Source organism: Lemur catta, chromosome 13 (assembly GCF_020740605.2).
Source record: "Lemur catta isolate mLemCat1 chromosome 13, mLemCat1.pri, whole genome shotgun sequence".
Taxonomy (NCBI): Eukaryota; Metazoa; Chordata; class Mammalia; order Primates; family Lemuridae; genus Lemur; species Lemur catta.
The window spans coordinates 16,238,951-16,383,129 of NC_059140.1; the positions used below are offsets into that span (position 1 = coordinate 16,238,951).

The window sequence follows — 144,179 nt, forward strand, 5'->3', positions numbered from 1 at the left end:
TATGTGAAGTTCTGAAGATACAGTCAGTGAAGAGAGTGGCTTAATGATCACCCATATGTCCATTGCTTAGTGGTAATTATTGTTAATATTTTACTATATTTGCTGTTCATATCTTCGTCATTTTGTCTGTAATTACACATACCATGAAATTTTATTCCTCAACATTTCAAAATCCACCATTACAATCTTAGGACATTTTCTTGCATAATCATAACTATCATGGTCACACATCAAATTAACAAAAATACATGAACATCATTCAGTACCCAAATGTCTCCCTTTGTCCTATGCAGGTGATTTGTTCAAAATTGATGTATCTAGAAAAGCCAGCCTCCTGCTGACACCCCGCTTTCTTCTTTTGTCCTTCACATTGACTGTTGGACAGTCTGAATCCTGAAGATTTTGGCTACAAGTAACCAGAGACCCAAATTGAAGTGCTTCATTCAATATAGGAATTTGTTATCCTATGTAACAGGAAATCAGGAGGGAGGGCAAGTCCACAATCGGCAGTTCAGTGGGTAAGTCGGTGGCACAACAATATAATCAAGGTCAGAGGTGTTTTCTGTCTTGCTTGTCTGCCTTTTGCAGCGTGCTGGCTTTCATCCTCATGTTCATCCTATGGTGCTGCAAGAGAACTGCAGCACTTCCAAGCATCATAATCCCCTAGAATTAAAAAATTGGAACAACCCTTCCTGTGTCCCTTTATAGAGTGAGACACACTTTCTCAGAAGCCTCCTAGCAGAATTTTTCTTATATCCCATTGGCCAGAATTGAGTCACATGTGCACTCCTAAACCAGTCACAGGCAAAGGGGACAGAGCAACAACATTGCCTTCAGTCCATCAGTATTTACCCCACTGGGGCTGAGGAGAGACCAAAACCATGGGCCTCAGGATCCCGAAACTACATAGGTAACTGTGGCCATGACATGTGAGGGTTGACCATGGGGAGGCAGTCAACTGCCTTGTGACAAGTCTGGTCCTAAAAGGCCTTGTATATTCTCAGTTCCACATAATATTTTCAGTATTATGTTTTTCCTTCCAAATTGGCACATCACTTGTGCTGTTGATATATATTTGCAATGCAAAGCAAAATGTGACTGGAGTGCCGTATGTCTCTGGCTACAATGATCAGGTGTGGGCTGCCCATGGCCTCATTGTAAGGTGTGTCTGAACTGAGATGGTCCACCTCACGCCTCCTTTGCAGTGTAGCGATAAATCTGCCTTAGTCTGTGTTCTGTTGCTTATAATGGAATACCTCAAACTGGATAATTTACAAAGAAAAGGAATTTATTTCTTACAGTTATGGAAGCTGAGAAGGCCAAGACTGAGGGGCCATGTCTGGTGAGAGCCTTTTCACTGGTGAGGGCCAGCAGTACAGGGCATCTCGTGGCTGGGGGCTGAGGGTGCCAGCTCAGGTCTCTCTTACTCTTCTTATAAAGCCACCAATCCCACTCCCATGATAACCCATCATCCCATTAACTTGTAAATGGATTAATTCACTCATGAGGGCAGAGCCTCATGACCCAGTCATCTCTTAAGGGCCCCACCTCTCAATACTGCCACATTGGGGATTAAATTTCAATGTGAGTTTTGAAGGGGACAAATATTCAAACCATAGCAACATCTAAACTCAATGACAAAGTGGTTGCAAACAAGATGCCATTGGATCTTGTGTATTTGTACAGCAAAATAAAGCCCCAAGATGAGGATTCAACTGTAAATTGTCGGTGAGTGGTCCAGGGCAGGGCAGTGAGACAGGGAGGGGAAAGCAGATGGTGGGAAATTATCAAGTCCCTCCCACTACGGGCAGCCACACCCTAACGCTGCAGGGGAACCTGGGAAGCGATTTAGCAGCTACCTGGGGGGCTCCCACCTGAGGAGTCAGGGCTGGGGCAAGGGAAGGTAAGTTACGTGAGAGCCGGTGCTGGTGTGTGTGCAGACCAGGCCATCCACCTGGATAAGGCCCGATGATGCCGACTACAGAGCACTGGGGCGTCACCTGGGCAGGTACAGGTACCCGGCGTATGGAGGCCACGATGGCCAGATTGAAAAGCTCATGTTCAAAGTCATAGATTCTTAGGTCCCACTGACGGTTTCAGAGATGAGGAATGAAGCCCTGGGCTTGGATGCAGACTAAGAAGAGGGAGAAAAAGAAGAGAAACATTCCCAAGAACAAGTGAACAGGACTGGGGCCAGACTCAGGGCAGGTGACCTGGCAGTCACCCAGCACCCTGTGCTCACAAAGGCCGGCACCTGGCTTCATGCTCCCCTCTCGAAATTCTTAATTTTATCTTTGAGTGTGTTTTGTAGGTGAAGTTTGATGAGAAATGGGATGTACCATGGCATGGGGGCCTTGGCACCTCAGCTCAAGTGCAGCCCGTTGTCACCACTGCCCCTGCCCCAAGCTGACAGCACCAGGTCTAAGGCTGGTCACACAGGGAGCCCCAACCAGGTGCCTGACTAGTCCCAGTGTAGAGGTGACATGTCAGCCATGGACTGGGGGTTTGTCTGGCTCAGCACGAGGCCCGAGCAGAGGGGTCCTGGATGCTTTCGAGGGTTTGTATTTGCCTGCTAGCACCTTCCTGCAGGAGGAAGCTAGACTTTAAATTGAAAAAACAAACAAACAAATAAGCAACAACAAACTGCCATTGCATTTTGAGAAAGGAACCACTGAAGAAATGAAAAAGCTTTATATTTTAGTATCTTCGATAACAGGTTTCCTGCTTTTTGAAGAAAAGTCCCTATGGTTTCATTTTGCACTGGGTTCTGCAAATGATGCAGCCAGTTCTAGATAGGACTGGGCACCTGATGGCAGGTGAAAGAGTGATGAGTCAGGATTTCGCTTAAGTTTCAAAGGTGTGTGACTAGGGGCAAATCCCACCCCTGGAGAGAAGACAGGTGAGCGCAGAGTCACATGGCCTGGGTTCAAATACAGTGCTAGTATTTAGCAGCTGCCTGTGGCTTCCTAGACAAATAGCTTAAGCCCCACCAGCCTCGTTTTCTGCTTCTGTCAGCTGGAGGAAAACTAATGGCTAAGTTCCTGATCTCCCATTTGTTGTGAGGATCCTCGGAAAATGCTGAGCTTCGTATCTGCCACATGGTAAATTGGTATTGTCATTGGCCCTGGAGAAGTGCCATTGCAACTGGTGACAGAAGCCTCTGCATTCTGAGTCATTCATGGGTCCCAATATGTCTGGTGGGAGTTTTCTGGCAATATCCTTCACACGGGACTTCACTTTGTCCAGACCAGACACTCCACGCCTGTCCCTCCCACCTCCTGACTGCTTTCTGTTTTGATAACCACACTGGCTTTGCTTCTAAGCTTTGCTTAGACTCTGGCCTATTCCAAAGTGGACTGAGAAGGGAACTTCACAGAGAAGGGGGTGGGCCTGAGTAGACCCCACAAAAGATGTCTAAATGATATACCAAAGTCAGTGTTTTTGTGAGTATGAAGAGCAAATGAGGCAAAGAAATGGCACTGGGCACTTGGCGATAACTGGGAGTTACATCTATTATTAATAATAACAGGAAGAACTAGAACAAAGCATTGAGATTAGATGTGTTTCTACCTCATTCTGCCCCAGACAGCTCTAGGTGGCACAATAACATCCTCTCAGATAAATGTTGGCAGTAAAATTCAGTCTTAAACCTCTAACGATCTGATTGGTACAATTACAGGAAGAAACCAAATCATAGCTCTGCAAGGGACCTGGGAGCAGTTGAGGAACGTGAAGGCTAGAGAGGTGCAACATCTTACTCAAAATCAAACAGAAACTCCCAAGTATCTTCCAACTAGAAGTCAGGGCCATTTTCATTATGTGTCATGTGTAACATATATTCATAGAGAGCATTGTGATATATATATATATATTTTTTTTTTTTTTTTTTTTGAGACAGAATCTTGCTCTGTCACCTGGGCCAGAGTGCAGTGGCGTCATCATAGCTCACTGCAACCTCCAACTCCTGGGCTCAAGCAATCCTCCTGCCTCAGCCTCCTGAGTAGCTAGGACTACAGGCGTGTACCACTGTGCCCAGCTAATTTTTTTCTATTTTTAAACACACCTGCACATTCTTTGAATTCCTCTCATCAAGAGAGGGAGCCTAGGTCTCCTACCCTTAAATCTGGGCCAACTGTAGTGACTTCACTGGTAACGAATTGAATATAACACAGCTTTGGAAGCTATGTAAGAAAAAAGCTATATAGTTCTGCCTCATTCTCTTGGGTCACTTGCATTTAAATCACTGAGCTGTCACAAGGCCACCATGTTAAGAGGAAGCCCCGGCCACGTGAAGAGGCCACATATAGGTGATACAGCTGACAGCCTCAGCTGAGGTTCCAGGTAACACACAGCATCAACTGCCAGACATGTAAGTGGAAACACCCCCAGAACATTCCAGCCTCAAGCCATTGAGTCATGTTCCCCCCTCTGCCTTCAAGTCTTCTCAGCTGAGCCCACGGACATTGCGGAGCAGGGACAAGCCGTTCCCACTGTGACCTGTCTGAATCTAAATTCCCCATTCACAGAATTTTTGAGCATAATAAAATGGTTGTTTTTATGCCACTAAGTTTTAGAGTGATTTGTTATGTAGCAGTAGGAACAGGAACAGTATTTTTTTTCCCTTCTACCACAGACTTTTGGATAGGGAGCGAAGAAGAAAAACTCATCCCTAGTCTATTTTATCTTCACTCAAGGGCAACTAAAGCCAAAATCCCGTATTTGATTTGAAAAGAGAAATGAAATAAAACCTGGTTCTGAATTTTAACTTTCTGCAGCACAGATTCTTTGAGGAACAAATATAAAGCAAGCCCAAGGGGTTTTTCTTTTTTAAATGTCATGAAATTTTCGGAAGATGATAAACATTTGCTTGGCAGTACAGTTCCTAAGCAAGTATCAGGCAATTAATCACACATATACAGCATTTTTTCTGTGGAGAAAATTTTTTATGAAAAAAATATGCAAATACTTTAAATACTAAAAATACTTTACATACTTGAAAAAGCAAATCCTTTAAAAAGAATTTAAAAATATACGTAAACACAAGCCTTCTCTGCTCTGGAGTACAATACAGTTGTTTACTGTTGTAATGAATACATCATTATTTTTTTCCTAATGCTCAAAAGTCAAGGTGGGATGAGGGCTTGTGTTGGTCGGTGGTGTTCTTGGTAGCCACTGAGTTTGCCTAGTGGTGATCTGGCAGGACAGACAGACACATTCAGAAACATGGAAAACCAGGGCATAGTAGTAAAGATTTCTTTTAGTTTCCTGGGGCTGCTATCACAAATCACCTCAAACTTGGAGGCTTAAAACAATAGAAATTTATTGTCTCCCAGCATGGAGGCCAGAAATCTTAAATCAAGCTGTCAGCAGGGCCATGCTCTCTCTGAAGGCTCTGGGGAATGACTCTTTCCTGCTTCTTCCGGCTTCTGGTGGCTGCTGGCTGTCCCGGCATCACCATATCCGCGCCACTCCAGCCTCTGCCTGGGTCTTCACATGCCATTCTCTGCGTGTGTGTGAGTCTCCTTTCCTCTCCTTATAAAGATACCTGTCATGTTGAATTAAGGGCCCCCATACTCAGATACGACCTCATTTTAACTGGATTATATCTGAAAAGACCCTATTTTTATATAAGGTCACATTCACAGGTACTGAGAGTTAGGACATCAACATATCTTGTTGGGAGGCACAGTTCACCCCACAGCAGTGCCCAGAATAAAGAGCCAAATGAAAGGCCGTGGAGCAGGGAGGAGATGATGATTCATCTGAGGGCATCCCTTTCACTGTTTCATGTGCAGTCTGAAGAACCTGGATTTAAATTCTCACTAGCTGTGAAGCTGTACAAAAGGATTTCACTCTGTGCTCTCGGAATACTTGTCTCTAAGTGGGCATTGATTGAGACAAGTGGCCCTGGACAAGCCGTGTGAGCATCACCTCGTGAGAAATGCTGAAACGCAGGCCCACCCCAGGCCATCTGAGCCAGAAGTTGCATTTTACCAGGTCTCCAGATGACTTGGTGCACATTAAAGTCTAAGGAACACTTAGTGCAGTTCTTGGGGCATAATAATTTGCTCATAAAATGCTAATCCTCTAATCTCCTCTATTCATAAACACCACAAAAGCACTTAAATAAAACAGCTGAGTTTATATTTAATTTAATAACTATGAAATGAAAGAAGGGAGGAAAGTAGACCATTTTTAAACAAACTTCCTGTTCCAGAAAGAAATTGGCTAACAAGCAACAGGCTGGTAATGAGATACTAACTTTCCGGATTCTTGAATTATCTCTGCTTTCTTTTTTATTTAAGGAAAGATTGCTCGAATCAAATGGGGAAAGGAAATCCACAGAAGAGAGACAGCTCAGATACATTTTTTTTTTTAAAGATTCTGTCATCTGAAAAAGAATAGGCAAGTTCAGAGATTATTAGTGTGTAATTCTTGTAGAAATTTTTTAAAAATATATTTAACTGTAAAAACAATAAACAAACCAAAAGCATGGAAGTCATCTGTCACCCTCTACATAACAACAAAAACGACCTGAAAATCAGTGACTTTTTTTAGATCCATCACAGAATTGAGGTCACAGCGTAAACCACTGTCCTGAAAGCTGCAGAGACAGGTGAATATGGAGAATATAGATCAGCTTACCTGAGGCAGAAACAAGTAAGAACATGTGAATGGTACCTTTGACAAATTCCGAGGCTGAGGGTGAACTAACTTGAGAGTTAAAAACTCCTGGGGGCTAGTCCTAAGTGGGGGGACAAATTTTCATGGGTTTTATCTCCAGGAACCACAGAAGGTTCTCACAGTGAAGAAAGGAGAAAAATCCCCTCACCTTTGGCCAGAGGGAGGGAAAAAGTAACCATTTTGATATATGCCCAGAGCATTCTCCACAGAAAATACAACTCAGCAAGAGAACAGACTGCCAGAGCCTTATCCAATTTGGGGAAAAGGAAATGATCCAACTGTAGCTGGCTCTAGCCTACCTGCCTGCCTTACCTGTGGGGAGAGAAAAACCCTCCCAGCCCTAGGGACACAGGCTAACTAAAACACTGAGACCTGATTATAAAATGGATCCTCATGCCCACACCACACCACACCATCCACCACTCCTGGATGATGACAGGGGGTGACAGCTAAAAGAACTGCAAGGACCAGACTCTTACGAAGAAGTTCCTAGGGAAACACACAGACAACAGGGGTGACAAAAACAAGGACCAAAGACATTGAAGCTTCTGATACCTACTGCTACAGCAAATAGTAAACACAACCTAATGTCTAACCAGATAAACACAAAATTTCACACCAAAGATCTGTCGACTTCAATTCCTATAACCCAATGCGTCACGTCTGGCTTTTAGCAAAAAATTACAAGACATGTCATAAGGCAAGGAAAAAACCATCTGAAGAGATAAAGCAAGCATCAGAAGCAGACTCAGATGTGGCAGAGATTTTTAAATTATTCATATCAGGAATTTTAAATAAATGTGATTAAAATGCTAATGAAAAAATTGGACAACATGCAAGAACAGATAGGTAATGTAAGCAGAGAGACGAAGATTCTAAGAAGGAATCAAAGGAAATCTTAGAAATCAAAACTACTTCTGTAACATTTCTGTAACAGAAATGAAGAGCTCATTAGTAAACCAGACACGCCTGAAGAAAGAATCAGTGGGCTTGAAGATATGTCAATGGTGAGAGCTTACTTGCTAAGAAAATGAATTAAAAAATGTTTTTTAAAAAAGAAGATATGTCAATGGAAACTTCCCAAACTGAAATGCAAACAGAAAAAAAGAATTAAAAAAAATGGAATGGACTATCCAAGAACTGTGGAATAAATACAAAAGGCATAACATACTAATGGAATATCAAAAAGAGAACAAAGAGAGAAACAAGTAGAAGAAATAGTTATGGTGACAATGGCTGAGAATTTTCCAAAATTATTATTAATAAAAATCAAACCACAGATTAAAGAAGCTCAGAGAACACTGAGCAGGATAAATGCCAATACACTTAGGCATATTGTACTCAAACTGCAGAAAAACAAAGACAAAGAAAATCTTTGAAGAAAATCTTGAAAGAAGCTTGGGGGCTGGTGAGGTGGGAGTGGGGGTCATCTCCCTGTAGAGGAACAAGAATAAGCATTACATCAGACTTCCTGTCAGCAGTCAGGCAAGCAAGAAGAGAGTGGAGTGAAATATTCAAAATTGAGAATGAAAAAAAAAAAAAACACCTAGAATTTTGTATCCAGCAAAATTATCCTTCAAAAGTGATGAAGAAATAAAGACTCTCTCAGATAAACAAAACTGAGGGAATTTGTCACCAGTAAACCTGCCTTGCAAAAATGTTGAAAGAAGTTCCTCACAGGGAAGGAAAATGATACAGGTCAGAAACTCTTATCTACATAAAGAGAGGCAGAAAGCTGGAGAAGGATTAAATGAAGACTCTTAGGTTGTCCTTAGAACCTCTTACTGGTGAGGGTGTTGAATTTTACCTGCGGCCCCATGCTCCTGGAAAACAGAGAAGGTTGAGAAATCTCCCATCCTTTGTGTTGGGGGAAACGACTTACTTAAGAGAACCCCCTCCTCAGATGACTTAAATTGGACTCACAGAAGCCCCCTGTTTACTTACTACAGGCCAGACATAGACCTTACAACTTCCTATTCTTTGCTTCATAAATTAGCTGAATTATTTTGCCCTGCTGATTCAGGGAAACAAAATGTGTGCTTATCAAACTTTGGTTAAGTTTCTCTCCTTCCTTCAGGTACCAGAACTTTGGCCTATCTCCAGCCGGAGCCAATACTCATCCCCTCTGAGAACAGGCTGGGCTCAGAGAACACCCTCTGATCTATCTACTATTCCCTCATGCCATCCCTTCCTCCCCTTCCCCACACCCAGCTCTTTCTAGACTTGATTATTCCTCTCTCGATAAAAGAAAACCCTTTTTGGTCTAACTTTTGAGAAGCTTGCAGTCCTACAGTCAGAGCATTGTGCTTATTACAGTACCTGCTCTCACACGGACCCCCAACCAATCCCTTGCAATAATCCTTTTGAAAAAAATCTCTCCTTACTAAATCCTGGTTTGTTTATTTGACACTGTAAATTTGGCCTCCTGCTTTGGCCTGGCTCCGTGTCAGAGCCTGCCAAGCTCACACTCCCATCTCTCCCGGATCAGCTCTAGTCACTGTCCGGTCTGAGCAAGTTTCTGGGAAGGGCGTCATTTGCCTTCTACTCACGGCACGGAGAGCTTTGGCTGCCTTGCGTTTTTGACACTTGGACAGAAACAACATAGACCTCTGCATTTGTTGCTGCTCGGACTATCTGTGTGCACTTTTCCTTCTGCCTCCTGAGTAAAGGATTTCCTTCTTGCTTCTTAGACAAGCATTGAGGTTTTTTGTTTGTTTGTTTTTGCAGAGAGGCACACTTACAATTAAATTTGCTTAGCAAAGGGCCTCCTGACAATAGTTTTAGATGGAGAACTGATGAGCATTTGTCTTAGGAAAAAAGGCTGTATGTTTTGTACAGAACTGAACATTTTGAATTGAATCACAAGATCGTTTTTGGAAGCTAGAGTTCTCCAGATTTTATTGCCAGAGCTGTGATGAAAGCAGTTTACTCTATGTTCAAATTATGTAATATTTTGTAATTTTGAATTCTGCCTAAAGCTGTTTTGAGAGAACCCATGTTTTAAGGCTGCTGGGGGAAGCCAGACAACACATTCCATATTTATTTACTCATTCAGAATGTTTTGTTGGATGCTTTCCATGCGCAGGGTGCTAGGCCTGAGAGGGGATCATGGCAGTGAACAAATCAGACATGGTCCCTCCTTCAAGCAGCTCACTTTTTAGAAAGACAGAGGGATATTAAATGATTAATTAACATTTTAAAAAATTACAAATGTGAAAAGTGCTGCCAAGGAGACAACCTGCCAAGGGGGTAGGAGTCTGGTCGGGTAGGGAGAAATGGGTATAAATAGGGTTTCAAACAGCTTAGGAAAAGTTAGGAAGATTAAATTCTTTTTTTTTTTTAATAATTTTTGTGTCAAAATATTAGGGAGTACAAGAGTTCTTGTTACATGGATGAATTGTGTAATGCTGAAGGCAGGGCTTTTAGTGTGCCTGTCACCAGAATAGTGTACCTTGTTGTACCCAATAGCTAAGTTTTTATCCCTCACCCCCCTGGGAGATGAAATTGTAGGAAACAACAGTAAAAAAGACTGATAGGTTGGTGAGTGAGCAACTGAGAGATTGGGCCCATGGTGCCCCAGGACTTCACCTACACTTTAAGTGTAGATGGAACTCTATGTATGGTATTGTCCATAAACTAAACACTCGATATTTGTGACCTGAAGAAATGACATTTCATGAATATGTTACAAAATACACCTCAAATTTTGAAAAGTTGGCAAAAATTATTGAGGGTCAGTAATTTAAGAATTAGGAGGAAAAATACATTCAGGCATCTCCTTGGTATTTTTTACACTTAAAGATTATTCTTTAGAATGATCTGGTTTCGACTGTGATAATTTGTTGGTGTAGCTCTAGAAAACTAATGTACCAAATAATTATAAATAACTATCTTTAACATTAGATAGATATCATTTCAGATACATATGCACATATATATAAACATTCCAGATATAGCTATATATTATATATCCACAGCATATATGGATATATAAAATCCATATATATCATATATAAACCATTCCGGATAGATATACATACAGATAGTGATTGACAGAAATATTTCCAGTATAATGGGGATAATTTTATATATTATGTTATTAAGTATGGAATGTCTGATTTCCTTAAGTACTAGGTTTGACAGTTGATATCCCTGACATTTCACTTTGACACTTCTTGTTTTTTTTTTTTTTTTTTTTTTTTGTGAAGGTACATCTACAGCCTTTCAAATGCACATTATGGCTTGTGATTATCTTTCAAAAATTTTTTTTTAGAACAATTTTTGTGAAACCACAGATAAGTCAAAAAGTTGTATTATTTTTTAACATGAGTACCTCAGTCTGTTCAGCTGTTCAGGGTACTGTAACAAAATACCTTATGCTGGATAATTTATAAGCAACAGAAATCTATTGCTTATAGTACCAGAGGCTGGGAAGTCCCAGATGGAGGCACCAGCAGATTCAGTGTCCAGAGAGGGCTCACTCTCTGTTTCACAGATGGTGGCTTCTTGCTATGTCCTGACATGGCAGAAGGGGTACATAAGCTTCCTTGGGCCTCTTTTATAAGGGCATTGCTATGGTTTAAGTACATGTGTCCCTCCAAAATTCCTATGTTGGAACCTAATACCCAATGTGATTGAATTAAGTGGTAGAGCCTTTTGAGAAGTGCTTCAGTCATGAATATTCTACCCTCATAAATGGACTTAGTGCACTTATAAAAGAGGTTGAAGGAAGTGCTGTAGTTTTCTTTTCCTCCCCGTTTTGGCTTCTGTCCCTTCCACGACGTGAAGACACAGCAACAAGGCACCATCCTGGAAGCAGGGAGCAAGCCCTTACCAGACATTGAATCTACTGATGCATTGGTCTTGGACTTCCTAGCCTCCAGAAGTGTGAGAAATAAACATATTTATGAAGTACCCAGTCAAAGGTATTTTGTTATAATAACCTGAATGGATTATCCCATTCATGAGGGTAGAGCCACCATGACCTAATCAAATCCCAAAGGTGCTACTTCCTAATACCATCACATTGGTGGTTAGGTTTCAACATATGAATTTTGGGGGCACACAAATATTTAGACCATAGCAGTGCCGTTAAAAGAGGGCTCAGAAAGCCAGCTCACTGCTTCTACTATGTGAGGACACTTTGAGAATCAGAAAGTTAACCCTCACCAAAGACCGAACCTGTTGGCACCTTGATCTTGAACTCCCAACCTCCAAAACTGTGAAAAATAAACTTCTGTTGTTTATAAGCCACCCAGTTTATGGTATGTTGTTATAGCAGCCCACATAGACTAAGGCTAAGACACTACTCTTCTTGTTCAAGGTTTACTTGATAATTCACAACCATATATGATCTTCCACATAAAACTTGAAAATTATTTGATTAGTTCTAATATACTCATCCCCAAGAGAATTTGGGTCTCTCATGGGAATTGCACTAATTTTCCAATTTGACTTGGGAAGGCTTGGCATATTTTTTGATATTGACTACTCAGCCAAGAATCTGACATATGTTTTCCACTTACTTGGGCCTTATTACTGCCTTTCAGCAAAAGATTATCATAAAAATTTTGTAACTTGTTAAAGTTTATTCTTAAGTATTTTATGGTTTTTGTTGCCATTGTGGATAAAAGCTCTTTTCATTTTTAGTAGATTATTGCTAATTTAAAGGAACATTTCTAATTTTTCTTCTGTTTACCTACCTTGAATTAAGCCTCTTACTGCATTCAATTTTAAAATTCAGACACCTAGATTTTCAAGGTTTCTCATTACCTGCAAATAATGTTGCGTCTTCTTTAGGGGCTTGACAGTGACACAGTCAGCTTGTTGTACCATATAGGAACAAAGCTTTTCTTGGCTAGGGTTTAGAGGGGCTTCCTGATTAGTGCAAGAGGCTTTGCTCAATATTACCTAGCTGTATATCCCTGCTCTGTCACCTACTAGCTGTATAATCCTGGACAATTTATCTAACCTCTAGGGACCTCAGGGTCCCCATCTCTAAAATGGATCCCCAGTAGTACTTAACTCAGAATTGTTGTAATAAGCACTGGTTAATACATTGAGTCATTTAGAATGCACACGAAGCCCTATATTACGCATTAGCTTGCATTTATCAAAACCTGCCGCAGACTTTAACTCCTGTAAGCCTCACAACCACTTCATAAAGTGTGGTTATCTCCATTCTACAAGTTAGGAAACCAAACTCTAATAAGCAAGTGATCTGCCCAGGGTCACTCGGATACAACTGAGGTTTGCCTAACAAAACCAGCTCCTAGAAAATAATGCAACCAATCAACCTCTGCTGAGGCGTGATTTAAATCGCAGTAAAATGTGATTAATTCATTCTACACGGTGTTGGCATTTTACCAGAAAAGAAAAGTACACTGATGCAAAAGCGGGAGTCTCCCATCCATCATGTCTCAGGTTTCCGCCCGGGCTGGCGGAAAGAGCCGAGCGCGCTCGGAAGTGTCCGCCACCCTTCGGCAACAATCGTCAGGAGGCGGGGCCCGTGCTTCGGCACGTTGCGCGCAGGGCATTGTGGGAAGGGCTGCCGGTGCAGCCGCAGCTGCCATCTTAGCGACTCCTTGCCTTGCGGCCTTCTCGTTGGAGGCGGCCTTCTCGTTGGAGGTGGCCTTCGTGGCGGCTGTAGACCTCGGAAAGGGGCAGAAAGTCAGCTGGTCGACAGCGTTCCTTCCTCCGGCCTCGACAGGACCGTCAGCCGGCGTCCGAAGGCGGAGGTTAGGGGAGCCGGGCGCGAGGGGGCCGAGGCCAGCGGTTAGTCAGAGCGTCTCCCGGAAGGATGGGCCGGTCCCGGAGCCGGAGCTCGTCCCGCTCCAAGCATACCAAGAGCAGCAAGCACAACAAGAAGCGCAGCCGGTCCCGGTCGCGGTCCCGGGACAAGGAGCGCGTGCGGAAGCGTTCCAAATCCCGGGAAAGTAAACGGAACCGGCGGCGGGAGTCGCGGTCCCGCTCGCGCTCCACCAACACGGCCGTGTCCCGGCGCGAGCGGGACCGGGAGCGCGCCTCGTCCCCGCCCGACCGCATCGACATCTTCGGGCGCACGGTGAGCAAGCGCAGCAGCCTGGACGAGAAGCAGAAGCGAGAGGAGGAGGAGAAGAAAGCGGAGTTCGAGCGGCAGCGAAAAATGTGAGTGCCCGCGGGGGGAGGGGCCGAGCCGGGATGGCGGGGACCGGGGAGAGTGAGGGGCGGGGCTGCCGTGGAGAACGGGGGTCGGGAGGCTGGGGGGCGCTGCGTGACGGGCATCCTGGGCGTTTGGATAGCCCGGGGTGGGTCAGGCCCACGAGTTGGCTGGGGAAGAAAATTTGAGGGCATGAGCAGTAAAGGCTTGGAGAGGAGAAAGCGATTTTGGCGCGAGTGAGGAGGAGAATCCCGGAAGTAGGGGTGGAGTTCAGAGAGGGGTCGTAGCGCTACGTTGGCGGGTAAGGCGGGGAATGAGCTAGGCTAAGGATGTGGAGGGTGAGCGTTTTCAGGTCCGCCTGCCAAGGGCAGAGAAAGGCATTAACCCGTGGGATGCAGATCGCAGCTGGCTACAAGCATTCTTCTGTGGAAGCTTAAATTTGGGACAGCACAAGACACTTTAGGTGGCCCACCGAAAAAGCGCATTTTCACTTTAGTACGTTCGTATTGTTAAAAGGTGCGAGTCGCGGTTGCTTTTCTTGCCTTGGGCCTACACATACACCAGATTTTTTTTTGGAAACTTAAAAAACAGAATGCAAAACCTTAAGTGTGCAGTACGATGAGTTTTGACTCTCGGATGCACCTGTGAAACCATCACCCCAGTCAAAGCCTGCCTTTTTTAAAATTTTGCTTTATATTCCCCTAGTAAACATGCAGTTTTGTTTTCTTTTGTACTATACTTGTTATTTAGAAGATTCTTGAGTACTTGCTCACATACAGAATTTTTATTTAGGGAAAATCAGTTACAGTAAGGTCCTTTACTTGAAATACTGTTTGGATAAAGTCATGTTTCTGAAAAAGAGTCAACTCTCAATTATCTCTGGATATAAAAGTAGATGCTTTTATAAACTAAATAAACTTTTTGCTTTAAAATGTAGGATTTTGTTGTATTTTTTTACTTTAAGATCATGATACTCTGGTGGTCTGGGTATTCCCAAAAACCACATTTAAAAGTACAGTGAACAGGTGTACTAAGTCCCTATTTAATCAGCCATCCTTGTTCAGTTCTTCCATGAATGTTTAGAAAGTGCTCATAAGACAAGAACAGTAGTAAATTTATGATTTTCCTGAGACGAATTTATGTGTACTGAATTGTCTGGGGTTTTTATATTTTTCTGCATTTGGGTTTGTATTTTGTAGATTTTCCATCACAGCCTGTTTCTAAAAGCAAAGTTACTAAGAGGTAGGGGACTGGGGCACTAATATTACAGAGAAAGCAGTACCTGGAGCTATTCTGCTGCCAACCTTCCTTTAAAGCATATGCAAGTCTTTCAGTTTTCTTGTACTTAAAATGATCTGTGATATATGTGAAAGCAAAGTTTAAGTAATTGTTTTACATTAAACCTTGATTATGTAGAATTCAGCTTTTTGGTGTGGAACAAAACCCTTAACTTGTAATGCTATAGCTCAAATAACTATCAATAGATGAACATATCAAAAGTTACCTAAGACATCCTGAGATAATTTTTCCATGTGAAAACGAAGGAGCTCTCCAAAGACTAATGATTTGCCTTTCACTAGAAAATGAAGACTTTTAAGAAAAATAAAAGGAAACTTGGTATGCAGAGACTACTTAGAAGCATTTGGTAAGCTGTATATGGATGGACAGTAGAGAAGAAATCCAGGGATGAGATGATCGGTAATAGAGTAACTATATAGTTCTAGGTTGAAAGAAGAAGAAAACTGCCATTAGTGTATAGGAGGGGGAAGGGAGCAGAACTGAATTCCTATGTGCCATGCAGTAGGCCCTACATAATATTTCTAATGCCTTCAAAATAATACAAAGGAAACTGGAATGATACAGGTTTTGGAGCCTAGGTAATAGAGGGGAGTAGTTGTCAGTCTATTTATTGAGCAGTTAATAAGTGTTAGGCACTGTGCTAGATGCTGTTAATATAAAGATGATTGGTCCCTCTCCAAGATCTTGATCTAGCTTGAAGACAGATAATTAGATAGGTAATAATACAGTGTAGTAAATTTAGTGGTAGCAATATAACTTTATAAAGGAAGTGTCCTGGGTGGGTAAATAGTTGTCCTAAAGAATGAGTGGAGGATATAAGAATCTGAGACTGTCAGGCTAGGCATAGGATACATGTGGACCAAAGGAGAGAACCTCCTCTCCCTATTCCTGCCAGAATAAAGAGAATAGGAGAAAATGATCTTGAAGTGGAAAAATAAGATTAACTGTTAGATGAAAATAAGAAAAATAAGATGACTGCTTAAAACATGAAGTTCTGTAAATACTACAGTTGTGGGGTGACTAGGAGGTAAATAGAGGCTGTGAATCATGGCCACGTAGCTACTATGTGTCAGGTATTGATTAAAATGTCAGAAACTTGGTGAATAGTGGATAAAGGAGAAGAAAGAGGGATAAGGGAGTTTTCTATGTGGGGCTTCCACTTGGACACTAGTTTTGGATATGCTGTACTGCATTTATCTAAGGTTGATTATGGGGAACTGAAGCCTAGCGAAGTGGGGCTTCATTTGTGTCAGTGAAACCTTGAGAATGTAATGCCCCAGGGAGTGTGTGGAGAGAGAAGAGCAATTGGCAAGGGACTTAAAGAACCTCAGGGAATGCCTATATGTGCAGTTGGGAAGACAAAGAGAATGGTGGAAGCGAAAAGAGAACTAGAAGAATGCATGATGTCAAGTGTACTTTCATGAAGTCTAGGGTTAGGTGGAGAGAAACAGTGAACCAATTAGGAATTCTTTGGTAAGACTGGAAACCAGATTGCTTTGCCACTTATAATTCTGAGGCCTGCATCTGAACTTGTTTTCTTAACTGTGAAATGGAGATATGTAACCTGTCTTGCTTATTATGAAGATTGGAGATAATATATTTAAAATACCTAGACAGTACTTGGCACATAAACGGGTTAATAAATAATGTTATTTAATATAACTTACATATATGCAGCCAGACTGAGCCTGGTGAATTTAAGAAGTGATCTTAGCAGTTATAATCTCAATGCGTAAAAGGTAGGCCTTTACATTTAAAAAATTTTTTTCCTCATTTTTGAATAGCTAATTCACATGGTTCAAAATTCAGTTCAAAAGATCTCTCATCCCTGTTTCAGCCATTCAGTGTGGTTCCCTCACTCCTCTGCTACACCAATATTACCATTTTCTTATTTATTCTTTTGAGATGCTGTATGCACATTGTAAAGGAATGCATGTTGTATTAACTTTAAAAAAAAAAAGCTGAAAATGACTTGCAGCAAATCAGGAAATTATTAATGGTATAATAACTTAATCTAGCCTGTGATTTCTAGGTTTGAATATCTTTAATGTTCAACTGCAAGACAAAGAGCCTTCTAAATTAAGAGTATCTGAACTAGGATCTGTATGAGTGCTTCTTAGAAATAGAAGAATACTTGAACAGCTCATTTTGAGAGCAAAAAAAAGCTTTTACGTGCAGATTCAGTATATGAACTATGTATTTTTGGAGGTTAGGCCTCTGAGAATGCTAGGGCATAAGACATAGCCGATGTTAAGAACTTTATAATTTTTTAATAGTTATTTCATTAGTTATATCTTTGTGCATGTCTTTGCCTCTCTAATTTGTCTTGGAAAAAATGTAGGGTAGTGTAGTGCTTAAGACATTAGTTTTGAAGTCTCCCTGGGTTCAGAATAATAGCTTAACAACATCCAGCGAACTTCAGTCCAGAAACTTAAACTCCTTAGCTTTAGATCCTTCAGTAAAAATGAGGGCATTAATACCCACCTCATAGGAACAGTTGTGAGATTTAAATAATGACATGGTATATAAAATTCTTGGCACAGTATTTGGTACCTATTAAATACTAACTAAATGCTGTTTGCTAATAATTGATTTGTAGAAGTAAACCCCTAGGATTGAGTTTCGGACATTTTAAAGATGTTATAAGATAATAGTGTCAGTTGCTCTGTATGGAGTAATACTCTTGTTTAACAGCGCTGAAGTGCTTTATTCTCTGAAGTCCTATACCCTTGCTATGTTTTTTTAATAGTTAACCATTTTAAAGTTGATGATGACTAGTGCTTGTAAAACACCTGAGAGCATGAAGAAAATAGGGACCTAGTATTATACTATTTCCATCGAAAACCTGGAAGATTTTCATTTAACCCTTTCATCAGTAGCGTAGATTCTTGTTAAGGGAATGGATTCAGCAGAGGAGCATGAGGGAGAGATTAGAGGAAAGAACATGAGCATGACAACTCCTAGGGCAAAAGTTTTAAGGAGTACGTAGGCAATTAGATATTAGATGATGCATCTTTTGCAAGACACTATTAACCAAAAGTGTTTGGTCCCCCCAAGAAAGCTCCAGTGCCTCTTATGCAAGTTAGCCTACTAGTGGCTTTATCATTGATTATGATGATAAATTTGTCAATCAGTAAAGATGAACTCATGTTTAATTCAGTTGTATATGTGCCCATTCATTTCTGAATTCAGTTGTATGTGTGTACTGAGAGGGGATAAAAATACTGAGCCTTTGCACTGGTTCTATAAAGTGATTTTAAATTTTTTTCTGATTACTGAAGTAGCATTTTTAATTTTGCCAAGAAAAACAACAAAAATTACATTGTTGCTAATACTTCTAGGGAAACAGTTCTACTATGGTGCTGTGGCCTTGCCTCTGTTTACACAGGACAAATCAGCAAAGCTTACTTTCATTAATGGTGGGATGCCTTGCAGTTCCTTCGGGAACAAAGGGGAGAGATAAGCAGCCTTGTGAGAAACTGCACTAGGCCATTTCTCATTCTCCACTGTTTCAGTTGAGCATGGGACTTTCCACCTGCCCTACCCTTTCAGCTATAAAATCCACTGAGCTATAGTTGGTTAGAATTGATTTAGCTGCAGAGTGACCTACAGCCGGTACTGCCTGTCATCTGGCACCTTAGGTTTGGTGTGATCAGTGAAAATAGAAACAAGGGGCTGACACCATGCTGGGTTTTTGCTGTAAGTAAATTTATTTGGCTCATTTTCCCTTACTGATGAAATCTGTGGAAATGTGGTCCTTTTAGCCATTGTGCTTTTGCTTAGTTAGGGATGGCTTGATTGCCTGGCAAAAACCCTGAATGTGTATCAGATCTCTTTCACCTTTACCAAATTTCTAAGTTGGCAGATGCTAACCTAGGGCCTTATCCTATTTTTCTTCCTTTCCACTTTGTGTGGCAAGTTATAATTGGAAATGTTTTCTATTATCCTTCCTTTGAATAGTTAGTACTGTGGTCCACTTAGCATTGTTAATTAAGAGTTGCATTGTACTGTTTTTGAAATTTTGAATATTAAGTTTCTTAGGCTTCTCTGTGTTTACTAATTTCAACAGAACCAACTAGCAAAAGTAAAGTATGTGAGGAGTGTGTGTATATACTTTTAAAATGATTATGAAAGGTTTATATACACAAAGGTAGAATATTATATAAGGATTTACATACCCATCGTTTGATTTAGCAGTTGTCTGCTTTACTTGTTTCACCTATAATATTTCTCTTTTTCCCTTTGGATGAAGTAGAGAAACATTTTATATTGAAATGTGGTTTATTTTCCATTAAAATCACTGTCTGATCTTCTGTAGGTGCTTCTGGTGATTTTTAGCATTGGGTCTTGTATCTGTTCTCTTTTACTGAGCAGCCATAGAGAAAAGCTTGTTGAAACTACCCTAATATTTGATTGAAAAGGAAAAGGAGCATTGTAAATCTTAGGCTTGAGCATAGTAAATCTTAGGTTTTCATATCCTTTTTTTAAAAAAAAAAAGAAAATTAGTTTTGAGGAGATACTAAGAAACAACAGAGTCCTCAGAATGGGTATTGGAAATACCTAGGAACTTTTAGGGAAAATAAGCTCTCTCTGGTAACTACTGTCTCCTTGACAGATAAATGTAGAAACTGAAATGAATGAGAATGCTAAAGACATATCTGTCGACATATCCACGCTAGTGTGGAGTCACCGTGAAGAAGGGAAGTTGAGAATGAAAGTTGTTGGGTGGGAATTGAATCACCCCAAAGAATAGAGATGAGTTGAAGTGCATTGGGGTATTCCACGGAAACTTAGGAACTATAAGGTCTTTACTAAACAGATAAATTGAATGACTGTCTCATATGTATGTCAAACAAGTCATGAAAAGATATAAAAGTTGCAGGTTTACTCAATTTTGTGGATTGTGAGGAAAGTTGAAGCATTATTAATAAATTGACCTCAGGATTTAGATAACTGCAAGCGCCTCTGAATTTATTCATTTAGCACAAATTATTGTCTCAGTGCTGGTCAGTAGAAATACAACGTGAACAGTATATACAATTTAAAATTTTGCAGTAGCTACTAAAAAGAAACCAGTGAAATTAATTTTAATGTATCCTCAATCTACCCAAAATATTATCATTTTAACACCTAATCAAATAAAAATATGAGATAATTTATATTCCTTTTTTTATACCAATTTGTAGTTCAGACTGGACACATGACTACTGGCTTATTGTTGCATATCATTGGTGTAAGATGTACAAAGTTTCCACGGTGGTACCTAGATAAATGTAAATATTTTTAGCACAGAATTTTATTTTGATTAAATAAGTTGGTTTATGATATCAAAGTGGGATTAAAATAATTAAAACATGCTTCATTGAACTAAAAATATGTATTTTTAACTACTTCCCATCTCTAAAGGAGCTTTTAATTAAAAATCAATTAACAAAAGGAAGAAAAGGCACACACAGTAAAGTATATAAAGTTCAGAGCCTAAGTTGGTCATAATTTCAGTAAAAGCTACACGCTGCTATTATTTCAGCAGTCTGAATCTCTTCAAGTCTGTATTTGTTCTGTCTTTGCTTAGAGAAAAGGGAGAAATTAATTCTGCCAGACTGACTTGCCCGCTACTTAATACTTTCTCCTGACTTCTCTGTAGCTCAACTCTTAGAGTGGATTGGCAAATGAGCAAATCCATGTATTTTAAGTTTGTCCTCTCATTATGAAGTTGTTAGGAGAAGTAGACTTCCTGTTTCAGATTTGCTCTGTAGTTCCTGAATTAAAACTAATGAATTAGGCTGTTTATATTTATCAGTCTTTTTGTACTTACAACATGGTAGAGAAAAAAACCAGTTTTATATTTATTTGAATGTCTGCATCAGTTAACATGTTATTATCTATCATTTCCTTAAATGTGACATGAAAATGAATTCTAAAATCCTTGAATAATATCATGCTCAATGGTTTGATAGACTTAAAACTAGTTTTGGTTAAATTCTTAGTTTTGGGCACATTTATAGCCCAGAGTCAAGCCATGTATCAAAAACATTTGTACCCCCTTAATATTTTGAAATAAAATTTTAAAAAAGTTTTTTCGTTTTTTAATACTATCTAAGTCATTTTTTTCACTATTTGCTAGTCGGCAGCAAGAAATAGAAGAAAAACTCATTGAGGAAGAAACAGCACGAAGAGTGGAAGAATTGGTGGCAAAAAGGGTAGAGGAAGAATTGGAGAAAAGGAAGGATGAAATTGAACGAGAAGTTCTCCGAAGGGTGGAGGAAGCCAAGCGCATCATGGAAAAGCAGTTGCTCGAAGAACTCGAGCGACAGAGACAAGCTGAGCTTGCAGCACAAAAAGCTAGAGAGGTAACGCTCGGTCGTTTGGAAAGTAGAGACAGTCCATGGCAAAACTTTCAGTGTCGGGTTGTGCTCCTGCTCAGTTCAGAAAGAGATGGAATACAGACTATCTAATTCCTTTCTCATCTAAACTTACGTTGCTGCGAAAGTTAATTTTTTAGCCTATTCAGAAGTGCTGACTGATACTTAAAAGTTACTTTCATAAAACATATTCAAGGATACTTTTGATTAATGGAACTGGCTTACATATTTGAGAAGTGTTTGAAACTTTTGCCATGGCTGCAGGACTTACATTCTTTTTTGGGAGGGTGCGGGGAGACAGGGAGTGGTAAAGGGAAAAGGTTAAAAATCCACCTGTGGTTGTATATTCCTCTATTCTGTTTATCACTGTTACCTAGACTGTGAGAGGCTTTTTGCCTTCAGTCAGATTAAAAAGAGCAGGGCCTAACATTGAGTGACAGTACCTGCTTTGATAAATAGGTTTCTCACTCTTCTTTTTTCCCTTCTTTTATCTCTTACCCCCTTCCCCAAATCCTGCTTCAACACAATGGACTAATTCTAGCATTCTGATCATAAGGCCCTCCATTTTCCTAATGTGTTTCAAGGAATCTTTTTAGGAAAAAATGTCCAGATTATTCATCCACTTTTTTAGTATCTACTAACAACTCCTTTTTTTCTCTAGAGAGTTATGAAGGAACAGGTTGTCCTTGTCTGGAGTCAAGCTAAACACATGATTTGTTTTATCAGCAGCTGGAGCAGAAGTTGAAAATGTCTTTCTGTGAGACAGTAATTTGCTACTGAAGCTTTATAGCTTGTTTGCACTGATTACTCCAGGATCCTAAAGTTTGGTGAAAGTCATTGAAACACTCAAGGCAGATTACTGTACAGCCCTGAGCGTCCATCAACACAGTTTGCATAATGAATATGAATCCCATTGGTGTGTGACATAGGAAATCATAGGAAAATGTATTTTCTTGAACTGAAATATTTGACTCAAAATATATGACTCATTGTCATTTTTCATCTTGGCATCATTGTGGACAAGTTGACATCATATTAAATTTCTTTGATTTCCAGTAAACTTAGCTTTTAAAATGCATTTTCCCTTGTCCCTGTCTTTAACTAGATGTACATGCTTATATTTAAAGTGGATTTCATAGACTATAAAATTGAATGTATGAAATTTTTATTTATATCAGTGCTTTTAATAATGAAGATTTTTTTGGAGTAATGGTGCTGTCTTGTAGCGAGTTATTAATCATAGTAAGATTTTTTTCTCTTCATTTGCTTTTTGTTTCATATTAACAATTTTTTTTTACACGGACACAACCCTCTGACAGTCTTTCCAAATATTAAAATCATTTGAATATGTATGCTGTGATCTGAACACTGCCCAAACCATCAAGCAATCTTCATATAGTTTGCATTATAAAATCTCATTAAATTCTCCAAGAAAAAATAAGTTACAGAATTTTATTTCCTGACCATGCATCCCCTGGATTCCTGAATTTCAGTTCAGATTGTAGATGACAATATAAGCTGCCTTTAGAAATTGTCAACATCTGAATGTTAAGTCCATTTTCCCTATGGAAGAAGCCCTTAGTTCCATGAAGTATGGATTACCATTTGTATTTTTCACTAACAGTAAATGTATTTTTCTTATTAATTGTTTGCCTTAGGAATGATGAATTACATTTTTTGTTCCTTCTTACCATAAACATCTGCATTCCTCAGCTCAGCCTTCCTTGTATGTTGTTTCTTTATAAATGGTTGAGCTGCTGATGCAGGTATTGCCAAGCTAACAGTACAAATCATTTTAAAGAGGAAGCTGGCGTGTATGGCAGCCGAGGAGCACACTCTGCAGGACACTGGACAAGACAGTAAATATTCAACTTTTAATGCTGATTAAAGGAGTATAGGTAAAGAATACGTAGGTATACATAATTGGTGAGACAAATATTCACTTTATTTATATTTTCTATATTATTTTTTTAATTTGGTAAATACTATCCAGTTTTGTAGTTGTCCTTGTTGATTTGTGTGATATTAAAGTATTAGTTATAATTGCCAGGCAACTATCATTAGGGAGGGTTTAGTCGGTTGCTGTTTGGACTGGGAGGGATGATTTAAATTTAGTGCTAGAAACCAATTTTAGTGGCTGCACAGTTTATCATTTGTCAGACAGAAGGTAGCTATAAAGCTGCCCTGTAAGTCAGATCAAAAAAGTTCAGAGGAAGATTAGTAAATATTTATCAATAAAAATAAACATTTTATTTTTCTAACATCTTAACATGTCCTCCCCTTTAGGAGGAAGAACGTGCAAAACGTGAGGAGCTAGAGCGAATACTGGAAGAGAATAACCGAAAAATTGCAGAAGCACAAGCCAAACTGGTAAGTGTAAAGCATATGTAAAAAGTATTTTTGCATTTTGCTTTTATTTATTTATTTATTTTCAAATTTTGTATTCTGTAATTTGACTTATTTTTTTCAGGGTTCTCTGGGCCACTTTAAAGGCTTTGAGGCAAGAGTAGGAATAGTTGACTAGATTTTTATTTCTAATCTGGAGAGAGTTTGCAGTGGTTTAAAACAGATTTCTTGGGGAAATTGTAGTATTTGCTACCTCCTATTTTTCTATCTTAACCTCATTTACATTTATCCTATGCCTTATAAAACTAACAACAACAGCAAAAGTTTGGAGGTATTTAAACCAACTAATACACAGCATTTCACTTTGCATTAGTTGCTTTGTTACCAAACACTAGATAGAATAAGTAGATAGTATATATTTGATGGTAAGTGTACCAGTGTAGTAAATTGTATTTCCTACTTCTAACTTACAATCTAACAAGAAATACACAGAGACGTAAGTAATTAAATGATAAAGATGTAAATGAAGGTGATATAGAGCAATTTTGAAATTGCAATAAAGAAGCCAATACATGAATATTGAGGCAGTTTTAAAAAAAATAAAAACCTAATTTCTGTCACTTATATTTTTTCTTCTAATTCTTCTTTTTAGTATTCCTATGCATTTCTTGTTCTTTTTTAAGCACATGCTAGCATTTTTTAAATAAAGTTTTTGGTTACTTGAGGGTTTTTCCATTTAAGTATGTGAATATTTTTTGAAGTGGTCTCATTATGAGAAAGAAGAAAACTAGGATTAAAGGACTATGGATACAAAAAATCCAAACACAAAAGAAAATAGAAAGGTAATTATAAGGAAAAACTTTTTCGCCCGTGAGGGTGGTGTACAGGAAGGCTATGTCAAAGTAAGAGTATAAATCAGAGGTGAAAGGAAATTGACATGGGGGTGGGGGTGATTAGTAGTATTTGGTAACCAGGAATGAAGGCATGACCCAGCAGGAACTCTTGGTGAGGGGAACAAAGCAAGTTATAAGCTCCATTTATGAGATATAAAAAAGAAATTCTGTGGCTGTTTATAAATACACAGAAAAAAATCTGAGAGGGTCTAATTAATTAAGATTGGATCCCTTTGAGAGTAGGAGTGAAGGAGGACTGTAGTTAATGTGTCCTATAGTTGATAAGAATGTAAAAAGCTAACATGGAGCAGTTAGTTCTAGAGCATGATCTTCTAAAAAATAGTGTACCCTATATAAGAGACAGATAAGAGCATGGCACTGTGGTTTCTTAGTACATATCACTGTCCTGGTTATTATGAAGGCAAGAATATGATTTGTATTGGAAGGCCATGAATCCGTTTTCCCAAAGATAGACCTTAAAATTTACTTAGGTAGAAAAAGTAGTATAAATGTGAAATGGATGAGTTATTGTAAGATGTATTACTACATGCTTATGAATAAGATACAATAATGCTTTTTAGGTGATTCTATACAAGAAGAGAATCTCAGTGCAGTAGTAAGAGGGAAATTGTGACTCTTGAGTTTTGAAGTTTGAGCTTAGGGGGTAAGTACAGTCTGGTTTGTGAGGCCTGGACATTCCAGAAGAGAAGAAAAATATGATAGTTAAAACATTGAAGCAAAATTACCAAGCAGGTAGAACTAGAATTTCCTATTAGGATAGCTATGGTGGGTTCAGTTTGTTGGGTGGCCTAGAATCTCCTCAGCTTGATATGCTCTGCCAAGATGTTGACCCCTTCTGACCCTGAGATGGCTAGGGATATGTTGGCCTCCTTATGTCCATCTAACACCCTTTGTTTCCTCACATGAATCATAAAAATAAAACTTTTGGTCAGTTGTTACTGGGAAAACATTGGTAAACATAATCTGGAGCAGTACTTCTGAAAGGGTAGTAAATGGGCAGTTTTTGTCTTTTAATCCTAGTTTATCAGATGTTACAGCTACTTTTGTAAAACACAGTAAAGTTGAATTACTAGAGAAATGAGGTCAAATTGCTATAAAAGTTTCTAAACACTCATTCTTCGTTTGTATTTTGGATCGATTTGGATTGGCAGTCTGCAAACTGTCACTTGTCTCTGGGCCACACGTAAGACTCACTGCCTTAGGGCATACAGATTTTGATTTGATCTGATAGACTGTAGGGAGAGACTATTGTGATGACATGTTGATAAACTTCAGTGAAAAGATGTCTTAGGGAAAAAGAGACTTTCTAGAAGAAAGTTTGGTAAGAATTTGGGCATATTTAATGCATTTGCTTACTCTGTTCAACAAAGTTGGAAGCATAGGTAATGGTTGATGTTGGGGAAGAGTTTTATTTGTTTCTGTTGGTAGTCACAGGCTGGTAGGCCTGGTATTTTTGGTGTAAGATGAGACAAAAAAATGTCATTGTGCAAGATGGCAAGGCACGCCTTGAGGTTTGTTTCATTTTTCTTGCCCTTTTCCCTCTTTTTCGTCTCAATTTTGAGCACTGTTCTTTAATCTTTATACATGTTTATTGGGCAATAATATATAAAATATATTGAAAGTCCTATTAAAATATTAGTTATTTGAGAAAGGAAGAGGGATATAACAGAATGTTGTAGATAGCATGGGACTTTCCTGGATGTATCAGTCATGGTAGTTTATCTTGTTGCTCTAATAATTATGTTGCTTCCTGACATAGTAAATATGCTGGAAATGTGGACAGTTCATTGTTATTTATGCCATAGAAAGCAAGAAGAATGGGAAACATTCTAGCCTCCAGAAAGTGAGGGAAAAGAAAGGGTGGCCAAACATTACCATTCAGAAAAGCAAAAGAAAAAAAAAGTAGACAAGGCATTAAGTGCTCTTGAATAATTTGATGTATTAATTGTGGAAACAAGGACAACACCATAAAAAGTTAGTTAATACTATGGAAATACCTGGTAGGTGGTGTGGGTGCATGAGATAATTGACATAATTACCCTGGGGGGCTGGGAAACCTTCCCAGGGACATTTCTTTTCTTCCCTATTGAGGTTGGGATTTATCAGGAATTTATTAAAACTACTTTTCATTCTACTTATGTAAATAGTCTTTTATGTGTCTCACTTTTTTTTTTAATTGGGGAGTTGGTCTTTGTTGATTTGTAAGAGGTCATATTATTTTTTCATGGGTATAATATTTAAGAAGTCTCCCCTATCTCTTCCCCATTGCAGGGTACTTTCGTTACCAACCTGTCTTTTCTATAATCTGCTTTCCGCACAAACTTCTTAGCATACATCATGTTGATATACTCCTGCTTCTGCCACTGTTTACTAAAACAAGTACTGCCACATGCTTGCCTATGTTCTGTTCTGCTTCCCAAAAGTCCTTTGCCCTGTTCCATTTCCTTACTCTTGTCTACCTTCTAATTCAATTCCACATTGTATATCAGGATATTTGGTCTGTCTCTAAGGAGACAAAAAAAGTATTAATACAACATACTTGATTTGTGAAGTCAAACAAGAATTAATCCAGATTTGGCTTGACTTAGCTTTTTGGCAGATTGGTTCTTAGTTGTTAGCACCAGTAACACACAACTATCCTCAGATATTTCGAAGGTAGTTAATACAATGGAGATTTTAATTTTCTTTTGTTTAAAATAGCACTTAAAATTTTTGAAGTCTCCACAACTTTCTTTAATGATGCATCTGGGAAAATCTCAGATGTTATTCTGAAATTAATATGAATTTTACTTAGAAAGGGAAGCAGACTAAAAAAAAGGTGACAGGTGTTGCTGTGGAATAAAATATTCTTCTAGGACGTTGTGTTAGCAAGGAGAAAAACCCTCAACCAATGACTTGGTAAAGATTGTGGTAAAACAAAAAGAATAAAATTTAGTTAATCTGTGTGTGTGTAAACACCTAAAATATAATAAGAGTCAGACTGACAGTTTCTCATAAAGTTATAAGTAACTGTTGGTCAGATGAAGGACAAATTAGTTATGACTAGTAGGTGGTAGAACAGGTTCTTTGAGGTTTTAAAGTATTTGCAAATTAAAAGTTCTGGATATACAAATCTCTTTAATATTGAAATGGTTTTCTCCTTACCCTTTGCCAAGTTCATCATACTATATACCACTTTGTACCTCACCAGTTTGAGAGAGGAAAATATAGTGCCATGTTTGAAAGTTGCTTATATATGAAATGTGTTCCACATACTTAAGTTTGAAATAAATTAAAAGATAGCTCTGAAGAGTTCTTAGAAATAAGTAAGCAAGGATTTTTTTTAATGCGTTTCTGTGATAGGCTGAAAAATCCGGCCCCCCCCCCCCCCCCCAGTATACCTGTGTTTTAATGTCTGGAATTCTGGATGTACTCTATATGGCAAAAGGGTGGGGGGAACCTTTGCAGATGTGACTCAGTTAAGTATCTTGCAATGGGGAATTTATCCTGGATTATCTGATTGGCTTTAAATGCCATCACATGTATCCTGTAAGAGGGAGGCAGAGGGAATTTTTACCACATAACAGAAGAAACTGAAGTAAAGACAGTGCAGAGAGAGATATTTGAATATGTTGGCATTGAAGAGTGGAGTGATATAGTCCAAAGCCAAGGCATCCTGGCAGCAACCAGAAGCTGAAAGAGTCAAGAGAATGGACTTTCTCCTAAAAATCTCCAAAGGGAGCATCTTTCCACTCAGTGATACCGATTTCAGATTTCTGGCCTCCAGAATAAATTTCTGTTGTTTTCAGCATCTAGTTTGTGGTAATTTGTTACCTTAAAATGTGGAAGTGGTTTTGGAATTGGATAGTGGGTACAGGCTTGAAGAATTTCGAGTCATGTGATAGAAAACATGTACATTGCTTTAGAAAGACTATTGGCAAAAATATGGACTTTAAAGGTGCTTCTGGTTAGGGCTGAGAAGCAAATTAAGAACATGTTGGAAACTGGAGAAAAAGAGGCCCTTTTTATATACTGATGGAAAACCTGGCTGAATTGTGCCCTACAGTGATATAGAAGGAAGGCGGAGCTTATAAGGGCTTACCTTATTTAGCTGAGAAGAATTCTAAGTAAATTTTTGAAAGTGTAGCCTGGTTTCTTCTTGCTGTTTGTAATAAAATGGCAAGAAGAGCTAAATTGAAGAATGAACTGGTAAGCATAAAAGGAACCAGCATTTGGTGTTAGGAAAGTCTCAGCTTATCCAGATTGCACAAGATGTTCACTGTTAGAAAAACTTAGTCTAGAAGGAAGGCCAAGGGTTTGGCTAGACAACTTTTTGCTAGCGCTGAAGAGACGGCTTATGACTCAAGTTTCTCAGCCATCTTGGCAAAAGCCAAGAATAGATGATGATATCTGGGAAAGATCTCTGGAGGCCCCTCTGGTCTAATGGTGTGACATATTTGGGGAACCTCCAAGGTTTCTGAAGATGTTGTATCAACAGAAGCACTGCCAGTTAGGACAGAAGATATGATGAAGGAAGGCTGTGAAACTCCCAGCAGAATCCACAGACATAGGAAAAGGTCACATGAAGAGAGATTTGAGGATGTTAGCCTTAAAGAATGGAGTGATGTGTCCACAAGCTAAGAAACCCTGGTAGCCACCGGAAGCTGGAAGAGGCAAGGAACAGATTCTCCCCTAAAGCCTCAGAGGGGATGTGTCCCTGCAAACACCTTGATTTTGTTCTAGTGATAATGATTTTGAACTTCTTGCCTCCACAATAACTTTCTGTTTTAAGTCATCCAGTTGTGGTGATTTGTTGCAGTGGACACAGGAAATTAACAGTTGGAAAAAGAACAGGGTGTCTTACAATACAGTGAGCATATGTAAGTTGAATTAGCATAGTACTTAGAATAGCTAATAGTGTGTTGTGTGCACACATTTTAAGGGAGAATATTGTCACCAAATGTAAATGTTAAATTGTTAAATATTTTAATTTGAAATGAAATGGTGGAGAAGTCAGGTAAGGATTTTCAGTGAATGAGAAGTAGTTCCTGATTGTTAAGGTAAAAAAAAAGCTGGTTTAAAACCTATGTTAATATATTTGGAGCAGTAATTTTTAAAGTAATTTTCTGGACATTAGTGAATATTGACATTGTGTAGGACAGAAACTAGAAAAAAGAAGCCACTGAAGACCACAAAGGATGGGGCCTTCAATCAGTAAAGTGGCAGTTCTTAGAAACTGTAAAGAAAGAATTGATAAATTTGATTTGTGAAGGGATATGTAGAGGGAGGAAATGGGGAGGGAGTGTGTTATAGGAAGCAGAGAAGACCTTCCTGATGTAATCACTCCTAATGAGCTCTAACACAAGGAATCAGGAAGCATGTAAGGAAAACTTAGGCACACAAAAGGGAATGGATGACCAAGACAAAAGAGCTGACCCAGAGAAAGAATTAACCTGCAGACCCCAACACTTCTTGGACTTCTTGGGAAGTCCAATAGCATGGTGCTGCATCTGGTAAGCATCTTTCCATTGTGGAGGGCATCACATGGTGAGCGAGCTTGGGGAGAGAGGGCATGAGAGAGAAAAAATGGTGGCCAAACTAATCTTTTATCGAGAGCCCGCTCCCATAATACCTAACCCAGTCTCCACTTTAGATAACAGCATTAATCCATTCATGAGGGTGGACCCCTCATGGCCCAATCGCCTCTTAAAAGCCCCACCTCTTAATACTGTTACGGTGGCAATTAAGTTTCCAACTCATGAACTTTAGGGGACTTAATTCAAACCATACCAATATACTATCACACTTTTGAATTCTGTCAGTCTGAAGGAGTAAAAAGTGGTATCTGTGTACGTTAGATTTCTCTATGGGGTTGAAGTTGTGATGTTCTGCCTTATGTCCTTTCACCTTCACTCCCTAAGGTTCTAGTATGCTTTCCTAGGGATGAGTTAGAGCCTTAGGGAAAAGTGAGTCTGAGTATTTATATGGATTACAAAGCATGCACACACTTACAAAGAATCTTTACTGCACTTTGATTCATTTGCACACACTAAGCTCTTACTCCAAATATGTGATAATTTATTAAAGCTGTGAATAAAGTAATTGGCATATAAATTCACTAAAGATGCTTAGAAGCAGATAATTCTGTTTGTTACAATTATTAGTGAAGGTTTAAGAGAGTAACAGATTCTGATGCACAGGTAGGATTTCAATAGGAGGAAAGAGTGGCATGAGCAAGGGAGGAGAGAGAGATCAAGATAGCAAGGATAATTTAAAAGAATAGTAGGAACAGAATTGGAGCTAGATAATAGAAAGTCTCAAGTTTTATAGAAACATGCTAATTTAGGAAGTTAAGCTGTATTCTGTGGACTGTGGAAGTCATTAGAAATTTGAGGGCAAGAGAGCAATGGTCAAGAAAGGTGAATCTAGCAGTATGTATAGGATGAATTGAAGGACACTGGAAATAGGGACACCATTTTAGGAGTATAAGAATTGTGTGGCACTAAACTGGTATGGTGACAATAGAAATGAAAATTAACTCTAGACAGACAATATAAAAGAATAATTAACAACTTGATGACTTTTTTGTTGTTTCAGGGGAAAAAGGAGACAAAATTTGGGTACCAAGGTTGAGAAAGCTTGTTCTAACCCTTGAATTTTTAATTTGTTACCATGAGTAGTTCTTTCTCTCTCTATCCGATATTGATCTTAAAAAGTTCACTGCATCCTTTGAGCTGCCTACCTATTCCCATTCAAAGTCAAATTTTAGGTCTGACTACATAGAGGCAGATTTATTTTAAAGATGGAGTGGAAGAATTTAAATCTTGGAACATGTTGAATTTTGAAGGGACCCCTAGATCTCCCAGGTAGATGTGTCCAGGGACCAGCTATAAATGTAACATAGGGAAAAGGTCTGAGAGGGGATGTATTTCAGCTCTGTTGGATTTTCCACCTGCCCCCCCCCCCCAGCAGTCTACCCCATGTTGCTGTCTTAAACCTCTTTACATGGTTCCCTTTTTAAATTAAAACATTTCATATTGCGTACCAGACTCCATTACTTTTCGCATCTTCTTGTGTTGTAATCTAGTCACATTGCATTTTCCTGAACAAAAATAACCAGTGGAGACAAAAGAAATAATCAGGTGGAGAACCTTAGTATTTGTATTAGAGAATATGTGGGAGGGGAGAACATTTTTAAAAGACTTAAGTGAAAAGAGAATATATTTAAATAAAGAGAAAGGTCACTGAATTTATTGCTAGTTTTTGACCATGTAAAAAATAATTTTAATAGAATAATGGAGATGGAAGCAATGACCTAAAATTTGACTTTGAATGGGAATAGGTAGGCAGCTCAAAGGATGCAGTGAAATTTTTTAAGATCATGGTCACATAGAGGGAAAAAAAGAACAACTTGTGGAAACTGAGATTAAAAATGCAACAGTTGAGACAGACTTTCTCAACCTTGGCACTGGTAACATTTGGGGTTGGATCACTCCTTGTTGTGGGGGCTGTCTTCTGCATTGTAAGGTGTCTGTCGTTGTCCCTGTCCTCTGTCTTCTTCCCACTAGATGCCAGGAGCCATCCTCAGTTGTGACAACCAGAATCATCGCCACACATTGCCTAATGTCCCTTGGGGGGAGAGGGGTAAAATTGGACCAGGTTCAGAATTGAGGATGGTAGGTAGTCTATCTCTGGGAGGCAGGAAGGAGAGACTTCATAAGGTAGGAGTTCATGAGAATGGCCTAAGTTTTTTTGGTGAAGAGGGGAGATCTTCTCTAGAAGACTAGAGGAAGGAAGTTGGTTGCTTGAAACTAAAGGAGTTGATTATCATACCAGTCTCCATTTGAAATTAGCATTTTGTAGTTAGCCAGATCAGAATGTTTTCTAGTTTTTTCTTAGAATGAGGTCTATAGTGTTTCTTGTTTATTGACAATATAATATGGCCCCAGTGGGGCTTTTTTCTATAAATTTTGCATGCCTCTCTAACTGTAAATATAGTAATTGGTGGATAACATACTCTTTGAATAAATCCGTGCCTTGGTTTATAATTGACAGTCTCTTAATCTGATGCTCTAAAGGTTTAGGTAAAGATAGGTATAGACCAAAATCTGCACTGATTTCAGGACATGCATTGGAGAAATTTCTTCCCATTTCCAAAATGTCTAAGTGCTTTCCTATAATTTGTTCATATATTTTTCATAAAAAATGTAAAAATAGGCCGAGCATGGTGGCTCATGCCTGTAATCCTAGCACTCTGGGAGGCCGAGGCAGGCGGATAGTTTGAGCTCAGGAGTTCGAGACCAGCCTGAGCAAGAGTGAGACCTGAGACCCCATCTCTATTAAAAATAGAAAGAAATTATCTGGACAACTAAAAATATATACAGAAAAAAATTAGCCGGGCATGGTGGCGCATGCCTGTAGTCCCAGCTACTCGGGAGACTGAGGCAGGAGGATCGCTTGAGCCCAGGAGTTTGAGGTTGCTGTGAGCTAGGCTGATGCCATGGCACTATAGCCCGGGCCACACAGTGAGATTCTATCTTAAAAAAAAAAAAAAGTAAAAATAATCAATAAAGAGTTTTTTTTTAATATACTCAATCCTTTTTCTTCTATTACCATGTAACCTTAGGCAAGTTTTATGAAACGTGCTATATTGTATGTTCACCTTGATTGTAAGTTCTCACCTGATATTCAAAATACTACTAATAGAAAACAGAATTTATAGAAAGTCCTAATTTTTACCCTTATTTGCATTTGCATTTTTTAAATTTTATTTTCTTATTGATACATGATATACATATTTTCAGGGCACATGATAATTTAATACATTCATATAATTAATTTTTGAATTTTAGGCTGAAGAACAGTTGAGAATTGTTGAAGAACAAAGAAAGATTCATGAGGAAAGGATGAAACTAGAACAAGAGCGACAACGTCAACAAAAAGAAGAACAAAAAATTATCCTGGGCAAGGGAAAGTCCAGGCCTAAACTGTCCTTCTCATTAAAAACCCAGGATTAAATTGCAAACTCTGAACTTTTTACAAAGAAAAATGGAAAAACTTTGTATGGTAGCTTCATGTTGAAGTGGTTTTTGTTTTGTTTTGTTTTTTTTAATTTGTAAAATCTGGAAATTTAGCTTGTTCTAATAGGGGCTATGCTCTCCTTTTTTTTTTCCCCCCTTAACTTCCATTAAGTCAAATCCTTATCAGATCATTGTCTTCTAAAAAGTGATATATTTTTCACCTGTTTGGATTCTGTATTAGTGGTCTGAAGAAAAGCAGATCACTTAGTAAACTATGGATGGTCTGATAAGGTTTTTACTGACCCACTGACTTCAGAGTTATACTCTGTTTACTACATCATAATGCTGGTTATGCTTTTTGTTTTTTTATATATTTATAAACAAAGGAAAAGTTGGTGATTGCATTGGAAAATTCCCAGGGTATTACTGGACCTATGTGGTATATTGTTAAACCAGTGTCCTTGTGATACTGTTGCTCTTGATGTTCCTGATACAGGTAAGGAAACCATTGGTCAACTCTGATACAAAATATATATATACAGTTCAGTATTGTCTCTGTTCAATTTGTTTTTATTTCATTGACAAAATCAAACCAGCATTCCCCATTGTGTAAATAAATGATTTTGCTGAATAAAGTAAAGTCTTAAATTCATATGTTGAAGCAATTTTTTTTAAAGTTATGTTAAGTCTTAAAGAGGGTGGTTTACTTTTTGATGGTCAGCAATTTTAGAAGTCTTGGAACTATGCTATATTTCCTCTCGTTTATACTTTTAAGATAGGGTTTATATGTACACTAAATATACTTGTGAATTAGTATTTAATGGCTATTTTTACAAATATCAACTTTAAGCTGATAGAGCAATTATGACATCAGTATTACCTTTAAGAAAGACTAACAACACTCAGAATTCTCAAACCTGTGCCTCTGTTTTAGGATATAAGTATTATCACCACAAGTTTCACTTAATAAAAACTAGGAAAATGCTTTTAAAAATTGATGGAATTTTAGCTCATTTTCAAAGTGGGCCATCAGAAAGAACTTAGCTTTGTACTTTCAAAAAAGGTGAAGATGGTCAAATCATCTTCAGTGTAGTGTACTTGCACGTTTATTTTTGGGACAAACATTTAAATTTTTATAAGTTTTTTTGCATGTGGAATCTTATGGATGACTTTTGTTTCATACACTAGAATCTGCTTCATTTATCCTTACGTATGTTTGTTTTAAGTCTACTGGTAGTAAAGCATTAATTCAAGAAAAGGACATGGGTATAAAAATGCTGCCTGAGATGCATAAACATGTCATCAAGTAGAAAAGATCTTCCCCAATATTTTTGAAACAGTTTGATTATGCTTTAAAATTGAAAACATAAGTTAATGAGATGACTAAATGGTAGATTATTTTGTGTGTGCATGTTAAGAAAAATGCTGTTCCTTTAGTTTTGAGCTCCTTTAATAGAGTCTAATTGTGGTAAGGAACAATAAAACCAGTTTAAATATCTTTAAAGAGAAATTTAAATAGGCATGAACTATAGTGAGAACTTTTAGTAAACATACCTGTTACTCTAAAATCATTCATTTTACTAAAAAATATAGGTTACCTACACATCTTTTTTTTATCTCTAAATACAGGCTAGCTCTAATTTCATGACTCTTACACTTTTTTTCCACTGTAACTTTTTTTTTGGTACAGATTCATTGTTTCTAAGCTCTGTATTCAAGTTTTTAGAAATGTTTGTTTTGCTACACAAGTGTTCTAAACATTGTATCTAAAGAGAGTAACCTGGACTTCAGATATTTGAAATCAGTTTATGGGAGCCTTTTAATTTTTAAAAAATTTCTTGCTGCCACATACAGTATGAAGTCACAGTAAGTTGCTTAATGACGTATTACAGTATCTGGTTGCTGTTGGAGACTCACGTAAGATACTGATATTGTTCCTGTGCTTGGTAACTGACTATTACTCTCTGCCAGGCTGCAGAAAAGAGGATGTAATTGTTAATATTATATACCCCAGTCTTTTCTGTGCTGCAACAATGTAGTAATTTGTTTTTTGTTTCCACTGCCTTTGTGTATATATTATTATATAAAAGTTAAAATTTTCTCCCACTCTATTAGCAGTTAAAATGTTCACTAATTTATTAAATATGCCTTCATTCGTAGTTTGTTTTTTTAGGTTATTCTTAATGCATTACAGAATTAACTATTGACTTTGTTTATTTTTATGACAGTATTTAAAATATGTAGTTACTGCCATTTATATTGTGGAGTTTGCAGAATTATCAACTGTATAATACAAACTAAACCTTTAAATTAGCTTGGTGTGAGGACTCTTTAATGCTTTAAATAGGGGAAGGGGTTTGTAGTTGAAGATTTACTACTTCAGTTTCCCTTATAAAGATGTAGCAAATTAGGCTGTTTCTGTCCTCAGTTATTTCTTTAGTTATTTCTTTGCGCTAGTATGTGTCCATAGCTTTTTTTTGTATCGCTACCTTTCCTAGGTGAAGCAGTATCTTAAGCATTTTCAATTGTTTGTATTTTTAATTTTATGAATTAAAATAATCATAGAATCCTGGCTTCTTGAATTCTATGTATCATTTCTAATGCCTCATTTTATAAAAGAAGTCTCTCAGTTTGTCACTTAACTGACATTTCTCCATAGCTGTCACTAGTAGAGTGTTTGTTTTCAGTTGTCTCAATTTTCTGCTGCTTTACACCCAGAACCTTTCGTCTGTTTTTTATTACTGGCCAGGAGAAATGCTGAGGACAGGCTATTTTAATTTTTGAGACTACCTACCCCGTCCAGGAGAGTCTTCGCGAACACTCAGATATTAGAGTGTTGTTAGTGAAAAGACCTGAAAGGACTACTGAAGGTAAAAGGCCTCAATCTAGAAGTCTAGGATGGGTGTCGAAGCACAGGCAATAGGCCCTACTTTTTCATTTGTGGAATGGCCGCTTAATAGTGGTCTTGATTCCTTCACTATTGCCTGTATTATTTGTAATGTTTTTTGTTTTGTTTGTTTACTCTGGTGGTGGTTTTTTAAACATCCAGCTGTCCATGATGGTGGAGGAGCTAATGCAGTAATCTAGAAGATTTGCATTTGCTGATACATTACACGATAACATCTTGTAGCAGATTTGCCATTGCTTAAGATAGATTGTATTACCTATTCTGTTATATATTTTGTGTATTTTACTGATTTGGTGCTGGGAAACAATGGAACGGGGGGATGCAAAAGATTCAGTATAAACTCAGGGTGTTTTGTGTTTTTGTACTAGCTTCCTCTTACCCCACAAAGTATTTCTTTGGAACTTTGGTTTTACAAAGTAATACAAATCAGAATGCTTGTTTTTACATCTTTTTATGTGCCCTGCAAATCTGGTGAAGTGTTTTTATACCTAAATCATTCTTGGGTTTATACATTATATAAACACTTCATTGGAAGTCATACTTGAAGATTGCTCTTTTCCTGAGCCTTTAATAGTAGATCAGAGGATGTTGGACAGTTGTATTTTTTATACCTTTTTTTAAAAAATCTGTGATGTTAAACAGTAATATCTTCCGTGATCCAGCAGCTTCACTATCAGAATGTGTATGTTTCTAATACTGTCAGTTTATTTTCTAAGGTTGGCACAACTGTGATTTACCAAACCTGTATTTGTTAGGGTTAGAATAAAATGAGTTTGTTTACTGTATACATTTGGATGATTGTTTTATTATTTTCTAGGCTTTCACTGTGGATTAAGTAAATGACAAGTAGAATAAGGAGTTAACAAAAGAATTGCAGTTGGTTTTAAGTGCTGTGGAACCTCCTAATTGTCAAGTGGTATAATGAGAGGGCAAAAAATGGTTTTATAGCCCCAAGAGATCTGTTACCTCCTTAGGACTATCAATAATTTTTCTTATATATAAGAATAAAAACATTTAACTTTTTAATGTTCACTACAGCACATCTCTATCAAATCAGTCCATAAAGGGGATATCTTGTTTAGAGAGGTTAAAGTATTTGAGTGATAAAATCAAAATAGTGCACAGCTAACTGTTAACCTACTCCTTTGTTTCCACCAACTATGTAATCCAGTTTGGTATGATGAATGGAGTTTGGTCCTCGAAAACCTCTTGGTTTGTAAATAAGGAATGAGCTTTCATGCCAGCTGCTCAAGCTCTTTGGAGCCATTTCTATATTCTTTGATGTGTGCTGTTTTTGCATCAATGCTGAAGAAGAAATGTAGGTTGAGTTAGAGATTTAAATGACTGCAAGTTGGAAATAGAGTACTTTGCTTTCATAAGGAATACGTTGTTATAGTTTAGAAAGTATGAGTTGTTACTAAACTTCCCAAAGGGAGAAGTGATTCTCTTTTGACTAAGAGCCTCATGTAATAGTTTTGCTGCCAAACACATAAGTAAGCTGTAGTATAAACTGCTTCAGTGTGTAATCTGAATTTTCAGAGCAGGTAGATGGAGGAGGAGTGTATGGCAAAGTTGATTTTAAGAAAGGGTTTAGTTTCATTCAGAAAGATTTTCCCGGTAGGGATACATTGGGCAAATGTGATTTGCTGAAAAGTTCTAAAAACTTCGGTGACATATATGAAATAAATAGCATACAATGCCAGGAAACAAAGTATATGATTTCAGGAGAAGCTTACAGCTATATAGAAAGTTCATTCATTGCATGGATAACACGTCAAATTCAGAGAATTTTTTCTTTAATGTTACATTTAAATAAAATTTTTTTATGGAAGTTATGTTACATGTCTTTTGAAATGTGTCTTAGAATTGATGGAATACTGAATAAGGATTATATAAGAAACAATCAGGTCTAAAGACCAAAACCTGCCTAGGAATTCAAAGGATCAGGGACATGACTAATGAGGTACACTTTGGGGGTGGGGGCAATGGCACTTTTTTAAGCTGGAATTATCCAAATTTTATATTTGGCACCTAATTCTACATTTATTCAACTTCATAGTAACTTTTATAATTGGCTACAGTATATCTTTGAAATTGCCAAGTCTTCATTAATTTGACTTTTAGAAAATTTCTCCTTAACTCTAGAAACCTGAAGTAACTTATGCTGAAATAAAAACTCATTTTTTGATGTGGGGTTAAATACATTCTGGTAAAATTACATATTTTCAAAAATAACCAACTTGTTCCAACAATTTAATTGTAAAATGAAGTCCAAATACAAACAGGTATTAAATTGATGTGATTGGTTCTTGGTTTGTTGTGCTTTCGAATTTTTACTTTGTACGTGCCAGTCTGACTGACTTTTTGTTTGGTGTATGTATACAACAGTAGATACAAGTGGCTTGAGTTGATGCTTTTATTTAACAAAATTACTATCTAGACTAATATAGTAGAACATTGATACATCGAAATTGTTTGCTGTTGCTGATGGTTTTCACATAGTCTCTACATCAAATCTATACAGAAAGTAAGTTGTATATTCTCACACTTTAAAGCTATACCATAGAAATCTTTGCGTTGGATTTTTTTTTTGTTATATATGCACATTGTTTTTAAAAGGAAATTATTTTTAAATGTATATTTACAATTTTCCCAAAGTGAAATGCTTTGGATGTGATAATATCTGATTCACTGGAAATGTTATTTTTGGAAGCTGGGTTATTTTCAGACAATGCAAATTTCCTGTATTTCCTGTAGTTTACTTGGAGAAGAGGATGTAGTGAGCCAAGAGGTCACAACTTAAGTTTCACAATATAAGTTTGCTAAACATGAAAGGTGCTGAGATATACTTAGTGTTTGTTCTTTTAAGCTAACTTCATATTCGATTTCAATGAATTCCTTAAATGATTTCTTTAGGCATATTAAAAAACAGTCCTTTTTTTAACCTTGTGAAGTTACAAGTCATAGTGCATGCCCCTTTTTTCAGTCTTTCCTGGGAATGTTAAGTTTAAATCGGTATGCCCTTTTTGAGCCTTTTTAAAAAAAATTCAAGTTTAAGGCTTATTTAAAACTATTAATAGTAGTTACAAAAAACAAAATTCTCTGCTCTCTTAAGGATCCATTTGGAGGAGTGTATTCAATACTTGGAATGCTTTAATGTTTTCTGTCTCAAGCGAGCCTCTACAAAATTTTCACACTCTAGTTGATACATACGTTAACTTACGATGTTTAAAAAAAATACACCATAAAAATCTTTAGAAATTTTTATGAAGAAAGGTGAAAGAAAAACTAACAAGTATCTAAACTAGATGTTTTGCCATATATATTTTCTCTTTTAGTTTAGTGGATAATTTGGTTAAAAAATATAATTTGTAGGAACAACCATTGCATTTGAAACAAATTGTGGTGTAGACAGCATTAAAGGAACAAAACGTGGGCATATAACATTTTATTGTTTATTTTTGAAACTGTGACTTGTACATTTGTACTCTCCCTTATTTCTATGCTGTTGGGCATTTTGAAAGACTTTCTGACTTGATTAGTTTCTGCCGGATACTGGATCTGGGTAGGTAGACCATTATGCTCTCGAGATGCCGAGAAGTAAAACTGGTCGCTGGTGGGCGCTGTGGGTCCGTGGAAGTCACTGATGTGGTTGCTGGAGCTCGTCAAAGCTGTTCTTTGGACAAGCACTTAACTGGGAAAGTAATGAATTCCTGCCACCTCTGCATTTGGGTCTTTAGACACTGAATAAGATGCACATTGACTTTTACATCACACCCGGATATATGTTCCTGTCACCCCCTAAATCCCGGTCACCTTGGGAAGCGTGTCTCCAGGAGGCCAATTAATAAGAAAGTCCCCGCGGGCGTGTGCGCGCCGGCGACGTTTGCAGGGAAGGCTTGGGAGGTGCTGCTTTCCCAGGAAGTGAGGAGCGGAAGAGACGCCCGCGAAGAAAGTGTGGAGAGAGTGGAGGGCGAAGACGTTCACGCGCTAATTATCAGCTGCAAATTCCTGCGCCGCGTCCCCTGGAGTCGTTTTGCATTTCCCAGCCCTATTGACTGAAGTCGGGCCGGAGCTGATTGTTTGGTTCCAAAATTAAGTGAGAAACCTTCGCTAAGAGGCTTCGTGAGAAACAGCGAAGAGAGCCGGGGACTCAGTGGGTGCGTGCACGGTGTGTAAGTTAGTCCTATAAAGAGGGAAACATTTCGTTTTAAGAAGGAAAACCCAAAAGGAAACCCACTGCTTGGACTCTGCACAAGTCTGGATTGTCTGTTGAAGTTGGGACACTTGCAGGACAACGAAGGCGCTGCCGAGCGCGGAGACACGGGCGGGCGGGCACGGGGACAGGTGGCCCGTCGTGGTCGTCCACTCCACGCTTGGCCGTCCCTGTTTCAACGTCTCCACAACGTCCGGGAGGCCTCCCGCCGCCGCACCGAGGGCGCCCTGTGCACACGCTGGGTCACTTCTCTCTCCCGGTCGACGGCTCAGCTGCGCGGCGCTCCGAGCCGGGGGTGGGGCTCACCTGTCAACCTCAACCCCGCCTCGCGGCGCCCGGGGCCGGGCGGGGGCGACAGACGGACGGGCCGGCTGCCCAACCAGCGCGCGGCTGCCGCGCGGCGGGCCAATGGGCTTCGCGCTTCGGGGCGGGGCCCCGCGTTTATAGCGCTCTGACAGCGCGCTGACCGCGCGGACTCTTCTCGGCGGGGACGGCGGCGCCGGCCGGAGCGGAGAGCTGCGCGCAGAGTCGGTCCCGGCGCCCTCCCCGCACACAAAGGCCCGCGCGCGTCCGGCGCCCGCGGCGGGGACCGCGTTTCCTCCTGCTTGCTCCGCGAGCCGGGAGCCGCGAGGACTGAGGTGGCTCCTGCGCGCCCGGAGGCGCCCTTCTCCGCTCCGCGCTCCGGGACATGGAACCGCGCCGACGCGGCGCCCGCGCGCTCGGGCCGCTGCCCGCTCCACTGGATCTATAGTCAGAGGCGGCCCCGCTCGGGGCGCAGCGCCCGCCGCCCCGCGCCGAGTCGTCTCTCCGCTTCTGGCCTTTGTGTCCCGGCCCCGCTCCCTCCCTGCCGCCCCGCGCCCGCCCGCCTGCCCGCCAGCCGCGGCTGGCCCGGCACCCTGGAGCCGCACGGGAGCCGGCCGTCCGAGCTGCGTCCGGCGCGGCGCCCCGGAGCCGCGAGTCCGCCGCGCCGCCGCGCCCCGCGCATGCGATCCCGCCCCGCACCCTGAGGGCCCGGGAGGGCGAGCGCACCTGGCCTCCGCGACCGCCGGAGCTGCTCGGCGCACCCCGAAGCTGTCTGCGGGCGCCTGCAGCCTTACCCCCTGGTCTGCCCCGGAGGATTGGGGCTCCCGGCCCGCGTCCTGTCCCTCCGCGGCCCGGAGTGCGCGGAGCTGGGAGTGGCTTAGCCATGGCCGTGAGGAGGGACTCCGTGTGGAAGTACTGCTGGGGAGTTTTGATGGTTTTATGCAGAACTGCGATTTCCAGATCGATAGTTTTAGAGCCTATCTATTGGAATTCCTCGAACTCCAAGTAAGTGGCGTCCGCGGTATCTCTAGGTCCTGGCCCCGGGGTCCGCCCGCCGCGCTGTCCTGGTGGGAGGAAGGGTCGGCTCGCGGAACCTTGGAGTCTGTTTTTGGAACCTCGGTCCCCTGTCCCCCTCCCCTGCCACATTTCACTAGATGGAGACTCCTCGCTCTATTTTCCAGCCCGCGCGTTGGCTCGAAGGGGCGGTTTCCCCGCCTTTCCTCCCCCAAGCGCTGCCCCGCGCTAAAAGCCCCTGGCGGCTCGGGTGTCACGTCCGGGAAGGTGTCCGATGGCGATACCTGACTCTCTCTTGTTTTCGAGGACGGAGGACAAGGCCACAAACAGGGCTGGCCGGCGCGCAGGGACGGGTGGGCTCTGGAGAGAGGTGGAGATGCTGCACTAGCGAGGAGCCTAGGCGGCCCAGTCCGGGGCCCGCGGGCAGGCGGGCGGGCGGGTGACGGGTGTGGCGGGACTGGGGCCGTGGAGCGCACCCTCGCAGAGGGAAGCCGTGGGTCGCTGCGCCGCCCGCAGCGCCCCGGGACCCGCGCCTCGGCGCCGTGCGGCTAACCCGAGAGTGCGCGGGGAGTTCTCTTGCTCCGCAGAACTGGGGCGGCGAGCCCTCTCTTCCTCGCCCGGGGACCGGCCTTGGGCTTCTCCGGAAGGGCCCTCTGCACATCGGCTTCTCCGTTCGTTTATAAACCAAAGGCCCTGAACTCTGTGCAGACTCTATCGCTGCCCTTATTTTTCGGATGCCTTGTGCAAAAGCTTAGGGCCCTGCCCAGCCGACGCTGCTCCTGAAGTCTTTGCCCTTGGGGACCCTGGGTAGGAATGGGATCCTTTGGACCAGATTTGCTTTTATCCAACAGTACGGGTGGGAGAGCCAGGCCTTGGAAAGAGTAACTTTCATCTGGGCTACCGCAGTGCACTCAGAATTCAGAAAATGCAATCCATCTTAGATATATATGGCCGTGACTCGTAGTCATGTGGGCATTCAATATTGCATATCATCTCATTTCGAATTACATCCAAAAAATAGTTTACAGAATCATGGAATTTTATTCTTGGAAAACATGGGAGAAAGTGTGGAGTCATTAGCTTCTAGGGTAAACGTTTGAGACCAGAAGCAGTATCAGTGGCCTAATGGAAGTTGATCAAGTTGGGCATGGATTTTGGAGTAAAGAGATGGGGATCGACTTAGAAATCACATCTTCATTGAAGAATTTTATCCACTCTGTGAGATGTGGTGCATTTCAAATTCACCAACATGTTAACCAAGAATTCCTTCAGTAAAAGAGCAAAAAACGTCACAGTTATAAATCGGTTTAAAGAAATTCTTGCATGATGCTAGGTGGCACTTAAGGCACTTTCAAACACGGCTCCTATGTAAAAGTTACTTCATGCCGCCTCCTTCCATGTAGTCTGATCTGGTATGGATTATATTTTTAATGTAAGATTGCATTTGCCGATGAAGTACTGGCGGTCTCATCTTTACACCGACACCGAAGCGTGAGGCACCAGGTGATGCCGGAAAGCGCCGGGCTGGGACCTGCGCGCCGAGCGGGCCCCGGAGCCGAGAGAGGCCGCCGGCCAGCCGGGGAGGGGCAGCCGCGGCCGCGGCCGCTCGGCGCCTACAGAGGTCACTCTTCCATGCGGAATGCGCGCGGCGCCCGCCCGCCCCTCCCCCAGGCGGCCTGCTGCGCTCCGGGCCTCACTTTCACTGCCCGGCTCTCTTTGGGGGCTGATTTTTTTTTTTCTTTTTTGAGGATTTAATATTTATATTTAAATCTAGTTGAAAGAAATTCTCCCATTAACTTCTTCAACGTTCAGCTCAGTATATGTATCTTTGCATTATTGTTAACTATGAGTTTGTGTGTACCCGACAGGAGGATTAGAAATACCAACTTGGGGAGAAAAAAGGTAGAACAATAATTATTTCAATCTGAGTCTTGGGCATTAGTATCTTCTTTTCGTAATGTGTCGGGGGATGGGCGAGGTGACTTCTATTTACTCACCATCCTGATGATTAAGATTAGTCTGTTTTTCCAAGCGGTGGCCGGATTTAGAGACCTGCTAGGGCCCTGCATTTCCCAGAAGCCTGCCTCCCTGCACTGCTACCCTTGCTGTTGGTGTGATTGTTCCTGTCCTCAACAGTAGAATTTCTTTTAAAATCTCATGATAATGGTTTGCCTGGAGGACTGGATAATATGTTCCTGGAAAAAGATCTGCTTTGCAAACGCGTGCAGCTGAATGCTAGCTTGAGAGATCAGAAAGATTTCGTCCTGGAGGAATGATATGAAAGAGCCTTTTCTAAGTTTGAGAATGAATAAAAATCCCCTGGTGCCAAGGGGTTGCTTTACTTGGAGAAATTGCATATTTGTTTCCAGGGAAAAGTTTCAGTCAGTAAATATGACTTGGCAGAAAGGTAATCAAATGCATTGAAGTTTCACGTCAGTTCCTATGAACTGTGGAACAATTCATTTGTGATGAAGCAGCCATCAGTAATTAGATTTGTTTCATTCGGAGGTCAGCTTTTTTAGCAGGTGGTCGACATAGGGAGCATGCAGCAGCTGTTTGGATACGGGGTCCAGAAAGTCCTTTGTGAATTCAGCGTCTCCATAACTACTTTAATCACATTGTCTGCTGCTCCTATCCGGGAGAGTGTATGTGGTAATCTAAAGAAGTCCTGTGTACTGAAATATTAGTGGCTGCCCAATTAGGTTATTCGCATTGCATCCGTAGGTTCTGGTAGAGTTGGGTCGGTTGTAGCCATTTTGGTTTTTTAGGTTTGTTTTTTTTTTTTTTTAATTCAGCAGAGAACAGCAACGCCTAGCTTCCATTTTTAATTAACATTTCAGTAGGACATTCTTTTTCCAAGTGTGATATTTTTGTCAAAATAAAATGATTGGCTATTTTTTTTTAAATACTAATTTTACTTTAGCGTGAGCAAATCTGTATAGGTATGGTATTGTGGAATGAATTACACTGACTTTGTTGAAAATTTTAATCCAGTATTAATTTCTTATGTCTAGGGTTGCTATTTTGTCTGCATCACATACCAGTTAGTTAACAAAGCATTTTGTTTTTCCCGTGTAATTTTTTCCCCTACATAATACAGAATTCCTGATATTGATTGACTTGATACAAAAGAATGGCTGGATCATATCCAGATAAAGTATAATACATGGGCTTTACCACAGTCAGGCCCTGAATAAATACGGACCTGTCAGAGATTGATAAAATAAACTACAATGGATAGTGCTGTTTAAACAGTTCATTCAATAACATATATAAGCCAGCCTGCCTTCCATTGTGTCTGAAATTCTTATTTTTGTAGGTAAACAAATGCACATTCAGCACTGATTGAATAGCCCCTTGAACTATGCTCCACAGTTTGCGTTTGGGTTAATCTTGTCGGTTTTAATATAGAGAGAAAAAAGCTCAAAGCACCAGGGGTGGGATTGTTAGTGCTTTCACATCCACATTCCTCACATTTTGTCAGGATGATAAACTGTAGGTAATGGACTGTCGTTGTTCTACAGGACAACTGAGCCAGGCAGAGCACAAAGACAGAGCTAAAGCGATATCTCATGATGTGCTTGGTAGTCTTCTTTTCAGATGAGAATTTATTTGGGAATCTTGTGTCTAGGGACCGCACTTCTTAACCTCAACAATTACAACTTAGAGCCCTAGAAACAGGAGTTGGAGGTTAAGATGATTTGTTAAGCACTTGGTTCTAAATCTTTCACAAAGCATAGCTGTTGACACTTGTCCTTCTGATGCAAAGAAATGCAAATGACTCCAACGTTTCTAAACGTTTCTGACTTTTAAGCTGTAGTATGTGGACAGGTGAATTAGCCATTGGCCCGAGACCAGCTAAAAAGTACTAGTTGGAATGGTTTTTCCATACAGAGTCAACTGAAGAACAATTGGGATATTTATTATCATAAAGCCTCTCATCTGTAAACTTACTGAAGTGAATCCTTTGGTGGATCGGCAAGATAATTATCTTCAGACGGACATTGCAACTGGAGCAACTAAGTCCTTGCTATCTTGTCTTCCATTACACATCTTTTAGGTAGCTCCCAGGAGCTTCAGTGTCACACCTAACTTCGAGCGACACGTTTCAGAGTATGTTCACCTAGTGGGAAACTATTTGAGATCCCAGCATGACTGCAGCGGTGCGTCATAGGATTGGGAGTGGCAGGGAAGAGGAAATACAGACTGTAGACCCTAGTAAAAAAATTTTTCTAGGAAAGATACTTCTTTTAAGATTTCATGAAAACATTATTCTTAAAATATTTAATTGTAAATTAGACAAAAAGAAGTGCTCTTCTAAGAAAAATGATGAAAATGGTCCTCATATCTGCCTCGTGTCTGCCTTCCTTTGCTGCTAACATAAAGAACCTGTTTTTCAGGTCACTTATTATACATCTACATAGGTTTGCGTATGAGCTCACCCTTTGTGGAGCAGAGTGGAGCCTTAAAGAGGAGTGTTCAACTGTTTAAAATATTTTGATTAAAATATGCAGAACCCATAGAATTATAAGCTTCTAGTCAGGAATTAGCTCTTTCAGGGAAGAGCTCCCCCCCTTTTAAGGGGGAATTAGAATGGGGCTGGGGGAGGAATATAAGAACAGCAAAGAAGGAAGGATAGCAAACGGGACATGTTCCGAACAGCTTGGAAAAACTCCTGTGGCTTCATTGTCTCTGTAAAGCCAAAGAATACAAAGACATAAGCAATTCAGCCCTTCTCCCATGATGGAAGATGTAAACCGTTGACATGCCTCCCCTGTTTAACTTGTTTAATTCTCATTTTAAATTCAGCACTATACTAGCCGTGTGAACTCTGAAGGTTTCTTTAGTAATCCATTTTGTAGTTCCGAATCAAAAACAAAGTGAAAGGGTCTGACACAATTTGCTTTTATTTTTAGGCAAATCAACCCTGGTCATAGTTAATAAGGGGATTACAACCCAGACTAGGTCTTTACAGATGTGATGTACACCAAGGGCAGAGTATAAAGAAACTGATCCCTTTTGATTGAAGTATGGTAAAAAGGCATAGAGAAACCAGCAGCAGTAATCTGATTGTATGGCAATAAAACCACCATTTTCTGTCTTTCAGATAAAAATAATGTGGTAAATCCATGCAGTTCATAAGATGTAAAGGCAGATAAAGGGTGAAGCCATGGCAACATATAGATTAGCTTGATGTTAGAAATGACACGTCTCTGAAAAGGGCACAGAGACGAGGGCCCTTGCTCCAGGCTGTTGGGTATTATGTGAGAACCACGCAGACTTGGAAACTAGGATTAGAAAGTATGAAAGCTCTACTTGTGGTCTGGGATGGCTAAGGCAGTAAAGAAAGGCTGCTCAGTTCTTGCTCATTGGTGGTGGATAATATGGCAAAGGTAGGTTTCATTGACTGCCTTTTTTATAGATTGAGATGAGGGCTGATTAAAACTTCAGATCACTGCAGTTGTTAGGGCCTGGGAGATTTTCCTTTTTAACTCCTGGCCTTACAGCGGCAGCCGTTCTGTAGGATTAACTGCACTTCGCGGTCCTTGCCTTAATCTATTTGGGCTTCAGCAGGGCCATGCTGGGAAGGAACAGAGACCAGAGGGGATAGGTAGGGCTGGGGTTATCTGAAAAGAAAACAGAGACTTTTTGATTTCAGCCATCTTTTCAGAGCCAGCTCCATCTCCCACCGCATGGGAGAAGCAAAGGTAAACAGGACACATTGTCCCTCTCCCTCAGCCACAGAGCTCTTCTGTGAGTTTTGTTTTTCCCAACCTGGAAAAAAAAAGATATAATAAACTTAAAGGGGGGGGGTAGGATTTAGTTTTAATTCAAATTAGTAGTAATGCAATATGCCAAAACCAATGGGCTTATCTAGATGTAATTTTACTCCTAAATGTGAGTCTTAACCTTTGAGTTGAATGGAATAGGCTCCCTTAGTGTAAATTATAGGATTATAAAAATGTTAGTGCTGCCCAACCTTGAAGTCAAAAACAAAACCAGAAACTCTCCATGCTGTTGCATCTTATTGCCCTCTGTTCTGAACAACCTTGTAAATAAGCTAGACTTTTGTTTTCGCCTTCCACACTTTCCATTTTAGTCATTAAGCAAAATAAGCCATTGAAATCATGATTGGGTTACATGCAGAGTGACATCCACAATTGGGTCAAGCCAGGAAAAAAAAAATTGCTTTATTGCCTCCTATTTGGCATTGCAGAAAAGTCTCAGCACTTCTTTGGGAGAGTCTAAACTCTTAAGACATTGAAAATACTGAAAACTGCAAACACCCTAAGTGTCTTTCTTGATGGAGTGGATCTTGGGTGTGTTTTGCAAAGGGGAATTTGTGTTGTTGTTTTGTTTTGTTTTGTTTTTAACAGCAACATAGGGTCTTTTTAGACTTCTGTGTTCTCTGAATGTTGGATGAAGATTGTCATTAAATCCTAAATATTCAATTTGGTTGGTTTTATTCCTAATTCTCAGCTGACGTGATCACATGTTTTGGGCTATTGCATTGTTGCCAGTTTTGCTCATTACTGTGAGAATTGCTATAGGCATTCCTATGTAGCATTCATATACTAAAAATATTTAAAAGTTATTGCACATAGACTTGGCATACCCAGGGCCTGCTGCTTTACCTTCCTTTCTAACTTCATTCAGCAATTTATATCAATAGATCCATTTCATTCGTCTAGCTTCATCAAAGAGAAGTGATACCCCCTAATTTACAAGCTGGTCACATCCAAGCACCTTGCATTCTGCGTTTGACAATGATTGTTAATGGCCCATTCAACTAAAGTATTTGCTTGTTAACAGGGAACAGAGCATGATAAATGTCCAGCAAGCTTGCGGCCTCCTTCAGCTTTTCAAATGCAGACTGGTGCATATTTATGGCAGGCAAATGACAAAAGAAGAAGCTGAATTGCCCTGGCCTCCAGCTTTCTATTAGGAACAGGGTTAAAGTGATTAAAGAAATCATTCAAGAAAGCCCTGCCATTTGTTTACTAACCCTCATCCAACTAGTAGCTCTGTATTCTACCTGCATGAAGGTATTTCAGAAGTGTTGGAGATAAGAGTGGTGGATCTAGCAAACCAGTCATGAAAAGAGTAGGTAACCAATTATGAAATGTTTTCCATTCAGTTTACACTGAATGCCAGGTGAACCTATTTCTGTTTTTCCAGCAGAGAATCAGCAGTGGCTCCAAACTATTAAAATATTTTCCTTTTCATGTATAAATTCAAATCTGTAATTCTAGTCCAAAGCATTTTGTGGATGGTAAGTGCATACTTGCTGATTTCAAATAAGAAAACATAGTAGAGGAAAGCTCTGTTAAAGAAAAACAAGTTGGTTCTGCCCATAGTAATTCTCTAAACAAAATATGAAGAAAAAATTGGCAGTAGCAAAGTATTAATAGTTTGCTCTTTTCATTCTCTAAAGCATAAATAGGTAAACGTTCAAACTGCTCAGTGGTGGGCATACATTCAGAGCACTGTGAATGAACCACTGGTGTTCTGCCATGCCTTGAAAACATTGTTTTCTTCAATACTATAGATGATTCGTGTTTTCTGTACCTAGTGATTAAACAATCCAGTTTACTTTCTTCATTCAAATTCGGTTGCATCCAGTTTTAATTATAGTATTTGTATTGATCTTCCAATACTTGCTAGCTAAGTCCCCATTGCCACTGAGGCACGAATCTGTTTCTCATGTACACCACTCCTGCATTACCCCAGAATAATTATTAAATACAAGTGCCGCACAGACTTTTGAAACCAGTAGGGTCGATGCATTTGTGTTGGAGGGAAGGGAGTGATTATGAGTAGTTCTGAGGCTTTAGCTTGTTTGGTGGGGGGGAGGAGGAGTCACTCCCTGCTGTCTGCACACTCTGCTACCGTCCCCAGTCTACACTCCCTGCAGGGCACCCAACCTATGTGCCAATAATAGAAGTTCTGGCCTTCAAAGCCAGAAATGTCTTTTACATGATCGCTTCCAGCCTCTCACGTTATAGCTGATGAACCTGAGGCCCAGCGTGGTTATGCTGGCTGAAAAAAAATGCTTCAGAATTTCAGTCCTTGCTCTTTCTACCACTTAAGCTGGTTTACTGCCCCTGAAACATTGCCCTGAATCAGAATTCCCTAATGAGCGAGTGGGGCAGGGCAAACCATGTTCACGGCCAGCATAGAATATATCTAACTGAAGAAGTTCAAGAATGTCATTTTTTACTGAACTATCAGAACTCTATTTTGGGTACATTTAAGATAAAAACAGAGGCCTTGAATCCCCTCCACCCCTTCTATGGGAAAACTGACCATGATTATAATGGACTGTCCAGTGAAGTTCATGATTTCTCCTAGATGTGTTCCTTCTCTTTGTTTATGACATAGATAAAACATAATCTCTTTAAATCTTTTCTCTGTAATCCCACAGCACTTCGTAGTTAAATATGGCGCACATAGAACAATATACACTGCGCTCCGCTCCGTGACTCACGCAGGTCTTCACCACCCTCCTATGCTGGAAGTTAAGGAGAGACGTTGCCTTGTTTCGTCAGTCTCTGCTTACTAGCTGCCAGCACTGTGTCTGATAATTGTCAGTCGCATGGACAGACAGCCCAGATTTGCGTTTGTGGCTGCTGACGTTGTCCTGACCTACCATACGCCTGCGTCTAGAGATGGATGAGACCAGGGGAGGCCGAGACTGCTACTAAAGACCTGTGGCGCTCAAAGTTAGGGCACCAGCATCACCTGGAGGTCTTGTGAAAACCCTGCCCCCAGAGTTCCTGATTCCTGAGGTCCAGGCTGGGGCTCAGAAATTGACATTTTTAATAAGTTCCCATGTGAAGCTGGTGCTACTGCTCTAGGCCACACTTAGAGAACTGTTGCCCTAGACCAACGTTTTTGGGAAAACAGTTCAACATTAGGTCATCATACTTTTAAAAGCTGTTTAGGGATCTCTGAAGAAATATGTGGTCCTCACCTTGCAGCTCCTGTCCCCATTCCTGCTTTTTGGAGGCCTCGGGGATCTAAACCATTGATGGTAGAGAATGCATTGATGTATTCAATAAGCATTTATTCACTGTTGGACCTGTTGCTGGGCTCTGAGAGTACAAAGCAGAATGACCTCTACCCTCAGATGTAAATTCTAAGGCCAGTAGGGAGAAGCCCAGGTGGAGGCAAGCGCATGGCGTGTGAGGGTGCCCTGGCCAGGGGCGCAGCAGGGACATGGGAGGGGGTCAGCAGGCAGCCCAGGGAGGAGAAGCTTGAGTCTTGAAAGACTTCAGGCACCTCTAAGCAAAGTCAAGCAGATTGCCGAAATAGAGAAAATAGTAAGCAAGTCGAAGTACTAATATTTCAGCTAAGGGCAATGTGTGTCTCTAAAGTGTCCACCTAAGAACGTGCTTGGTTATTTCATACGTCTGGCCATAGCTCAGAGACAGATCCCACAGGGTACAAATAGACCCTGTGGGACAGCTAACCCATTGATTTCAGCTACCTTGTTAATGTGAGAATTATCAGTACCTATTGCTTTTCAAAATGAGTGTGATAATGGATAGGTTAGGCAATTCAGTTTAGCAGAGACAGTTGGGCAAGTGCCATTTTAGCTTAGTTAAGAACACACACTTTGGAATTTGGCTGTGTGAGCCCAGTCCCAGTTTAGCCATTTATTAGCTGTGTACCTTTGGGAGCAGTATCCTTGATGTCTCTCAGTTGTCTCATGTCAAAAATTGTGACAAAATTGTGGTCAGGATTAAATGTATTTAAACAGCTAAGCTCTGTGCTTGGCAAAAATGAATCAATAAATGTCAGTTATTAATAAAAATTAATTGAATATTCACTCTGTGCCTGGCTGTGGTTCAATTTGCCTTCCACAGACAAAGAAAAAATGAAAGTATTCTGTTAATAAAGACTGTAACACCTTTTAAACTCTCTGATGTTGTGTTTTATTTTGTTTATCTGCCCAGCTTCTACTCATTCTTTAAAACTTCCTACTATATGAAGTAGCTTTTTATTTCCTTTCTGCCACCAAATTAGACACTGTCTCCTCTGCTTTCTACTCTTGATGCTTTCTTGTAACATTTGTACATTGGACATGCTCATTGAGCTATGCAGCTACGGCCTTAGAGTACGGTCTTTGCCTAAATCCATTTTCTATATTCTACTAAAGGGTACAGTAAGATATTAGATTGTTATTGAATACATGAATTCAGCCTGTAGGGATGGGCAATGTAGCATTTTTTGCATTGATATTACATGATATTTATCATTTAGAAAACTACTTACTTACCTGGTGGACATTGTTTATTTTATGTAACAGCAGTTTTGTATACAGCACATACTATGTGCCAGCTGCTGCTCTAACTGCTTGACAAATACTTGTTAAACCTTCATAGTAACCATGTGAGGGAAGAACTTTTATTATTCCCATAATACCAATGGAGAGACTTGAGGCCACACTGGTTAATTAAGTTAGCCAAAGTCATATATAGCTAATAAGTGGATTTGAACCCAGGTACTCTGGTGCCAGGATCTCTCTTCTTAATTCTCCGTCTCTCATTTTCATGCTGTTGCATGGAGTAATTAGATATCATGTAACCAAATTAAGGGTGCATTTGCTCAAGACAGTGCATACAAGGTGGATGAAAAGTTTGGGGTGTAATTCTTCCATTGTCCATTTGGATTTATAGTCAATTTCTTATGATGGACATGCAATTTTAAATGGATTCTTTGAATCTTTGCTATAACAAGGTTATATCCAATGAAAACAGAATAATGAGCAGCCCATTAAAAGGATGACTAGACAGTTATTACAGTATATAATACTAATGCATTTATTGAGTATTATTCCTTTGACTAACATTTTCCTTTTAAAAATTTAAAGAGTTGATCGTTTCTAACAGGGAGAAAAAGAGGTCAGATTTTCGAGAAGAGATACATTTGGTTAGATGCTGAGTGTGTGTCAAGCTAAGGAGATAGTATGACATCTTTTTTAGAGTCTAGTCACAATTAAATGCCATTTTATTTTGGATTTTGGGATCTGTGCCAGCTTCCAGCTTGTCAGAGCTGAGAAAACTCAAATCAAGTCCAGGCCTATTTCTACAGCAAACTGGGATTCTGGCCTCTTGCCTGTGGATTCATTCAGTACAGCCCATCTGGCTTTTGATGTTCTGCAAGTTTGGAGCAGTTTGTTTAAGGAAGCCAGGCGGTGAATATTGGTGGGCCTGGGGTTCTCTGGACTCCAGAGGGCTGCCTCTTGGTCTGCATTTTCACCATGCTAATCATCTGCTTACCTGCAGACCAAGTGGCCTGGGGCCAGAGGTCTCTAACAACCGAATCTTCAGGGACCCAGCACACCTTCTTACCTCCTCCCTGTTCGGTTCACTCCCGGTTTAGTTCTCAGTAGCTGCTTGTTTGAATCACTTGTAGTATTTAATGTCTGGAGGATTTTTGGGTTTTGGTCAAGGTAACTCCAGGCTGCACATGGTGATGTAGAGCAGGAAATGCATTGTCCACAAAGTACAGTGGAGCACAGTTCACGTCTTTGTAAGGTACACGGTTTTGGGGTGATCTGTACGGAAGTCAGTAATTCAGTCTGGTTTTGCTCCATTTTGATGTTAGCAGTACAGACCTGGCTGTTTTGTAGCCTGCTCTTTGATGTTAGCAGTACAGACCTGGCTGTTTTGTAGCCTGCTCTGTTTCTCTTCCCTTTCTTCTTCCCCTTCTCCATGGGCCACGGCAAAGCCCTGAGACATGCAGGAAAATGTCTCCTGTCACACGCCCACAACAGACCTGTCCCTCACCCCTCCTGGAGCCCAGGCAAGAGCAGTGTCCAGGAGGCAGCTGTTTAGTTGCTTGTAAAGCAACTGCACACAACCTTGTAAACCGTGTTGCTGGGCGGATTATGCTTGACTGGCAAGGAGAAGCTCTTCTTATAACAAGAGAGAACTAAGAGAGTTTTATCTCATCTTATGCCTTACTTGTTAATTTCTTCATTCTTTAATTACTCAAACACCTATGCAGCATGCAGTCTAGGCAGGGCACCTGGGGGGAGTTGGGGTCCTGAGAGAAACAAGACACGCTCAATCCTGGACGAGTGGGAATGGCAGCCCCTTGCTGGGAACACTTTCAGTGCTGTCTTCCCCACCAAAAGGGAGAGGTTTTGTTTTAATAAAACTTGGGTGAATCACTTTTCGAAATAGGCAAAACTCTTTGGAGTTAAAAAAAACAACTTGATGGTAGGAATGAAAGGGATGAGGAGGGTTGATAAAAAAGATACACACACCCTCACTCTAGATTGTAATATTGCTTTGCTCTACACCATGTCCTAATTCCCTTTCTTCAAGTGTTTTAGTGCCAAGCCATTCCCTGTATGATTTACATATGCCTTTCATCTCTGTGATTGTCCCCACTCAGGTAAATGAGCAAATGGGTCTGACCTCTTATATCTAAAACAGCAGAGAACCAGCTGGAGATGCCCTTTGAATTTCTTTCTCTGTGAAAGCCATTTTTTCTTTCTGGTGCCTCACCTATAAATAACAAGAGTTCCACCTTCCTTTATAGACTCTTGCTAAAAGCACAGTTTGGAACAAGACCGTACAGGCACAAACAAATTACAGTTGGGAAAGAAGCCTGCAATGTCTCTTGTCTCTGAGGGTTATGAAATCCTTGTTTCAATAATGGAGCCGGCCTGGTAGAGCCAGCAGAACAAAGTTTGGCATTTGTGAGATCACTCCCCTTCTCATTTTCCCACTGCACATCATAGCATCTCAGCCTTACTCTTTAAATCCCCAAATTTTGCCTTATCTAGCTGCACAATTCATGGGATGATTTTGGTGGTGTTGTTTTTGGAAAGTTGTGATAATGGTGGTGGCGGGGTGTTAAATCACTTTCATAAATGAAGACATAATTTTTTTTGTTTTGAGCGGTTGATTTTTGTCTTTAATTAGTCTCTGTTAACTCCTGAAAAAAGACAATGGTATCTGTACATCACACACTTAAAGTTTGACTTTATAGATGATTAATATATAAATAGAAGATATATTTTTCACCCTCAGCCTGTTGTTATAGGCATGCCCTTCGGTGAATTGGAGGTTTTTATGACAGTGAAAATCATGGCACAGATTTAAAAAAATGAAATAAATACTTGTGTTAGTTTCTGGAAAAAAATGTTTAAACTATGAGAAAATTATCTTTGAGCATTTTAAAATAAAATTTATTTTAGCCACCCATGTTTTAAGCTCTATATCACAAATAAAAAACAAGATTAACATCAAAAGGAGTCAGTTTTCATTCAATTGTGCAGCACTGTAGGCTGTGAAATTTAATATTATTTTGACTCATTTGGTAATTGTAGAATGACAGAGGAAAATGGATTAAGTTTAAATAAAAGTATATACAACAGCACACAGACTCTCAAATGCAAGTTGAGGTCATTGGGCCAGGGACTGGGCCCTCTAGCTCTGTCATTACACATTGGAACTTGATAAATAAAACTTTCCTTTCTACTATAGTTTAATTACCTTCTTCCAAATGTAGGCATAGATGAGAGGCACAAATAAGCCTAACCTTGAAGAGTTGCTAAACTGGTTTGTATGCCTGTGGGCTCTCCATGCATTTGAATTTCTGTGCGTCTCATCTTTCCTTTTCTTGAAAAGAGTTTGCTTGTTATTGGTGTGAAGTTTGAAATGCACACCACCCCCCCACACACACTCAGCACTATAATGGTTCCAACTTGTATAGCCTACTTTTAGGCCCCTTTTCTTTTCCTTGAATAAATCAGGTTCATGTTGCAGATGATATTTGTTTTAGGAAAGTGTGAAAGAAGGGGCACCTGTGAAAACAGGCAATTGTTCCAACACACGTATGTACACATTCAAATTAAAGCAGAAAGTGTCAATTAAAGCCTCCAATTACTACCTTATTTCTTGGAGGTTTAAAGCCACTGAAAAGATAGTGGTGCACTCGCTGGAAATTTTAAGGTAATTACTTGTTACTCTAAGCAGTAGTATCTGGTAACCTAATTCTGTATAACCCTGACAGCCTCTCTCTACACCCCACTCTTTCTCTGGTTTCAGAATGTCTGTGTAGAAACTTGTTCTGATGTTAAAGTGCAAAAGGGGGCAGTAAAGTGCTATCCACAAAAAGGGAAAACATTTTGCCCAAGTATTTCTTGTTATTGTCTGTGTCTTTCTTGGGCCCTGCTTTTTATTTATTCATTTTATAACAAAACTCTTCTGTTTGGGGCATTTAAAGAATATCTTACTAAGCCGTAGCAACAATCTGGCATTAAATGGAAATAATGCAAGACTGGATATCCTACCCGTTTAGGAAATGTGCCATCAAACTGAGGTGGCTGTGATGTGAAGTCATTCTTTGGGTGTATTTGTATTCCCAAGTGCACAGGGCACTTTGGAAAAGAATCTTGGTCTTTGGTGTTAACGCTGTTCTAGCTCCAGGTAGACGTGGAGAGCTCACAGTGCATGGCAGGGGCTAAGGGGCCCTGGGCTTGGGCTACCTAGAGCAGCAAGCTGTCCTTTGTCAAGAGGTGACTGGCAACACCGACCAACTACAGTAAAACTGCAGAATGCACATTCTCACTCAGATTTCATACTAACCAGTTTATACACTACTTTTATTCTTCACTGTAGCCTTTGACATTTAATTAAAATAAAAATTAAAGCATTTTATGGAAGAAGTTCATGTTTTCCAAAACGGAGTAAACTCAAAGTATGCTTAATACAGAACATCGACTTGGGAATAAACCTATTATATGAATTTTGGTTTGCTAACTGCTAGGCCGAGCCTTTTTCTAAAGCTGAGATTCAGAATCTTTGAAATGTTTGTGCATTTCAATGATTAAGCGTAAATTCTATGTATTCCATGTTTTGCACTTGTTTGACTAAACAAGGTATATGTTGCTACAGCTTTGTGGTCTCAGGAATTGATGTATTAAATAGGCCACATTTTAGACTGTGACAGTTTTATTTATTTGCTTTCTAAGGAATTGCACCAAAAGGTTGAAAGGTTCTACAGGCATTACATATTTTAAATGCTTATGTTTAAAATCATTTATGAAAGATAGAACAGGTTTTTAAACTATACATTAAAAAAATGTTTTAATCTGATCACAAAAACATTGACTGTTTATTGCAGAGAATTTTGAAAAACACAGAGAGCTAAAGACCATTCTGAGTCCACCACCTAACAGCCCAAGATAGTCCCAGGTATGGGCTCTGTGTGTGATGGTCTACATTTGTCTTTGTGTAATTAGCAAAATAAACGAATAACACACCATATATTTTATGTATATATTTTCAACTGAAATTAGCCATCAACTTCTAGTGATTGTATAATGTAATTTCAAAATGAAAGGCAAAGTAAAATTAGTTCTTTGTGGAAAAGTAATGTATTCACCTATGAGTCTCACTTTGCTGGGCAGTTTTCTTCAGAGACAGAAGAACTGTAAGTGTGGGTCTCCTGTCCCCCCACCCATGGCATTTGCACGCGCACCAGCGTATGTGGCAGGGTTTGCCTTGTCTTGTTACCTGAGCGTCATGGCCCTGTTACTCAGGTGCCTGGTACTTGCCATAATTATGGAGAAATATTAAATATCTTATTTAAACAGATTTGTATGTGTATAATATTAGATAGAAGTGGCTCTGGATCTGATCTGATACTTTTCACATAGAAGCTTTCGTACAGCATTTCCAAGAAGCACCATAATCCTGCCTGTCTGGAGGAGGGGATTTACCTGGCCCAGCTATTTCTTTGGACACAGAAACTGGTAGTTCCTGTCTACCTCTTCCTGTTATGATCTCTTCATTCTGTGTCAGCTTACTCTTTCTGCATGCAATTACTAACATTCTAACTTGCCCTCGTTTGTGTGGTAACTTTGACATGCTCTTCAGTCGTTCACCTCCAGGGATCTGTTGCTTCCCTCGGGAGACCCACCAGGCCATCTCTTTTTCACGTGCATCTTCACAGGCTGCACCTGGCCCACGTGGCCACTCAACGATTTGGGTATTCTTCTTGGTAATCCTATGTGCCTTGGCCACCCTTGAAGAAACGTGTATGATGTCATCACACTTTCATGCTTGTGGAATGGTCAGGGGAGGAAGGAGAAGTGGGAAAGAGTGAAGGGGGCAGAGATTGCAATTCTAGGTCCACTCCAAAGCTACCTCTGAGTATCTCAGGGGTAGCTGGCTTTGCACGGATCCTCCAGTGACACTGGGCAAAGTGCAGAAAGCGATCTGGCAAGCACTGCCCCCATCTGACTTCTCAGGCACCTTGTGAGACCTAATAATGCCATACCGGTCAGCAGAAAAAATCCAGACATGACATCCCAACGTGCAGTGATCTGGTGTGTGAATGAAAATCACATGTAGTGACCTCTGAACTCTAAGTGGCTGGTTTATGTTTTAATGCATTATGGCAGTGCCTTAAACAAGCATGTGTTCACAGTGTGGATTAAAACTTTCTGCTGTCTTCGTTAATTGTGGCTATGTTCTAGTCTATTAACATTAAAGACTATTATGTTGCATAATGACTGGGAAAAAAAACTTTCTACAATTATGGCTATGAAGTTGAAACATCTAATTTAAGTTATTAGAGATCTCATTTAGATTACTAAATACTAATGTCTAATTGAGATGGTTAGATTTACCCAAAGTATTATATTTCATGTAGAAGTATTTGAGTCCACTTTGGTGAATAGCTTTTTAAAACTTGGATTAAGTTCAATCGGTAATCCAAGGGTAAAAATAGATTCCAATATGAAATCATTTCACTTCAGGCATGTTAACTTTGGAAACCCTACTTGAGGGTTTCCATTTTTTTCCACATTATATTATCTCTGTATCTGATTCACAGTCAGGACATCTATTGTCTTGGTTGGGAATGATTCACTGGGAAAAACCACAGGAGTTCCCATTTCTGCTCAGTATTCCCCACTCTTGGAACATCTCCCCTTGGCTCCCGGGGAAGCTCTCCAGTGAAAATGCGTGGAGCCACAGCGCCATTGCCCGAAAAGCAGTCCCAAGCCTGAAGGTTCTCCTGATGGGGAGGAAGATGCAGTTTTCCCCTCTCGGGAAGACAGTAAAGTGCTCTGGCTTTGAGTAGCCCAGCTCTGAGAGGAACTGGCCTAGCTCTGTTCTCTCTCTCATCTAGGACATGAATCTCTATTGATCGTCTTTGTTTTTTATTTTGGACTAAAAAATCTCTGGACTTTATTAAATGACACCTCTCTAACCACTTGTTGGGACAAGGTTTAATAAGAGCAACCTCCCTTATGTGGTATGGGTTATAACTATAGAGGTTTCCTTCTGCTGTTTTTCGCTTACGAGATGAAAGTTATCTCAACACACAGAAAGAAATGTGTGTTTGGCATCCACTATGGATAGTCAGTTTAGTAATTCGATAGTCAGTTTAGTAATTTAAAATTAGCTGGTTGTCATCACCATAATTCCTTTTTTTTTTAACACTTTCAAAATCAACATAAGTGTATTAATAAATATTACAAAATATTCAGGGCATAGATGTGCTGTGTAGTCTGAGTTATTAATGTCTCAAAGCAATCTCAAAGTAATGAAATTCTAATGTAAACCCCCTGCCTTCAATTATAGAACTCTACCTTTACTGACTTGATTATAACATATAGGACTCTTTGTTTTCCATTAAAAAAATGGCAGTATTAGGAAACTCACCCCATTTGCTTTTCATATACATTTTGCTATTTGTGTACTTGTCTGTAGTCTATCTGTAACACAAATCTGTAACACAAATCCCATGTAGTTGGTCCGTGTCCTCCTCACCTTTTGGCTCTTGGCTTCCAGGGCAAGGCATGCACACCCCCATGCACAGTGGTGCCAGATGACTATGGCAGAAGAGGCCTCACCACGTTAGGTACAACTTAATGTGTGCTTGGCGTGGAGCTAGACTCCCTGTGTCTTTCCATGTGACACTCCCAGCCTGCATGTGTATTGGCTTTCTCTGGATTTTCTCTAACTTCATGGCTTATCTATGAAAAGCTTGATTTAGGAAAAAATGTGTTTCACCAAACCAGATTTATAATTTAATATGCTGCAGTGAGAACTGAAAAAAAAGTGTTCAGAAAAAGGGGCTTTTCCTGTCATGTGTTGTTAGGCACCAGGGTATCTCTACCTGTTTATTGTGTTGGGTCAGGGAGTGGTTCCTAAATGAAGAAAATGTGATGGAAGGTGCTATGGACGGTGCCTAGCAAAGAGTAAATGCTCAAAAGCAGCAGCATTTTTGGTATTAGTGGTTCTGGAAGTAGTTGATTGTCTTGCATTTTAAATAGAGGGATTGTACAAGACTGCTGATACTTATGAATTTTTTCAGAAAAAAGAGTCAGAAACTCCATCTGCACAGCTCCTTGTTCTCCAGAAACACCATCATGCGTGGGATGATGTCTCATGGAAATCCTGTCCCTCCTACTCAGCCTGCCCCTGCCCCAAATCCCAGTGGTTCTGTCTTCAGAATTCCTATCACGCCTATGATCTGCAAATAGTCTGTGGCACTTAATTTGTATAAATGTTAGCTTCCATTTGTTCATTCATATTTTTTCAACTAATACATTATTTATTGAGCGCCTACCATCTGTCAGCCCCTTGGGCATTTAGTATGGAATCAGACACACACACACACACACACACACACACACACACACACACACACACACACACACACGAGACCTGCCTGCCCTCAGGGAGCTAGACTATAAATTCCTGATGATCAGTGATCGTCCGCTTTTCTATCACTCAGAGCATCTGGCACAAAATAGGTCACTTTAGTTCTACTCACAGTACTTCTGTTTGCTGCTGTGTTGCTTTAGAAAGCATGAGGGCACTTGGGAGACAGAGGGCCTTCTGTAGCTCTTCTGTGGTCAGCAGTGGACCATCCTGAGTGATACACGGGCAGGAGGTCTGAGGTGGGCTCTCAGCTCAACCGCACTCTGTCCACTGAGAAACCCTGATCTTGTCAATTAAAGTCACTGGCGTGCTAACTGTTCAGATATATACTTAAAAAATAAACCACTGAAGCACTCAAGTATTGGGCCCTTTTGCATTTAATTGAAGAAGCAATAATTGTTTTTAATGAACTCTTGAAACAATTGCTTTTTAAGAGCAACGGATCAAATTCTTGCCTCACTTTTTGCCACAATGTATTCTGAAAGTGGAATTGACACTTTTTTGAAGCATTAGGAATAGTGAGTTTTGTGAGGATTCACTTTTTGCCAGCATATCAAATCTGCTTATTGATGTTCGAGACTCCCTCCCTGCACTGTCATTTCGAGAGGCCGCCCCATGGGTTGCCATCCTCCCCCCGCGTCTCTGACCAGTATAGATTTTTAACAAAGTTAGATTGCATACACTGAATGACAACTTTACATCAAGGAAGGCCTGGCTAGTGTGTGAAATGAGTTTCAAAGACTCATTCAATTACGTTTGTGATTTGTGTCTTCTGAAAACGTGGTCTAAAACAGATCCCTGAAGCCACACTGGCCCCCGTCCTGTGTTCTTGACCTCACACACCGGCTGGTGCTGGAACTCAGATTCCATGAGTGATGGGAGAGTCCTGAGGAGTGGCTTGTGTGGCAGGGGGAGTCTTCAGTTAAACGGGAAAAAACAAATCCTCATGAAGGAAACAGGATTTTGGGAGCATTTTGAATGAAGAAAGAGCTTAATGAGGCAAACTTTGGACGTAGGGTGTGATGTGGGGGAGTTCTAAGATATGCAGAGATGTGCGGCTTGGGAGGGGTGTGATGCATTTTCTTAAAAGAACTAAATGAATGGACGGAGAAGTGGGTACATCTGGCTTGGTGAGGATCCTGAGCTCTGAGGCCTGGGAAGCCCCCGGGGCTTGTTCTTTATGAAAACTTCTAACAGTAGCTGAAACCCCTGTGATGTTGCTCTGTGCCAGCTACAAAAGGAACAGATTTAGGATAGAAAATGTTTGGATTGGGATGGGAAACCCGGGCAGGAATTGGCCCCTGGTTTTTGTATACCTTGAAGAATTCCTAAAAAGTTCAAGAAATAATACATAAAAAGCGGAAGTATCCGGAAGATGAGCCATTTAATGCTCACTGAATGTAGTTGGTACCAACTGCCAGGCATCTTGCTACTGGTCTTTAACCACAGCAACACATCAGAATCACTGTGGGGGGGAGGCAGAGGTGAAGGAATTAACCCCATCCACTTCTGGGTCAGTCTATTCCTGGAGAAACTGAGTTGTGTTTTAGCCACAAAGAAGATGAAATTGTCCAGAGAGAATACATCGGCATTCATGAGGTTGAGTGAGTACCTTGGGGAAGCTGTTCCATCCCCCTGGAGTTGAATTTTAGAAGTATCTTTCTGGAAAACTGTAGAAATGGGCAAAAAGGTCACAGAGAGGCTCTCACTAAGCAATGTGATCTACATTTGTTAAAAGTTCTAGGCAGTTCTTCAGCAGTGCACACATGGATGTTTTAAATTTATCTTTGTTATAAAAAAATCATTTTAAGTTCTGCTTCACAGAAGGATTTTATGTTAAATTATTCTCGTTCACTTTTTTTTTTTTTGAATGAATGTCATATGCCTTTGCTAAAGAAGCTCAGTTTAAAAAAAAAAAGAAAAAGGACCACCCTCTCAATTTGGGGTTGTACAATAACACATTCCCAAGAAAGAGAAACAAGCCACCATGTACAATGTGCATTTTTCCTGCCATAAAGAGTATTGGTTTTTAATATGAATCTGTAATATTATTTCTGTTATGGCTAGTGCTGTTTCATAACCACCCTCATGCACGTTTCAGAAAATGAATACCACTCATGGGCATAAATCGTAAGCCGTTACCTCAGGATAGATTGGAAACTGGGGGTACCCCTCAGCCTCACTTCTTCTCCGGTAGTGAATTATGACCCTCTAGTCACCATGGCTGGTGCATCTCTGGTCAAAAAAAGGGTTGGAATGGGAGGAACCAGAGGCAATGCTTCTGTTCTCAGGCTTTAATATTTTAATGAGCCTGCAGGCTTGGCTGCTTTCGAACGAGCTGGGATTTCTAAGTGTGTTGTTAGTGTTAGCACTTGTAGAAGGATGTTCATTAGGAAGCTCTTGTTTCATTTTTTCAGAGAAACTCCCCATTAAGAAAGATCTTTCAGCAGCATGGCTAGCAAGACAGAGAAGGAGGAGGAGGGAAGCTTTTAGCTGTGAGCACTAAGGGGATATTGTATCAGTAGCCTTAGTTCTAAAGATTTGCTTCTAAGAATTAATTGGAGCAAATACATCTCAAGGGAAGGAAAAGAAAAGATTTGTAGAGCAAGGACGATAGTTGTTGTCCTTGCAAGTAGAGGACTCTTCATTTTGCAGCTGAATCAATACTACGACTAATTATTTCTGGTTATCTTTTATGGGTTTGTAAGACATTTCTTTTGTTTGGTGTAATAAAAAACCCATTGTTTGATCAGTGACTGACTAATTATGATAAGTAATTTGAAACATTCTTGATGAAACTTGTCTGTTAATTAGCATCAACAGCAAATGGAAACTAACAGGACAACAAGGTATTAGTGGATTCACTGTTCCCTGGAATTGATGAGATCTTTCTGTGGCATGCCCAATAAACTAAAGCTGCCAATGGTTAAAAAATAACAAACATGTGGAAAGCTCTGACTCACCCTGGAGGAAAAGTTGTAAAGTTACACAAAGGAGTACTGAAATATTACAAGCGAAGGGGTGGTAAAGAAATGTCAGCAGGTTGCCTGATCCTGTGCTTTAGAGGAAGGAGGGTGCTTTCTTTCTTTTTTTTCCTTTAAAGCTTAATTCCAAAATATATTCATCCTGTGTTGATCTGAACTAAGAGGCTTTTGATAAATAATGATGTGGATCTGAAAAATTTTAGTTTGGGATTATTGGCATTGTCTGGCTATATTGTAACTATGATACTGTTAACTTTTATCAACTCAATGCCTTTTTTTTTTTTTTTGTGCTTTTAGATTTCTACCTGGACAAGGCCTGGTACTATACCCACAGATAGGAGACAAATTGGACATTATTTGCCCCAAAGTGGACTCTAAAACTGTTGGCCAGTATGAATATTATAAAGTTTATATGGTTGATAAAGACCAAGCAGACAGATGCACTATTAAGAAGGAAAATACCCCTCTTCTCAACTGTGCCAGACCAGACCAAGATGTAAAATTCACTATCAAGTTTCAAGAATTCAGCCCTAACCTCTGGGGTCTAGAATTTCAGAAGAACAAAGATTATTACATTATATGTAAGTATAATTCTATTCATTTATTTTATAGAAATTAGGATAAGCTAAATAGGTTTGTATTGATTTTTGTTTCCTTAAAAGTATTGTGGCAAATAAGTTGGTGAGAATCTTTGCTGAACAATTGTCCACTTTTTTTCAAAGAAACTCTAATTGAATTTGGGACCCTGTGCTAGCAGTATTCATTAAATATAAATACCCAAAAAGAAAAGAAGAACTCCTAGAATTCTTATTGCATTAAAATAAATGTATTATATGAATATATTCAGCATCTCTACTGATAAAACCATTTTTAAGGACTATTGGTGAGATTTTGATAGGTAAATCTTGTGCGATGCCTTTTCTCTTCATCCATTCATCCATTCATTCACTCATTCATTTAGTATTGATTCTGCATCAGAGACTGTGCTTCAGTGCTAGGGATTCAACAGGGAGCAAGGTGGTATAATAAATAGTACACTTTCCTCATGAAGTTATTGTTCCAAAGAAGAGGACATCATAAACTGGAAGGGTGGGCCTTACAGGCAGAGCACAATGGTCACCTTCAACCAGATTTAGAAAAACAAGAAAAAACTTGGTTTGCTCAATGAATTACTCTGTTTTTTCTCTCTCTATATATATATAAAATAATTTGACACATTGTTTTAGGAATGGATTATATGTATACTTTGGGTCATATCTGAAGTAGCTCATGAGTCTGTGAAATCCACTAAGGATCACACCTTGAGCACATGCCTGCTATGTGCAGATCACCTGCGGGCACAAGGCCAGGGTCATTCCCAGAGCCCCAAGTTTTGTCAGAGTAAGGTCTGGGTGACTCAGCTGTTCATATCATTCAAACAATGTAATATTTTTTCTTAGTTTCTTTGCTTTAAAGTAACAACTCATAACCAGGTTGAATTCTCCATTCCTGCTTCGCCTAGACTTCAGTTCTTTAGGGAACTGCTGCCTGTGGTTGGTCTCTCCTACCTCTTGGTGATTGGATTGAAACTCTGGCTTCTCAACCTCTGAGCTGTACTTTAAAGCACAGTATTTGCTGAATACTCATCGAGTGCTCAATAATATATATTTTACGACATTAATAATTAAAACAAAGGTGGTCATAGACACCTGATTATCTCAGTGTCTGTTGCTGTGAACCTGAAATGCCACAGAGCCTGAAAACCTACTTTTAAAGCCAACTTGCTACTTAGAGTAGCTTACCAAGAATAAGTAGCAAAGAAAAAGAGAAAGTGGTAAATTATGTACTTAAAGGAATAATTATCAAAAAATGAAAATAAAAGCATGCTGAGATGAAAAAAGGTAGATGGGGTGGTGAAGTGTACAGAATAATAGGGAAGCCTTTGAAAATATAAAATAGTTACTAAGTAAAATACATGGAAACTTGAAGGTTTTGGAAGCCTAATGGTACTTCTTTTTTAAAAGACTTTTGAAGTAAGACTTTTCCAGTGGATGTGGATGTTTAGTGTGACATTTGTAGGGAACTGAAACTGATCAGATGAATTCATTAAGAAGGTTAATGCCCCTGGGTAGGGTGGGAGAAAGAAGGTGGGTGTGCTGGAAGAGTGGACACACTAGAGATTAGCTGTTCGTATGGTGGCAAATACTTGTCCCTGAAACTGTGGCTGCAACCCTAGTGCACGGATAAGCCAACAGTCCCTGGTTCTGTCCTCTTACTTCAGTTTATTACTTCATAAAGATTGCTTTGCAAATTCTAAGTTCCCACTAAATGCAAGTGGGATTTCAGTAAACATCAAGGGTTTAACCTTTAAAGTAATATGCAAGAAATGCAAATAAATAAATGGTTTACCAACATCTCTTTGCTTAAAGCAGTGAGCATTAATAATTACTTTTATTGCTACAAGAGAAGATTTATATTTACAAGCACACTTTAATTTATATTTATAATTTTAGTTGATACAATAATGGCATCTTATTTTTCTTTTTTTGAAAATTCTTCATACCACATTAACAGGTTCATTGAAGTTAGCTGAACTACTCTGACCTCCAGAACTCTCCTTAGAGCTATGATTTACAGTGCAAAAGCATGTGGTAGCCTGGGATAAAAGAATCATTCTTAAAATCAAGTTGAGGATTTCAAGTTTGAAACAATGAGGGCTATTTGAATGTTGCTGGTTGAGAGACTGTCCCAGGATTGGATAAAGGACCCAAAGCTCAGAAGTTTGCCGGAAGTCCAAGGAGACTTCCAGCAGAGAGTTGAAAGACTTCACCACATCATAGGCATAGGAAGGCATTTCAGATACTTGGAAAAATGCAGACGCCAATTTCTCACTCACCCTACAGCAAAGCTCATTGATATACAAGTTTCCCTCAAAAGGAAATGGGACATACAAAGAGCAAATTTTAAAATAGTTTTAAAAATTAATATTGGCTTTGCATTGCTTCTTCAAGAATTCCAAGGCGCCAAAACAATTAAGGGATTTTAAAAAGTCACTGCTTTCCACATCAAACAAATACACACACACAGAGTCACGCTCTATTACTGTCTCTTTTGAGAAGAAGGAAACTGTTTGAAGGTAGTAATTTTTATATCAGTACATTCATAAAATAGCGTTAGGTAGCATGACGGAAAGTACTCAAATTTACAAGTATATTTTTAACACTTGAAATCATTGAATCACTTTTATACAGTAAATAATATTGGTATTGGAGTTGCTGCATTATATACTCCATGTGATTAACTCCAAAGCTTAGTGTCTAGTTGGTAAGCACCTTCACAACTGGCAGTGTTATTAATATCATCATTATTGTGTTCTGGTTTCTTTCCCATAGGAAGGAAAAATAGATAGAGATTTGATACTTTGGAGTAGTGATTGGTTTACCCTGGTGGGGAGCAGTCCAAATGGACTGATTTTGTTGTAGGGTAGCACCCTAAACGAACAGCATTTCAGAAGAATTAGGCCAGGAGTCTCTAGTCTTAGGTTCTAGTCCTGCTGCCTGAGCTCAATGAGAAAGTTACTTTATTTCTTTGCTTTAATTTGCTTCTCTAGAAAATACTTTTAGTGGTGGTGTTCTGGCAAATGATGGAGGTCTTCTCCAGTCCTAAGCCATTTTGTAGTTGAACGTACGAAGCCAACATAGGATCACTCATTAGTATGGTTCTTCTCCAATTGAAATGGACAGGATCTGCAATAAATTCTTTAAAAAAAGTTTAATTTGATTTGTCATGTTACTTGATTTAAAATGTAGTCATCACAGTTTTGAGTTTTAAATGTAAATATTAATTTTTGATTGGAACTGTATTTTTAAGTCTACTGAGTATCCACCAAATTCCTTTAGGAAATGATCTGGCAAAATAATATGCACCCTCATTTATTTTTCTCATAGAGGATTATTTGCTTTTGACCTGTAGCAAAATGCTACAGAAACAGTCCCCATTTACCATGGTTCAACTTACCATTTTTGGCTTTTTGATGGGTTTATCAGGGTATCAAACGCATTTTCAATGTAATGGTATTTTTGACTTAACATGAGTTTATTGGGACATAGTCCCATCTAAGTTGAGGAGCATCTGTATATGGGTTTTCTTCTTGTTTGGAATTGACTTTTTCAAGTGACCTAGTTTAGTAATTAGCCTTGGACCTAATTTGCATAATAAAATCTCCTGATCCAAGGGTGGGGATGTTATGACTATTTGGTCAGAAGAGCCCCCTATTCTTTCTTACGTTCAGATCCTTAATTGCCTTGAAAACATAGTATTTTAAATAACCTATATATTTTTATTAGGTCTCAAAATTTTTTAAATGTTTATGAAATAACTATCTGTTCTGATATTGCCCATTTTCAAGGGAAGCTCTGTCTTAGACATAGTGAAGACTGCAATTCATATTGGGAAAGCATTCCTGTATTCCCAGCCTTTATCCCACAGTTTCCTTTGAAGCACTTTTTGTGCTTGGTTTACAATTCCTTTTTAGAGGTGACATCCCAGAGCCAAATGAGTCAGCAAGTTTGATGTGTTGGCCCTTTGCAACAGCTGTCCTTGTGAAGGTTCTGTGGGTTGGTTATCCAACCTTACCATAAAACCTTGCAAAATGTTAATACCTACAAAGAGATTTTCATCACACTACCAAAATTATGTGAGTCAGAGATGGGTGACAAATGAATGCCATTGTGTTAATACATTTTACGTGAACAGTAGCCACGGCAGAGCTGTTAGACAAAAGCAACCATATTAGCGGAGCACCTCTCAATTTAAACTGTGTGGCTTTTGCCTTATTTTGCTGCAAATTTGTAGGGTAAGGCATGATCTTGTGGGATAGTCTACAAGTCATCATTTCCGAAGATTGTTTCGTTAAAGGTTGTTCTGTAATATATGCCCCGTGGTGGTGCTCACAGTGGTCCTTAGAGTCGTCCTTCACTTTCCATGCCTTGGCAAAGTCGTCCTCGAGCAACACTGAATGAGTCTGGAGGAGTTATCATTTCTTGGGACCCCCTCACTGGTTTAGCTGTCTAAAGCATTTTTTTTTTTTTAAATAAGAGCATGTAAAATTGGAATGCTCCATAAACAGATTTGCTGTTTTCTTTAGGCATGTACTCCACTTCTATACTCCACTTCTAAGCAAAATCACAAAATATAGTAAAATGCTTGCACAAATATAATGATACAATATTCTTAAAGAATCAAAACAGAAGAACTGTATTGTAGATTCTACTCCTGATTTATGTTAAGCATATATATGGGATTTTTTTTCTTGGTTTTGATTTACTTATTTCTGTGAAGTAGGTTTGGCTAGTGGCACTGAAATATGCTGAATATTCCATAATCTCTTTCCCTAGCAAAATGTTGTAGGAGCTTTCAAATGTCCTTTAACATACAGATCTCTTTTAGAATACATAAAAATATGTAGGCTCTATGAGGTGATTATGTGCTTTATTTGATGAATTATTTATGTATGATAAATGTAGCAAAAGCCACATTTCCATCATTAAATGTCATCTAGCAGTTTAGTGATATAGCAACATCAGCCTGTCACTTAGGTCCTCTGACTGAGGGGTGAGGATTTGTGTTTGATACCTTGCACGTAATTGCTGAGTTCAAGCATTTAAACACATTTTTATTTTTAACTTACAACTGTCATCTTTGTAACAGAATGTTCATCAGAATCTTGCTTAGACACTACATTTGGGTGCTTAGAGGATAAGTATGCACGCCCCTTAGAGAAACAGATTGACATAGTAGTGACGAGTCAGGTCTGACAAACGTGGGCTCTTGAGCACCTGTGACAAGTAACTTAACCATCTCTGCCTCAGTCTCTTCTTCCGTAAAATGGGAATGATGATAATGCCTGGTTCCCAGCGTTGATGGAAGTTTAAATGGGATAAGATACCTAAAGTTCTTGGCACCAAATCAGTGCAACGAAAACTTAACTTTGGAGCAGAGGAGGACGAGTGAGGCAGGAGACTGGAGGCAAACCTGGGCTTTGCTGGGAGCTAGAGAGGACCTGGGAAAGATGGGCTTAAAAAGCTTCACTGATTAGAAGTCCATGCATAAGATGAAACTCCAGAGAGTTTACAAGTTTCAGTAATGCTGCACAACTTAATTATAAGATCTTCCCTCTTTGTCTTCTTTGAATGTTATAAAAGTTCTTTTGTCCTTGGGCTTCCTTTACCAAGAAACATGCATTTATGTATCTTTTTGTTCCTGGAATTGCCCAAGCTTGTTAGAAGATCCTTTGTAAGACCCAAAAGAGACAGACAGGGGAGGAGTCTTCAGATACATATAATCATTTTTCCCAATTTCCATTTCACCAGCCTTGCCAGGATTTTTCCTCAGTTCCCTATTGCACAAAGAAAATACTGTATTTTTATTGATAATTTTAACAGCATCCTAATGTAGTATAAATAATCTTCCAGAAAAGAAAATAAATGTGTCAGAGTTGCCTTGTCACTGAGACAAGCTGGGAAAGTAGATCAGTCCATTGGTCTGATAATTAGAAGTGTTGTTTCTCTTATTTCCTAACATAAAAGTCCTTTTCTGACTGTATTGGAGGCTGTTCTAGTGTATATCATTAAGGCTCCTTGTTGAATTTAGTAGGAATAAAGCTATGTTCTTTACATATAAGGAATGGAGTCTTAGCTCCAGCTTGAGTTGAGATTGTGCTGAGAAATTTCTGGCTCTTGGGTCTAATGGAGTTGTGACCCTTGGGATATTTGTCCCTGGTGGCTCAGAGTGCATAATAGGATAAGGCTATTGTGGACAGAGACTCTCTGTTCCCATTACCTGGACAGTTGTGACAGCTTATCTCATTTAAAGCTGGACAGAGATGGCCCTGTGAGTACCACTCCTTATTCCCAAAATAGCCAATGGAAAAACAAGATGGCTCTGATTCTCAGAGCAGTGAGGAATTATTGGAGGAGGGGGAAAGACTAAAAATTAGGTATGCAAAATATGTGATTGAGCAGATGAGAAAGGAAGATTACTTAGAACAAAGAATTACTTAGGAAGTGATCAGAATAAAACTGCCTTTATTACTTTACAGTATATATCTTCCTATCTCTAGCACCTGTATTTATGACATTTTTTAAAAGTTCACTTAGATTTACAAATAATTGAATGATACTGGAGCATGAAAGAGGACAAGTTTCTTTCCTGATAGCCTTTAAATATTCATCAACAAAATAAAAATTTAAAGCAAAATAAAGCAAGACAGTAGTCAAGAGGCATCGAAAGACATAAGAAATATTACTTTGAGAAACTCTATACAGTTCTTTAAAGTCACACATTTGTTCCTAAAGTTTCAAAATCTCAGGCTGGGTGTCTGATCACTTAGGGAAGTGTTGTGGCCTTCACAGACTCTTACTTCACTTTGGAGTCTCGAAACACAGGTGAGAGAGCAATTTTTATCACTGTGAGAACACTTGAAATTTAGACAGTATGCGTACCTTAGTACAGTTCACATGGCCATGAAATGTCAGAAACAGAACTAAATCCAGGGTGTCAGACGCTTCAACCAATGTTGTTAGTGTATGACCATGCCTCCTGGGTCACCAGACATTTAAGTGCATCCATAGCAATAGTTAATATAGTATACCTACATATGTAGTGCATGCATATGGTACAGAGAGTATACATACACACAGATTGCATATATAGCAACAGTGAAGATAGTTTACCTACATACATAGCGCAGATATAGATAGTCTAAGAGAGTATACATACACACTTACTGCATGCATAGCAATAGCAGGGAAGCTCATGAATTATAAATGATGCACTCTATGCTGTGTCAAACATGTTGGTACTGATGCCTTGTTATGTATTGTGTAACGTGTAACTAACTTGCAATCATATGCCTCCAAAGTTGAACTAAGAAAATTCTCCAGGGTAGTAGAGAGGGAGGAAGGGCCACTGGGAAAAGGTAGTTATAATAGCAATTAGCCAAAACTTCTGACCTTACTTTTTCTTTTTAGCTCTACTATAAATCAGTTCCATTGCTTTAATAAGTCTATGCTATTTTGTGTTTTTCTAATATTAGTAAGTACTTTGAGCTGCTCAGTAGAAAGTTGATAAATAGTGAAGTTATTAAAAATAAAAATTTCTCAAACATTACAAATAGAGGCCATAAGAGACTCGAGATGTCCTTGGCCAAGTACAAGTGCTTCAGTTTTGCTGGATGGAAGGATGGACAGACAGGTGGACGGATGGGCTGGTGGACTGTCAAAACCCCGGGCAGGACCGTAATTGATCCCATTACAGAGGAGCAGCTCTGTGTGTTGCTGAAGGACATTTTTGCTTTGCAAATGGCTTTTTGCATTAGTGAAGTGGCCCGGTTCTGTTGTTCCTGATGTTAAACAGGAGATGAAGGTATTCCTTTATTGAAGCAAACATGTGGAAAATTGCTCTGGATTCTTAGAGTACAGAACGTGTTCCCTGAACAGAATAAGGTTCATGTGTAGGGCAGATTTAGATAGGGGCACTTTCTTGGGGTTACTGCTGGTCTCTACGTGGTCGAAGCAAATAACATCGTGTCCGTCTAAACTATTATAGCATGAGAGGCACATTTTCTCATTTGCAGTGTTAGATTCTAAACTGTCAGCAGACATTAACTCAGTCACTGGTGAAGTCCTACCACCTAGAGATGAACTCGGCCTCAGATGGATGTTTTCCACTTCAGTGCTACTCGTCTTCCAATTACTGGGTCATTAATATCATTGCATGCGATTAGTGACAGCAGAATGAGCATGAGGCTTGTAGGATGTGTCCCCTCCCTACCATGAACTTTCTACTCTGACCCTCTCCTAGCTAGACATTTCCATATCTCCGCAAGGATATTTTAATGATTAAGACTGTTAAAAAAGCTAGAGAGCAAGCAATGGATGATGTGCTGGAAATAATTCACTCAAACACATGCTTCTTTAGGGTTCTGAATATTTTTATTAGATATTATCGCTATCTCTTGCCTGGGAACTTTCATTTTTAAAAATCTTAAATGCTTAAGTAAAGCTAATAGAGACAATAGGGAATTATGTTTTATCTTTAGAACTCTTACAATATTCTTTTCTTTAAAAAAAATGCGAGCTTAGTCATTACTATTGATGTGTTCATCTGGCCACCTATTTTTAAAACACAATTCCTCTTTCTTAGTAGGTTTTGGCCCATATTAAGCTTGACTTTTCTATGTGAAGTTATTTATTCTTTTGCCATGGACTATCATGTTCTCACTATATTAACTTTGTCTGAATCACTGTGGTAGTAAGAAATACTCCCTGAAAGTCTACTAGATGAAAAGTTTTTATTTCTTTTAATGGAATCGTGTTGAATTTTTTGTACCTGATGAGAGATTCTTCCTGCATAAATCATCATAACTTTTAGCAATAAAATTTTAGACTTAGAAAGAGATGTTTTTGCTCAACAGAATTCATTAAAAATCAAGATACCAAGGTGTTGCAAGCAATATTTTGAGGGAAATAAAGTATTATAAACCCCTCCATAAATAATCTCATGTACCTAAAACATGTTTCCAGGAAATAAAAAAAAAAGGGGGGGTGCCATATTGTTTTATCTTCCTTAGAAAAGTACCAGTGTGCTGGATTGAGCCTGGAGAGATTTCTTTTCTTGATATATGTACCCTCTGTGTGCACACACGCTTGTACACACATGCACACATGTAGACACACCTTCACTGCTTTTCTTCCTCTTCCGTCTTTTTCACTCTGAGTGTATGTGGCCAGTAACTTTTCAGGTCCATATGGTCAAAAATAACCATGGTTCTTGGCATCTTCATTGATTATCACTTACTTGACCTTCATACAGTTTTTAATGGTTAAAAGTTTCTGTGAGTAAACTGTGATAGAATTCCTTAGGCTCTGGATGTGTTTATTACGTTATGTTGTGACTGTCCTCTCAATACATTGGTCTTCCCTAGTGTCTAGTCCTCATCTGTTCTGATAGGGTCAGTTCTCCAAAGCATCCTTGCATCCTCTCTCTCCCCGAGTAGAAGCAGCTAAGTAATAAATGCCATTAAAATCTTTCAAGTGCACATACAAACAAAAACACCTTACTGAACTGTTTCAAAATTGTTACATTTTTTTTAAAAAACTCCTCTTATTTCTGAATTGTCACTAGAATGTCTGGTTATTGTTCATGATAAGTATTTGAAGTTAAGGAAATAAAATTATACCGTTTTATTCAAGAGCATCCATTTGTACTTGATACCTGGTATCATTAGTTACATTTTAATGCTAGAAAATGGAAGGGCAGGTCTAAAACTTGTGTGACTCCATTTTAGAATTCACTATTTCCAGATCCACTCTGTGTAGTGGAGAAACTAATTAATTTTGTTGCATAGAAAAGTCACCGAGGCATAGCCAGTTATTACTTCTTAATGCATGATTTACTGCTTTAAATTTTCAAAATACAACCATAGTAGTGCAGTATTAATTCAAGTGATTCTTCCTGCCATACTAGAACAATGGTTTTGGGGTGAGAAACTCCACACATCCTATATCACCAATAGTTTATACAGTGTTCCAGCTGTGAACAGTTCCCCACGTGCAAAATAAGAGTTAATCAAATGTCCCTGAGAACTATCTCATCAACTAGAGGGTTTTGTTTTTCTTTTCAACTTTGGTGAATATGGGTTCCTTTTTGAAAATATTTTTTTGTGTGTTTTTCTTTCTTGAAATGAGGTCATATAATGAAGTAGACCATAGAACTTTTGCTCTAAGATAAGGCAAATTTGGTATTATTGGATGAAATGCTGTGTGATTTGAAGTAATGCTGAACTTTTTTGGATATTAAGCCAAACAAAAATAATGAGGCTCTTGGAAAGTTGTGGTGGTATATTCCTCATTTCTTTCATTGTAAAGCCACATAAAAAGGAAGAAGTTAGAAGAAATGAATAAGTTTTTCTTCTTTCTTTTGGCATATTATAAAGATGCTTCTGTTTCAGAAGTTTTTATTAATTAACTTTAAAGAAACAGGATTCAAGTTTTGGCATTGAGTGAACATTATCATTTCCATGTTTAGAACTTTATTCTTTCTAAGTTAGTATCTCAGAGAATAAGTGTGAAACTCAAGGCATTAAACTACATTAATTTGAGTTCTAGAAATTGAATCCCTGTTTCTGTAGTACATACTCTGAATTTGCATCACATATTTTGAATTTGAATTGATGTCAGGATGTTAAGCAGATCGATCTTAGCTTCTTGGGTACTATATTCACATGAAGTAATTACAATTTTTTTTGACCTCTTTATTTTTCAACTTACATACTTTATTTATTTATTTATTTATTTATTTATTTATTTATTTATTTATGGACACTCAGATTTATGAGAAAACAGTAATTAGTTTGGTATGTTATGTTTATTTAAAGTCACAGTTTTGCTCTCTGGGTTGTTAATGGATTATGCTTTTTTTAGCTCCTGGCTTTGTCAGTTCACAGGCTTCTGGTCTTCCCAAATCTGTGCTGAGCTGAAGGAGACTGATGTGTAGGAAGGCTGGCCTGAGAAATCGCAATGAGCAGGGCCAGCGTGTGATGACATGGCAGAAAAGAGTAGTAGAAATAGAGCATTTTTTCCACAGAGGATCTTCATGAAATGCTGCTTGTTTCTGACCCAGTGAGAATGAATCATGCCAGGTGCAGCTTCATATCCTTCTAGAAAGGCTCTTACTCTTTCTCCTCTGTGGTTTCCCTGACTCTGTATGCTCATTAGCTGTCCCTCTGGGGGACTTCTTTCACGAAGTTGACATAAATGTTTGTTTTCAAGTGTCTGGCAGTCCCACACCCCATCCTGGCCTCATATATCAATAAGGTATATTTTAAAATAGTTTTAAATACCCTCCATAGTATTAGTATTTCTTGATGTTTCATTCTTCTTCCCACAAGAACTTAAAACTTTTCCTCCACAGTGATGCCATTATTCTGTAAGACACTTTGTACTTCCCCATTCCTAATCTCTCTATGACGGAGACCCACATACCAGCACAAACCCAAAGTTTGATTCCATCTGATCAGCACCTTCTTACCAATGTGATGGACTGAACACAGCCAGGGGCCGGAGCTGCAGCTTCGCCTCCTGGGGAGAGAGCAGTACAATCAAATGAAGACCCGCTCAAGTGGAATATTATTTCCTCTCCGTGGGGCTGGTCTGAAAAACACTGCCAGAAATATTCTTGCCCTTTTACCCTGTTTTAATACTCACTGGTTCTCTCTCTCTCTTTCTCTCTCTCTGTCTCTTTTTTTTTTCCTACTCACATAGCCAGTGTCCTGTTCCCAATGACTGAAAGCGACAGATAAGTATAGGTGCAAATAAATGAGTAGCCACAGACGTTGGCTGCGAACTTTCAGATGTGCTGCAAGAACTTGCAGACAATGTGAACACAGGGAACTGTTTTGCTGAGCAGCGATCTCCACCCACTGGAAATTAGGCCCTGGGGGGAAATACAGTGATTTCTTCATACTCACTACTGGCGATTAGACCCCGGAAGCAAAAGCTTTTAAAACAGCACATGCGCATGTATCTTTATTAAGCCTGTTTTCCAACTGGATAGAGAAGTTTTCTAGTAATTTATAAATTTATAAAGTCTATTTTTTCTTTGAGCCAAGGGGAAAAAATATCTGGGCGCTAAAAGCTTAGGTATAATAATGTTATTTTTTTCTCTCTCAATGATTAAATACAATTTCATCCATTTAGTAAAACTATGACTGTGGCGACATTAGATAATGCTGGTAGAGAGACACAAAGAAAAACTGAGTATGACGAGGTAACAATTTATTTTTGCTTTTTCTTCAAGTTGAAAAGTCCCAGTACATTCAAATGAACAATAAAAATAATTGCAAAATTGTCTCCTAAAATGGAAATAGATTTTATTTCCAAGCATTCATGATTTCTTGTTATTTTTCAAAATCAGCCACGAAGGCTTTTAAAGCTCCTTGGTGACTGACTGTTGCAAGAGAAATCAGAGTATCAATCTCATGGTTTTATCTCAGAGTTCACTCTTGGCTGTGTCATTGTTCAAGGCAGGGTGGGGACCTCTAGAATTAGAATTATACTCCCAGATGAGGATGTAGTAAGAAAGAGGGAAGTTAATTTTCACTGTGGGAAATTATATTTATATCAAACATAAAATAGATTGAAGTCATTCTGAATTATGTCATACTTGTAAAGTTTACCTTCTGACGTTTCAGTTGTTACTAACGTCTTAAAACAGGGTTTTTCATGACAACTTAGATCATTCCTAACTGGTGGCAAAAATCTTTCATGGTGAAACATGTATGACAGCATTTTAAAGTTTAGCCCTTTTCTAAAGGGCCAAACATTTGGGAGGCTATTTTAATGTTAGTAATGAATTTTTTCAATATCTTCCAGTAACCTTTGCAAGTTGCAAGTTGACTTAAAAGGAAAAGAAGCAGAGTCCTGAGTGTAGCAGGAGAACTGTCCTCACGCAGAATGTTCCGCCCCCTTTTACTCACCCGCCCCCACTTCACCGGCACCTCCCCCAAGCAAGCAATAGCCTTGGCTTCAGAAGAGCCTACAAAGGCAGCATCTATAGATTTTCCTTTATTCAATGCTAGACTGGAAATAGACTTGAAAGCTTTTTTTTTTTTTTTGGTTAACCAAGGAATAAAACAGTTTCAATTCTTAAGGTGCAAAGCAGTTTCATGCTTATGCAACACAGTGTTCCTTCTACTGTCTTAAGGTCTGTGAATGTTAAATTATACATTGTTAAATTATAGATTTAATTTTAATATTTTTAGAGTTTCTTACATTTGGGAGTTGTTCAGACATCATTTTGGGTAAACCTAGGGAGCGCTGCATAAAGGCATTGATATTCAGAAAAGGCGCTGACCTACAAATTAAAAGAAAAAGAGGACACTGAAATTTTGTGTGCCCTCTTGTGCTTCCAGTTTGACAAACTAGAAGTCACTAGTAGTTTCTCCCTCTGCAAATGCAGTTTGGAATTACATTTATGAATGGTTGTGCTATAACATGCCTGTCTGAGCCTTTCTGGTATTCATTTAGTTGTTTTTCTTTTATATCTGAATCTTTGACTCTTTTTTTCCCCTCAAGATAAAATGAACAAATCTGTATTCCTCCCTTTCTTTCTGTGCATTGCCCTTCAGATTTTGTCGTTTTCCAGTTTCACGTTGAAACTTTTAGCAAGAAAAAGTTCATCATTTAACTCTGAGTTTGGGTGCACTTTTGCATGTAGATGCATCTACGCATATGTGAATTTTAATTGGAATTCCACTTGAATTAAGTAAACTAAAACATTTTAAACTAACAGCTAGAGACATCACTTTTCCACTTCATTCTCTATGAAGACATATTTTAATTTTTAAGAAAAATCAAATGAGAAAACTCTAAAAAATTAGTTGAAGATTATAGTGCTTCTCTGAAAGTTTCCAGAAATAGAATCTGCTCACAGAAATCCATACTGTTTCAAGCTTTTGGGAAGAGAGGATACTTGGAAATGTAGGCACATATTTGAGGGAAAAGAAAAGAAGGAGGAAGAATTGAAAAACACATTTTTTTTTCTTTTGATTCACAGAAGCATACAAAGTTTTTAGCTATTTGATTTTACTTATCTGCCAAACATTTTCTCAACAGTCTACAAACATACTGTGTACTTCTTACCACCATCCTCCCCTGCAAAAATTATTATTATGGCAATTATTGCTCAGTTTCCCAGAAAAAAGTTCATATCAGCAATAGCAGAAGATGTGAGTGAGACAGTATAAGTGAAAAAGAAGCACTCAGAGAAGCAGAGAGACGTTTACACACAGAAGAGGCAGGCTTTGTTTTTAAGGAAAACAGCAAAAGTAAAAGTTAATAATTCAAGAAAACAAATGTAAGTGAATAAGTGCCTTATTTTTCTAGTTAATGTAATTTTCCACAGGATGCATATTTCTACCATAAACGCATTTAGAACTGGTTTGCTGATCTACTATTTGGAAAACAAACGACCCAGTTAAAAGACTGTCTTTGGGATTTATGTTTGCCAGGACATATCCCTTTTCAGTCTCTTTCAAAGTACAATGTTGGTGGACGAGACTTTGATAATCAAAGTAGAAAGTTGATTTAAATTGCAGAAACGTATATGAAACACTTTTGTTCCTTGCCCCTTGAACTTTAGGGGAATGAAAATGTCTAGCATTCTCTACCTTCTTTTCTCTTCTGGAACTTGAACTGTAATTTAAATCCTGTTCCTCATTGAAATACCTGGCAGCCTATCTCTTTACAGCTTTAGTTACAAAGCTATTCAGAGAACTCACGGGTCTAAAGAGACAGAACAGAAGTGTGTTTAAATAGAGTATAGGCTGTTTAAAAAAAAAAAAATACTGAGAATAGTAGAATGGTTCTGTCCGTTGCCCTGCCCCTCACTGCTGAGATGGAAAGGGAGTAGAGTTGGTAAACATATGCAAACGGCTGCTAAAAAGTCCACCCCCCCCACCCCCGCCCCTTTGTCCAGGTTTGCCATAGGACCCAGACAGGGTTAGGGTTAAGTGGTGGGCGTGTGTGCTGACCCTCTATCCAGTCAGAATTTTCCTACAACAGGTAGCTTGGTTGAAGAGGTTGACTGAGGTTGATACTGGCAAGAATAACCCAGGCATTCCTGTGGGTTTACAAAGTGATGGAAAGAAAAAAGTGAGATTTTGAAGTCCTGAATCCTGGTATACTTCTTAAGCACGTATAAGGCTGGAAAAAGAAGAAAAGGGCTGTGGGAGCCTCCTTGTCTAGTGTTTACAGAACTTGGATGCTTGACAAACAGAGCATCAAGCTAATTGTTCTTGAAGCAGGAAATCTGTAGTGGAGGAAGCAGGTGTCGTGTGATGATTACCACGTTTTGAAATGGCCATATTAACTCTTTTGCTTTTCTGGGTTTGCCCCAAAAGAGTCAGTGGGCTTTTTGGAAGATACTGTCCCTTTTACCTATACATAAATACTAAATCAGTCATTTGCAAAGGAGATTAAGTAAATTTGGAACCAGATAGTGTACATGCAACAGTGTTTCCAGTATCCATTTTTCTTTATTTGTTTTTCCTTTTCTTTTTGGCTTTCAGCATCCCATACTTTCAGAAAACTTGTGACTAAGAGTGAATTCTTATTTTTCAAATTGTTTTCAGACATTTCATGTTCATGTAAACTTGGCTTATTGATTTCCTGATTTTTCTTTATTTTTTTGTTTTGTCCATCTTATTTTTAATCAGCTACATCAAATGGGTCTTTGGAGGGCCTGGATAACCAGGAGGGAGGGGTGTGCCAGACAAGAGCCATGAAGATCCTCATGAAAGTTGGACAAGGTAAAGACCATCTGCTGCTTCATGAAGCCACTGTGATCTGGTTAAGCCCCCCAGCTAGCGTGGCACTAATGTTGATGAGACTCACCTTCATTCACGCTTCTCTTTAGTGTTGAAAGCAAACCCTTCTCTGCACCTTGAACCACTGACAGATTTCCTCAAGTCCATGCACTAAGCTTCTTTTATTGGAGATCTCTGTAAGAGTTAAGGTCAGCCAGGTAGAATATCTATTGCCATATATAGAGAGATACATATTTCTTTTTAAAAAGCAAAACATCTCTTTGGTTCAAAATCAAAATAATACAGAATGAAAACTAAAAGTTTCTGCAGTTTTGCTCATTTCTGAATCTTGACTACAGAAGAGTTTTGCTCATTGTGCCTTTTCTTATATAGACAAACCTATTGTGCAGAAAGAATTATTCTTCTAATTAGAAATTGGTATAGTAGTCAATCAACTTGCTCAGTTAAATTGAAATGTCATCTGCAATGCTTTGCCTGCCAAATGCAAGAATCCCTATAGTTTCCACAGATGGCCTCACAATCTAAACCTCTGAAATAACTAGTATAACCATTTTGTTTTAAAAGAAAAATTATATTCTTGTATTTCACAGTACTTTGCATAAAGAATCTTATGTTCATTGCTATTCATGCCTCTTGAGATACATATGCAGCTCCTAAAGCTAGATATCATCAGATGTCTGTGCCGTAATTAATCATTTGTTTTTCATATAGATGCAAGTTCTGCTGGATCAACCAGGAATAATGATCCAACAAGACGTCCAGAACTAGAAGCTGGTACAAATGGAAGAAGTTCAACAACAAGTCCTTTTGTAAAACCAAATCCAGGTATAGCAGCATGATCTGTGTGTTATAGGTCTGTGGGTGCCATGCGCTTAGTAGTATCTCAAGGGGTAGAACAGAGTCAAAGTACTTCTACTCCAGTAGGATTAACTGGTAGTTACAGACATTAGTAACCTTTGCTCTCTGTGAGTCATTATTAATTACACCCAATAAGAACAAAATAATTCAGTCCCATGAAAGTCTTACCTTCAAAAGAGTAGAATTCATCAGATGTAAGTGCCGGTTATTAGTACTACTCTGTCAGACCAAAGTTTTCATTGGCTAACACATTATCAAGCTGGTTGTCAACACCAGCTTAAAGCTGATGTTAATGTATATGTAATTAATGTGCTAATCCCTCATCTAATTATCTCTAATCCACAAAGAGCCCAACTGATCCTCTCCTAAGTTTTAGATGGTAACATTTTAAAATATAGCATAACAACATGTTTTTCAGTGGCTATTGTTAGGGTTTTTTTTTTCACATTTTCCATGTAAAATAAAATAATAAACAGATCCCTGACAAAAGTGTGGAAGACCAGATAAACTTGGCTGTCATTGAACTTCATTTTCTTGATGGGCTTGGAACAAACAGCTATGTATTTGTTACCATGCTAATGAATTTCTTATATAGTAGCTGTTGAGCAGACGTCAGCAGTGTTGTATTAGGGATCTGTATGCTTGGTTGGTAGTTGTGTGAGTTTAGCATCTGCAGCAATATTCCGCCTCTTTCCAAGAGTCAAGGAGGGAGGTTGTTATTTCTAACTTTCAATGACAAGATGTGTCAAATTCTTGTGACAAACTGATAAATGGATAATATAATGATGCCAGGCAATTTTTTAGTGCTTAACATTTGGGCTGGCAGTCTGTTCAGTGTGAGAGTTTCTGCTGCCTTCCAAATATATTTTAAGTGTAAATCAAATAATACAAACGAGTTAGAGTTGAACATTTTCCCAGGCTTGGCCCCTGCATTCACGTTCTCGAGCTGTTCTGCCAGTAGGCAGGGCTCTTCTTTAAAAGGCAGGCTGTTCGAAGGTGTACATGAAACACCGTTTCTAAAAGGAAGGGGACGCGCAGGGCCACATGATCACGAAACGCTGACCTGGAGAATCGGCCACTTCCTTTTTTCCTCCCTGCTGCTGCCCCGGGCCGGCCCCCACCGGTAAAAGATAAAGCAGGACCAGAGCTGGCTGTCGCAGAAGGCAGTGCTCTTGATGGATGGGGACAGGTGAAAAGCAAGCCGTGTGGCCTGGCATCAAAGTCCGGCCTCGGGATACATCTCCTTTCCCATTGATTGCCTCCATCTGCCCTTGTGTTTCGCTATCAGACGAGGTTATTAGGCTCGTCAGCGACTAGCCGCCAGCTCGGTCCTCGGCCCTGCTTATTTTTCTCGTGTGTCAGGGTCACAGAGGCAGCCGGGTCCGCGCTGACCGTCCCCGTTCTTCCTGTCTCTCTCCGTGCACGCAGGTTCCAGCACAGACGGCAACAGCGCCGGACATTCGGGGAACAATATCCTCGGTTCCGAAGTGGCCTTATTCGCAGGGATTGCTTCAGGTTGCATCATCTTCATCGTCATCATCATCACCCTGGTGGTCCTCTTGCTGAAGTACCGGAGGAGACACAGGAAGCACTCGCCGCAGCACACGACCACGCTGTCGCTGAGCACGCTGGCCACGCCCAAGCGCAGCGGCAACAACAACGGCTCCGAGCCCAGTGACATTATCATCCCCTTAAGGACTGCGGACAGCGTCTTCTGCCCGCACTACGAGAAGGTCAGCGGGGATTATGGGCACCCGGTGTACATAGTGCAGGAGATGCCCCCTCAGAGCCCGGCGAACATTTACTACAAGGTCTGAGGGCCACTCTGGCGGTACCCTGCTTTCCCGGAGGAAACTCACTGTCCCGACGCGCCCCGTTAAGGGCCCCACGAGCCCGCGAGCTGGCGAACTGACTGACGCACAGCCCTGGGGCGGAGGGGACACACTCCGTCTCGGAAGAGCCCCGGGGAGCTGGACAGCGGACCTAGTCTGTAGCGTTTCGGCCTTGGCGAACACAAACACTCCCTGGAAGCTGGAAGACTGTGTAGGAGGGACCCACTGGGACTGCTGGGCCGGCGCCCTGGCGTCCTCTAAGCCATGTGCTGCAGTCACTCAGGCCCCTGCGGGAGCCCCGCCGCCACCCGCCAGGCCTGGGCGTGCCCCGCCCGGGGTGTGCCTCCCCCGCGCGCAGAATGGACTTGCCCCATGGACCTCGGGCTAATTAAAGTTTTCAAAGATCTCTAGCGTTTAGTCCTCACTGTCTCACTCCTCCTGTCACCCAGGGCCTGCAGCACCTCCCCTGAGATTTCCTCCACTCCACATTCTGCATCACTGACGGAACGCTCAAGCCTAGCGTCCCCTACCCCAGCCGTGTGCAGCCACAGCTTCAGCCGAATGGGTAATCCATGTCTAGCAATTGTGTTTGCCAATAAGGTGCCCTTTAGCCAGATACCAGGCTGTCAGCCGAGGAAGACTAGGAGTTCGTGGAACCCCGGCTGGGGCTGCGGACAGGGCTGGCTGCAATCGCAGTTCACTGCTGCTGCCTCTGAAACAGAAAGTTGGAAAGGAAAAAAGAAAAAAAAAACACAATTAGGTAGCACAGCACTTTGGTTTTGCTGAGATTTAAGAGGCAGTAGGAGACACAACAACATACACAGTGGATCATAGTGCATTGGGAAGAATTCACTGTTATCAAATAGCAATGTGCAGGGGAAAAAAAGAAGTCCCTCTTCATTCCGTGGAACAAAGGGGGGTATTGTTGGTAAAGGAACTGGCTCCGAGGGAAGGGAGAAAGTAGGCCGCTGATGATATATTCGGGCAGGACTGTTGTGGTACTGGCAATAAGATATACGGCTCCGAAGCTGTAGGAGAGTCGGTCTGCTTTGGCTGATTTTTTAAGCAGACTCAGCTGCTATACTTATCACATTTTATTAAACACAGGGAAAGCATTTAGGAGAATAGCAGAGAGCCAAACCTGACCTAGACGTTTAAAAGCCAAAGGTCAAACAGGCTGCAATTCCATCATCATTGACGTTATTAAAGAATTCTCATCTGTAAAATGTAGGTCAGATCCCCCTTCCCCTGAAGCCCCCCTCCCTGGTTGAGCCTTACGACACTTTGGTTTGTGGCGGTGCTGTCCCCGTGCAAGGGCTGCAGGGTAGGTACTGAAGGAGGCCGCGGCGCCCGGTGCTCTGTGTCAGTGAAGCACACACGGAAAACCTCCTAGAGTCCTTAAGACGGAAATAAATTATGATGTCGAGGAGGAGAAGGAAGATAGGACGTATTTATAATAGCTATATAGAACACAAGGGATATAAGATGAAAGATTTTTACTAATATATATTTTAAGATTGCACACAGTACACACCAGAAGATGTGAAATTCATTTGTGGCAATTAAGTGGTCCCAAGGCTCCGTGCTTAAAAAAAACAAACAAATTGGACAGCTCCTTCTGGGAAAAACAACATCACTCCAAAAATAACAATAATGTGAGCAAATACAAAAATAACAAAGTCCTCTGAAGGCATCTCACATAACTGTAGACTAGGAAATACAAGCCCCAAATACCAGGAAATCGATGTTACTGCATCACATATTTAACAATGACAAGATGTTCCGGCATTTCTTTTCCGTGTTGGGTTTTCCCTTGCCTTATGGGCTGAAGTGTTCTCTAGCATCCAGCAGGTCTCACTGAGGGGGTTTCGGCTGAAAGTTTGGCTTTGGCTCCCTCCCCTTCTCCTCCCCTCCCCCCGTCCCCCGCCCCCTCCCTTCTGGGAAACAAGAAGAGAAAACAGGAAACCTACTTTTTATGTGCTATGCAAAATAGACATCTTTAACATAGTCCCGTTACTATGGTAACACTTTGCTTTCTGAATTGGAAGAAAAAAAAATGTAGCGACAGCATTTTAAGGTTCTCAGACCTCCAGTGAGTACCTGCAGAAATGAGTTGTCACAGAAATTATTATTCCCTATTTCCTGAACCTGAAAAATGATGTTGGTCCAAAGTGCGTGTGTGTATGTATGAGTGGGTGTGTGGCATACATGTGTACATATATGTATAATATATATCTACAATATATATTATATATATCTATATCATATTTCTGCGGGGGTTGCCATGGCGACCAGCCGCAGTACATATGTAATTCTTTCCATCACCCCAACCTCTCCTTTATGTGCATTCAGACAAGATTTTCTTGTAAGCCATCAAAAGTTACTTTTAGGATGGGGGAGAGGGGCAAGAAGGGGAAAAATGGGAAATAGTCTGATTTTAATGAAATCAAATGTATGTATCATCAGTTGGCTACATTTTGGTTCTATGCGAAACTGTGAAAAACCAGATGGATTGATAAAGAGTTACCTGCAACCAGTTGAAGTGTTCTGTGCGTCTGTTTTGTGTCTGGTGCAGAATATGACAATCTACCAACTATCCTTTTATTTGAAGTTGGTTCAGCTTTGGAAAGTTACTGTAAATGCCTTGCTTGTATTCTCATCCCTAGTCACCCGACTTTGGAATTTGCACCATCATGTTTAAGTGAAGATGCTGTAAATAGGTTCAGATTTTACTGTATATGGATTTGGGGTGTTACAGTAGCCTTATTCACCTTTTTAATAAAAATACACATGAAAACAAGACAGAAATGGCTTTTCTTACCCAGATTGTGTACATAGAGCAATGTTGGTTTTTTATAAAGTCTAAGCAAGATGTTTTGTATAAAATCTGAATTTTGCAATGTATTTAGCTACAGCTTGTTTAACGGCAGTGTCATTCCCCTTTGCACTGTAATGAGGAAAAAATGGTATAAAAGGTTGCCAAATTGCTGCATATTTGTGCCGTAATTATGTACCATGCATATTTATTTAAAATTTCGTTGTCCAATTTGTAAGTAACACAGTATTATGCTTGAGTTATAAATATTTTTTTCTTTCTTTGTTTTATTTTAATAGCCTGTCATAGGTTTTAAATCTGCTTTAGTTCCACATTGCAGTTAGCCCCAGAAAATGAAATCCGTGAAGTCACATTCCACGTCTGTTTCAAACTGAATTTGTTCTTAAAAAAATAAAATATTTTTTTCCTATGGAAAAAGCGCCTTCAAAGTATTTTCCTTTTCTTCTTTTTTTTTCTATTCATTTTCATTTCATTTTTGTTTCTTATTTTAAGTTGCCTCCTTTTACTCTGTTTCTCCAAAGTTTTGCAGAGACATGATGTCCATGGACATTGTGTGTCCACTTTTCAAATCAGGACATACACATGATGTGAATATTAATTTTGCTAAGAGCCATAAGCCCACCACTGAACTGACCTTTTACAGATAATATTTGATAATAAAGTTTTATAAAATCCTAGTCATCCTGAACAGCAAATGTCTCTAGTTGCACCTGAGTTGCACAGTCGGAATAGTCACCTACAAAGTTAACTGTGATAGGAAAAAGAGGGAAATGTACACTTCTCTTGCACTTAATTCCAAATTGATGTAGTTTCCATTTAAGCAAAGTATCCTACCTACGGCTTCATTTTTCTTCGAATCCTAGAGAGAAGGAAAAGTCAAACATTCTTTGTAAAAATTTAACATTGATGAAAGCACGTTTGGTGATCCTGGGTTAAGGCAAGCCGGAGGCCAGCTGTGAGTTGTGAGTTTAACCAAATTGTCAGTAGGCACCTTCCTGGGGAGGGTTTCTGTGTGTTCTGAGGGTGGGAGCGTTTTCCAGGCCTGCTCTGACCATCACACTTCCTGGAGAACTTCCTCAGCCTGGAGATCTGCGTGCTAAGGTCTCCATCTCCATTATCTCAGCGTAATCCTTCCCATGAGGAGTGTGATATGATCCCTTAGGTAGGAAAGATAAGAAAGGCCCCTGAAGTCAGGCAGCAAGCCAGGTTTTCCAGGCCTGATTGACCTACCCAAGATCATACCCCCAGTAAGCTTGGAAACCAGGGATCGCTGCAGCTTAGCACCATACTTGCACTGAAGGAATGTTTGTTAAGTAAATGCTTTCCTTCATTAACAACAACAACAAAAATCCCCAGAGGCCCACAGTTTTAGTTGACATTAGAAATTTACTCCCCCCAAGTTTATCTTGCTGCCCCTAACTGCCCTGGGAATCCAAGCTTAGGGGCACAATTTACAGCCAAGTAACTAAGTTGAACACTCGACTCTCCCTACCAAGATCACTTCTGATTAGTCTGGGTGATAAAAAGAACAACAGTCAAGTATTGTGTTTTCAGCTGTTAACTTTGTGGCTTCTATTACCATATGAATTACCAAATAACACAATGTCATAGTTTCTACCTTGTTTCTGAGACCACATTTTCCAAAGTGAGCAAGCCAAGCTCAGCTAAGAGAAATAAGTTGTGTCCAGTTGTTATTCTGTTCAATGGAGAAGAAGGAATCTCACATACAGAAGCTTCTCGCAGAAGTTGTATAAACCAGATGCTCTTTGTTCTGTCTGAAAGGTAAGCCCAGCCCACTGTTGAGACATCACCACATTGCATTGGCAAGCTTTCTTAGCTGGCTGACTGGCCTCTTCAGAACAGCCCTCAGTATTATCAGTTCCCTTTTTGGCAAAACAGTTGCCCATTCAAACCCTGTGATAAAAGGTTTGCAATGGAAATGAGAAAAAAAAAATCAATAAAATATCTCTCACTGGGGTAACTGCTGTCCAGTTTACTGTCAGTCTCTGGAACCAACCCAGAGAAGAATCAGCAAAATAAATAAGTAAAAAATCCATAGTAGTAAAAAATCCATAGTAGTAAAAATCACTTTCCTTGTGTATATGAAAAAGGACAATTACCCTACTTTTTTGTTTGGGTAGCAAATAGGTCTTCAGGTGGCTCAGAAAGTGACATAATTGCCACTGTAGCACTAAAGACACTGATGTGACTGTTCTGCTTTTGATCTTTTTATTTTCTATGGATTTAGGATTATGTGTATAATATTTACAACCTCAACTTTCTTGAAGGCAAATTTTCAGTGTTGTAATGGAAGTGAGTATTTCCTACTCCTACTCATTCTGCTAGGTAGAGAATCATTTATCAGTGATCTGAGGGGGCTATTAAAATACTACATCTATTTGTAATATAGTAAACCAAGTAGGTGAGTTAATTTTTTATTGATTAAACTGTGCCCCATAAGCTAAAGATACATTCAGCACAAGAATTTTATACTTGGATAAATTGATTGATGGAATCTCTTGAAAACAATTCTTCATATGAAGTCAATTATATTTTAAAAAATATCAACCCCCTCAAAAAATCTCCAGGTATATAAATGCCTCCAGGCACAAGGGAAGTAATACTAATTATGCCAACACAGCTTGTAGCCAGTGGTAGATAGTTAATAAACGTGTTAAATGAATGAAAGGAGAGACCTGGCTTCCAGCTCTATTCCTGCTACTGACTCACGCTGTGACCTTTCAGCAAATCCTTTTACGTTCTATGCCTCAGCAGTCTCACCTGTAAAGTGAGAGGGATGGACTGTAAGAGATTGAAGGTCGACTTTGGCTTTTCACGGGATCTGAAGCACAGCCATCACCATTTGCAGCTGCACAAAAATATCTCGATGCAAGCTTGTGTGTGTCCCGGTGTACCACAGACAAAGCCCTGAGGACCACTGAGGTGGTTCCCAGTCAACCCCCGAACCCCTCTTTTTGCTTTACCCCGCCGTCCACACACTGCTGCCACCAAGTCCCCACTGCCGGGACTCAGCTCTCCGGCCCTCCACCCTTCCCTAAAATCAAAATCCCAAAGGCTCTCTAATTGTTAACATTTTATACACACTGGGAACAGAACTCTTGTGTTGTCAGGCCCCTATCTACAATCATTAAGTAGAATCTTTTATCTTTATGTAAAAACATGTTCAGGTCACTACACGCAGGGTCCCCACGCAGCCCACATTCTTCCACCTGGATTTTTTTTTTTAAGGGCCGCTATGAGCGGGCCACGTGGCAGGTGGTGAGGGTGTTGTCTTCCAGCAGCTAACGTAGCCCAGCTCCCCTTCGTCTTCTTTGCAGACTTGAGATTAATTTACTTAGTGTTTAATTTTTTTCACGCTGGTATCTGGAACACATCCTTATCCCTCCTTTATTATTTATACCTCTGATCTTGTAGTCTGCGGCACAGAACTGTATAATTGAAAAACATCTTTTAGTTCATAATGGAGTTATTATTTCTTAACTAAGTGCCATTCGTGCTTAATAAAGAAATTAGAGGGTTTCAAGTGTGTATATGTGTGTGTGTGCTGTTTTTAGATTCATGAGGACTCTTTATCTTAAAAAGTCCAAGAACAGGAGGGGAGATAAATGTCATCAAAGAAAATTGCTTAAAATCAACTGGAATCTTAAACTGAACACCACAAGATTCCTCTTTAGGTACATCATTTTGAAGGAGTGGCTTCACTAATGCAACATTAAAGGAAGAGAAAAAGTAGCGGAATTTAATGTTTAACTGTAGGATCCAAGTGGGATAAGAAAAAAATGCTGCAGGAGGAGCTCCCAGCTTGCTGTAGCTCCCACCCAGCCTCTAAGTATTTGGTCTCTTAGTTCTTCTTCAACTGAATTATCTGCAAGTTATTCAAGATGCCAACAAAGACGTGAGAGCCGTTTCTATAAACATAACTCCAATTTTGCTGTTTTACATGAGTAATTCAGTATAGCTTAATTCCCTTTACATACTGAGAAAGCTTACAACTTATGGAATCTGGGACACCTCTGTCTGGAACTGCTGGCTCTTCGTGTGGCCCCAGGCAAATCACATAGCTGCTTTCCAACTTGGGCCAACCATCTGCGATGTGGATTCTTTTGGATACTCATCGAGACTTCCTAAGGTTTAATTCAATTACATGCTTCTAATTCTGAAGTGTAGCATTATAAAACAACAAATCCAAAAATATCATCTCTTTAGCTTACCAGCAGAGTATGCTTACAGGTTAGTAGAGAGTCATCATATACAGGCAGAAACAACACCGAGTTCAGCCACTCTCATCTAGAGCCTCTTTATTAGACTGGTCCAAAACACTAAGAATGAGTCCACGCAAGTAGACTCTTGCTTATCTACAAGTCTAGAAGCTTCTATATAGTGAACACACATGGGCATGCACACACATACACATTACTTTGTTCACTTATACAGCATGCATCTATTTAACACTTATTATATGCCAAGCAGTGTGCTAAATATTGGAGACTACCACATAAAAGACAGGATTCCTCCTATTAGAGAATTCAGAGTCCAGACAGCAATTTAAAAACTTTTGTGCATAGCAATTAGGCATCTCTATGCATGTATGAAAGGAAGTAATAGGCTTATAACCACTCTATGTTTGTATTCCGTGAGCATCTTTTTAGAAAGGTGTTTGGCTATTAGTAGCCTTCTTTTCATCCACCTATGTCTTCTGTTGTGGTGGGTTGAATTTCATTCCTTTTAAATTTTTCATTACTTATATGCCAACTGGCTGGTTAGAATGCTAAATTTAGAATAACTGTTCTGTTCTTCAAAATGTTTTAGGAGTTTGTCTTAAGTGCCTGCCTCTGGCCTTAAAGGGCAAATCAGAAAGTTTCCAATTGGTTTCCAGCCCACATTACAATGTGTATGTGTATTTGAAAGACTGTTTCTTGGCTATAATTGGTAGTTTTCCTGTAGCTAGTTCTGAGGAAAGAATTGCAGAGAGCTTTATGTCTGCTAACAGTAGTTAGTGCTGAGCTAAAAAACAGTAGGAAAAAAGTGAAGTCTGAGCATCTGGGATGTTTGCCAAAGTGACCTACAGGCTACGTGCAGCATAAGCATTTCAGACTAGCGGGCACAGGCTTGTCCTGCAGAAACCCAGGTCCCTGCCTTTTAATTTCCCTCCTTGCAAAAGGGGAGGAAGAAGATAAGGGTCTCCTACCAACTCCCTTAAATATTTCAGATAAAAATAATGACTGTGTTAATCACACTTTAACTTACACAAGTTTATTCCTCCACACAGTTGGCCGAGTGTCAGGAAAAGACGAGAAACACACCATTTTCCAGGAGCGCATGTGTCAGAAGTTCGTATTGTCTGTAACAGTCACATGCAGGTTTTAAAAAATGTCTCCTAAACATGGTAGAAGCACTGTTCACCATTTCCAACGCTATGAGCTTCCTAGTTAAACAATGGAAAAGATACCTTGACGGTTTATTCTCTGAAGCTCGCACACCACACTGCGGGGACAGGGGTTTTTGCTGCAGAGAATTACTGAAAAAGTGGGAAAATTTTCCCACTTTGGAGTTTGTGTGTAACACAACGAGGAGGACTCATAAACCTTGTGTGCTGTGATCATTATACACAGGGAGGGGCAGCTGTCAACTGGAAAGGCTGCCTGCCTACCTCACCCCCTAAACAATGACCTGGAGGGACATACTTTCTCCTTGAGTCACCGCTAGCCCAAGGACTCTCGAGGGAATGGATGAAAGTCATGTGGCTTTTCATCCCCTGTGCGTTGTTTTTAAGAGTCTCATTTATGCTAACTTTAAGAACAGATTCCAGAAAAGTGTTTGAAATATGGCAATAGAATTTTCTAACCGGCATTACCAGCCAAGCAGGTACCGTGATTACGACAGTGATTAAGCAATTTAAAGAGTCTGGCAATGTTTTATAAGGTTGCCCCAGCTTTTTATAAGACTGAGCAGAAATCCTTTTAGAGAATGTTTCTACTGCAGACTATAGTCACCAGTGCATTCTGTGATGTTTCTTGATTTCACATGTGGATGTCTGATTGCCAACATTTGCACATGGCTACCTCTAAACTCAACATCAACCCTAAGGTAGAGAGAACGGAGATACGTGAGACTCTCTGTTCTTGGGTTGTGCGGTTTTGCTCTTTCTGTTCCTTTTTATTTTTTCTAGCATTTTACTTTGAAAATGTTCAGATATACAGAAAAGATGAAAGAACAACGAACCCCCATAATATCATGTAGATTCAATAATTAGTATTGTGCACATATGTGCATGCTTGGTGTGTGTTTCTATATACGTCAGCACATGTGTGTATATATGTACATGGATGTACATGTTATACACACACAGTTCTTTGGCTGAAGCATTTGTAGACCTCATGATGCTTCCTTCCCACATCTCAGCATTTCAGAAGACAGAATCCTCCCCTGTAACTGCAATGCCATTATCAATCGTGAGAACATTAACTAGTATTTTATAATATAATCTATCTAGTCTACTAAATTTAACTTTTTAGTTTTTTTAAAATTTTGGATTAAAAATAGTACTGTACTTGTATCTGGTTAAAAATCTTTTTTTTCCCATCCCTTCTTCCATCCCTTAAAAAAACCATCATAAACAGTCTCGTCTATTTGTTCAGAAAAATATTATATGCACACACTTGCATATAAATGCATTTTTAGAAAGTGATCACTGTAGAGATCACATGATACACACTGCTTTATTCCATGCATTTTTGGTAAATAATACATCTTAGACATCTTTCCTCATCATTACATTCAGATATAACTTTTTTTTTTTTAAACAACCACATAATACGTCCTTTTATTGAAATCATCAGCTACTGGCAAAATTTGGTTTTTAGACACCTACACATAATACCTCATGAACATCTTTTGGTTTTTGGCAGAGACAGTAGAGTTCATCAGATAATCGAGGGACTCCCCCATTTTTCCAACTTCGTTTGCACCTAGTTTAAGGGCAATGGGCCATAACTGGAATGATTCGGGGAAGCATGAAAGAGCAGGTATGGATTCTTGTTTATTTATTTATTTATTTTTAGGGACAGGGTCTCACTCTGTCACCCAGGCTGGAGTGCAGTGGCACAATCCCAGCTCACTGCAATCTCAAACTCCTAGGTTCAAATAATCCTCCAGCTTCAGCTTCCCGACCAGCAGGGACTACATGTGCATGCCACCACACCTGGCTAATTTTGTCTTGCTATGTTACCCAGGCTGGTCTCGAACCCCTGACCTCAAGAGAGGTCCCACATTGGCCTCTCAAAGTGCTGGGATTACAGCTGTGAGCCACTGTATCCAGCCAGCTATGGGTGCTTCATGTTCTCCTGTCTTGCTGCAGTGACTGATGACATCACAAGTTGTACACTGCACAGCTCAGAGGTGCAGAAGCTTGGCCAGCCTGGGTTCCCAAGTGACCATGTGGAGCAGAGCCTCCTGCCGATCCGGGGTGCTACGTCCTGTGTGTGAGAAATAAAATGTACGTGCTAAGCCAGAAGATTTGAGGGACTGCTTGTTATCACAGCATAAGCCTACCTATCCTTACACACACTAAACATCTCAAAGTATTGATACTTTCCCAAATATATCCTTCACCTAAATTCCTAGTGGTGGGATTGCTGGATGAATGGAAATGCCCTTTTTAAATTTTGATAGATACTGCCAGATTGCCTTCCAGTTCTCTTCCTCTTTCTTTACTGGTTTAAACATATAACTTGTGTCCCACTCCAGATTGCTTCCCTTCTCTGGTTTGTTTGCATTTTTACTCTATGTTGTGCTTTATAAGCTACAAGAGGCAAATAGGATGAAAAAGATTAATACTAAAAGAAGCCTTTTGTTTGTGTGTGTGTGTTACTGTGTTTAAAGTACTATCTCTGTTTAAGTAACAACTTTGAGACAGTATGTACAACTTTGGTGCCAGCTCTGAAACTAGAAATAAGTCAAATACATAAATACATATCAAATATTCTGAAACTGCCACCTGTTGCAATTTTGTTCTCTTTGCTTCATAACTCTGGATACTTGGAGCTCATTCATTAGTGTATTGGCTACTAATGCAGGACTTAATATCTGCTAGCGTGTCCAGAGACTGTGAGCTTGAGAACATGATGCACAGAGAGTTGTATTTTTGCTTCTAAGAGAGAAGAGGCCGAAGTATAAGCCACTTAATCACAGTCAGTTGTCTTGCTAGTGCAAATAAAACTGAGTATTCAAGATCTAATACAATTTCATCTAATGAGATTTAGGCAGTAATTCTCTCACGAATTTGATATACTTTGTTACTTCTTTCTTTCTTTTTAACCGGTAAGAAGATGTGTTAGCAGCCATACAGAAAGATCGAGAGACATGTGCTTTATTTATTTCACTATATACCCACTGGGTATCACCCCAAGTGTCTCCTCATTTGCCTAAAGTTGTGCTAGAAGCTTTGAAGGAGACATCAAAAGCACATGAGATACAGCTACTATCAAAGTAGCAATCATAGCCCACTACGGGTAATCTTAGTTTTCTAAGAGGAGCATAATCTTCTTACAAAAATAAATTTTGCTTATTAAAACAATAAAACTTTAGAAAAATAAGTCATTGTTTAGAGAATTATGACGGTCTACTAAAGGAGTTCTGTAAACTTTGATGCCCTATTTTCAAACAGAGCTTCCTGTACCCGAAGCCAGAGGTTCAGGTTCAACAGGACTGGTGTGATCCAAGAATCTTTTTTTCCCTGTAAGCATAAAAGATTGCTGGCATGTACATGGCTGATAACAGCTTTAAGTTTTCTCTCTCATGGACCCAATCTCTTCAATTAAGGGTTGAAAACTCTCTAACATAATTTCAGTTACCAGCTATGAAAGAAGAATGAGGATAAGGAGTTACATGTGTTTCTGTGTGTGTGTGTGTGTGTGTGTGTGTGTGTGTGTGTGTGGGTGGGTGTGTATACACTTTTTTTTTCTTGGACAGTAATTCAGATCTAGAACTGGAACTTAGATCTCAAACTCCTTAGATCACACCACGCATGTGGTGGCCAACTGCGTCTAGGGGAAGCCTTGACTAATCCTCAACTAGCTCCTTTTATGGACAAACACCTACTCTCTCTCTGTCTCTTCAATGCGTCTGGGTCTTGCTTGTCTGCACAAAATACAGATGGTTTGAAAATAGATCAGAGACTTTAAACAGCGAGATTCCCAAAAGGATCAGCCCTTAGCAAAGTGGTGAAGCTGATTTTGAATGAGTTGAAATCTGCCTGAGTTCTTCCTCCCAAACCACCCAGGCTGCACGGGTGTCCTGGGCCTTCTGAGTTCCTCAGGCTCCTCCTGGCTGGCCTCCCTTCAGAGTTGGCTTTGGCATGAACCACGCCCACTGAAGTCTCCCTGTTTAGTATCTCAGTTCCTCCACCCCAAATTTCAACTGTCTAATCTGATGAAGAGTTTCTAAAGGTTAGAAGGCCTTGCTCAGGAAACATATGGTTTGTTTAACTCGGGCCTTCTGAAGACAATGCCCCTGTTTTTCTTGTTTTTCCCAATAAAATGTCAGCTCCTAGCAAGTCAATACAGAAATATTTTTCTGGCAATGAACACTTCTCTGCAACAATCAAACTATGCCTTCACTGTCCAGATGTAGGACTGGCGTTGGCTGTAGTTCCCTAGAACAGCAAGGATAAGCATAATTTGTTTTTCTTTTCTTCCTCCCTCTTTTTTCACACTATGAACATTCTGAATTTTTTTTTATAGGAACTGAGACACTGGGTGAGGCTTTTAATTATTTCAGCAAACACACACAATCAATAGCTAATGGGGATAACCAAGAAGAGAGAAAATGGAGTTTGTTTGTTTTCTTTTAGGTTCTTTCCCTTTCTTTTTGCCAGTTTCCACATGCAGGGAAATAGCTCCCAGGGCTTGCGTTCTGTGGATCTGAGCTACAGGAGGCTTCCATAGAGCATTATCAAAACACATTAGAAAAAGATCAGATTGCAAGGAGGAGCAGGCTTGGCCAGCCGGAGGTATCTCCCCCTGTGTTAGGAATCCAATGGCAGCAACCCCGTGCAATGCTGTTCATGACACCTCTTTCCTGCATCCTGCCCTGCACAAAATCTGCAAGTGGTGGCCTCCCTGTTCAATGCAGACAATGCCGTATCTGATATGTAACGGGGATCTTTAAAAAACTCACTGTCATCCTAGCATGGCGACTGTAAACGATAGCTGAGCATTTCCATTGGAGATGGATTCAATGGGAACCCCCATCCGGCTGCTCGTTAGCTATGAGTTCTTGAGAAAGCTACTTAACCTCCTGGAACCTGAGTTTCTTCATCAATGGAAAGAGGTCTCTTAACACCCACCTTGAAAGGATGTCATGAAGGTTAGTGGAAATAACATGCGTGAAAGGGACTAGATGAAAATAGGCACTCGACAATGATCTCCAGACAGTGTTTCTGTATTTCAAATAGCTGATCTCAAGACTTTGCTTTGTGATGGATTTTATTCATGACCACAAATAATCCTATGTTGTGCATATTTTTAAAATCTATACCTCTTTCAATAGACAGGCCAACATTAATGTTAACAATGGTACGTTATATATACAGTAGTCTCCCCTTATCTAAGGTTTTGCTTTCTATGGTTTCAGTTACCTGCGATCAACCAAGGTCTGAAAATGTGACATCACTACTCTTGAGATTTGAGGCTATTGTTTCCTAAAATAAGGGAGATTTGCATGTGAGTGCTGCATTACTGCCGCAGTTGATCTGAGAACCGAGGTGGGTACTAAGTGACTAGTGGCAATCGGGACTGAATGGAGTAGGGCAGACCAAGACTTCATCACGCTTCTAAGCACTGTGTGTGATTTAAAACTTATGACTTGTTTATTTCTGGGATGTTCAATTTATGTCACAATGCTTACATCATTCACCTCACTTCATCTCATCACTCATGACAGAAAGTGTGAGCACAGTACAATAAGCTGTTTTGGGAGGGATCACAGAAACATAACTTTTATTATAGTGTGTTGTTATAATTGTTCTATTTTATTATTAGTTATTGTTGTTAACCTCTTACTGTGCCTAATCTATAAGTTAACCTTTATTGTAGGTGTGAATATATAGGAAAAAAACATAGGGTTTGGTGCTATGTATGGTCTCAAGCCTTCACTGGGGTCTTGGAACATACACCCCGTGTGTAAGGAGGAACCGCTGAACAGCATTTTTGCGTGTCTCTAAATGAAGGGGAAAAACATTTGCATATTTTTCCCGAGTAAGGAAAGAACAACCATTGTTTGTACCTGGCTGTTCTGTCTTTGTTATTTAAGTCAATGCCAGTATGTACTTCATACTAAAGTGCTCCTGAGTCAGACCCAAAATAAGATTTTGTTTTTTCTGGTTTGTACGATAGACCAAAATCTCTCGTAGCTATAGTAATACAAAAGTGTGCACAGAATGTGTTGCTGCAAAGGTTCCTGGCCCTGTGTCAGTTTTCTACGTTTGCTAGCTGTTGCCAGAGAGCAGGGCTTTTCTGAATGCTGGTAACGACAGGACTGGAAGTGTTCACAAACAGCCACCAAGTTCCAGAATTAGAGGAATGGGGATGAGTGTGCTTCTGGACACAGCCACCGCAGTGTCATTATCATAGGCTGGAAGAGAATCTGACCACCTTCACAGGGTATTTAATGGGTGTACAAATTCCCCTCTAACCAAATTTTATGGGTGGAGTGGTGTCCCCAAAGTGCATAGGTTGAAGTCCTGAGCCCCCAGTACTTCAGAATGTGACTGTTTGGAGAGAGGATCTTCATAGAGATAATTAAGTGAAAATAAAGTCATAAGAGTGGACCTTAATCCAGTATGAAGAGGAGGACGGCAATGTGGAGGCACAGGGAGAAGGCAGCCACCGATAAGCTGCAGAGAGAGGCCTGGAACACATTCTTCCCTCTGAGTCTTCAGAAGAAACCAACCCTGCCCACACCTTGACCTTGGACCGCTGGCCTCCAGAACCGTGGGAAAATAAATTTCTGTTGTTGAAACCATTCAGTTTACAATGCCTCGTTATGTTCACCCTAGCAAACAAATACACTAAATATCTCCCTCGAGTCGTTATTGCTCTGAAAGAAATTCCTAGAATCCTCGTCACCTGCTGTACATAATGTACAAAGTCATGTGTTTTAGCTGGCATAAGGAAAAATCTGTGCTCCAGTGGAAAACTCATCATTTTCTAGGGTAGGAGTTGGCAAACTTCACCTGTAAATGCCCAGAGAGTGAATATCTTAGGCTTTGTGGGCCATACGGTCCTTGGCTATTGTGGTGGTGGGAAGCAGTCATTGGCCATTAGTAAACAAATGGGAGAGGTTGTGTTCCAATAAAACTTTATTTACAGAAACAGGTGGTGGGCCAGATTAGCAGGCCCCTGGTTTGGTGCACACCATTTGAACTATTTTATAACTCTACAATTTATAGACAGCTGATAGTAATGCAAAATGTTGTCTAAAGACACACAGATAAATTCTGTCCAATAGAGGTAGACGTTCAATTGACTTTCCTCCCCAACAGTGGAAGAAGCTGAATTTCCTTCAATTGCACCTTCAATATTTCAATATTCCTAGTGTAAAATTGTGTCTGTTCTTTGGATTATTCTTTAAACTGGTTGTTGCTTCTCACCAGCTTCCTCATGAATCAGTAAAGTATAATCTTTAACATGTGTTCATTTTTAGATTGGTACGAGAATCGTGATTCTATATCTTTTTGGAAAATTATCCTTTAACATGAGGTAACAGGATTATGTTATCTGGGCTGATTAAAACATCAGCTATATCGTCATACAAAAACACAGAGAAGTACGAGTGCAGGAGGCAGGTGCACAAACTTCAGCACGGCAGGCTGTGTCTGGGTGCTGAGTTGATGGTGCCTCCCTGGGATCTGGGCAGTCAAATTGACACAGAGGTTAACAGCAAAGGCTGAGAATTAAACACATCCTGATTTGCATTCTAGACTCATAATTTTCTTGTGACATTGGCATATCTTATAAACTCTACAGTCCTACATTTTCTCACTATAAAATGGAGAATGCAGTGGTGAACACCTCACAAGGTGTTATAGGAATCAAATGAGACAATGAAGATGAAAGATTTCTCATCCTGGGCAGCCCATTCTCAGAGCATGATAATGTGTTGGCTGATTGAATATAAGCAGTTATTGGGACAAAGGCAAGACTGAAGACACACAAAGCTTGAGGGGATAGGTGACATAGCAAAGGAAAAAACTTCACCCCATCCTTAATTTTGTCTGGGTGGCAGTTTTACATTTTTAGAGAGAACTTTAATCAGTAATTGGTACTGTGGCCAACGGTATAACTCTTTCATATCTCCCAACCTGACAATAGCCAGCGGTTTCCTTGGATATTTTCTGCCAATGTTTCAAACTCCCCAATTTTATGTTAAATAGGTAACAAAAACACATAGTCATAAATCTATTGCCACAATGTGTTGGGGTTGGATACAGGCTGATAGCAGCACAGCCTGAGAAGTTTCTGAGTACAGAAAAAGTAGAAAGCTCAGATTGCAACATTAGGCAGAAAACACAGCTTAAAAGCCCAGGTGTTCTGTCTTCTGAAGGACTGCTTTATATTTCTTAGTGCAGATCTATGTCCATTATGAATGCATCAAGTCTCAAAACATGTTATGTGTCAGGTAGTTACTTTTTATACGTTTCTTTGAAGAAACTGTTAAATAATTTTAATTTTCTTGACTCTGTTCAAATTATGTTTCAAAATGTTTGCTCAGCTCCAAAAGCAAAGCCCCTCAAATTCAACAAATACACAAGGAGCTATAACTACGCTGGCTGCTAAGCCAGGAGCATGAAAAATACAAGGATGAAGGTGGCTTAGTCAATGCCCAGGAGGTTTTCACATCTCGGAGAAGGTAGACAAGGATGCCCCAGTTGTAACCCAAGCGAAGGTGAGCAGAGCCTCCAGGAGGGCTGCCACTCCACCAACAGCCTCTGTCTAGTGGCCAGGTGAGTTGCTAACCTAGGGGAAATGCCGATGCACATCCCTTCAGAAGCGGTAATCGAGGGATCCAGGTAGGGAGGACAAGAAGCTGTGTTGCCATAGTACCTTTGTGATTATTGTCACAAGCGAATCATGCTATATGTGGGGGGCTCCATTTCTTAGGGTGTGTTTAACTCATGCCATGAAGATAATATGCTTTTTCTTTTTTATCTCACCATGAAAGAAACTGACAGATAGCTGTCATTGTGTCCAGAGGCAAGTGATATGATACCTTAGCTCAGATAAGGATAAGGAACCAGTTAAGTATTCTCAGGCAGGGTCCAGTTAACTCAGTAAGAGCCCAAACCCTCACAGCCATGCCCTTGGATCAAGCACAGGCTGGGTGGGGACAGTGTTTGTAAAATTCTTTAGACTGCAACCCAGTAATTCATTACACGGTTATCTAGTATACACACACACACACACAAGTGCACACACACACAGACACACCCATACAACTCAAACAAAAGCTTCGTGAAACATTTACCATTATCATATATGATATAATCTGACACTTTGTATACTTTTTTGCTCTATTCCAATTTTTTAAAAAAACAATCTGACTCATTTCATTTATTTTACCACTTTCCCCAACTTCCTATAGGTCAAAACCCACAGTTTGAAAACAATGGTAGAGGAGTTTATGATTCTGAAGAGAAGGTCAGTGTAATATGAGCATAAAGTTAAGACAACTGAAGCAGTTAACAAGTGAGAAGATATTCTTACAGCCACATGGTTATATTTGTTAAAATCTTGCCTTATGATGAGCTCACATTTCTGAGTCTGTGCCTCAGTTTCCTCATCTGTAAAATGGGGAAAATAATAGTCTTGACCTCAAAGGGCTGTCATGATGGTTAGATGAGTCAATAAAAGTAAAGTGCTTAAAACAGTGCTATCTGAAGTTTGTTAGCTTTTGTTGCTATTATACATACAGCAGATTCAATAAATGCACAGTTTTTGAAATGATTATTTAATTTTGTTTAAAACCATAATGGAGGATGAAAGTCTGTCCTCTCACTTCCTTATTCAGGGCAGCCATTAAAAATTGCAATTATAGTGCATAAGAGGGAATTAGCAGCCCCCATGGGGGCTGTCTTAATAATCTTTACCAAGTTGCAACGGACAACATTTCCAAATAATTTATTATCAGCGCAACAGGCCAATGGAAAGAATATTGGCAAACCATTAGTTTATAGAAAACGCAAGTTCCATTTCCGTCATGAAGACTTTCCCAGAGTCTCCACCGACTCCTCTGTCCTCTTGTTTGGCTGAACTACTAGGCCAGCTGGAGGCTCGACTCCGAGACTGCGCTTCTTGGCTGGCCCGGGAGGCGGGGATCCACCGCCGTGGGGTTCAGGACCGTCCCGGGCGCTGGACGACCAGCAGCGTCGGCCGCCAAGGGGCTTCCTGGGAAGGCATCGCTGAAAAATGAGACAGAGACGGGCTCATCGACTTGATTCACGGCCAAGTGCCAAGGTCAGCGGAGACCTGATGACAACAGCACACACGCCAGGGTCACTCCACCCTCAGCACTGGCCGGGGTCTCACACGCTCCCATCTACAGTCCTGGGCAAGGGCCGGGCGTCAGAGCAATGTACAAAGTGAAGAGCAATTTTACTACAATCCCTGTTGCACAGTGAGAGCACACAGCTTCACTTCAATTCCGAGATCGTTCGAGTGTCCCCGCAGGCCGGGCCGCGCGGGCTGCAGCGGGCGCCGGGCCCGGCAGGGTCGCGGCGCCGGGGCCCGTCTCGGCAGCAGCCACCGCGGCGCCCTTGGCCGGAGCGTCCCCCGGGCGGAGGCGTCAGCGGACACCGCGCATCTCCGTGAGGACGGGAAGCTGGATCACGGCTGGCTGGAGCGGCAGAGGGCGACGATGACGAATATCTCCTTGGAGTGGAGAGGAATTTGTTGAATACACACGGGACCTTCCCAGATTAAGGGGCATTTAAAGCCTCTCTAAAGGGAGGGAGACCTGGGAGGGAAATACTGAATCACGAGTGTAGTCAGGAGCCTGTTTTACCCCACAGATTAGGGGGATCCGGGAAAAGCCAGTCACCTTCACAACCGGCCTCCCCAGGGTTTGCAACCTGGGACCCACGGATGGTTTCGGGGATATTGTGCAGTGTTCCGTGAACCCAGACACGAAAAACCAAACTAGAACAAAAGCAAAAAACTACACCTGCCTTTTTACCAACCTCTGAGATTTAGCATCTTCTGCCATCGTGAATATATGCGCTTTCCTTGTCAGCGGCGGCAGCTTATGTTAGCTCACGTTTTCCTTCGCAGGAACAACTTCGACTTCGTTCTCTCTCCCCTTCCTGCCACCCCGGACGTTCCTGGAAAGGTCACTCCCAGGGAGAACAGCTTGGCCAAGGAACAGCGGCCACAGGGGCCGCGGGGTTCAGTCCCACCCCCCTGGCCGATGAGTCAAGGCGGAGACAGAAACTCCAGGGCCAGGGGGTCAGGCAGGGTTTGGGACGCAGAGGTCAGAGTCAGATTAGGAGACACGCAGCAGAGTCTGGAGTCTGGCGGAGCCTGGGTTTGGGAAGGGGCCAGGTGTTCCTCGCCCTGGCAGTGCCAGCCGCCCTGGGCACCGCTGACTCAGAGACGGGTGGAGCTGCGCTCCTGGGTGGAACCACACTGATTAGAGAGGCAGCCGGGCGCCCCCGCCTTCCACCTCAAAGGTGCGCCACCTCTGTATGAAACCCACTATCCTCAAGGAAGTAGAAGTTAGTTGCCCATTTTTAAGAACATTGCTTCATAATTGAGGAGGAATAATTTGTAGATGCAACAGAGCCAATATAAGAGAAGTTTGTAACCAATTTTTGTGCCAAGAAGCCCTTTAGCAGTCTGGCAAAGCCCACAGATGCCTTCTAGGAATAAGATTTTAAAATCCATAACATAAAATACATAGGCCATCAAGGAAACCAATTATATTGAAACAGTTATCAAAGGAAACCAAATATGGTGACATACAGTGATCTAAATATTAAGTAATCGTGATATAGTAATACACATGCCTCTTTATTAACTCATTAAGAAGATCTCTGTGTAATTTAGAAGTACACAGTATTGAGTGGCAATGACATTTGAAGGTGTTTGCCAGAACTGCAATGTGTTGTGAAAACATCTGCATTTTCTGTGGGTGACCAGGTAACATTTTATGTTATACATTCTTCTGGAGATAGAATGGTGTGTTTCCTTGCTTCTCATGGGATAGTATGATGCTTATGGGGGAATTTCTCTAAAAAGCAGCATTCATTGATGTTGCTGATGTATTCACTAGAGTCAAACATTCCATTTCTCAAATTAAAAATTATGAGGAGGAATGTTACTGTTTAGCAATATTAAAAATGGCTTGGACATGTTGTTTTAGTTAAGAGGAGGGGCTTTGGACTGAGACCAACTGCTGTCCTCCAACCTCGGCCATCAGCTCCCTCTGTGGCCAGGGATAAGTTCTTTTACCTCCAGCAGCCTCAGTTTCCCCTTCTGTCATAAGGGCGCCCCCTACAGAACTGATAGGAGGAGCACACACGCCACCAGGCTCCAAGGTGCGTAGGACATTGCTGAGTACCAGCAAAAGCCTTAACTGTTTTATTTTTTATTATTCAGTTGCTAAGTACACAGTGTTAAATGAACAGGAAGAATCTAAGGCGATTGTAATTTGCTTATAAGCTCTGTGTGGGAGTTTTACATAAATGGCCATGGCCACCCTCTATGCTAGAGTGTTCACAGCAGGAGCACTGGCAAGGGTGAGCCCAGGCTTTAGGGAGCAGGGGGAGAAGGAACGGGAAAGTTGCAAAGGATCCTCACCAAGTATCAGAAACCCGAGGGTGCTGCTCTGGCTGTGGGTCCTGGGAGAGGGGAAATATTAGGGTCCAGAGCACAACGTTGGCATCACTGGGAGTAAGAAACATTTTATTTTTCAATAAAAATATTTCCTGTGGAAATAGGACAGAGGATGCCTGTCAAGATAACGCCTTCTCCATCTCTTTTCTTCTTCGGTTTAACCTATTCAAAGCAAAAAGTATTTGTATTTGAGTTTCTTCAAAATAATCTGTAAAATTATAAAAAGTTAGGCCTACATGCAGGAAATAAATGGAATAGGTGCCCCTGCCTCTCAGGGCTAAGAGGTTAAGCCGTCTGCAAACATAACCGGCATCAACTGCGGGGCAACACATGGTGGGGATTTTTGCTTGTTTATTTTATCACTGTTGGAATTGATGAGATTTGAGTTAGACCTGAGCAAAGCACCTAGTAATTCTAGAGGTCTGGTATGAAAAGCACTTTCCAAAATTGAATTTATCTTTTTCCCTGGGACATTCTCCTCAAGATTTCCCTGTTTCCGTCAAGGCCCAACTATGATCTCATCACTCTCTCCTTCAAAAGAATAAAAACAAAATTAAAAATCAATCAAGCAAACAAACAGAAACTTGTTTTCCATATGTTCAGGGTTTCCAAAAGAGAAAAGAGATCTGTATGTATACAATCTGGTGCTCTCGTCTTCGCTGATCAAGAGAAATACATCGGAGAGCTCGCCTTAACCTTGACAAGCAACGCTGCTCTTTGCATGTTTTGTTTTTCAGCTTTGAATTCTTCAGTCTGTTAGCAAAATGAAGAGCTGAACAATCATGCCATACCTTTGCTGGATGTCAGAGGCCACACAGGACAAGCCCCCCTTCCTACCGGTGGCTCCGACTCCTTCCCAGTTATTGGCAGGATGTCCCCACGCCTCCCGGGGCTGGGTGTCCACAGGACCCTGAAAGAAAAGTCATCGTGAGAGGTGAGTGGAGGCTTTCAACAGCTCTGTTTGTGCCAGGCCAGAAAAATGTGAGTTTCTCTACATATTTTTCCAGGGCCGGCTTCCGTGCTGTTACAAAGAGCAGTAATGGTTATCAAGGTGATTTCTCAACAGTAAAAGAATCTCGTGTTGTGGCTGTGGCCTCACCATGGCTGGTGCCAAGCAGGGGCTGCGCTGTTCCTTGCAGGAGGATTTCGATGAAAGGGCCGTCACCTTTCATGTGCCGACAAGGACAAATCCCTGTGCCCAGATTAGATTTCCAGAAACACCTGTGAATTCTGCCCACACACCTGCAAGAAATTGGTGTTTTTCTCTGCGGCGTCGTGAGGATTACCTGCATCCTCCATTGTGCGTTAATAAAAAGTGGCACAAGTGCTTCCCGCATGGGCTGCGGTTTCCTAAAGAAAGGGGTGCTTTCATAGTGCAAGGAGATGTCTCCCAGGCAACGCATAAAAGGAAAATTGCAAAGAATCATGTCAACAGTTGTTAGGATTTTTTTTTTTTTAAACAATTCACCTGTACATTTTAGTCTAAAGTATGTTTTGTCTGGGATCCCAAACTACAAAAGTGTCGCCGTGATGATTTCAGACACACACACACAGGGAAGCAATAGGTGACCGTGTCTAAGATTGAGACACAGCATGACGGGCGTCCAGCTTTTACGGAGAGGCAGGTCTCCACTTCTCCTTTGCTCCTGCCACATTCCACTTGTCCCTCGAGGCAGGCATTTTAGGGACAGCTGGCCTAGTCCAGACCCCCCTCCCCACCCCTCCCGGTTCTTCTCTCTGGTTTAGTCTTGTTACTGGTCTCAGTTAACTGCTGCCTCTTTCTCACATAGTCGGCCATGCCACCCATCTGAGGTGGCTGGTGGTCGACCTCTGTGCCAGCTCTGCAGAGCGAGGTGCTAATTGAAAGTCACCCTCCTCACCCAAGATTCTCAGTTGCCTCCTCGGAAGGGCTGATGCTTCTGACGACGTTATCAGCCCAGGCTGCAGCCCAGATTGGCAAACCGGGGACATGTGAACCCCTCGCTTCACTTTGGCAAGAGAGGCCTGGCATTTGCTGCCATGCCAGGAGGTTGGCATGTGCCTGAGGCTACTGCAAATCTGGCACGTTCGCTTACGACCCGATTCTGATAGCTTCCTGGGTCAAGGAAAACACTGCGATTGTAACCTCTACCTTTATGCTGAATCACGCATGGAGGCAGCTGCGTTTGTCTACTTAGATAATTTAGGAGAGAGTTAAAAAAAGTTCTCCCTGCATTACTTTCTGGCTTCCAACTTTGGTTTGACTTCTAAAAGAACAGCTTTCACGGCTCCTAAAAGGGAAAGGTTTAGGGTGTTCCCCTCCCCCTTGTCCCCCCACCCCCCAGAGGGGCAAAGCTAGCCAAGCAAAGGGCAGGTCAGAGGGGTTACTGGAGATAATGGCATTTCAAAAACATTGTAAAGGAGCTGTCAGGCCCCGGCACGCTGAGAGGGGAAGTGAGCTACGGCTCCCAACAATTTGATGTCCAGGAGTAATGAAATGATGAGTCTATTTCACACAATGGATCTGTCAAGAAAAATAGTGTCGCTTTAGAGGAACCTTGGAAAGCTCTTCTTAGAGGCCTTCAAAGTATCAGTTTTCAGGTGCTAAGTGCTAATTAAAGTTAGCAAGTTGTAGTAGCATTCAGTGAAATTAGATCATGTCAAGGACAACAGAAAGGGTCAGTATTCGTGTTCATTCCCATGGATGGAACATTCCAGCCAAGCTGACGTTGACAGGACTAGAGAATACTTCTGAGCTGAGAGGGGGAATGCATCTTTTTATTTCATCGAAATGCTCTGTTCTCGCTGGTTGAAATTCTCCTTGGAGGGAAGGGTCTACTTTGTTTATCATTAATACTCAGAGAAATAGTTCCTTGTTGTAAAAATTCGTGTCCATATTAAATCTTTTATTTTTTTCTTAGAGTTAAATAGCAAAATGGTTTTTTCTCCAAGCAGAGGAATATGCTTCTTGCTTTAAGAATTAAGTCATGGCCGGGTGCGGTGGCTCACGCCTGTAATCCTAGCCCTCTGGGAGGCCGAGGCGGGTGGATTGCTCGAGGTCAGGAGTTCGAGACCAGCCTGAGCAAGACCCCGTCTCTACTAAAAATAGAAATAAAAATTATCTGGACAACTAAAAATGTATATAGAAAAATTAGCCGGGCAGGGTGGCGCATGCCTGTAGTCCCAGCTTCTCGGGAGGCTGAGGCAGTAGGATCGCTTAAGCCCAGGAGTTTGAGGTTGCTGTGAGCTAGGCTGATGCCACGGCACTCACTCTAGCCCGGGCAACAAAGTGAGACTCTGTCTCAAAAAAAAAAAAAAAAAAAATTAAGTCATATAATTTGTATTAACTTACGGTTAGTTTCCACACCACTCCCAGGCCTTCCTTTTGGGGTGGACTTTGTTATGATTGCTTGTGAAGCTCAGAATTGTTAAAAGCACCTTGGCATAAAAATTCTCACCCCCTTCATTCGTTGATTCTTACATTATTTTTCTTGTTTTAACCATTTTATTATATCTGTGCATTTCCTCTGAACATTTGTTTCAGAAAATATTTAAAAATAGGCAAAGCAAACCCCAAAAGAAATGAAATAGCTAAGTAGTAATAAACTTGGCAACAAAGTGGGCTATGCCAGGTCCTGCCCGTGGGGCCCGGCTGCGGGGCTGCTGGTGGGGGGACAGGACCTGTGTGTGGGGAGGGGTGAGTGGACCTGGATAGGTGTTGATGAGAAGGTTGTTTGTTTTATCAAAGAGCAGAGAGGGGAGATGAAAGCCAGAGGCTGGAGGAGGGGCCGAGGTCACAGACTAAGAGAAGGTGGATCATGCATCAAATTGGAATGACAAGGAAAGGTATAAACAGAGATTAGACCAGCAGAGCAGTAGCAAAGGAGGTGGAAGAAATGGAACCAGGAACCAGGTGCAGGGAAGGAGACATTTGGCAGTTTGGGAACTAAATTTTCCAATGTTAGGCATCCAGTGGGTACCTCTTTCGTGTGAGCCATAGTTTGTTTCATAGGAAGTAAGGAGGGCAGCTTCTTAGGGGAGCCAAACCAGGCCGGACAACATCTGTATCATACCCTTATGGTGACTAATCACAATGGGCCTGTGGGGGCCAACCGGGGGATGGATGATGGGCTGTGGCGGTGCCATGTGCATTAATTATATCAGTAGTAGGGCTGGGTGGATGGGACGGAAGCACTAGTTGACCCCATCCTGCCGGCACCCTGTGGGAAGGGGGTGCTCAGAATAGCCAGACATAGAGTTTTCATATCCATGTTCCAAATTATTACATGTTGCCTCAAATTTATGAAACTGCAGACCAAAAAAAATAATGATGAAGACATGTCCATGGACTGTATGTAACCCCTGGCCCACCAGTTTGCAATCTCCAAATTACGTAGCTGTGTTTTAAAGTTAAAAGAGTACAAGTTCCAGTGTGGTCTCTGCCACTTGTTGGTTGTTTGACCTTGGGCAAGGGCAATAGAGCCCCTGGCCACCTGGGACCTCCTCCCTCTCTTGAGCGCTCTTTATCTGCTCCATGATTCTTATCGGTACCACTGGATGCCTTTCCGTATGTTTATACACAATTTTCCCAAGTGTATTCCTGGGAAGACAGGAATTGTGGTTTATATTTCTTTGAGTCTTCCCTTCATATAACACCATAACTAACATATTATAAAGGCTTAACAAATACGTATTGCTTAATGGATACCTGGTTGAATTTCTGGAGAGTATTGAGCATTCATTATCATATTCTTAGTAGCTTATCTTTTTCCTCTCTATACTACCAGAACTCATAGTTTTGAAAGAAATGACCTTTGTTATTTTTTCATAGTTTGAATTTCTTATTCTCTAATTAGGTTATTTTCTTAAATAACTCCAAGTTGTACATCCTGATCATTTTCTATTTTTCATTTTTATTTCTTAAGATTTCTAAATTTTTATTTTGCCAAGTACAGAGTTAAACAAAGTCACCAAAAATATCCTTTCAATTGCTACTTTCCATTTCCATTATTTCATAAATGAAAGATATTTTAAAACTAAAAATTAAGAATAAGAATGACAGTGGTAGAAAAAAATTATTTTTAGAAAACATACAGTTGAAAATATTATCCCTGCAGACACAGACATTCAGTAATACCCAGGGGTCCCCAACCTATGGTGAGTTGTATAATTATTTCATCATATATTACAATGTAATAATAATAGAAATAAAGTGCACAATAAATGTAATGTGTTTGAATCATCCTGAAACCATTCTCCCCCTCCCTGTCCTGTGGAAAAATTGTCTTCCATGAAAACGATCCCTGATGACAAAAAGGTTGGGGGCACGAGTAATACCTAAATCTAACCACGCATCATAATATATGTATATTCAGTTTCTATACTGAATAACCAAAGGTGCTAATTCAAGACTGAAGATCTATACATTTAAAAAGCTCCTCAAGTGTCCTGATCCTTTTTCCATGATAGTAAATAAAATGCTAAATAATCTGATTTGTTTTCATCCAAAAAAGAATGGACACAACAAAATGTGTTGTGACATTTAAGGATGATAGAACTGTTAAACATCTCTCCAGATCTGAAATCCCAGGTCTTAAGACAGAAAACTTTTAAAAGAGAAGTTTTCTAGGTATGTAGCCTACTTATTTATTTTGATTTAGCAGGTTGGAGTTTTTCTACTTTCATCTATTATTTATGGTAATTATAAGCAATCATAAAAGTTCTAAAGTTCTGATAACGTGTTTTTTTTCACCTATTCTTTGTTCTTTTCTTCCTCTAATAAGTTCTAAGCATTGATAAAACACAGCATTTCATTATCCCCCTCAAACAGCAATCAGCACAACCCTAAAAAGGTTTTTCCCAGTACACAGTTATTTATTTGTTCATTCATTTGTTCAGTTTCACTACAGCTGCTGCCATTGCTGGTTCGCTTCAGCGTGGAAATGTCTGAGTTAAGTCATACAACAAATGACCAGATCGTCTGAGTGGATTCCAACAACAAACATCCTTTTGGAGTTGACTGAAGCTCAGCTCCCTGTCGCCTTCACTCTGGGACCTGTATTGAAGAAGTGATCTCGTGGCCTCTATGTGGAAAATTGCAGGGCAGAGGGAATAGGCAGATACGGTGAGCTGTGGCCTGGCTCCTGTGCCTTCTGCTCAGAAATGACACACACCACTTTCTATTCCAATGTCATTGGCAAAAGCACACGGGGCCACAGAGGCACAGTTCTCCCACAGTGAGGGTTACCACAAGGAGGGTGCTGCGGCGGGGTGGGGGTGGGGTCACCAGAATATTTGGCAAACAGTAATGCAGTCAGCCACAAGGTCCTTCGTGTTTTGTGAGGTTTCCCTTCTCTCACCCATCACTCAGGGAGATGCTGGTCTAAATTGTCAGGCATCCATAAGATTTGGCCAACCGAGTGACCAACTCGTTTTTTGTTTGGAATCTCCAAAAAATGATGATATATTTTGTTGGGTATATGTCTTTAGAGAGAAAATTGGCAATGTTTTTTTTTTTTTTTTTTGTGGTTGGTTTTTATTTTTTTTATTTTTGAGACGGAGTCTTGCTCTGTCACCCTGGGTGGAGTGGGTGGAGTGCAGTGGTGTCATCAAAGCTCACTGCAACCTCAACTCTTGGGCTCAAGCTATCCTCCTGCCTCAGCTTCCCGAGTAGCTGTGACTACAGGTGCATGCTACGCTGTTCGGCTAATTTTCCTATTTTTAGTAGAGATGGAGTCTCGCTCTTGCTCAGGCTGGTCTCTAACTCCTGACCTCAAGCAATATTCCTGCCTCGGCCTCCCAGAGTGCTAGGATTATGGGTGTGAGCCACTGCGCCCGGCCTGGCAATGACTGTTAATGTTTCAGATACGCAGTTCTACTTTGAAGTATCTGTGGAGTGGGAGACCTGAACAAGGGTATTATCATAGCACTGTGAGTGGATAAAAAATTGCAATATATTGATAGTATGGAATTAAATAAGTGTACAACAATTAAATGAGGGAACTAGATATTGTACTTTCATACAATGAAGTTGAACTGGTACACAACAATTGAAATAAATAAGGTGGACATTTATCACCATGAACAGATATCAGAAAGACACTATGGAACCCAAAACAGCAAGATGCATAATTATATAGTACAGTACAATATTATATATATGTACATTTTACAAAGCAAGAGTATATGATTTGTGGGTGCATGGGTTTGTGTGTATAACATGGTCAGGAAATACACACATCAAATTCCCATGATGGGAATTTGTTTCTAGGGTAGGCGATGATACTGGAGCTAGGAAAAGGAAAAGACAGTTCACTTTATCAAAAATATTGTATCACTTTTCTTTAAAAAGAATTACAATCAATAAACAGTTGACAATTGTTGATTCTGGATAGTAGCTGCACAGATGTTTGTTTTGTCGTTTTCTGGACTTTTCTGTAGTTTTTTTTTGAAACCTACAAAGCAAGGCATTACATTCGCAGATGTTCCATATGTTTTTGTAATAGTATTTTTCCAATGTATTGCTTTCTCCTGAAGTTTTTTCAGAGTAGACAGCCACATTTTTCTTTGCACAGATTTCAGCCTTTCATCCAGGTATCATCAGTGAACTCACTCATATTCGTTATCCAGAATGTATCACCTGCCTTTTTTTCCACTGCCTGAAACTTTAGTTTCAGGCCACGGTCAGGGCTGGCAAACGCTCAGAGTTACCTAATCTCGTCACTCAGTGTCACCCGTATTTCACTCTTAAATTGCATGGAGTTTACTCCCAAATCCGTGGCTAGTCTTCAGGACTGAAGCGAAATGCATCAAGAGTTGTCAGACATAGTTATCCACGGCCCAAGGGAAGAAATGATTTCATTCCTTTTACACCCATCACACATCCAAACGTGTAAATTATGCCACTTCCCAACCTCCCCACCAAGCACATGGTTCAGGAAGATTCTGGGATTCGTGCCAAGAAAGCACCCCATGCTTTAGACAAATGACAGTTTCTCAATATGCTTTTATAGGTAGCCTAAGGGATGCAGAGGATAAGAATGAAGGCTTATGTGCTACTTACCACTTTAATAAAAATAAACATTTTTCCCCCTGTGTTGAGATTAGTCAACCACACTGTGTCTCTGAGAAATCTCTGGGTTTTTGCTTTCAATTTGTGGACTGCTTTTAGGTCTGCGATACAAACGGAGTGTGTCACCCGATGATATATTCCCCTAAGCCTAACAGATGACTCTTAGCAGCACATCAACCCATTAAAGTTGGCTTCCAAACCTGTGGCTTGGACATGACTTGGACGTAAGACTCACAGCAAGAAGGCCAGTGGGGGGAAGGAAAGAACATGCTAAGGATACCTCCTTCACGTGTCAGCTAGCCATGGGGGAAAAGGAGTCAGAAATGTGAGCTATCGGCACATTCAAAATCGTTTCCTCTCTCTTTACCTTTTCTACCAACCAGCAAAACCGTCTGCATTAACCAGACTCTTACTCAACACAGTCTGCATCTTGGACACTCAAAAACTCCCCGTGAGTCTTTGAAACTCCGGAAGTTTCCAGGGCTGTGTCCTCACTGCATGGCTCTTCTGGAAACGCCACTGACACCATGGTGCCAGGCGCCCCCTTCCAGCCAATGATTGGAGCCAAGACGAGTCTCCGGAACTTCAGATTTCTATATCGAACCTCCCAGAGCACCTTCATCTAACCGTCCCACAGGCACCTCAAACCCAAGAAGGCCGGAAATTCACTTCATCAGTTTTCCATCCCAACCAACAAAGAGCAAAGTGGAACAAACAAAACCAGCTCTACGTTTTGTATTCTATGTCTGGTCAGTCTCACAGCTGGTGAGTTTCCAGCCTAGTGACCTAGATTATAGATTTAATTCTTTAAAATCTATCTATCTATCCACTCCTTAGCGCTCTCTCTCCTCTGGTTCTGTTCTCTGGGGCACCCTGGCTGATGTGATACAGTGACTATCTCCCAGCCCTCTCAAAAATCAACCCACCTCAAGACAGCCTCTTCTCCTCCCTTCTCCAAGTCGGTAGCACCAGTTGGCCCAGTGAAAGCAGGAGTCATTCTTTGTTCCTCTTTCTCTGACCTCTGTCCTATGTCTGGGACAGTCGCTTAAGTTAATGATCCAGGGTATTTCTCTATAGCACCCCCTTTCACTCTCAAAATTGTCCCTGTTTGGACGATAAATTACAGTCTATTGTATCAGCACTTTTTGTGATTCTCCCCCCAGCCACTAATTTAATCCCCACAAGCATCCACTTCTGTCCCTCCGCTTTGCTACTGCTCTGGTCAGAGGAGTTACCACTTCCTGCCCTGCTGTTGAGAAAGACTCCTAAGTGTGTCCTCTTCTTACTGTCTTTCTCCCTAACAATCTGTTGTCAACTCAGCAGCTTGGCAGCGTAACCTCTGAAAATGCAGAACAGATAATTTTACTCCTTCCCTAAAATCTTCCAGTGGCCTCCCATTATGCTTAGAACAACTCAATCCAAGATTCCTACCCTGGGCTTGGCTGCTCTGTGTCTGGACACTTGAGGGACTCCTCTTCCCTCATTCTCTGCGCTCCAGCTGCAACACGTGCTCCGTCTGGCCAGGCTTCTTCTCGGCTTAGGGCTGTGCTCTGGCTTTGGCCTCCTCATACAACACTCTTCCTCTGGATCTTCAATTCAAGCCTGGATCAGGTAGCACCTCCTAAGAAATGCTAGCACTGTTGGCTGACTCTCTCAACACCCCTTCCTGCTTGCACTCTAGTAGAAGGGGAAGGGAACTGCCCACCCTCCCAGCCTCCTTGCGTCTGGGAATGGCCATGATATGTGACAGTGGTCGAGAAGCCTGAGTAAGTGTACGCCGGGTGGTGTCCCCAGGGAAGAGAACATCACAGCACCATTTCTGTCCCTTGCTCTCTGCCTTGGGCTTTGGTAGCCTGTCTTCTATCAGTTGATCATAGATGCGGGTTGATGAATGAATGAGTTGCACTGGTGGAGGATCCCATTGTTCTCCCACATGTTAATTGGCCTGTACACTCCTTGGGCAGAGAAAACCAAGAAAAACAAAATAAAACAAAAATTTAAAAACCTAGTGGTATTGATGGGTAGCTCCTTCAGAGGCAATAAGGTATTTCCATTTTGAAATAGTGATTGCTATTTAGCACCCCTCGCCAGCAGCAAGCCCTCCCCAAACCTTACATATATGGATGCTATATCTGTCTCAATTATCACACAATTCCTGGACTCCATTTATTGCCTAAGCACCCCACAATAGCACAGAATTCCAGAACTTCAAAATCTAACCTGGGCCAGCAGCCCCCACATGTACTAACTTCATTACGGCATGACACACACTAAGAGAGGGCTGTCTAAGCCTGAGGCTTTCGGAGACTGAGGCCTAAATCGCCTCATTAGAGATAATTATGATGCTCTCTGTCTTTTTGACTCTCATACCTCTTGAAAGAATCTGCTAAATTTTGTTTATAATTTTTTAAAGGAACAGAAAATATTTTCTCCCTAAATTTGCCTGTTAATTAAGGCTGAAAAGGCAGCTAACATCAGACAGATTTTACCTTCAGTGCACCCTCAGAGAGCCAGAATGAGGCGTCCTGATGATGGCATCTTCCAGGTGCACCGTAACTGTTAGATGGAGCAGAGAGGGCAGGGGAGATCTTAAACTTCATGGCTTTGTTTTCTGTCTTCGTCCTTAACTTGTAAATAACCATGACATCTAAAGCTGTAAACTAGGACTATCTGTGTTTTGAATGAGAGCCTGTGAAACATTTCCCCCAAGCCTGTAGGATGGGCACACCTAAGCCCTCTTACCTACTTACCTAAACTTGCTCAGGAACCTTGGACCTGTGAGTCCGATGGAAAAGAAATTGGAGCATCACTCTGCTTGGATTCTAGTTAACTAGAGGAACCTAAAAACTGACCTCCAGTACCAGCAGACTACGTGATGGTCTACGTGGCATAATTTGCAGAATGACAGGTGTGCCCCTTAAACACCTCCTTGTCTTCCTGCTGCACGATCTGTCGGTTCACCAAAACGCTTCACGTCAGTCGGCTAAAACACCGAATTTTCCAAAATTTTAATACGAATGACTATCAGATTATGTCCTCTGCAATGAGTAGCTGAAATTAGGGAATTGAAAACTTACACAAGAAATATTTGTTGACTTTCATAAGGTCAAGATGTGGAGATTTATTTCCTTTCTCTTTATTTATTACAAACTCATTCAGAATGTGCATTTCTGGAATAAAGAAACATTCAGCTGTTCTAAATCATCACGGATTTTTTGTTTGTCCGTTTTCACTGTGTGTCATTGTCACTGCTGCCAGCATCGTTTTTGTCGCCACAGTCATTCAGGAATGGTTTTGAAGCATGGGACACTTCCAATCAGGGAAGGTCTGTGTTATGGGTTGAATTGTGTCCTTCAAAAAGACATGTCCAAGGCCTAACCCCCCATACTGGGGCATATGACCTTATTGGGAAATAGGGTCTTTGCAGATGTAATCAAGTCAAAATGAAGTTGTTAGGGTGGGTCCTAATCCAATATGACTAGTGAGTCTTCCTTATACCAAGAGAAAAATCCACATGACACACAGGGTAAGGCTGTGTGACAACAGAGGCAGAGATTAGAGTGATGCAGCTACAAGCCACGGAAAACCCGGGGGTCTGGGGGGACTCAATGTTCACTTGTGCTTATTTCATATTCTTGCCTATGATCAGCATGAGAGAATAACTGGGAAGTTGGAAGCTGGGTAAATAAATAAGAAATTACTTTGTTTTTTCATTCATTCATTCATTCAATAAATGTACTCTTAGTGAGTGCCAAGCACATACTAGACATTTTGCGCATCCTTTTTCCTCTTTGCTTGACTCTCTCCTGGGAATGTGAGGTGGTGGTGGATAGAAAAAGAGGGAGGATGTAAAAGAAGGAACTTGCATGTCAAGTGTGAATAGGGTGAAATCCTTCCACAACAAGAACGTGGCAAAATAAACTCCCTCCAAGAAGGGGAGGGAGTTTGTTCAACTGCAACAACAGGACTTGGAAAATTCAGTGTTTCAAGATATCTGGCTTCAAGAAAGAGAACTTTTCGAAAATGTTTAGTAGAGAAAGGCATTTGAGGAAAAACAAATTTCCAGCTGTTCTCAGACTGTTATTTGCATTCATGTCCTTTATAAAACAGAAATATAGATTTAAAGGTTTTATATAGAAAGGTTTTAATTTATATATTATAATGAACTTACAATATTTTTTAAAGTTTTTAAAAATTAGACTTTATTTTTAGAGCAGCTTTGGGTTCACAGTAAAATTGAGCAGAAGGTACAAAGCCTCCCATATACCCCTCCGCCCGTTTTCAACATTCCCCACCGGGTGGTCTCCTCATTACAGTGGATGAACCTACATTGTCCTGTCATTATCTCTCAAAGTCCATAGTGTATGTTAGGATTCACTCTTGGTGTGTTTTCTATGGGTTTGGACAAATATGTAATGACACTTATCCAGTATTACACATATATTATCACACAGAGTAGTTTCGCTGCCAAAGATCCTCTGTGCTCTGACGATTCTTCCCTCTGTTCCCACTAACCCCTGGCAACCAGTGCTCTTTTTCCTGTCTCCATAGTTTTGCTTTTTCCAGTGTAATATATTTTAATACTTTGAACAAGGTAGCAAGAGAAGCAGTGCCAGCCCCCAAAGCAAAGTGGAATTATTATAACAGTTGATATTGTATTGAATAATAATATTTCTTTACGCTCTGCTCACAATACATTTTTGTAGTGGAGGATTTCACAATAACCACATGAGAAATAGCTTGTGACTAAATTAAAAAAAATGTATATGTATATTTGGCTGGCTAACAAGGATTTATTTCCTTTTCTAATTATTTGGAACAAATCTTGTTTAGAAAAATTATGTGTGGGACACAGAAATGGTGAGCTTTCTAAAGCATCCAAACATCTAGTTTCCAATTTTTTGCTACTTTAATTCAAGACATTTGTACATGTGGTTAATTTAGGCTCATTAAGTAAATATTACTTAATCTTATTGTTTTCTGGGTTTCTTCTCAATATTTATTTTCAGATACCAACACAGATGTGGATTGCTGCCATAGCTACTCTCTGAAAATTAAATTTAGACCTTGAGTACCACAATAGTTTTATCTACTAAAAACATGTGAAGGAGGTAGAAATTTACAAAAGAAATACTGACCAGTGAAGTCAAAATACACGGAATCTTGTTAAAGATGGCTTAGCATGCTTATTTTCGGAGTAAGCTTTTTTTAAATGGATAAATATCACTAGCAAATCATTATTTTGAACTTCTCTTTCTTCTTTATTGCATTCTTTTCCATGCAAAAGATAATAGCCTAAGTTCGAACATTTGTGTTCCCTTTCTTGGGGAGAAGTTTATTATATCATAAACACTTAATGAGATCAAGTTTGATTATTAACTCTATCCTAAAAGTTAAAAATAGAATGTAAATTAGTTTTGTTTGTAGATGAAATGTGTTTAAAACCCAAGTTCTAACTGAGCACTTATTTTTTGGCAGCATTTATGGGGTACCTTTTGCTGTTCTTAATTCCTCATAATAGCATCATGGTAACATATTAATTAACATTATTTCCACTATGTCTTTTATGGAGAAATGAAGGCAAGTTTAATGATTTGCTGATTGTAACAAAAAGTGTTAGAATCAGGCATGTAAGTCTTTATTTTCATACTATCATTCCAGGACGTTATCCATATGATACTCCTCAAAATGTAAACACAGATATACCTACAGCTCATTAATATAAATCATTCATCACAGATTCACCATAGCGCCAAAAAGCTAAATATAATGTTTTGATGTTAAAGGATGCATTTCACCAAAAATTGCTAAAACTTTCCTTAATCGTTATATTTTTCCATCTCCAATTAATGTGTTTAATGGAACATTATCAAATTAGAATGTTATCATAGGGTTTGGCTAAAAAAGTAAGTAAAATAATAAACAGCAAAGTATTTAGTCATAAGGATATTTTCCAGATTTTCAGCTGATAAAATAAGTAAGCCTGGAAAGTAGATTAAGAAAATAATCAGAAGTATAAAAATAACAATACACATATGAGAAGAATTAAACATTCCTGGGCCAGCACAGACTTTGATTTTAACAACTATCCAGCTTAAAAGAAAAATTGTTAAGCTGATGAAGGACGTGAATTGCTATTTCATCATTGCAAAGTTAAGTCCTGTAGTCTGTCCCAACAAAATTATTATGGCTTGAAAAACAAGCCTGTCATTTACAGAGCAAGCTAGCACTTCGGTTTCGCTTTGCTCAGTGTGTGTCTGACGTTGATGCCCTGGTGTCTAGGGCAGGGCAGCTTAATTATTCTGTAATTATCCCAAGTTCAGAAATTTTGGTAGACCACTACTTCCTAAGCGACTTTTCAAAAATGCTAATGACCATTAAAATTATTAGACACTACAAAATGCTTTCACACTTGGAAGGAATTTTACAGCCTTAATTTATTTCCCCTAGCAGCCCTCTGGTGTTGGGCAAGACCTACATCTCTATGGAATAGTTGAGGAAATTGAGCACAAAGGAATTCACTCATGTACTCAGGGTCTACGGTCAGAGAAGATACATGGAGGTCTGTAGAGCGTCCGCAGAATCAAGCTGCGATTTCCGGGTGGAAGGGCACACCACAGACAGCATCTTGTGGAACTGGAGGACCCAGCTGTCCGTGAGAGATCTCCCCTCGGCAGCGGGTTATGGAGCCCAGGGTGACCTCCTGTGAGAGCCCTCCCTGTCCCCTGACCCCTACCTGCCCCACAGGGGGATCTGAAGTTTCCCACCCATCCTGATGGCAGTGAAGACATTGTGGCGGCAGTCATGAAAGGATGATGAAATGGTCACTCAGGGTGTCTCAGAACCTGTCGGGAAACGGGGAGGGGCGCATGCTTCTCCTTGGTTTCATCAGTAATTTTGGACAAGAACCTTCCTGTCTGTTTCAACTTTTATGCCAGCGCTCTCCTCCAAAATGATCACTCTGAATAGCTTAAGGATCTCTCATAGTACATTCAGGAATGCAGATGAGCCACGTCTTTTGTTCTGGCTTTGGAAAACAGCACACCGAACCATGGAGGGTTTGGGAGGAGAGATATGCCTTTCTTCAAGCCTTCTAGTTGAGCAGAGGCCGTGGCTGCTGTGGTCTGAATGTTCGTGTCTCTGAGATTCTCATGTTGCAATCCTCTCCCACAAGGTGATGGTATTAGGTGAGGCCTCTGGAGATGATTAGGTCACGGGGTGGCATCTTCATGAACGGGATTTGTGCCCTTATAAAAGTGGCCTGATTGAGCCCCCTCATCCCTCCCACCACGTGAGGTTAAAGCGAGCAGACAGCTGACTGTGAGGACAGCCAGTCTGCTGGTGCCTTCACCTTGGCCTCCAGAACTGTGAGAAATAAATTTCTGTTGTCTATGAGTGCCCCAGTCTCTGGTATTTTGATATCGCAGCCCCAACTGACTAAGACAGTGGCTTATGTCTGGTTTGGAGAGACTTCCCAGGCCAACGCGGGGCCCCAGGCAGGTGGGCCACAGTGAGTCCCAGGGGCCCCTGGTGTTCACAGGCCACACCCAGGAGGAAGCATTTCTGTTTGCGTCTTGCCCACGGGGGGTGCAATGCTTGTGGTTGGATAAATGATTAACCCAGTGTGTGAACACTTCCCTCTGCAGAATCATAAAGGTCACTTGCAAACCTGCTGATTATATTCGCAACATGCAAAAAACCCTTTGAATGTCTTCTTCCAGGGTGTCTAGCTGACTTAGCTAACACTACTTCAACTTGCTCCACTGAGAACCTATTAAGTAGAGCATTTTTCTAAGTCATGTGGGGAATAAGTAGATTACAAAGAAGGCTCCTGCCCTTAGGAAACTTACATTCCAATCAGGAAAAGTGGACATACATTAAAAACACCACAAGAAGTAAAACTGAAAAATATATGACATAATGGGCCTTAGGTACCAATGTATATATAAATAGGTGACTAAATAAAAGAATGAATTAATGGTTGGGCCTTTCTCAATTCTGCAGCTTTTACCTCTGTAGATCTTTACAGAAACTTGCTCTAGCATTTGAAAATGGTCTTGTCTGTAGCATATCCCATAGAGAAGTTTTATGGAGCCAAAGAAGGCTAAAGTGGGCTTTAGCTCAAGTGGGAGACATAAAAAAGGCATTTTTCTCCTCCTAAATCCTTCCTGGTCTGAGAGTCTGTTTTTGAAAGCCAGAGTGCAAGGTTTGGCTCATCTGCATTCCTGGATGTTAGTATCAGAGATACTTAAATTCTATTTGGGTGTCTTGAAGACTCTTCAAACTCAGCTTGTTCAAAACAACTTATCATCTCAGTGAATGAGATAAATGCACAGTGAGTTGGTGATCCTACAGCGCAGAAGTCTCAGCCATCCTGAGTCTACTCTCCCCTGCTCCCTCATATCCAACTCGTCACCAAGTCCTATTGATTTCGCTTCTAGAAAACTCACTTGTCTATTTTCTTCTCTCCTCCTCGTTGTCACTGCGGGGGCCTAAGCTCTTACCTGGGCAGCTGCAATAACTCCTGACTGATCTTCCTGCATATAGCTTGCCTTCTTTGTTTCTTCACTCTGTGGCCAGAGAGCTTTTCAGCATAGCCATCTGATCACGTCACTCTCACAATGAAACCCTTCTGTGGTTTCCCACTGCTCTTGAGAACAACCAGCCAAGTGCTGAGTCATCTGCCTCTGTCTTCTGTGGCCTCATCTCCCTGACTTCCTCTTTGCTGTCCAGGCACACCGACCTCACAGTCCAAGTCTGGGCACCTGCTGGCTCAGAAGATTTGTGATGTGGAGTTCCTCCTGCTCTGAGTGCTGCAAACCCTGTCTCCCGCCCCCGCCCCACTGCTAACTCCCTTTCCTCCTTCATGTTAGGTGGATCAACATAGTTGTCCTGTTTGTTGATCAACAGGGAAACCCCTAATCCTCCAAGACCAGGTCAAGACCTCCTCTTCTGTGTATTTTTAAAATTATTCACGGCAATTATCATGGCTTGTAGGTACATATGTGTGACTGTTGATCAATGTCTGTTGACCCCATCAAACTGTGGGTTCTATGAGGCTGGGGCTACCATATATTCTGCTCTCGGTACTTAGCACAGCGCTCGGCAAATGATGGGTATTCCACAAACATTTGCAGAATCCATTAGGAGTGGGAGTGCACGCTACGTTACAAGCTACTAAGTTCTAGTGGTCATTTCATATAGGTTAGTTTAAAAGGGCACAGAAAAATCCTCCTTCCCTCCCTCCCTTCCTTCCTTTCTTCCTTTTTTCCTTCTATATTCATATTAAGAAACAGGTATGGTTGGGTTGGATTTGGATTTGAGTTAGGGTTATAGACAGGGTTAGGGTTAAACATTGTCTTAGTTTGTTTGTGCTACTAAAATAAAACACCCGAGACTGGGTACTTTATAAACAGCAGACATTTATATTTCTTCAGTTCTGGAGGCTGGAGAAGTTCAAGATCAAGGCACCAGCATTCAGTGTCTAATGAGGTTTTCCTTGTGGGGTCCTCAGAAGGTGGACGGTGGCAGGATAAAAGGGCCTGGCTAGTTCCCTTCGGCCCTTTTGTAAGGTTGCTGATCCCATTCAGCCCTCACAACTTTATCACCTCCTAAAGGCCCTGCCTTCAATACTATCACATTGAGATTTAAGTTCCAACAGGAATTTTGGAGGGACACAAACATTCAAACCATACCAAACACTTTCCCTACCTCTTAAGAAATTATTTAAGTAATCCTTTGTTCAACAAACATGTGAAACACTTTGTGGCTGGCAGTGTGTTGTGAAAACAAAGGTGAATAGAATGTTGTACCTGTCACTTAACTAACTGGGGAGAGACATATGAAAAAATATTTGCAATGTGAACACTCCATAAAAAAAGAAGCATATGCGGGTGCTATGGAAACATACTCGGGAAAGTGACTAATGTTTGGGGGGAAGAACAGGGAAAGTGTCCCAAAGAAGGTCAAGATTGATCTGAGTCTGCTGCAATGAGGTCAAAGACGCCTTGGAAGGAAGGAGGAAGAAGGAGCAGGCAGCCAGGCCACGGAACCCCATGTATACAACAGGACATAAAACAGCACGGTGGTGTCTAAGAACCCTGGTATCCGAGTGACCAGAGCAGCGTGCAGGGAGGTCCAGCCCCGAGCACCTGGCTAGGGACCTTGGGCTGGCAATTCCCAGATACGCTCCGATGGCGAAGCACCAGGAAATTCTGCTGTAGTTTTGTAAAACTGCATCAAGTATCTAAATATTAAGCACAAAACAAATATAGAATTTAGTGTTAAGGCAAGTATCATTTTTATAAAAAAAAAAAAATTCTGAGAAAGACAAGTGGTAGCAGGTCCCAAAGTTTCAAGAACTGTTTATCAGGGAAGAGCTTAATACATGTTTTTTTTTTTTCCCCCAGCTGAGAAAAGACAATGATTCAAGTGTAGCAACAACAGCTGCAACCTGGCTCCAGGGCCACAGGTGAGCTCCAGTGAGAGGCTGCTCCAGGGGGAGACTGGTCCCGGCCTGATCTCAGGATGTGGTGTTCCTCCGTTGGGCTGTGGTTTAGAACCACCCGTTTGGTTTTGGTTTTGGTTTGTTACTTTCAAAGCTCGCTAACATCTGTGAGAACATAGCCTCCTCCCTGCACAGTCTAGCAGCCCGGGACTGGTTACTAAGGGGGTTGTTAATGTCTCACCCAAGAAGGAGGAAATATCCTGGAACAAGACGTATTAAAGTGGCCCTTTCTAGCATGGAAATGACTTCTGAAAAAAATGCTTGCATAAGCTTAGCTATTCTCAGGAGACTGTAAGAGATTCCCACATTACTTAGGAGTGGTACGTAATAAAAGTGTTTTTTCCTTTATTGATTTTTTTTCCAATTGTAAAAAGGTACATGCTCATTATGATGAATTAAAACAACAGAAAAATTTGTAATATAAAAAAGCGAAATTTTCTTAGACCACTTCTTCCCCAGAGATAACCACTGTTAACAGGTATCTTTTCCTCAGATTTAAGAAAATTAATTTACTAACACATTAATTTTTTAACCAAGATGGAATCCTTCAACTGCCTCTTTCCCCAACCCTTCTTTACCAAGTTCCTCCATCAAGTTTACATGTCAGTACATAAGTCCAGTTAAGTTCTTTTAGAAACGTTGTTATCTTGGCTAGGTACTTTGATTTTTATTTTACTTTTAAAAAATGCAGTAACTAAGTGACTGGAAAAAAAAGCACAGTTTGTACATCACTAAATATAATTTTATCCTTCAGAACTTTTTTCGCATTAAGTCAATGGTAAGAATTGTTTTAAAAAGGATAAATCATTTAATGTTTTATGTAGCAAAATGACCCAAAATTGGATGGCTGGGATAGACCAGTTTGTGTTTATTTTCCAGAGAATAGATACTTTTTGTTGAGAAATTATTTTTTTATTTCATAGATTTTTTTTTCTTTTTCCTTAGATTATCTCCTAAAATTGATTTTTTAAAAGAAGAGTTTGCTAGTACTGGGTAATTTAAAAAGACACTTGATCTGGTGCTATGCATTTGTGATTATAGAAGTTCCTAGGGGCTGACCTGAATGGGCAATCCAGGCAAGCCCCGCGTGGGTACTCACTCAGCAGGAGAGAAATCATTAGTGTTGGGACTATACTAAAGCTGTGGTGGGAAGGTCACGGAGCACCGCAGACACCAGGGAGCAAAATAAATAACATAGTACAATCCTGGAAAATGGCCTTTTCTGAGGAAAATTAAGGATTTTTCTATGGCTTAAAGCATGCATATGGTATCTATTCATGGGGACTTTAATATGTAGTTCTAGTAGGCAAGAATTTCAGAAAAATAAAAGCTAAACTAAAAGACAACAACAAGAATAATCGCACCGTCTTAGTCCATTTGGGTTGCTGTAACAAAAATACCCTAAACTGGATATCTTATAAACAATAGAAATTTATTTCTCACAGTTCTGGAGGCTGGGGAGTCCTAGATCAAGGCACCAGCAGGTGCAGGGGCTGCTGAGGGCTGTTTTCTGGTGTATGGACAGTGCTCCTTAGTGTGGAAGGGGCAAGGGAGCCCTCCAGGGCCTCCACTGTCAGGGCACTAATCCCATTCACGAGGGCCCCACCCTCACGGCCTCATCACCTCCCGAAGGCCTCTCCTCCTAACGGCATCACATGGGGGATGAGGTTTCAACACAACAATTTCAGGGACACAAACATCCAGTCTAAACACAGACAGAAGGCAAAATGCAGCAATTTGTATGCTGCACCAAAGTGAAGAGAAATGAGACATATGGTGACTTGAAAGGGGCCGGTGGCCTGAGGTTTGGCCCTGTCTTTAGTGCATGCACCCAAAAGACCCCAGGTTTCCCCATTCCTTGACACCTTAGCACACACTGTTCCCTCTTCCTGACCTACCTTTCTATCAACTCATCCTACAGGGTCTACTTTAGATTTCTTCTCCTTTGTCAACCTTTCCTAGTAGCCCCGGGAAGAATTCTTCCCTCTTGTGTCTATGTTCCCGCAGCGTGTTGTTACAACCCCTGCCTGTTCACCTTAAGACTCGTCTCCTCCCGGGGCCGGCGGGCTGCTTGGGAACAGCATGTGCCTCCTGCGGCTCTCCCAGCTGTCCAGACAAGCGCCTGGGACAGAGTGGCTGCGTCAGACATGTTCCCTCAGAGTTGAATGACTGGTACGGAACAGTATGAGGGAAGTGTTAGCTGCCTCATGCAAAATAAGAATAATAACACCCATCTCCTTCTACCTCTTGGGCATGAAATAATTTCACAAAGTACTTTGAGTTTCTTGGAATAAATAAAAAAAGGTTATTATTACAGAGCATATTTAAACACGTTTGGTCTTTGAACCACGCAATAAAATGGAGCTAATGTCTCCCTGTCTCCTTCTTAAGTGCTTTCATAGCTTCTCAACTTTTTTTTTTTTTCTCAAAGCTTTACTTTTATAGTTCATTAACAATGGCCACTTTTGGGGGACTCTACATGTTTTGGTGTTTATTTGATGCAGTGTCAAATTTATATTTTTGTATTGAATTTTGAATGAAAATTCTGGGTGTCATTTGTCCTCTTTTCAGAGAACTGGCCTTAATACACAGCTAGTTTTGTCTAGAACTGTGTATTTGGTAAGCTTCACAATACTAGTTACAACATAGAAATTCAACAGGATGGTGTTTTAAATCAGAACGAGATCATGTATCACAGGGCCAGAACTGTGAGTCGGCAATTCACTTAGTGCACGGGGCAATGCTTTGTCCTATTTAGCAATAATAAAATGGTTAGTGCTGCGAGCTCTAATCTCGAGGGCATGGAACCACAGTCATAAGGGCCTGGCTGACATTTTTCTTGGAAATAGTATGTTTCCCTCTCCAGAGCACCATGAATGTTATGCCTTGTTCTGAGGGGCTCAGGAGGACTGCAGTTGAAAATAACCCTGCAGAAATGGACAAGACACTGGAGGCTGCCCGCGCAGTGGTTAAATGAGTAGGCTTTAGAGAGAGACAGGCCGCAGTCAGGTCTGAATCCCAGTTCCAACAATGTTCTTAACATTTGCTGACTGTTTTTCCCCGAGCAAATCAATTACGCTTTCCTCAACCGTAAAAGGGAGATAACACTTTCTATCTCATGTGGTTGTTATAAGAATTAAACGTTGAGTTTAATACCGCACCTAGGTTCTAGCACATGCCTTTTAGATACCTTCCAACGATTTCCGCCTTCCGGGTATCCCAGCCTTGGTACTACTCTCCCACTGGCTGTGGGCTCGACCTAGTCACTCACTTCCAACAAAGAGGAGATGGCAAAAATGATGGGATGTTGCTTCTGAGATTAGGCTATAAGATATGTGCCCTCCGTCTTGGGTGTCTTCCCTCTCGAGTGTGTCTCACTCGCCCGTGGATTATTCCTTGTGGGAGAAGTCAACTCGGCTCACATGGAGAGGCCTGCAGGGGTGAGCGTGTGAGCGTGTATTAATACGTCCTTCCTCCTCTTCCTGGCATCCCTCTAGTCCTGACTGGCCTGAACCTCAGGCCAGAGCAACCAGCTGGACCACACCTGGAGTCCTGACCCATGTGAACTGTGCAATAGTAACCGCATGTTGTTTAGGGTGCTAAGTTTTAGGGAAACTTGCTTTGCAGCAATAGATAACTAACATAATGCCTTAGCTGCAGTGATTCTGGGGCTTGTTCTTGGCCCAGCCAGCACCCCATGGAGAGAGCTGTAAAAGTGTATTGTAAAAGGCTCCCTGGTTTTTTGAGGGGGCTGAAGACCGAACTCCTAAGTGTAGCCTCTCATGCCCTGATCCATGCCTCCCTCCCCTGCAGGTGCACACAACTCCAGGCACACTGTGTTCCTCCTGTCTCCTTGCAGTGCCGTGCCATCTTTTGTGCCTGTGCATATGCTGTTCCCTCTGTATGGAATTCTCTCGCAGCTTCTCTGTGGGAGACTCAGGCCTCCCCCTTAGGAAGTCTCATCTGAGCTACCCTCAGGTCTGCCTCTCATTCCTGTGGCAGGCTGTGCACCTCTTAAGTAAAGTTCTGATAACTGTGGCTTATTTAGCATGTCTTGTATTTGTTTCCTTCCACAAACTGTGGGTTTATTCGTGGATCGTATTTCCTCAAGGCACCCGAGTGCTTGGCCAACAGGTGCTCAATAAATGTTTCCTCAGTGAATGAAGGAATGCCCCTAGCTTTCAGATGGCAGGATTGCTTTCTGCTTCTAACCTCTTGTGAAGTGCAATTATGCTTTCCTTTATATTCTTTTAATATGTGACATGGGGGTTGTACTTGCAATATAAACAATCTGAAGGAAGAAGAAAGAGCTGCTCACAGTTACCTGACTTGGAAACAGGTTGCAGCGCACCAGTTTGGTCTGCAGAGATGTGTCAGAGAATGCTTGGATAGGGAACCACATCTTAATCACGTTGACAGTGGGGTTCAGGGCTTGCTGGGAAATGCAATGGTTAGAAAGAACTACCGACATTTCATCTGTGAATGAGGACGGAGAAGTGGTAGTTTATGTTCATTTTGCTCCCCCGTATTTCCCACGCATCTTGGTATTTCCTTCTGTAGAGTTTGTAAATTTAAGAAATGGTTATGACATTTGTCTCCAAGTGGGCCATGTGTCTTGACCTAGAGACAAATTGGATAAGAGCCAGTGACAGGGTTAGGGCCAAGACACCTGGCTATGACAATTGCCATGTTCATCTCAGGTCTACTAAAGAACTCTTAACAGTGCCATAACACAAACTTAACTCTAGGTGCCATGTTTTGTCCTAAGCATAACATGTAAAATGGACTTTTTATAGTCTGACTGCAAAACTCTGGCCAATAACAGTTTTCTTGCCCATTTCCTGTCCAAATGTGTGATAATGATGAAATACCTGAGCTACCTGGATGAAAGTCATTGCAAATACTTCAAGAACGCAAACACTGACAGAATTAATTGGAAGCCTTATTTTATACTGTGAGACCCTGAGACAAAAACACTGAAGTCAGTTTTCTAAGGTGGAAAAAGTAAGACTGAGAGCTAGCCTCTATTACACAACAGAACTTGGAAATTTGGCAAATACCTGTGTAATTTCTATGCCTAAAGTGATCTGGTTATGGATTTTATATTGATCAAACCAATGGAAACATTTCAAAATATTGACTTTATTTTGTGACAAAAAAGTGTCTAAGAAAAGCAGTGAGCTAACTTTGATCTTCTAGTTGAAGTGGGTGAGGCTTAGGGAAGAAAAGGTCTTCAGGAATGATGTCTTATTCATCTTTGTGTGCCACACATAGTAGGTGACCAATAAACTTGCTGAATGCATGAACACGCGGCCTTAATTTTTAGTCCCAATGAAAGTTGCATATTTACTTCCAACTAATTTATGATTTAGATCACACATTTAACAAATCTACTTTAGAATATCATTTGCAATTTATATCTTCTGAAAGTATGACATCAGATTTCACGGTTTTATCCTGTTCTAGTGGGTGTTCCTTGGTTGCCACAGTAACTGAGTTGCCATGGATTATGCTGCAGGAGTTGTAAGGGTCAGCAAAGACCACAGCCCTGTCATTCTTCATTCAAAGGCAATTGTCCCTGAAAAATGTGACTTGCTTCAATATTTAAGACCTGGGCACTGATATTAAACTAGAATGATACTTTGGTTAAAAACCAATAATTAACCTTGTCTTCAACTTTAGGTCACACTTTAATAGCAATTTCATAAAGTGGACATTCTTCTGTCTTTCATTCTTGAAGTCCTAGATAGATTTTAAATAATACGTCTCCTGGAAAAGCACATGGGTAATCGTTGCAATTTATTTTATGTCATTATCTAAGTAAGCCCTTGAGACCTTACAATTCCAGCTCTTCTCTCCGAGGTAATTGCATACATCTTGGGAATATGTGAGCCGATGTTAATATTCAGGACACCATCCCTTTGAAAGGATTCACAGCCCACAATGGAATAGTGTCTTGGAGCCTTTCTGCAAAATGTATTTTTAGACAAGTATAGGGTATTTCCTTTCTAAAGAATAATTTTCCTCAAAATCATAGTCTTTGATGTCATGGGTTTACAATACACATCCTGAATAGCAGTTTTAATTTTGATGTGGAGATTCTGCAATTTGATTACATTATAATAAAACCATTCAGATTATAAATTAAGACCACCTTTGAGGCATACAAATGCCATTCTTCTCTTAACATGTCTTGCTCTTTTTTCCTCATTAAATTATTTTAAAATTACTGTAGTGCTTTTTATGCCATAGTACAGAACGAGCTTTAGTTGCTTAAAATTTTTAATACAAGTAGTGTGAAATTTTGGCACCAACATGAGAAATATGTAAATTGTGACTCTCTTTCAACATAGAGATTAGATGTTCCTCAAGATTTCAGGTTATTTGAAAAAAGTTATCTCTGAAAGTGATCAAAGAATGTTAGTTATTTTTTGTAACTAAAGACAAAATTGAAATATATATATTCCATTCATATATATAAAAATTTCAGTAGAATTATTTCTACAAATATATTTGGAACTTTGTCACATGAAAAAGTGAATTATAAAAATTTTTATTATTGAAAATATAAAAATCCAGCTATGTCTTAAAAACAGCAACAAAAAAGTTTTACAAAAGTTTTAATAGGTTGTGTTCAAATTCTTCCTACATTTATTTTTTAAAAGGATAAAAGTGATTTTTCTTACCTGCCTTTTTTGGTTCTAGCGGTCAATAAATCTTATGCCATGCCACATTGATTAGAGTCAGATGAATAACATTATGATGTTAGGAAAGAAAATTGTTTCAATTTACTCGGTTATTAAATACATTGATTATATGACAGAATATTATTTTCTTTGAGAAAAAGAAATTTTTTTCTTTCTATGGAATACAGAGAAATTTTAGGCAAGGTATTTGATTTACTGGAATGTCTAATTATAGTGATAATTGAAAACGTTGCAAGTGAGTTATGCTGTTATTTATCTAACTTTTGAGTTTGAATCAATATTGCAGCAAGAGTGCAGAACACAGATAAACTTGGAAAATAAATCTCAAAATTATTATAAAACGATTATCTCTTCTTTCCTTGCCCTTTCCCCAGCCCTCCCTTTCTCTATTCAACAAGTTTTAATGAAGACAGATTGACTATATTCTAATTAATAACCTAAAGACCTGACTCATTATGTTGAATTGTCAAAATTGCTTTAGCTTTGCATTCATTTGGTTTCAGAGAATGAAAGTAATCCACGATTTTGCATGAATATATGCTAATATTACTCCCAGCACTCTTGAAATACCTAGTTTTTATAGATCTAGCTTTTATGGATGAAGGAAAAAGGGTTGTAGTGTTTCTTCTTGATCATTATGTATTTACATGAAACATATACTCATGCTGTGTGTGCATTCTTTAAAAATTAGCTCCAACAAATGTGGGCTTTGCAGCACTAACCCTTCTCTTCTGTTCTGCTGGTGTCCCCTTCGTATACACCACACTCCCTTTGATGTCCACGGGAGACCTTGAGGGGCAGAAGGAGGTTATTTAGAGGCATAAAAAGGAATAAGAAAATCAAATTGAGGGTTCACATCAATTAGTTGAGAACAAAATCATAGAGTGCACCAACTATTTATTCATTCCCCCAACATATTTACCAAATGTATGTTTGCACTTATTTTAATTATGGGCATTATTATTTTATTATTGCACTCTTTCTTTCTTTTAGGTACAAACCAACCTTCCTTATGGTGCAATCTCATTTTTAACATGTTCATGATGAAGGAGCAAGCTCAAACATGTTTTTTTTTAACAGTAATTCCTTAAACTTACTTTATTTATAGGAGATAATTTGCAATCCAGGTAAAAATTCCTGGGATAGAGTAAGCAGTAAGATGTTTCTAATTAAATATTACTCTTTTGAAAAAAAATGCAGGCTTTTATCTTTGCACTCTTATTCCCTAACTGTCCTTTCTCTTTCTCTGCTAGGCTGCGGGAGTGGCACTTCCCGAATGACATTTCAGGAGAACTTTCCAAATACAGCGTAACAAAGAGATCAAGGCCCACTGGGAAGAGGACCAGTTTTTTTTTTTTTTTAACACAAAATGAATGCTTTTAATTATGTCTGTTCTGCCTACTCCCTATAACCTCCCAGCCTCCACCCCCACACGAATCCTAAGACAGCAAACAAAAACATTCACACTCACTTCTTCACACCTTTTTAGCAGCAAGGTTTAAAATCAGTTAGGCCCGCAAGCAGGCATTGTTCCCCGCACTTGCGCAGCCTGGGTCCCCTGTCCGCCGCCAGCTCATTGCCCGGGGAGACAAGCAGACCTCCTACGGCTCAATTATGATCTCGTTGTCACTGATGTCCCCGGATCTATAGCAATGCCAACAACAGCTTGAAAAATGGACCTGTTTTAAAAGAAGAGCTGGCTGTTGCGGTGACTGATGACTAGGAAACTTCTGGTTATTCAGGTTTTCAGAAAGGGTCAACCCTTCATTTCCAGCTAGTCTTTTCAGTACCTTGAAAACCTTCAGAAGCAGTTATGTTACCGTGGATTACACGTCTTTAAACTGTGAAGATAATTACAAGCGAAAGTCAACGAGCTCATAGGTATGCCACCTTCACGCTGCAAAGGAGCCGATTTGAAAAATCTTAAATCAAGGCATTTCAAACTTTAAAGTTACTTCCATTCAGGGAGGCATTTTTGATTAACAGTAGTAGCAAGCCCTGGTGGGTTGCTTGAAATATTGGATTTTAAAATTTTAAAAAACTGACAAGTGACTCTGTACAAGTATCAGCCACTGGATAAAGCAATCCCTTAGGAAACAAACTTTTGATAGTGCACAAAATTTAGTGGAAATAAATATTTTATGAAAACAGACAAATGTATTCAGTTAAAAATCTTGGGCAAACCTCCACACTTTCTTTTATTCAACTGTCCTTTCCAAAATTATGATAGCTCTCTCTTCTTGAGTCGATATTTATTAGGACATACGTAATGTTGTGTTTTCACGAAGTAGAAGCATTATCCATCTCAGAATGTTCTTGTGAGTCTATCTTTTAAGACTCTCTTGATATTTGAACCACTTTAGACTCTTTGAGTAAAACTCTTGTTACTTGGTATGAGGAGATCAAACTTCCTGGGAGCTCAGAAATCCTGTTAAACTAAGCTTGCCTGCAAATTTACACTTTATAGAAAAGCCAAAGAATATATGTACCACTTGAGGCTGTTTATGACAGTTTTTACTTGAAGCACAATTTCATGAGTTTAATAAACATTAAATTTAATGGTAGATTGAAGAAACAAGGCATAAATTCAACAGAAAAATATTAAGATTATAAATGGGCCACCTTCCCTGAATTCTTGCAGTGTAACGTACGAGTACCATCTCGGTTGGAGAAAAATAAAGACATGCAGGGAGAATGAAGTCAGCAAAATATTACCTTTGGTGTCCATTTGCCACTGTCATCACCTTTGTGACTTTACTGCTTCACTCTACATCTGTTCCCCTCCCTGCTGATTCTCCTAACACACACACACACACTCACACGCATTCACACACACACACTCACACGCATTCACACACACACACGCACATACAGGCACACATATAAACGCACACATACTCTCTGACTCTTCCAGTTCCAATGTCCTGTGACCTCATGCTATTTTCTTGGATCTCAACTGGTTCTTAATTGCATGCAATGGAAGCTGACTCTTTTTTTTTTTTTAAACGTAGAAAGAGATTTAATTAAATATTTATTGAGTAGATCACAGAAATCTTGGAAGAGCCGCAGAACCTGATCCAAGGCTAAACTTCATGGAATAACACCCCAAATCACACCACGGAGGTGGGCTAAGGAGGATAAGCCTCTGCACCTGCACCTCCATTTACAACTGAGAAATCACTGCAGCCATCAAAGTTGATTTTGTTACTTCCATCCATCTGCCAAAATGGAGATCAGGACCCATTGCCTTGTGTTGCTTGCTTCTCTGCATTAGTGTTTCGTGTGGGTCTATTTGACCGGGCATACTTAGGTCACGTGCTTGTGTTCTGGTTGCACAGGAGGTTGATTGGAAGAAATCCAATTTCCTGGGCTCTAGTTTAAGGAGTCAGGATTCTCAATGTTGAAAATTTTTCAATCATAGCAAGAGTTTTGAAGAAGGTAATGGCTTTAACAAATGTTCTCTACAGGTGTTGAAAAGCCTCACAATTATACCTTTGCTCAATGACCCATCCATCCGTTCATCTATTCTTTATTTCACCATTTTTTTCTTTTTCCATTTTTTTAAAGAGATGGGGTCTGGCCATGTTGCCCAGGCTGGAGTGCAGTGGCTATTCACAGGCACGATCCCACTACTGACCTGCACGGGAGTCTTGACCTGCTCTTTTTTTGACCTGGGCCTGTTCACCCCTTCTTAAATATTCTTTATTTTAATACACATTTATTGAGCACTTGCAATGTGACAAGAAAGATGCTGGGAGCTCTGGGTACAAAACAAATCTGATATAAACACACTTTAAAGCCCTCGTCATCTAATGAGGATGAAAGGCTGGTAGCAGATATTTGCAACACAGTGGGGTGCGGGCTGTGGCCTGGACACAGCATAGGCTGGGGTGGGGGATCAGGCAGGGAGGACGCCCAATGAAGAGCCCATGTACTCTCTCCTAAGTCTCGCCTTTCTTGAAGGAGGCTGGCCCCTGTGACTAGTGCTGGCCAGTGGCCCTCAGGAGGGCTGGGCTGCGGCCCCAGGGGGCCTCTTCTTCCCCTTCCTCCCTAACTGTGGACACCTGAGTGCACCGTGTTCCAGTTGATGTGGATACAAAATGGTGGGCGGCAACCAGACCCACTCTGGGCTCTTTACAAGCAACAATTACTACTTTCTGTGAAGCCATCGAAGACTTCAGTGTTTTTCAGTTGTTGCAGCCAGCATTAATTATCCTAATTAAAATTAGGCCACATGGTAAATCAGCCAAGGCAGAGTTATCGAGAAAAAGAGGACTAGAAAATTTCCTCTTTAAATAATTCAGTGTAGCTAGAGTCAGACAGATGAGTCTGGGGAGGAAACCGGAGGCCAGCTCTCAGAGGGCTTACATCTGCCTTGCTAAGAATTTGTTTTTTTTTTTTCTTGGGGCTCTGGGGAGACACTGAAGAATTTTAATACCTTTTCCACCTTTCCACCTGGGGAACAACTTACCAATATCCTTTGCAGAGCTCAGCTAATCTGATACACGAAAATCTGCTTTGGCTAATAAAACAGGATCAATCTTTCAGCCTTCCTGACTGTACTAGTTCAAATATGCAATGCTTCAAATATAACATAACTAGTCCTCGGGTGTCAGCTTTGTGTACAGTAAAGGACAACTTATACTGAATCTTGAGGTGCTCTTCAAATCCTATGTAGCATCTCATTTCTTAGTCAGCTACACACAGGACCAGCTTTGGGAAGTCCAAGGTATAACAACAGATGGATTTATAGACCTTTTATAAATGGTGCTGTAGGAGCTCGGCCAATTCTCAGTGGTGTCCACCAGGCTTTAAAGCATTTTATAAGGACTGTATGTTTTTCACATATAGCACATGATCTATAGAGAATGAATTTTTATCCTGGGGATGCAGGGAAGAGATCAGTATTACAGTTATATTTTATTACACAAAAAATGCATAAATCCTATATATTTTCAGTGAATGTTTGAGGAAAAGATATAACTTGCAGTGTTTCATTTACTACAGCAAAGAGATCATAGAATATGAAAATTATTCTAATATGTATATTTGATTAAAAATTGATATGTTCTTGATAGTGATTGAAACCTCTTCTGAAGTTTAAAGTCTTTATTTTCTTACATCTTTCCCAAACAAACTAAAAGTCATACATACTAAAGGAAGTTTGATGTCCTAGGACTTTTCTATTTAGTTCTTTTAAGGATTGCCAGTAAATTTCCCTAAGGGTTGACTCTGGAAAATTCTTTACATTTAAATTCTATATGACATTTATTTTCTCATTGACTTTATATAATTAGGGATGAATGAATACTTCCATTGGCTTGCTAGGGCTGCCATAAGAAACTTGGTGGCGTAGATCAATAGAAATGTATTGTCTCATAGTTTTGAAGGCCAGAAATTTGAAACCAAGGTGTCAGCAAAGCCATGTTCCTCTGAAGCACTGGAGAAGGCTCCGTTCCAGTCTTCTCTCCTTGCTTCTGGCAACCTCAGGCATTCCTTGGCTTGTGGATGGCCAGTGGTCTTTTTTCTGTGTCTCTTCCCATCATCTTCCCTCTGTGTGTTTCCCTGTGTTCAGATTTCCCCTTTGTGTAAAGGCAGTCATGTTGGATCAGGGCCCACCCTACTGACCCCATCTCAGCTTGTGCTGGTAAAGACCAGACCCTATTTCCAAATAACATTCACAGCTTCTGGGGTTTGGACTTCAACATCTTTTGGGAGGACACAATTCAACCCATAAAAAGTGTCTATTACTCAACTTTCATTAAGTTATGCTTGGGAACAAAGAGGCCCAGAACCTCAAGGACTTACCACAAAGCCTGACTTCCAGCTCCCATGGCTGTCCACTACAGACAGACCAGGGCTTTGCTTGGCTCTTCTTTGCACATCTCCTTCCTTGCGGGTCCAGGCTAAAGGGATGGCTATTCTCTAAGACATACGCCAGGTGAGCCGAACAGCCAAGCCTGTATGTGCATGAGAGAGGACTGAGCTCCTGTAGCAAGGACAGCAAGTAACTGGTAAAGATAACCTTCCATAACGTATAAAGACATTTTTTAAATGTGAGAGAAAATAACAGCTTTCCTTCTTCCACCTCCACTGCCCCCAGCACTTGTTAACCTATCACTCTTCCACTTCTGATACTAATTTAGGAAATTGAACTCAATTTATACAGATACACCAAATACTGCTTACATTTAACACTCCATAAATGATGTTAATGAAGTGCGAAGGTGGGGTGGGAATCTAAGTATCTTCCCTGCAAAGTTCTTGGAGACTAGAGATTACGATCAGAAGTAGGTTAATTTATATTAATGACTAGACAGATGTGAAATGGTAAAAGGGTTAAGAGTCCAGTTTCTGGAGTCAGAGTCCTAGGAGGTCAAACCCGGCTTTACTGTGTTCCAGGTGAGTGACCTAAGCCTCACTGTCCTCACCTGCAGAACAGGATTAATGCTGTGCCTGCCTGTAATGAAAAACTTCATGGAAGTGGCTTAACACAGTACTCAGCAAGTATTGATACAACTGTGGCGATTGTTTTCTTCTAGTCATTCATCCTGCAAATATTTATAGTCTACTTTGTGCCATCTGCTATGCCCAGCACTGAGGACACAGGTGTGACAGGCACGGTCTTGGCTGCCAAGGCATTTCCAGTTTAATGAGGGAGAAGAGGTGAGTGGGCAGGGCAGGCGGCAGTGGAGGGCACTGAATACTGAACAATTCTGCCTGACTAGAGGTCAAGAAAAACAGGAGTAGAATTTTGAGAGCATAGCAGAAGAAAGAGAAGCATATCTAGGATGAGAAATCAAAATGTTTATAGACCAAAGAAAATACATTATAGAGAAGGGAATTCAAAATGCCATAGTATTAAATATTTTATGCAGTCAAAAGCATAGGGAGTGGAGAGTTAGTGTTTAATGAGTACAGAGTTTCTGTCTGGGATGATGAAAAATTCTGGAATGGACGGTGGAGATGACTGGACAACATTGTAATGTACTTAATGCCTCTGAATTGTACACTTACAATGGTTAAAATGATAAATTTTATGTTTTATATATTTTACCATGTTAAAGAAACTTTTTTTAAAAGTACAGGGCAGGGCAGGACAGTTGGCCTTGAAAAGGTAGACACACTGTGAGACAGACATAAATTAAAACAACTGACAGAATTAAAAATCCCCATGGTGCCACCATACGGGTGACATATACTTTCAGTGAGAGCCATAGTCCCAGGATTGGAAGAGGGCAGGTGTTCTAGGGTTGAGCAAGACATGACATTATCAACTGACATTAAAGGGCTCTGTTCGATAAAAAAATAAGAAATACATATGTGAACAACAGAATCACACTCACTGTGACTGAGATACTTGTAATGTGGTGGCTGAACGAGGAATAGCATAGTCACGTGCTTGCTTCCCCCGACCCCCTGGTGAAGCATATTGATTGGATTGTCAGCACCCACTTATGTCATTTGGTATTGAATTGAATTATTCTTTCATTGAGCTGGAATATTAAATACATGTTAATTAAAATGTTTGAATGATGCAACTCCATTGTAACGTATTACAGTTGTGTTCTTAGAGTCAAGACATATTGAAAAAGAAAGTGTATTTTGTTTTTTGGGGGTGGGGGTAGGTGATCCACTTGGAAGAGTTGGAAAGACCTAAACCTACCTGTGTTGGGGATTGGTGGGATGCGCTGACTGCAGTGCCCGCGGCTGCCTTTCAGAGTGGTGCCTCCTCCACGGCCGACCACGCATCTCAAGGATGGACAAGGTGAAGGAGGAAGGAGGAGGGAGCCAATCAGGGAAAAGGACACGCCTGGGCACCTGTCCAAGGCTGGCTGTATGGATGGAATGATGACCCTCGGGGAAATGAAACAAACATTTTGAGGCATCTTCCTTATGGCATCCGTTTTCCCCTTCGGGCAGTAGTAAGACTGATTTTGTTTTTGTTTCCTTGAAATGTCTTTTCTGTGCATGTCTTTCTAGATGTTCAGGACATAAATATGGGCTACATGTGGTTATTTAATTTTCTTCCATAGTTTCTAAAGCCTGGAAACAAGAGTGGGAAAAACTGATCGTACATCGTCCTGGGCTTGGCTTCTGACGAGGTGGCTAAGGATGTGGGAATTCTGAGTGCTGGTTAAAATTTAATTGAAATGGTCGAACAAGTGTGGTCTTAGGCTGGGTTGTTATAAAAGTGCAATAAGTAGGTGGTCATAATACCCTAAACCTGATTATAGTTCCCAGTTTCTAAGGGGCTTCTATTTATGTTTTACATCCAGAAAGGGACTCGTGGAAGATTAGGGAGGGCTGAGAATCCAGGGTCACACTGAGGGTAAACAGAGGGACGGACCAGGAGCTTGTAAAAGAGGGAAGAATTTCTGAGTTTAAGATCTAGGAGGTGGAGTAGTTTCAGGTGATGGTGAGGTCCCAGGTGTGGCTGTGAGTGTAGGTGCCAGAGGAAGGTGTAACTGAAGGTCACTGGGGTTCATTGATGTGTGAAGCTGGGGGTTGGCAAGGATCATCAGAAGAGGAGGTTCCTTAAGGCTCTGATGGGGTGAGGAGGACAGCGTTGGCGGTGGCCAAGTGCAAAAACCCTCCAGGCTTGTGGGTGCAGAGTGAAGAGCAGTGGATGACAGCAGCATGGGCAGGGAAGAGCTAACTGAAGGGCTTGGACTTTCAAAGAGACCCGTTGTGAAACAGAACAGATCAGGACTCAAGAGGTGACAGTGGCCAATTTGCCTTATTTTGGAAAACTGTGAAATACGGAACTCCAAATTCCATTCAGCTTAGTAAGAGAACAGAACATCAGAGGAAAAAGATCATGGTATTCCAGAGGTTGTTGACAACAGAACGAGGACTCCCAAGGGAAACATGCTGGGGTGATGATAAATGCTAATGAACGAACAAAGAAGTACAAACAACTGAGAGCAGATCGGAGATTGCAGGAAATTAAGTCTAAGTTATTAAGACGTCTGATGATGGATGGCTTCCAGGTTGGATAATTCAAAGTTCCAGCCACATCATTCAAGAACCCATGTTCTTCCCATTTTTCCTCTTGCTGCATTTACAGTCTGGCTTGTTTGCAAGTTAATTTTTCTTATGTAGTGGGGAGAAAAATTGTGTTACAAGTGCGTTGGCCAGGCGAGGTGGCTCATGCCTGTAATCCCAGGCATTGGGAGGCAAGGCGGGAAGATCGTTTGAGCCCAGGGGTTCAAGACAAGCCTGGGCAACAAAATGAGACTCAGTGTCCCTAAAAAAACAGTGCCTAAATCCTCCAAAGATTTTGAGAGGCCACATCTAGAAGAGGAAGGTGGGTATCCCTTCCTAGTTCTCTGTCTCAACAAGGAAACATTTACCAGATGCCTTTAGAGTTCTTCTCTTGTCATAGTTGACTACACCTGCATTGTAAGCCTGTTCCTAAACCAGTTGCTGGCAAAAATGGGATTGCCACCATTGACTTTGTAGTTTCCCATTAATTATCAGAAAAAACTAAAGTTCTGTTAACAAGGAGGAATTTTTGTTGAGTAGACAATGAACAGCATGTGCTATATTACACATTAAACAACTGCATAAATATTAGTAAAATCTGACTCTATACATCACCAATTATATAAATAAAAATATAATTGTAATCTACGCCACTTTGGCCTGTGCTCCCATTGGGCCACCAGAATTAGCTTTACTAAGGTCACTACTGATCACGTTGCTAAAACCACTGGCTCCTCCCCACAGGCATCTTCCTTGATTTTCTGCAGTGATTTGAATTGGAATTTTCCTGAGATAGTCTTTTCTCCTGGCTTCTGATACATTGTGCCCTTCTGCTTGTCTTTGTCCTTCTCTAGTTACTTTTTATACTTTTTCTTTGCTTGTGTGTTCTACACCAGTAGTTCTCAATCAGGGGTGATTTGGGGCCCCAGGGTACATTTGGCAAAGCCTGGGGACATTTTGGTTGCCATAATTGAGAGGATGCTACTAACATCTAATGAATAGAGGCCCTGGATGCTACTAAATGTCGTGCAAGGCACAGGGAAGTCCCCACGGCAAAGAACCATCTGGCCTCAAATGTCAGCAAAGCCAAGATTGAGAAACACCGAACTAAGCTTCCTCTAACAGGAGTTCCTCAGGGGTCAGTTTTAGCCGCCTTCTTCTATTTTCTATCCTTAGATTAGCTCATCTCACCCTTTCTCACAGTTTTAAATACCATTTATAAACCAACAAATCCAACTTTTATGTTTTCAGACTTTCTGAGTTCCAAATTTAGATGTTTAACTGTCTACTTAAAAGTTACACTCAGATATCTTGTAAGTATCTCCAACTTAGTATTTCCAAAAATTATTTGACCAATCATCCTAAATGCACTCCTCTCACTCCACTCTTCATTTCAGAAGTGGACACCATTCACCCCATTGTACAAACTAGAGTCTCATAAATCCTTCTAGAAGCCACCATTTCCGCAACTCATTGCCGTATGTCTGGTCCACTGAGACCTACTAACTCTATCTCCAAAATAATCCTGACTCAGGCCACTTCTCCCCACCTGACTGACACCACCCTGATTTCAGCATTGCCACCTCTTAACTGGAAACCTGTCATTGCCTTCTTGCATTCTTGTTCCTCCCCCATCTATTCTCTAAATAGCAGCTAGGTGGATCTTCCTAAAATGTAAATTGGACCAGGTCACACCTGTTACAATTGTATTAGAAAATCTAAAGTCCTCAATTTGGCCTACAACATTCTTCTGCAGTTTCATTTCTAGGTACCCCCCGTATCTGTTCCCTAGGCCTGCCACAGCAAAGTGTAGCACCACAGACCGGGTGGCTTCCACACGGAAATCTGTTGTGTCATTGTTCCAGAGGCTGGAAGTCTGAGGTCAGGACACTGGCAGGGCAGGTTCCTTGCACGGGCTGTGTGGGAAGGGTCTGTTCCGCCGAGCCTCTCTTTTTGGCTTGTGGACGGCCGTCTTCCTGTTCACACGGCTTCTCCCTGAGCGCATGTCTGTCTCAAAGTTCCCCTTTTTATAGGGATGCCAGTCATATAGGATTAGGGCCCCCCTAAAGACCTAATTTTAACCTGATTATCTCTACAAATACCCTGTTTCCAAGTAAGGTCAAGTTCACAGGTACCAGGGGTTAGGATTTCAACATATGAATTTGGGGGGTTACACAACTCAGCCTGTCGCACCCCTAGGCATCCTGCAGGACTCCGGTGAAATGTTGCTTCTTCAGACAGCCCATCCTCGATGCCCTGGGCTAAGTCAGAGCCCTGTGGCACTCACTCACAGCACTTGCATAGTCTGTAAGTTCCACGAAGACTGGGACTGCGTCTAATTGGTTCATGACTGTGTCCCCAAAGCCCGTGCAGTGGTCTGTAGAAAAGTACTTCAACATTTACTGAAAGAACACGAATTGAAAATCACTGCTTTCTTAGTTTTCTGAGAAAATCATCTTTACTTTTGATGCTGTTTTTTTTTTTTTATTCCCCCCAAAAGGAACAGTTTTATCATTTTCTCACTCGTGCTTCTGGATAGACAACAACAAGCAGAGAACGCCAAAGCTGTTGGAGGGGAAGCCGGGAACGGGCTGGTTCCTCAACAGCTAAGCGACTTTTCACCACAGAGCAGCACGTGATTTACATCTGTTTTTCAGAAAGATCACTAATGACTATGTGCCACAGACATTTAGGTTGGCTTTTTATTAATCCACAAAGGTTACATCTTTGAATGCCAAAATTCTTTCAAATAAAAGGTCATGAAAATTGCACGTTTGCCTGCAATAAGGCTGAAGCATATATAGATTGAATAAATGTGTGTGGATTTTCTTTGCTTTTTCTTGGCACTGTATCAATTCAGTTTGGTAACACAAATTATTTCACACTGATTAGAAGAGACTCTGTGTGTGTGTATGTGTGTGTGTGTGTGTGTGTGCATATATATACATATATATCTCATAGGAACACAAATATATTATTACTGATAAACTCAAGTGACTTAGTATAAAAAATTTTCAGTGTATAGAGTGTAAAGTCCGTGGAAGGTGGTTTCTGTTTGGGGGTGGGCTGGCGTGGAGTGTTGGCGTGTACGGCATGCACGGCGTTACAGACAGCAACGTCTTCATTTGCGCTGGAAAAGTCAAGGAGAAAGAGTTGTACCAGTCTTTCAATAGTTTCTACTGATCCATTAAACTTAAAATAGATTAATCTCTAGAGACAGTCAACTTCCCGGACACAGCAATTACAGTGAAAGATGGCGAGCCCAAGACATCATTTAATGGAAACCTCCCGCCCGATATAGCTGCCTCCATAACTCTACTGCTCGTCCCGCACAGGCGGCATCTCCATCTCTCCTGCCAAACTATTCAATGCCAACTTGCTCTCCAGCCTTAAAAGGCAGAGAAGGATGAGTCTCCACTTTTCAAGATGCTCATCTGGAAAGGAGGCAAAGTGAGGCTACCTTGAAAAACATGAAATCAACTTTTTAAAAAATAAGCAAAACTTAGGAAAGTAAAATATGATTTAGGTGACATATACCAAGATGACTGACCCATAGACAGTTAGTTTGAAGATACTGGAACAGCGTTTAGACTCAGCAGCTCTAATGTACTCAAGGAAATCAAAGCAAAGACACACGATTAGGTATTTTTAAAAGTTTGTTTTATGAGAAATATTAATATATTCTAAAACAAAATCCATCAGATTTGATAAGAGGAGTTGAAGTCAGATCCATATATAAGTTGTAGACTTCAAAGAAACTTTATATGCTACACAGAGAATGGCGAGTATAACATATTCATTCCTTCTTAATATTTATGGAAAGCTAGTTACAGGACAAATTATTTTCCAGAGATTTAAGGAATGTCAGAACTGAAATGGTAATTTAGAGACAAATGGATCTTGTCCCCCTTCCTGAAGAAATTGAGATCTAGAGAGAAGATACTAATTTATCTGTCAGGTTACATTAGAATAGTTACTAAAGTATATTATATTTTTCCTGAAAAATTTTCACAAAGTTCCCAATCTAGGTAGCAGAGAAGTCCCAGGGTATCTGGCTACTCTTCAAGGTTGTAAAGTTGTGTGCATTTTCATCAGACTACTGGGTGCAAAGTTCTTCTGGAACATGTCAGTTTGTTATTCTTCAGGGTATTGTGCAAGACCCATGGCTTAAGGCTAATATTCCCAAATGTGTGTGGACAGATTGGAATTCTCTGCTTGCTATAAAAGGATATGTGTGTTTTGGTTCCATGTATTTTTAATAGTTAGAGATCTTGTGAAAATCAAAAATATTCTAAAGTTATGTGTATGTATGTGAATATTGCAATTAAATACTATCGGTAATTGTAAAAAATCCAACTTTAAATAAAAAAATGCCTAACAGCCAAGTGTAAGATTAAGTAGACTGCTTACTTTTCTCCTCAATTTATGATACTCTGTTCTCTTCCAATTCCTTATTTACAAGCCAGATTCTGTACTGTTAGCCAATAACTTTGTATTTTATATTTGACACATTTAATTGGGCTAGAGCTATGAAATATCATTTACAACTTTTCACAACTTTACTTAACTGTTTCTTGTCAATTCTGGATCCAGAATTGCTTTCTCACACCTCTTGTTGGTTAATCAGAATCTGCCTAGATAAGGCAGTCTTGTTGCTACAAAGCTGAGTAGTCATTATATTGAATTAATGCAAGCATACTCTCCATGCACCAGAATTTTCACCAAGGTGCTTGTAGTTATGGGTTCCTTTATCTCCTTAGTGTCATCTTTTTAAAAACCATTAAAGAGAGGAAAATTTCTGAAATTGTAAATCTATTAGTTATTATCACCACTGAGAGGACATGAAAAATAATATCTAAAATTGCTTGATTGCTTACTATTAGCTACTAACTGTTCTAAGCCTTTTTAATGTATTTGTTTATTTGAGCTTCACAAGAACCCTTTTACACAGACACAATTATTATCCTTATTTTACAGATGAGGAAATTGAGCCCCAGAGAGGTAGAACAACTTGCTCAAGGTCACAGTTAGTACCTGGCAGTCTTAGTAGCTAGACATAAGCAGTCTAACTCCAGAGCATTCCTCTTAACCACTAAACCAATGGATGCCAACTTGCAATGAATTTTTAAATGAATAATATTTTAGTAAAATTATTACCATTTTCTTAAACAAACCAGGTAAGTTTCATTATATCTAGAGAGAATATACACTCAGAAAAAAAAATCAATTTAATACTCTGCGTCTAATCCTTCAGACTCAGTAAAGATTTATAAACATCAAAAGTTTGTGATATAGTTCTAGGTATTTTCCTGCTCAGGAAATATCAAAAGCAAATTCCTAGTGCTTAAGTCTCTAAAGATGGTACCCTCTAAGGCATATACAGGTGCCTCACAATGTTCAATTTTTTCTTCCCATAAAGTTTCAAACTTATAGCTACGTGGGCCACAGCCTAGATGCTCTTTTGTTACTGTCAGGCAGCATTATAACAACCGAAGGGGCAATCTAGTGCTTCTTCTCTCATTTTATGAGCCTGAGACTTAATGGATTACTGTATGGGAGCCAGGCAAACACTGTTTTCACCTGGGGTGGACATGGAAGATTATTCCCATTACTTGGGAGTGGTTTCTAAGGAATACTTCACCCTCAGCCTCTCTGTTGTCAGTGACTTATTTGTGTGATAATCCAACATGCTTCAGGCAGTAATGAGGGCTCTTAGTTTAGCAGTATTTTTTTATCTTTATTTTTTCTCCTTTATTGACATGTAATAATTTAGGTACTTATCTCTTACCAATAGGTGTGGGGAATAATCCCATGCACCTTGCAAATTAAATTAGATTAGATATTTGTCAGGTTTATTGTTATCACTATGAGCTGCAAAAAAGAGGGAATTGAATCATTATTCTTTAAGAAACTACCACGAAATATTTATTATTACCAATCAAGAAAATAGGATTTTTCTAGTGCTTCAGTTATTCCTGGAGAATAAGGTGGGAGCTTAGGCGACTTCATTTGCTCCTTCACACCGAAAACGTTGTCTTCAGTCCTATAAAGGACAACCGGAGCCTACTTACTCTGCCAGGCCCGGTAACAGTAAAGTTTCATGTATTTTCTCAAAGAGGCCTGTCATATGTGAGGGGCTTGCTGAGGGTCTGTCAGGGTTGGGTTTTTGAAAGAGAAATGTCCTGGTTCTTTGGCTGCTTGCTTGGAAGAATCGCAAGCAGGGCCGGTGCAGGAATGAACACAGACAGGAAGCAATTC

General features: G+C 40.4%; 2 protein-coding genes across 2 annotated transcripts; both read left to right on the forward strand.

The window, feature by feature from the left end:
* Positions 1-13,222: 13,222 nt before the first annotated feature.
* On the forward strand, positions 13,223-34,394 carry ARGLU1 (arginine and glutamate rich 1). The gene is made up of 4 exons (XM_045567588.1): positions 13,223-13,830; positions 21,246-21,471; positions 23,770-23,853; positions 33,575-34,394. Exons 1-4 carry the CDS (start codon positions 13,484-13,486, stop codon positions 33,737-33,739), a joined length of 822 nt encoding a protein of 273 aa, XP_045423544.1. The 5' UTR covers positions 13,223-13,483; the 3' UTR covers positions 33,740-34,394.
* A 7,445-nt stretch (positions 34,395-41,839) lies between these two features.
* On the forward strand, positions 41,840-86,177 carry EFNB2 (ephrin B2). Its single transcript, XM_045566884.1, has 5 exons — positions 41,840-42,174; positions 64,166-64,449; positions 80,124-80,216; positions 80,946-81,059; positions 82,521-86,177. Exons 1-5 carry the CDS (start codon positions 42,053-42,055, stop codon positions 82,907-82,909), a joined length of 1,002 nt encoding a protein of 333 aa, XP_045422840.1. The 5' UTR covers positions 41,840-42,052; the 3' UTR covers positions 82,910-86,177.
* Positions 86,178-144,179: the final 58,002 nt, after the last annotated feature.

Coding starts and splice junctions, on each gene's coding strand:
- ARGLU1 (XM_045567588.1), top strand. CDS start 13,484: ATGGGCCGGTCCCGGAGCCGGAGCTCGTCCCGCTCCAAGCATACCAAG. Junction 13,831..21,245: donor TTCGAGCGGCAGCGAAAAAT/GTGAGTGCCCGC, acceptor ACTATTTGCTAG/TCGGCAGCAAGAAATAGAAG. Junction 21,472..23,769: donor CAGCACAAAAAGCTAGAGAG/GTAACGCTCGGT, acceptor CCTCCCCTTTAG/GAGGAAGAACGTGCAAAACG.
- EFNB2 (XM_045566884.1), top strand. CDS start 42,053: ATGGCCGTGAGGAGGGACTCCGTGTGGAAGTACTGCTGGGGAGTTTTG. Junction 80,217..80,945: donor CCTCATGAAAGTTGGACAAG/GTAAAGACCATC, acceptor TTTTTCATATAG/ATGCAAGTTCTGCTGGATCA. Junction 81,060..82,520: donor TTTTGTAAAACCAAATCCAG/GTATAGCAGCAT, acceptor CCGTGCACGCAG/GTTCCAGCACAGACGGCAAC.